The sequence below is a fragment of the Erpetoichthys calabaricus genome, chromosome 3 (genome assembly GCF_900747795.2).
Source record: "Erpetoichthys calabaricus chromosome 3, fErpCal1.3, whole genome shotgun sequence".
NCBI classification, from domain to species: domain Eukaryota; kingdom Metazoa; phylum Chordata; class Cladistia; order Polypteriformes; family Polypteridae; genus Erpetoichthys; species Erpetoichthys calabaricus.
The window spans coordinates 278,170,244-278,314,422 of NC_041396.2; the positions used below are offsets into that span (position 1 = coordinate 278,170,244).

Genomic DNA, 144,179 nt, shown 5'->3' on the forward strand with positions numbered 1-144,179 from the left:
GAGGGCTCCTCCTAGCGGCCTGGGGGTGGCGACCGGAGTCCGTAGCCGGTCGTCCATCACACTAGGCACTGCAAAAAGGTAGACAGATGATGGCTATAAAATTAGAGTAAGGAGCAGTCAAGGAAAAAAAACAGAGTTTTCACCATATGCATGGAAATTGAGGATGGTGAGTGCATTCTCTTAAGTTATTTAGACATTATGCTCTCCTATATCCTAAATCCTCAAGATGTATTGAAACGCTCACTATCTACTGCACTGGAAAGTCAGCATTCTCACTTTGAAAGTAAAATTTAAAAAGACTATCCACAACCCCAAAATTTGTCACATGCTGCAGGAATGTTCTTATCCTACTCCTTATTTAAAGGTTGACTTTCTGACATCAGTGTGACATATCTGCTGAGTGTTGGTATCTTATTGAACCTGAATGTATCACACTGCTTTGTACTTTACCCAGCCTTAAATAAATCTTTACTGCCTCTTTGGCTCTCACATACAGGGGCATTTGTGAGCATGGATGACTTCACATTACCAAAGAATGTATCCATTATGTCAACATTGACTATATGTACCAGATATGTGAAAAATAAATATAAACACCAAGAGAGGGTGTTTTTAAAAATACAGATGATAGCAACCTCGAAGATTCAAGAAAGCAAAACACAAACATAATCACTAGACAAAGCATTGATGAAAGAAATACCAAAATCCATATATCCATTTATTTATTATTGAACTCAATGAACTGTCAAATGTAATTCAGAATTGAGGGAGACAGAACCTAACTAGGCAGAACTAAGCACAATGCATGAACCAATCGAAAAGTTATTAAAAGAGAGACAAAGAACTGAAAATCATCAAAGAATAAGAAAGGGGGTCAATAGTCTTTTTAAATTCATCAGAAGATTGGCAGAGAGACTTCAAATGAATGCAAAAAAATTGCATTAGCTATACAACTAAAAGTGGTGGACACAGCCAGGAGGCCTGTTGGATTCAGCAGCTGGTCAGTGCGAGGTCATAGGCTCAAGTTCATGAGAAGTTCTGTTGAGTGTGACAGCAATCTCTTACTCTTTCTTTTGCTAGAATGATGCCTTATGTTCAGTATAACAAGATGAATGTTGTACAGGTTTTCTTGTTTACAAACTATATAATATTATTAAACTTATTTAATGAAATTCAAGATATTTTGGAAGCTGGCATTGGTCACAGGGAAATAACCAATCTTATGGAGATGCCAGACCATCACATGGCTCAGTCATTCATACATTTGCTGTCACACCCACACAAGACCAATTTAGACATCTCAGGTAAACTAACCCACATGTCTTTGAGAATGAGAGAAGAAAACCAGACAACACAAAGGAAGGATCATGTAGATAGAGTAAAAATGTGCAAACTCCACAAATACAAATTTAAATCAGGAGTAGTACAGAGAAGCTGTAATAAGATAAAAAAAAAAAAAAATTTATTCCTCAGAAGGGTCAAGCAGCAGTTAGCACTGCAGCCTAACAGCTCTGTGCACTTTGGGAAGTGTGTCTACTTTCACAGGGTCTGAAGGCGTTTTTCCCTTCTTTCTCCAGTTTTCCTTCCACATTTGTGTCCTGCAATGGACTAGCATCCCGTCTAAGCTTTATTCCTGATTTGTGTCAAATGGTGCTAAAGATAGGTCCTAGCCCTCCATAAACTCAAACTGGACATAGTAGGGGTGAAAAAGATTGAATAAATATGAGACCTGAAACACCTGCTATTCTGTCAGGGTTGTTTCCTACCTTGTCCTATGATGACAGTATAAGTCTGCTGCACCAGCAGCCCTGAACTGGATTACCCAGGTGTGACAGTTGATGCATGGAGTTTCAGTCTCATTATCATGTTTGCATAGTAAACAAACTTATGATACCACATGCTGCTAATGGTGTTATTAAAAAAAAGACTGATTGATACTGATGCAGTTGCTATAAAAAATATTTCTCACATTTGCACTTCCTCACATTCTATTGTGCTGGAACACAGCATTCTCATTTAATTTTACTATTTACCAAATTTAAAAAAGGCAAATAAGAAATTAAACTCTACAGATAAAGGGCTGATTCCATATTTGAAATTCATTTAATAGTCTCTTTTCTTACGACACACTCATTTTTGTTTAGAAACCACAAAAATTGTTGAACGGCACCCATTTGTGTGTAATGAAGGTGTATTTAACATGAGTTCAAGTTAGTTAGTCTTTCAATCTTTATTTAATATATATCATTCTTCTTGGACCATGCCACAACACTGCACATTAAAAAGATAAAAAAAATAATAAAGTTTACAAATTGAATTATCTCTAGGAAATCTTACAGTCAGTTATTACAGTCCATAATAAAACTTACCTCATTGTGCCCACAACAGTGCCCTGATAAGCTCAGCAGTAGTGGGTTCAAAAAAGGAAAAAAGTCATTGCAGGGCACCATTCAGTGAAAGTGTAGAAGAAATGTTCCCAATGCACACTTTTAAAATGGCACTTTACTGTTGTATGTGGTTCTTTGTAGAAAGGTTGCTTGACAAAGAACCAATTCTTTTCATATGAAATTTGTTATTTTGGCTTTGAAAATGTTCATAATTTGTGGACAAAACAGAAATCTTTAATGTTTAGAGGTATACAGGTCACGAAAAAATTAACTTAGTCTACATTATTATATGTAGCAAGAGTCCTTTAAAATAGGGAACCCATTAAGATTTCACAAATCAGTTATTATATATTCATGGCTATTTTTGGAATCTTTTATGGATCTCAATAAAAGGTTGAATAAAAGGCAGTGAAGAGAATAATAATATATTTACAAAGTGTTCTCTAATAACCAATTAGCATTTACTCATGACTAATTAAGGATGAGCTAAGGCAGTGCTTCCCAAACTCAGTCCTGGGGACCCACTTTGGCTGCAGGTTTTTGTTCCAACCAGCTCCTGTTTTTAATTTGACTCCTGGGCTAATTAAGTGAACTAAGTTATTTCCCAACTTCTGTGTTTTGGGAACAATATAGAAATTAGAAAACTAAGTTTGGTTATATATATTTGTACCAAGCAGTTATATGGAAATAATGTATTTTTTCTTTTTAACAATATTTTCATCTTGGTTTTCATTCTACTTTTCCACGTGTCCTAATTGTTTAATTAATCCATTATTTACTAATTAGTGGGTCTGACGCTAAAGTAGTTGCAGCCTTTCATGACTCAGTGTTGTTTGCCTAGGTGTCTGCTTTTCTCATTTTTAATTGTCATTAATAAGATATAATGAAGGGGGAAAACTACACAGAGAAATGGCAAAATCCAGGGGGAGTAAACGTTAATATTTAACATTATACATAGTTATTGTCTGTTTTTTTCACCTGTATTATTATCATTCTTTAATTTAATATTATTTATTGTATCAGTATGCTGCTGCTGAAGAATGTGAATTTCCCATCGGGATTAATAAAGTATCTATCTATCTGTCTATCTATCTATAATGAAATCAACAAAAGAGAGTTAAGCATTTAAATCTATAGCAAAAGCAGAAATATTTCTAAGTGTCTTATAAATGTAAAAATCATGCTGCTGTGCTTTTCTGAATGTGGAATAGGAGAAGAGAAAAAATACCAGCTAATTAAATGAGATCAGTGTTATCAGGTGTTGTAACTGATTATGAATCTGATTGCAACAAAAACCTGCAGCCACAGTGGGTCACCAGGTCTGAGTTTGGGAAGTACCGAGCTAAGGGAGTTTATCATTAACACACTGAAGGAATGGATGCTAAAATGGGGGGTTTGCAGTCATATGCAAATATTAAATTAAAAATCAGGGACAGATCCATGCATAGGTGGAAAAGGAATGTTGTGGCAGGACAATGGCTATGCCTAAGAAAGGAGCTTGGATCTGTTGGGACCATATAACTGCCAGTAAGATAACATGGGCAGAACTTTGGATGTCAAAACCAGCTAGACTAAAGTATCTTATCCAGTCCTTCCAAGCAAATCTAACCTGCACTGCTGATGTCTAGCAGATTCACTGGCATGTTCACTGTGCCTGGCAAGAGGTTCCTTGGAGCATATCTTGAGCTGCAGCCCGAAAGCATTGGGAGAGGGGAGGTATAGGTGGCACTATGACCACTATGTTCATAAATTTTATTTCTATTTATGTTTTATGTTAATTGTTTTGTTCTTCTTTTATTCTATAATTATAAAGCACTTTGGCCACAGCATTACTATGTTGTTTTAAATGTGCTATATAAATAAATTGACATTGACTATGACCACGTGCTGAAGGCAGTTGCTGACACAATCTGTACTGGAATTCAACATAGCAAACATCAGCTGCCAATAAAGCCTAACATTGGCTTTGTATCTTGCCTGAAGAAGGGGCCCGAGTTGCATCGAGGACTTGCATATTGTAATCTTTTTAGTTAGCCAATAAAAGGTGTAATTTTGTTTGACTTCTCACTAAATTCATAATGTCTAACACGGTACAACACCCTAGTAGTTGAGGCAGAAGAAAAATCACAGGTAGAGCTCAGGGCCTCAATTGGGCTTCTAACCTCAGTGTGTGACTGGCAACTGAAAAATGACCTAGGAAAACAGTTGATGTTGCGAGAATGACACTCCAGCCTTAATATCTGACTGTTCTAATAAAGTTATTACGATGGAGCTCATTGTTCCAAGGGAGGCCCAGATAGTGGAGGCCCATAAGAAGGCCAAATATCTTGAAGTATTAGAGGAATGTGGAAGGCCCATTGAGGTGGAGTGCAGGGACTTTGCTGGGCATTCTCTACATCACACACTCTGTGTATAGACTTCCAAAATTCAACACGTCTTTTTTTGAGGAATTCTCTGACTTAATGTCAATTTTAATTATGAACTATGACACACTCTTAATAGTCGGCGACTTTAATTTTCATATAGATAATCAGTGTGACCAAAAAGTAAAAGAATTTATGAACCTCCTGGACTCTTTTGATTTGAGACAGCTCGTTAATCAGCCTACGCATAAAGCAGGTCATACGTTAGACTTAGTGATTATTAAAGGACTAAAAGTTGATATAAAACAGGTCATTGATATTGGTCAATCAGACCATTTTCTTCTACTTTTTAATATAGAAATAATGATAGAAAACACTAATGAGAAGCATATTGTTAAACTGCAGCTTTAAAACTTACAAACATTCTAAGCAGTCAGTCCGTTTATAGTGCCAACTATAATAGCGAGAATAATGTAAATAGTAAGGTGGAAAGATTTAATACTAAGGTAAGAGCTGCTGTTGACATAGTTGCACCTGAAAAGACAGTTAAAAAATCTTCTAGCATTGTTATACCATGGAAGACCCAAAGAGTGTCTGATTTAAAGAGAGCATGCCGTAGAGCTGAGCGTAAATGGAGGAAGACTAAACTAACTATCCACTATGAAATATTAAAAGTTAAAATAACAGAATACAATAACACAGTCCGTCTTGAGAGGCACTGCTATTTCTCTAAGATTATAAATAACAATGCTAGTAATCCCAGAGTCTTATTCTCAACGATTGATCGTCTATTAAACCCAAGTAACTCAAAGGAATGCATCCTAAGTACTTCAAGTAAAACCTGTGAGGCTATCGCTGTATTTTTCAATCAAAAAATTAATGATATTCGAAATAACATAGTATATCTCCCCAACGCTAAGGATCCTCCTAAACCCCAGTATTCTGTTATAAACAAATTGAACTGTTTCACTAGGATAGATTTACCTGATTTACATAAAATAATTTCTCAAATGAAACCCTCCACCTGCGTCCTTGACCCAATACCAACAAATTTTTTCAAAGAAGTATCAGGCGTGCTAATTGATAATGTTCTTGACATAGTAAATTCGTCATTAGATACGGGGGTCTTCGAAGACTGTCTTAAGACTGCTGTAGTTAAATCCCTACTTAAGAAAAATAACCTCGACCCCTCTGCTCTTGAAAATTTTAGACCCATCTCTAACCTGCCTTTCTTAAGTAAAATTCTAGAGAAGGCAGTCATTATGCAGTTAAATGAGCACCTTAATAAACATGCTATTCTTGATAAATTTCAGTCAGGTTTTAGAACAAATCACAACACAGAAACTGCACTTGTTAAAGTAGTAAATGATTTGCGGGTAAATGCAGACAGAGGCCATTTATCTGTTCTCATCCTCTTAGATCTGAGTGCCGCATTTGACACCACTGATCATAATATTCTTAAGAATCGCCTTAGTCAATGGGTGGGCCTCTCTGGCAGTGTCTTAAATTGGTTTGAATCCTACCTGGCAGGGAGAAAATTCTTTGTTAGTTATGGTAATTACAACTCAAAGACACATGATATCCTATATGGTGTTCCACAAGGCTCTATCCTGGGTCCGCTGCTCTTCTCAATCTACATGCTTCCATTAGGTCAGATTATTTTAGGGCACAACGTGAGCTACCACAGCTATGCTGATGACACACAGCTGTATTTATCAATAGCGCCTGATGACCCCGAATCTCTTGATTCACTAACACAATGTCTGACTTGTATTTCAGAATGGATGAATAGTAACTTTCTCAAGTTAAATAAAGAGAAAACTGAAATCTTGGTAATTGGCAATAATGGATACAATGAGGCTATTAGAAATAAACTGGAAGCATTAGGATTAAAAGTCAAAACGGAGGTAAAAAAGCTTAGGGGTAACTGTTGACTGTAATCTAAATTTTAAATCGCATATTAATCAGATCACTAGGACAGCATTTTTTCACTTAAGAAACATAGCAAAAGTTAGACCTCTTATATCACTGAAAGATGCTGAGAAATTAGTTCATGCGTTTGTTTTCAGTCGACGAGATTACCGTAACGCACTCCTCTCAGGACTACCCAAAAAAGACATAAATCGTTTGCAACTAGTGCAGAATACAGCTGCTAGAATCCTTACCAGGAAAAGAAAATCTGAGCACATCTCTCCAGTTTTGATGTCACTACACTGGTTAACTGTGTCATTCAGGATTGACTTTAAAATTTTGCTTATGGTTTATAAAGCCTTAAATAATCTCGCCCCATCCTATATATCGGAATGTCTGTCGTCTTATATTCCAAATCGCAACCTCAGATCCTCAACTGAGTGTCTCCTTAGAATTCCAAGAGCAAAAACTTAAAAGAAGTGGTGAGGCGGCCTTCTGCTGTTATGCACCTAAAATCTGGAATAGCCTGCCAGTAGGAATTCGCCAGGCTAATACAGTGGAGGACTTCAAAAAACTGCTGGAAACACATTACTTTAACATGGCCTTCTCATAACTTCACTGTAATTTAATCCTGATACTCTGTATATCCAATTCATTATAATAACTATTCATGGTGGCTGTAAAATCTGTACTAACCCCTATTCTCTCTTCTGTTTCGTTTTCCGGTGTCCTTTTGGTGGTGGCGCTAAGTACCATGATGTTCCAAAAATGATGGATGGATTAAAAGCCAGAAGTCTGTATGACCATCAGCATCAAGTGACTCCGTGAGAACCCTAACTACAAAATGGACTATTTCATTTATGTTAGGTAGAATGCCCAGAGGGGACTGGGCGGTCTCGTGGCCTGGAACCCCTACAGATTTTATTTTTTTCTCCAGCTTTCTGGAGTTTTTTTTTGTTTTTTCTGTCCACCCTGGCCATCGGACCTTACTCCTTTTCTATGTTAACTAATGTTGCCTTATTTTAATTTCTTATTTTGGCTTTTATTTTTCTTTTCTTCATTATGTAAAGCACTTTGAGCTACTTTTTGTATGAAAATGTGCTATATAAATAAATGTTGTTGTTGTTGTTGTATGGTGCGACTCAAACCACCTACACCTGAACACCAGCAAAACCAAGGAGCTGGTGGTGGATTTTAGAAGACCCAGGCTCCTCCTGGACCCCGTGATCATCAGAGGTGACTGTGTGCAGAGGGTGCAGACCTATAAATACCTGGGAGTGCAGCTGGATGATAAATTGGACTGGACTGCCAATACTGATGCTCTGTGCAAGAGAGGAGAGAGCCGACTATACTTCCTTAAAAGTCTGGCGTCCTTCAACATCTGCAATAAGATGTTGCAGATGTTCTATCAGACGGTTGTGGCGAGTGCCCTCTTCTACGCAGCGGTGTGCTGGGGAGGCAGCATAAAGAAGAGAGACGCCTCACGCCTGGACAAACTGGTGAGGAAGGCAGGCTCTATTGTAGGAATGGAGCTGGACAGTTTGACATCTGTGGCAGAGCGACGGGCACTGAGCAGGCTCCTGTCAATCATGGAGAATCCACTGCATCCATTAAACAGTATCATCTCCAGACAGAGGAGCAGCTTCAGCGACAGACTGCTATCAATGTCCTGCCCCACTGACAGACTGAGGAGATCGTTCCTCCCCCACACTATGCGACACTTCAATTCCATCCAGGGGGGGTAAATGTTAACATTATACAAAGTTATTGTCTGTTTTACCTGCATTTTTTTATCACTCTTTAATTTAATATTGTTTCTTTATCAGAATGCTACTGCTGGAGTATGTAAATTTCCCCTTAGGATTAATAAAGTATCTGTCTATCTATCTGTCTTCTTGACATTAGATAATTACAGGAAAGAAGAGACACCAAAAACATCATGGAAGCTGCACACAAACTGTCAAGATGTTTGTGGATGAAGGGCTTATCACCCAGGTAAGGGTGTCTGATGATTTAAACACTCTTATGATCCTGGGTTCATCACTAATAATGTGTCCAAATAGCACCATCTCGTGTATTAAGAAACTAGTCATTACAGGCTGAAAATGCCATTAGAAACACTAGTAATGACATGGCTATACTTTTATATTAATAATATCTTTAAAAAAATTGTAGTACTAGGGTGTTGTACCGTGTTAGCCATTATGAATGTAGATAAAAGCCAAGCAAAATGACACATTTTATTGGCTAACTAAAAAGATTACAATATGCAAGCTTTCGTGGCAAATCAGGCTCCTTCTTCAGGCAAGATGTAATACAGAAACCGCAGTTCCCGGTGTTTATATACACACTCTAGGACAAGAAACAACATTGGTAAATCTTTAAATGAGAAATCTTAAATGTAAAAAATTAATAGATTCATTCAGGCTAGGGTTAAAAATTTTTAAAAATGTGTAAATGTCTATCAAAAAATGAAAATTTCTGGATGAGTCCAAACTTTTGACTTATAGCGTATATTCAATGCGTTGCGTGCGCAGAACTGGCGTCCGTTCTAGGAATGGTGCCTACCTTAACTTGTTTGTTACTCCGAATCCTTGTCAACCATTATGGAAAAGGCGGGTTCTGAAACTGGTTAGACGGTTAAACCTTTACTAGCAACCCAAACGTTCTCGAAAAGCGCTTTCTAACTTACAAAGTAACGAATAATGCGAAAACAAAAAGTTAAAGAAGGAGAAAGGAATGAATGAATGAGTGAGTCGAATAATTAAATCTCGGGCAGAAGCAATTAGGGAGGCGGCAGCCTGTTTAGCAGTCATTAACCGTGGACGGGTTCATTGGATCGGAAAGCAGGGGGAGAGCTTCAAGAGTTAAGCGTGTTGAAACCGGGGAAACGACTCCTGCCTCTTCCCCGCCTCCCCCCTCCCTGGGAAGAGTTAGAATTGGACGCGCGCAGCGGGCTGTCTGACTTTGCCCGAGACGCCGACGCTTGGCAGACAGTGCGCGCGGCGGTGCGGTGTGGCGAGTGGAAGCCGGTTGTGTGTTTGCGCGCGCGGAGGGAACGCGCGTAAACCGCTGCAACTCTTGAGCCTTCCCTGAGGGGTGGGGAGGTCGACAGGGGCTTTAAGGAGCATGGCATTGACGAGAGGGCTCACACGCTGACAGAACTCGGACTTCGGCAGGAAAGCTGCAGTTTCAGAAACAGAAAAGTCGATGGGGTTTAAAGTACGGCACACGTGTCTGCCACGAGCGACCCAGTAAACATTTAAAAGGCATTTTACTTCTTGTCCGGGACTGCCTGCCGGAGCATTTTTTTACCCTGTGCCCGTTTTTTTGGTTGTCTCCAGCAACCTTGCAGACCATGGAACAACAAGCCCCCGATCCGTTCTACGACGACGTGAGAAAATGTGGTTATTTGAGAAAACAGAAATCCATGCACAAGCGTTACTTCGTGCTCCGCGGGGCCTCGGACAGGGGGCCGGCCCGTCTTGAGTGCTACGAGAACGAGAAGAAATTCCGTGCCAAGGCCCCCGTCCCCAAGAAGGTGCTGAACCTGGAGACGTGCTTCAACATCAACAAACGGGCCGACGCCAAGAACAAGCACCTGATCGTGCTGTACACCCGTGAGGAGAGCTTCTCTATCGCGGCCGAGAGTGAAGCGGAGCAGCAGGGCTGGTACGAGGCCATGCTGCAGCTGCAGTGCCAGAGTGAGTGCGACCAGGAATCGCCCTGTGCTGTCTGCCCCGAGAGTGTGCATGTCCGTCTGTCTGTCCGTTCGTCTGTCTGGTATGCCCACCTATGCCACTGTTTAGATGAGTAGGCTAACTACACCTGTCCTGCACGTTAGGCATACCTTACTGGTTCCTGCCAAAAGGAAACGTGTGCAAGAGTCATACCTCCATGCATGCCCACTAATGCTATCTGAAATAGACCCTTTACATTTTTACACGGTTTTAACAGGGCATATTTCCACGGCACGGGTTGCAGCTGTGATGTCTGTCAAAGCTACGCTGCTAGCTTTTTAAGAGCATGCATACTCCGTTTATCATGGCTTGCAGGTATGACCTCCCTATATATTTTACGTATACATAGCAATGGGTTGTGTTTACTTCTAAGCAACGGTCTTGGCACAACAGTTTTTGTTTTGTTAATAAAGAATGTACATTGCCATTCCGTTATTTGGATTTATCAGTTTATCGAAGCGCATAGCTGCATTTTATTTTTACAAGTCAAACTAGCATTGCAGTGGACAAGTTTTAAATTACACTTAAGGTTGCGACATGCATTAAATATACCAAGGAGCTTTTTATATACTTGTGCAAGGAAAGCAGAGTAGTCCAAAGTCGACTTTGCAAGAAGCTGATGAATTATTTCTGTGCTACATTGAAGTGTATGTAATATGTACTCTTTTGTAAAAGTGTATTTGTGGTATATGAGAGAACAACTTCAGTGTAATAGCACTGGCTCAATGAGAGTCTGTCCTTTATTTCTGTATTCCTAGGTTTACCTGTGGGTCCTGAATTTCCACTAGCTTCCCAAAACTCTTCATGTTGGGATAATAAACTCTAAATTGTCCGTCTTTGAGGTGTACCATCTAGATTTGATTTCTGCCTTGCAAATAGTTCTCTGGTGATAGGATAATACTGTCTCTGCTTTTTATAATGAAAAAGTATCAAGGCAGCAGATGCCAAGATGCACACAGCCAGTAATATTGTATGGGTGATATTTATTGTGTTGTCCATTACTTTACCCAGTTCATTGTCACAGGGAAGCAGTCCCAATCTTACAAGTAATGGGTACAAAACTGGAAACAAACCTTTTTGTGTTCTAGGCAAAAGTACAATACCAATACAGTATTTTATATATCACCTTTTGCTTTATACAGTACCAAACATAGTATGCATGTAGGAGCTAAGAAAGTCTATACATTATCTAACTGGTTTATCCAGTTTGGTATTGCAGCAAGCTGTTAACTTTTCTGGCATATTGGTTATAACACGCATTCTTAGCCTGTTTAGGGTGACATTCAGATTAAATAGTAAAATTTAATTGTGACAAAGTGTTCCACGTATAAGCTTGGCATGAATACTGTGTTTTAAAAAATAATACTGCAACAGCTTACATAATGTGAGTTAATAAAGGACGCCAAGGCACACATTTAACAGTATGCCTTCTGGAAAGTGAAGTGCATGCAGTGTCCTTAAATAAGAACCTTTATAAAATAAAATGCTTAAAGTGAGGAGATATCTGTAGAGAACATGTAATACATTCAAACACCTTTTTGCTTAAAACTTCCAGTTTGTTTACCTGTAATAGTATGCAATAAATGAACTATAATTTTACATGGTTATAATAAAAGGTTAAGAGTAGTTTGAATTGCCAAGTTGTGTTACTGTGTTAGATGTCTGAACTTGAAGGAATGTCTACATTCATAGGAGTAATGGCAGCTAAATACATTGGTTGGAATGCTTTGAGTGAAACAATGTTGTGTAAACATGGTTGTGTGTGTGTGTGTGTGTGTGTGTGTGTGTGTATATGTGTATATAATATATATATATATATAATATATATATAATTATACCAGTGATTAGCACATTCTAGAAATGTGAATTTAGAAATCAAAACTGGTAAATAGTGTAATACTAAAAGTAATTCTCTGGTGTGTCCATTTAAATTGTTTTAATATACTTTACAAGTTGAGTCTGCACTTTTTAAATTGTTCAATATATGGGGTGAAATTTGGAGCACATGTATGCTGATGGTCCCTTCCACATTATATACAGCTGTGTTGATGCCATCTTTCATAGCTATGTTTGAGCTTTGTGATCTTCATGAAGAGACCTTAGCAGTCGTACTGTTGTTTGAATCAAAAATGACTACCTTCTTGTAGATTGTGCATTGTACTGATTTTTCTATTTAAGCTGATGAGTCAATGGAATGTGTTTTTAAATTGCAGATTGTTGCAGCTTTTTTTCCCACCCTCTGTGTTGTTTATGGTCATGAACAATTTGGTTTTGTCTTCAGTTTAGTTAAGGGTAATGTAACTTAAATTCTTTTTTGTGTGTTTATGCCTCTATTCTGTAAGGTTTGCTGTATGGTATTTAAACAAGGTTGTAAGGGTTGGAGGATTGCAAGTCTACATAATTTGCAGTACAGTTTATCTAGCTGTCAGCTTCAGTTGTTTTATATCTGTATCTTTATACCTACAGAAGTTTATAGAATAAACTATGGGTCTCGATTCACATGAACAGTCCTTTGGGTGTAGAGATGATTTTTCCTCCAGTATTGCTTGTCTGCCTTGTATCCTCATCTATTTTAAACTGATAGTTGTGTTTGATTCAATAACATTCCTTATCTGATTATTGAAGTTAGGCGTAGCCCATTTCTTCAGGAACCTCTTTCATCATCTTCCTAGAGAAAAGCCAAGCAAAATGACACCTTTTATTGGCTAAAAGGTTACAAGAGATTACAATATTCAAGCTTTCAAGGCAACTCAGGCCCCTTTTTCAGGCAATCAGAGCATGCTATCATTTCTCAAAATGTTATTCCCTGTTGTGCCACTTTTACTGAGTTGTTGCCATTGTCCCAAGTTAGTTCCCAACTTGAATATACACCAGCGAACTCTGCCTCTTCCAGAAGAACTTACTTGTTGTGTTTTTTACTCTAATTTTTCATTTTTTTTTTTCTTTTTGTTAGAAAGTCATGTAAATATTTGTGTCATTTAATTTAAAGTTTACAGCTTAGTAGTTTTTATCAGTTTTGCATGACAAATACTTTATGTAAGTGAATAGTTTTGCAGAGGGTCCTTTCTATGTTCTCCTTGGTTACAGCCATTTGGAGCAGTGCCTATTTCTTCAGAAACTTTAGTTTTGAGTTTTAAAGGTGTTATTTCTCTCTCCGTTCTTACTGTTTACAAAATCTTTTACCTAGATCTGTCTCTTTTATATAAGTGAACATTTATTGACATGTAAATGGTGACATCCAGCCTTCTCTCTCTGTGCACTCCTCAGGCTAAAGCATTGGTATTGGCAGGACAGTTGGTGCTTCTGTTGCCTATTTTAAAGCGCATAGATAGATGAAAGTAATAGGTGAGGGGTTCCAGCGGTGGAGATACTTTTTAACTTATTTGAATGAAATGAAAACTGGAATGAGCCAAAGATGGGCAATAGATTAAACACTTTCCATACTTTCACCTCACTATTAGTTAAGAGTTTTGAGGTGCTTGCAGTTCTTTATGCAACTTTGTATACTTGAGTCAATTACAGATTCTATCTATTGTTTAACAGTATTTTAAGAAAGCAGATGTCATTCTGCAGTTCAGTCTTGTGTGCTGGTTGAAAGTGAGATTATTCCCATATTTGCACATCATGCTTTGTCTTTATAGTTCTATTATGCAGATGCAATTTTAAATACAGTATTCTGTAATTTTACTAGATTATATGTATGTAAAGTATTTTGACAATGTGAGCCCACTATACAATTCACTTATGGTTTCTACTGTGTGTTAACACAAGCTATGCCTTTGCAGTTTGTTTCTCATACTCTGAGGGAGGCATATTGAATGTGCTTATACTACTTGTCATTTTTCTGCCTCTAACTTTTGATACTTGTTTGACAAAGGTTACCATTGGTGACCTCATGTTTGATTTAGGATAAGTCCCACTGACCTTTGTAAAATGATAAAATGCATTAGAATAGTCTCATCAGTTAGGTATTGTCTTATTTTTGCCTATGGTTTTACATATATGACTTTGTCAGCTGATCTGCCTGGGAAATAACTGGAAATTTCCACATGATTGCTTCACCTTCCACAGTTCTAGCTCAGAGAAAGTGTTTACTTCTCATTTTTACAGCTAAATCATCAAAGTTGAAATTATTCATCTTTAGTTCAGAAAGATTGGATGTAGAGTTACTGGTGTAATTTTTTTTTTTTTTTTTTTAAATGCTTGTTGCTTAACTGTATGAGCTGTTAGGACAGTGGGGTATAGCATTTTGTAATATCAGTTTGGACTGAATAGTCAGTGCTGCCAAATTGGGCCTTGTTTTGAACTGAGCAGTCATATAAATAAACCATTGAATTGCAAAAGTGGTAACATCAAATAAACAAACAAATCTTAACAAAACAACCGGTCAAATAAAGTTGAAGATTAAGGACATTGCACCCTCAAAAAATGTGTTCAGTAAGTATATACCTAAATTTATTTTCTCATGTCACATGATAAGCAGATATTCTGTGTGGTGGCGGTTGAACATAATAGAGATTGGACAATTGATTTGTTGGGAGCATTTTTTTTTTTTTTTTTATATGCAAGTATTAAGGAAATTTGTTTTGCTAAGGATGCATCGCTTCAGGTGATTAATAATTTTTACGAACTTTAATGAATATGTAATATAAATATGTCCTTAAGAGCATAAAAATATAATTTGCATAAATCATTAACAGCACATGCACTCTATATTGAGACGTTGCTACAAAAACACAAAGTGTGCATGTTTTGATTTTCAGCTGTTACTTGTCAATACCTGGAAAATAGTCATTTTAAGAGAATCGCGTCTCTTGCAGTCAATTCATTATAAGGTCACTCTTAAATGTGTTTACAGTGTGTGAGACAATCTCAGTGATGAGTGGCTAGTGAAGAGACATGATGTATGATATGGAGAAATGCTGATGTCAGTCTTCAAGTGAAAATTAGTTTTCTAAAATGCCCAACATAAGCATGGTGTATGTGTTTGAGTATAGAGTATATTTGTATTTATAGATAATTCTTAAACCGTGATTAACAATAAATAACTCAAAAGTAAATGAAGCACTGTGATAAAGCCACCATTTTTAATGTTATGTGGGTGTTCTGTAGCAGAATGCATGTATTATGTTTTAATTAAGCAAAAAGGATCTTTGCTTCACACCCTCATGCATGTATGTATTTTTTCATATTGTCAAGACTGCACTGAGTTTCCAACTTTTTAATTTTTTTTTTTTTGGTCAACTGCTGATGTGCTTTTAATTCAAACACCAATACTGTTGCATCTTCAGTTATACAGATGTAATTGAAGTAGCTTATTGCAGGTTTTGACCAACTTAGAAGCATATGATTATAGTCTCTCACCTAGTGCTGGGAGGTATACCGGTTCATACTGAAAACCATTTTTTATTTTTATGATATGGATTTTTCTTATACTGCAACACCAGTTTAAATAGCCTAAACAATGTTCGGAACATGGTGCAGCAGGACACTGTTTAAGGGAGGGACTTTTTCACTTGTACTCCGCTAAACACGCATGGAACGGAGTACATGCGTTAATGGAGGTATTGAGTGGTGAAAATGGACAGAACATTCCGAAACTGAAGCTGTAGCAGACGATAAAGTTGAACATGATGACATAGAAGAACTTTTGCCGAAAAAAAGAGCTGTGTTTGTTGTCTGGAGATACTTTTGGTGTTAAAAGGTTGGATGTGGACCAAACAACTATTTATTGATTGCAAATGCTGTTGAGCTAAAGTTGTTGCCATAGCCGCAAAATGCTTTGGACACAGGCTTCACACAGTCATAGGTATGTAATAGTTATTAAACTATTTTAAGTAACGGTAGTAAAAACATACCACAGTAATAAGAAATGTACAATGAATGTGTATATATTCAGTTTTCTCTTCTTTTATCAGTCAGTACAGGTAGTCCCCCTACCTACAATGGTTCAACTTAGAATTTTCGAAGTTACGATGTCGAAAGCGAGACAATTTATATAAAATTGTGTAAAAATATAAATTTCAAGTTCAAGTGAACGTTTCTGTGGGCTGAGCGATGCAGTACGATATGTTGCTTGCAACTCCCACGGTGTGGGATGCCTCATTCTAGCTAGCGATCAGTAGACATCAGTGATCTTGTTGTTCTAGCGCTTTTTGATATGCTTTTGCTAGAAGGAAAGTTAGCTTTGTTGATTTGACCTCGATCCCCTGCGCTTGCGTGAGTAGCGAAGAGCAAAAAGCTTCTAAAATGGCATGTGGAGAGATGCCAAAGTGAATGCTCAAAGCAAAATAATCCGTGGATGACTTTTTGCGTATTCTTGCTGAATCGGACTTCGATTTTGATGCAAGTGATCTGGAGATGGAGATAGAAAACGAAAGTGAGGTACCGGGATCAGCTGATCGGTTCCCAGCTGATCATGATGTTGAACACATTCCTGTAGCTGATGGTCATCCCAGGCGATTGTTGCCATGGGTGCGACACTTACGAATTATTATATTATTATTATTATTACGATGACATGAGATACAAACCATATTGCGTCTCACTGCAGTGGTCACCCCTGCGCACCTGTCTCACAAAGACGGCCAGTCCACCATGCATTCCTGCTGGCCTAGCTTGAAGCAAGGTCCATATTAATGCAATTTGCCTTATTGATGGTTCAGTTGGTAAAGATGTCATCACCAAGTTGCACTTGTTTTGTTTTTTTATTTAATTTTTATTTGGTGAATATTGTGTAATGTACCTGGGCTGGAAGTTGCACTGTATTAGTTTAAATATTATGCAGTTTAATGATGGTAAAGTTGTTTAAAAAGTCACTTTAATGTGTCAGTGGACAGAGATTAACATTAACAAAGTATAGTTGGTTTACAAAAAATATTTACTTTTTATTAATTTTCTAAGACCTATTCAGTGTAATACATCTTTTGACAAGCACCTCTGGATATTTTACTAAGTCTAAATGCCTCTTTGGATAGTTGAAAATATGTTGTCAAAATTTGTTCAATAAAATGGTTCTATATTTTGACTGCAACTGTCATGTAATGTGATTCTTTCTCATCATTAGTACCACCCCCCTTAAACTCTTTATGGCACCATGTAAACCTGTATTAATACTTGTGTGCATATTAAAATGTGTTTTGTACAATTCTCATGGCAATGGAATAGGTTATTCTTAGCCAGTCTGCTGCAGTAATTGCAGTGCAAAATGTGGTTAACATCCACTCATGCATGGGGAGAAAAAAATACTGTCAATACCGTGAAACCGGTATAACTTTGAAAAATACAGTGATATAGAATTTGTCATACCACCCAGCACTACTCTCACCTAATCATTGGCTATAAGTGGAGCTTTTGATTTTATTTACAATATTTTGGTTGGTTTAATTTTTAACCCTTTAAACTTCTTGCACTACTCTCCTGCATAACCAGATAAATGGAAGCCTTATGTCATATTAAACTATGTTTATAATTACACTATAGACCATGAGGGTTGTTTGGTTTTTATTAATAAAATTAATTTCTATGGGCTTATTGTTCAGTGACCATTTTTAACTAATAAAATATGTACAAAAATTTATCTACAATACATATGCCATTAATGGAAATAAAATGCTTTTCATAATTAAACTGTCATTGCTTAATTTTCCTGTAATGTACCTATCTGAAACAAGGCTTAACTAAAGTAGTTTTTACCATTTCCCAAAGATATTCTACGCTATCATTTATTTCCCAATTGTACACTGCTTAAATGTTAATATACATGCACTTTTTAGGTTTTAATCATTTAAATCATTAACTCCACTACATCCATCCATCCATTTTCCAACCCGCTGAATCCGAACACAGGGTCACGGGGGTCTGCTGGAGCCAATCCCAGCCAACACAGGGCACAAGGCAGGAACCAATCCTGGGCAGGGTGCCAACCCACCGCAGAACTCCACTACAGCTTTTTGCCATTAACATATGCATTTACAGTATCTATACAGGTGTAATTCTAAGATTGCCATTTTAATTGTATAATACTTCTTACCAAAACTTCTGCTGTATGACACACAGCAACAAGTAATAAACACAGTACAAATCTTTCCAAAAAAAAAACTTGTAAGCTGCATTTTAGACAGGTTTGCTGTCCAAACTAAAGTGGTGTCTAAGGAATTTGGGCCTTTTTGTTTTGTCCTTTAAGTTAAAACAAAGTACCTTTTCTTGCCGTTTTTGTCTGGATGCAGAGGAAGACTTCTCATGTGGTGTGTGTGTGTGGGTTTTTTTTTTTTCCTCCAATTTATTACTCCACTTTTTAACATAAAGGCTAATATTCCAATCACATCTAGCTCACTAATAGTTTCAACTCGCTGTTCTTTGTTTGCACTGCAGGAAGTTTTTATACAAGGGTGGGACACGCTGGGTCAAATACTGTAATACTTTGCGTAAAGGAACACTGCAACTGAATTACTGTAATGCTTATAAAAGCAGGGGCTGAACATATATTTTTTTTTTTTTTTGTGTGATCGGCCATATTACAAATCGCTAAGTGTGAGACTAGGTGAAAATTGGAAGATTTAGTTTGGCAGCAAGTTGATTTTGGAGTATGGGATTTTATTGTCTGGTACTATTTTCTTATCAATTTAATGAGCAGCATTTTACTTCAGCAGGTGTTCATTATCAACTTTTATAGAACATTTGCTCAAGGCTTTGCACATTTGTGACTGTAAGTCTGAGGACATTATGTGAAGAAACTCTTCCTCAAGAAAGTGAAGGGACATGTGAGGAAGTGCAAAATTAAGAACATAAACCTCAACAACCCCACAAGTTAAAACAAATGTGGTCCAATGACAGTGGCTATGGAGGAATAAAAACAAATGCAAAACTAAACATTATTGTTCCCCTTTTGGGCACTATGGGCTTTAATTTCTATTTCAAGGCATTATTTTTCTTTCAATATTAAGCTTCTTTAGATCCTAGTGCATAATAAGGATGATTGGCCATCCTTTTTTTTTTTTTTTTTTTTTTTTTTTTTTTTAAATTTCCCTGTATTTTGGTTCGTCACTTTGCTGTATGATTAACAAACTTGTCATTTTGTGATGTTTGTAAAATGTATTAAACATTTTGCTTACAAATATTTTATATTTGTATCCAAAGCAGTTGTCTTCCAAGACTATTAAATCAAATGTCAAAAAACCTTCAAGTAATTGATTTGCTATGTGCTGACTTTTCCTTTTTTTATATAAAGTTGCTGAGTTGCAGCTGTATATTTTGTGCTCTATTTTATTTACTCCCATTGATTTAATCTGACCTTTTGAACTAGATATTTTGTCATAGTCAGCAATGATTCTTGACACACAACATGGAATAAAGTACAACACATGGTAATTTTTTATAAAATACGTCATCCTTGCCAATATGCATGCTAATTCTCAAGCCTAACTTTTCTAGTCCTGAAGTCTTTTTATTTTATCAAATTGTCTTACCTGTGATGCACTTTCACAAAGTGCCTTAGAAAGCAAATTTGATTAAAATGCAATGGTGGACTAAAACTCATGAAATGAATTGAGTCTAGAATTGGTCTTTACAATCTCAAATTTCTTTTAAGCTTTTAGTGGATGATCGTGTTCAGAGTATGCTACAAATTGTATTAAAAAAAAAAAAAAAAAGTTCTTATTGAAAATTTGTGGTTCATTGTTTTCACATATACTGAGTGCATGGAAATGCTTACTTTGCCAATTGACATGTAACACCAAGACACACTTTGGTACCACAGTTACTGAGTATATCAACTCTGCATCAAAACTTCAGTCAGCTTTACCTGAAAAAGTCTTGGAGCACAGTTTATATCTGTATGTGCCAATAGGAGAAGCAAGCTTAATTCAGTTTGTACTACGGCTAAAAGGAAAAGAGCTGACAGGTAAAGCCAGGAATCAACATTACTTTTCTGTATAACAGCAACAAGGTCCTTTCTGTGAGTTTTAGTTTTCTGAATTCATGTAGTAATAAGAATTCTTTGCATTTATATAGCACTTTTCTCACTACTCAAAGCGCTCAGCAATTGCAGGTTAAGGCAGAACAGAGTCCCTTTTGGCATTTACAGGATTCGAACCGGCAACCTCCTGATAGCCAGTGCAGATCTCTAGCCTCAGAGCCGCCAACTCCGCCTGTGAATGTGAAACCTGAATCTACTGATTATGATCAGTTGCAAAATTTTCTGATGAATATACTTGGAACAATACATAAAGATAATTTTACAGAATAGTTTAACATGGCCGTAAGCCTATGTTTAAAAAGCAATGCTATTCTGGAATACAAAGAGAAAAAAACAAATTTGGAATTTTGACAGTTGGAAATGCCTAATCTTTTATGTGTTTATAATTTTGGCTTATTCTGTATGGCTTCTGTTCAAACCTGCTTAAAACTTTTTTTTTTTTTTCTCCCCTGTCCTATAAAAGCATTTTAAAAACAATTAACATGATTTGCTAAATAAACTATTTTATTATCTGTTGGTTTTATTTGCCAGCTCTGCTGTTATCAATTTATACTGGAATTTAATATGCATTTTGTACAGTATCCTGGTTTATAATTGTGTAGAATGTGCATTGACTTTTGTGCCATATTCTTCTGTCTTGAACTTGATTATAAGCTGATATCCAGCTCTCCACATGTATACAAGTGGAGGTGGTATATATTTATCTAATCATTTGGCAAGGCATTAGTTTGTTTTTCTCTTACCTGGTACAAGTTTAAAAATCAGATGTTCCTGAGCTCTAAGAGAGTTCATAATTGGACATTTTAACTTCGGTGTCCTCAAGCAGCTGGGTCATGAGCACAAGCAGCCAAACTGGTGTTTGCTGTCAGTTTTGCTTTCCAGCTGTTGCATTGCAATGTTGGCGGTCACAAGTCTGCAATTTCACTACACTTAATATTGAACTTGGCATGATAAGTCTCAGATTGAAAGTGTAATGTCTTTTAGAGTTCTTGCTTAAGCCTGTATATCTTTTAAAATTTATTAATATAGTAGTTGCTGCATGTTCAAATCTTAGTAGCTATTGAGCTGTTAGTGCATTCTTGTATCTGCCAACATAATTAACGCTCTGATAATCATGTTTTAACCCCAAAAGTATACTGAAATAGTTCTGCCAGTATAATTTTAGTGTTAGGTAGGATGCCTGACAATATAAGGTAATGATGCTGTGGCACCTCATCTTGCCGAGACATAGTATTATTCTTATTACAGAGCTCTGGTGGAAGACATTACCTCACTAAGAAAGTGTTGGCACTGACCCTATACCACAGTATTGAAGGATTTGAGAAACCAAAAACACAGAACCTACACTTCATTAATAACTGAATGTAGTCCTTTTGAAGACCAAGGTGCTGGTTATAATTTTGAGGAAAGTATGCATAGAAGATTTTGTTAGTGGAGTGATTTGTATGCTGGTTTGTTTTTATTTATTAACTGTACTAAGCAATCCTGTTCTCGGACCTCTATCAGGTGTTGTAGGTAGCAAACTTTAACTAGAAATTACATGGTGTCCAATTTGCAGTAAATAGCAAATACTCTAATAAAAATGTTAATATTCGCTGAGGATTTTTGTATTCATTTGGTGCTGCTTGAGCACTAAGCATTAAGCTTTAGAGCACTAAAATACTGCTGTGACTAGAAAGCATAAAGTTTTTAATAAGCCATCTCTAAACAGCCATGACAGACTTATTCTATTCATTTTTCTACCTCAGTTTGCATTAATATTTTTGGATTAAGTATTCATAAAAGAAAAATGTCAAAGTATGTACTTTTGAAATATGGTCATACATTTGTGTACAGTAAACATCTAAGTAAAGCTGCATTATTTGAAGCTTATTTCAGACTTAAAATCTAAATATCACTAGAAAGAAAAGTGGAAAATCAAACGGCTGGAATGTTTTCTTTCAGTTACTGAAATGTAATGTAAACTACATTTTAAAATGCGTTATTCTTACTTTTGCTAAACCAGTGAGGTTTCTCTAATAACAGTTTGGTCATTGAAAGAGTTGGGGTGTATCTTCTGTAATTAAATCCTTTGACTTCTTCAGTAAATTTATCTGGGGAAATTTGAAGATATCTATCTTATGACAACATTTTAGAGTGTCATTGGCCAGTTTGGTTTTAATTAGAAGGTAATGTAGAGATTGGGAATAATATGCTCAAACTTGATGTTCATGATTGTTGCCACAGTATTTGAAATTAAACAGAGCAACTTCTTACTAATTTACTAGCCTTTACTCTTGAGGAGGGCAACATCTTTTAATCTACAGCACTACTAAGTTGAAGAAAACGAGTTGTAGCCTGGAAATGTGGTGAAAGGTTAAACTATGAAAAATCATCAATTGGTAGCTGCTGTTCACTAGATAATAGTTCTGCTGCAGAAAACCGCAGCAGTGTGTGTGTGTGTGTTTTGGTATTTTTTGATGATTGAAGCAGTGATGTGCTGAAGATAGGTGGTTCTAGGATTTCCCCATTTCAATCTCCTAACCTTTATCAAAGACAGTTTAAGGCAAACTTTCTTATTGGCTCTTTCTGTTACATCTTGACTGGTTGTGTGTCCAATCCATTTCAAGCTGACAAAACACTTTTCTGAGACCTGGTTGATTTTAAGATTAAAATTGTCTAAGGTATTCCTCACCAGTGTTCTGTTCCAGGTTTTACTACCATATAGGAGAAGGCATGGACATTGAGGCCTTATACTGTATAGGTGAATTTTTAAAATTTGTACTGAGGTTTTGTTAGCATCCTAGAGGTACTTGCGCTTCCATAATGGCACCCAAATATGCTATATTTAAATTTTATTATTGGTTGTTAGGGGTAGAAATTGCCTAGGTGCTTGATTTGTTTCTGTAATTTTTTTTTTTTTTATTCAGTGACTGAAGTTAATTCTATCCCTGGGGACAAGAATCCTAAACTTTGATCAGTTAGAACTTGCAGACCACATTTGTGAATTCAATTAAATTATATTTGAAGCTCTATATTAGATTAAGTGTTTTTTTTTTTTTTGTTTTTTTTTTTGAGGTTAAACTGAAAATATATAGATACTATTTCATATTATGAGCATCATTCGAGCACTATTTAACATGTCTTTTTTGTGGCACTGCAGTTTGTCTTATGTCAATGTATGGTATTCATGTGTCTTTATTTGCATTGCTATAAAATATTAAAACACATGTAAGGACTTAAAACCAATAGAGTCAACAGAATTGACTTTTCAGCTTGTCCTTTGATATTGAACATCCTACCCAGTTTTGGCCTCGGAACATATCTAAATCTGATTATTTTTGTAACTGGTAATCATTCTATTTTGCCACACCAATTTGTCTGCAGTGATTGAACATATTCCTGCTGTCTTCATACATGTATTTTTGCAATCCATCTCTCAAGTTCAATAACAGCCCCAACTCAATTAAGGCATCTCCTTTTGTATCCTCCACGATGTCCCCAGTGTTCCTGATCCATGCAATAAATCCTTTTAAATGGGTTGGTGCCATTATTCGGTAAATGATTTCTAGGATACTCCAGCTGCAAGCACACCGTATATTCCACAACTTCAAATTTTGATCAGTCTGCCTACCAGTACAATATTTGATTCCCCATTCTTGTGTTTAATGTCCGTTCCAGTATTACCCCATATTTTATACACCCATGGTGGCATTTTGCCTGTTCGTCCACTAATCTGCAATGATTTGTTTTCATTTAGTATGTTTTGGCAGTTATACAGTACTTCTATAAGAGCAGTTTGGTGAATGTTTTTATAATACCCTCCATTTGAAATGTACATATAGTAGCGAGCACCGAGAGAGAAACTGCCCTCCTATGACGTTGCAGTTAATGTCACAGGAAACAACTCTAAAACACCCATGCCTTGGCTGTCAAATTTTCTTATGATCAATAACCCATTCTGTTCCACTCCATTGTGCTCTACACCTGGTGGTTTTGTAGTAGTCGGGTTGCCTGCTCTTCCTAGCTCTCTGTCTGGTCCAGCCCATTACTTTTCTCTTACTGCACTGCACTCTTTCAAGTCCACTTCTACAGCAACCTAAAGCGCTTATTACTGGCTAAAGAAGTCTCTTAATTCAAGCTTTTAGTGATGTGTGCTACTTCTGCTGCATCATTGATGGGTTTGTTGGCTGCGACTCTGGTTATAGGTCACAGGCTGAAATCTGGGACTCTGACATGAAACTCCAGCAATGCTGGATTTGAGTTTATTTTCACATAAATACATGTAGCAAAATAAAAAAAATCCATAATTGTTGCATGCAGTTCACACTATAAGTGAATTTAGCAGCAAATATTTTGCTGTATTTTTGGCGAAGTGCCCCTCCATCCAAAAACAAGGATTTTCAAATTTGCTTAAACAAATTCATGGCTGTAGCAGCCCTCATCTCAAGACAAGAAACCGCCCTAATCAGGGCAACAGTCCATTGCAGGGTTCGCACATGAACACGCTCTTGCACAGGATCAGTTTGGAGTAAGTAATCAAACAGGATAATTTGGGAAGAAAACCTGTATACATAAACACAGGAAACGCATGCACACTCCACACACAGTCGGCTACTGAGCATTGGATTCTACTCCAAGATGCTGGATCTGTGTGGAAATTTCAGGAACATCCATGGTTGAAGTGCATCTTGTTTATACTGGCACTTGCAGGTGCCATGTCTGTCAAATGTGGGAGATAAACCAAAGTAGCCTGAAAAAGGCCACAGAAAAAATGTATACACTCAACAGAGTGACTGGGTATAGAATTAAAACCTGAGGTACCACTAATAAGGATAGTTTGTTTTTTCCTACCTAAAACTTTTAATGGTGAGAATTAATTTTAGATGCCACTGTAGTAGTGCTGCGTAGTATGCTGGTACTGAAAAAGTACAGAAATATGCAATTTTTAAAATGGTACATTCCAAGTATTTCAATATTTTTCAGGAGTTTTTCAAAGGCTTTGTGTGCAGCTGTTTGTTCTTCCATTTTGATTTAAATTATTAGAGGGCGAGAGAGAATTAAGTTGCACTGCTCTTCTGGAATAAAGGGATGATTAAATTCAAGTATTGTCATGTCTTTATCATCAGGCCAACCAGGAGTTCGATCAGTCTTCCTGATTTCTCATAAAAGTGAAATACCTCTTCCTACTCCTTATTGTCAAGTCTCTTAACCCATTTCTTTCATTTGAATTCAGGCACCTGCCTCTGTTGTTGGCTGTTTTTTCCTATGCCCTTCAGACATGAATGAGTTGAAAGGTTAATGGGTCTCCTACCAAGGTAGCACCTGTACACTCCTTTGTTTTATAACTTTAAATATTGGAGGCCACCCTGGCACCCTTTACCCATGGTATCGGTCTGACATCTCAACATTTAATCATTTTTAATGAGTTGGGGACTGAATCGTCCCTCACTTGATCTGGTCCAGGCACTCTATACCTTGCATCTGTTTCCTGCTCTGTGCAGGTCACTCTGTCTTTCCCTCATCTGCTTAGTATTTTGGACTTCTTTTTTTCTACTGTTTCTGTTCTTCTTTTTAAATTCAGACCTCTATGTTAAGGTCGTTTTCTGTTTTAATATATTTTTGGAAATTGTCACATCATACCTAATCCTTTTTTTTTTTTTTTTTTTTTTTTTTTTTGTGTTAAGAAAAAAAATAGAGCCATGCTAGAATATTTTTTACCTTTTGTAAATTAAAATTAATATTGTTTTTCATTGACTGCATACCAGAAATTATTCAAGTCCAGTAATAGCTTATTTGAAAACAATATTTTGTTTTGGGCATTCTTTAGCATCTGCAGCATCAGATCTGTAGATAGATTTAATCCCCAAGGGGAAATTCACATACTCCCGCATCAGCATACTGATAAAAACAATATTAATTAAAGAGCAATAAAAACGCAGTGCAAGTTTTATATAAAAAAAAAAAAGGTATAATAGACAATAATCTTGTCTATTGTGTTAATGTTTAAAACCCCCCAACCCCCCCGGGTGGAATTGAGGACTCACATTGTGTGGGGGAGGAACGATCTCCTCGGTCTGTCAGTGGAGCAGGACAGTGACAGCAGTCTGTCGCTGAAGCTGCTCCTCTTTCTGGAGATACTGTTCAGTGGATGCTATGGATTCTCCATGATTGACAGGAGCCTGCTCAGCGCTCGTCGCTCTGCCACAAATGTCAAACTGTCCAGCTCCATGCCTACAATAGAGCTTGCCTTCCTCATCAGTTTGTCCAGGCGTGAGGCATCCCTCTTTATGTTGCCTCCCCAGCACACCGCGTAGAAGAGGGCACTTGCCACAACCGTCTGATAGAACATCTGCAGCATCTTATTGCAGATGTTGAAGGACGCCAGCCTTCTAAGGAAGTATAGTCGGGAATGTGACCTGTTTTTTTCCCAGAACTCCTGACTGTCTTTCTGTGTTTTTCCAAGAGGGTTTGAAAAGATAATCACAACCTTTTAATAATGGAAAGATCTCTAGGTATATAAAAAGTAACACTAATGTACCTTAAGCTGACTCTGTATTCTTTAGCCTACTTTGTGCAATTCTCCGTCTTTTTTGAAAAATTGCCTTGGTTACTAAAACTAGTTTGAAAAATCAGACATTGTGTGTTATGTTGTAATGTCCAAGTTGCATAGTGATTAGAGTGCTTATTAGTACTGCAGTCTGTGTTCATGAGATTGAGTCCTTTCCACTTACCATTACAAACAGGAAGCTTGTCCATGGTGACCATATTGTAGACAGTCTCTGTAATGCTTTCGGAGAGCTGCGGATCACAGCTTTACATTATAATCAAATTCCTATGCAAAGATTAATTGATTTTATTTTTTCTGATAGTTGATGTTTAACAATTGGCACAACACTGAGCACGGCATTCATTTTGTGAATTTTTTTTGATATTCTGCAGTTGTCTTATGGAATATTGTCTTTTTTCACTGAATTATGGCATTTTAGTATATTTTCATCTTATTACAACAATAGCATTTCTATAGAGGTCTACCCTCAAACCAAAAAGGTTAGTGCAGATTTTTGCAAAATTAACAATTATTACATTATCAGGTTTTCAGAGGTAATTTAACTGTATTGTATGGAGGATACTCAGGAGTCTGCAAAGCCTTTACATGTAGATATTAGTCACATTTCAGTATACAGTGATCCCTCGCTATATCGTGCTTCACCTTTTGCGGCTTCACTCCATCGCGGATTTTACATGTAAGCATATTTAAATATACAGTAATCCCTCCTCCATCGCGGGGGTTGCGTTCCAGAGCCACCCGCGAAATAAGAAAATCCGCGAAGTAGAAACCATATGTTTATATAGTTATTTTTATATTGTCATGCTTGGGTCACAGATTTGCACAGAAACACAGGAGGTTGTAGAGAGACAGGAACGTTATACAAACACTGCAAACAAACCTTTGTCTCTTTTTCAAAAGTTTAAACTGTGCACCATGACAAGACAGAGATGACAGTTCCGTCTCACAATTAAAAGAATGCAAACATATCTTCCTCTTCAAAGGAGTGCCTGTCAGGAGCACAGGCTGTCACAGAGAGAGAGAGAAGAGCAAACAAATCAATAGGGCTGCTTTTAAGTATGCGAAGCACCGCGGCACAAAGCTGTTGAAGGTGGCAGCTCACACCCCCCTCTGTCAGGAGCAGACAGAGAGAGAGAGACAGTTTGTTTTTCAGTCAAAAATCAATACGTGCCCTTCGAGCTTTTAAGTATGTGAAGCACTGTGCAGCATGTCGTTTCAGGAAGCAGCTGCACAAAAGATGGCAACGTGAAGATAATCTTTCAGCATTTTTAGACGAGCGTCCGTATCGTCTAGGTGTGCGAACAGCCCCCCTGCTCACACCCCCTACGTCAGGATCAGAGAAAGTCAGTGCAAGAGAGAGAGAGAAAAGTAAGCTGGGTAGCTTCTCAGCCATCTGCCAATAGCGTCCCTTGTATGAAATCAACTGGGGCAAACCAACTGAGGAAGCATGTACCAGAAATTAAAAGACCCATTGTCTGCAGAAACCCGCGAAGCAGCGAAAAATCCGCGATATATATTTAAATATGCTTACATATAAAATCCGCGATGGAGTGAAGCCGCGAAAGGCGAAGCGCGATATAGCGAGGGGATTACTGTATATCGCGGATTTTTTTGCTGGTTCGCGGATTTCTGCGGATAATGGGTCTTTTAATTTCTGGTACATGCTTCCTCAGTTGGTTTGCCAAGTTGATTTCATACAAGGGACGCTATTGGCAGATGGCCGAGAAGCTAGATTGCTTACTTTTCTCTCTCTCTTGCGCTGACTTTCTCTGATCCTGATGTATGGGGATTGAGCAGGGGGGCTGTTCGCACACCTAGACGATACGGACGCTCGTCTAAAAATGCTGAAAGATTATCTTCATGTTGCTATCTTTTGTGCAGCTGCTTCCTGAAACGACATGCTGCACGGTGCTTCGCTAGCTTAAAAGCTTGAAGGGCACGTATTGATTTTTGACTGAAAAACAAACTCTCTCTCTCTCTCCCCTGCTCCTGACGGAGGGGGTGTGAGCTGCCGCCTTCAACAGCTTTGTGCCGCGGTGCTTCGCATACTTAAAAGCCAAACAGCCCTATTGATTTGTTTGCTAGAGATTGTTTTCTCTATCTGTGACATTCTGTGCTCCTGACATGCACTCCTTTGAAGAGGAAGATATGTTTGCATTCTTTTAATTGTGAGACAGAACTGTCATCTCTGTCTTGTCATGGAGCACAGTTTAAACTTTTGAAAAAGAGACAAATGTTTGTTTGCAGTGTTTGAATAACGTTCCTGTCTCTCTACAACCTCCTGTGTTTCTGCGCAAATCTGTGACCCAAGCATGACAATATAAAAATAACCATATAAACATATGGTTTCTACTTCGCGGATTTTCTTATTTCGCGGGTGGCTCTGGAACGCAACCCCCGCGATGGAGGAGGGATTACTGTATACAGATGTGGACAAACTTGTTGGTACCCTTACAGCTCATTGAAAAAGTACTGTATACCTCCTAAAGTGATTATACATAGACAACTGTTTTTCATGTAACTACATACCTTTTGACTTGACATTGAGTAAAGCAAAGCAAGTGTGAAAAGAGAAAGTATTGCCTATTCTACAGATATAATACAATAGGCCTTACATACATTTTTACCCATAGAAAGCTGTTATACAAGCTGTACACTGACTACTTTACATTGTATCAAAGTGTCCTATATTCAGTGTTGTCCCATGAAAAGATATAATAAAATATTTACAAAAATGTGAGGGGTGTACTCACTTTTGTGAGATACTGTACATTGAAAAGCCACAATGCTTGGACAGATGTGGACTTGCCAAAAAACTCCAGTTTTGTTTCAATCAGCCTCCAGGTGAAATAAATTTATGCTTTGAAACATGGAAGCGGCTGGGTTATGTTTTGTGGCTGCTTTACTGCATGTGGAACAGAGTGCCTTGAATCTGTGCAGGGAAAAAATAATGTCAAGACCATTGAGACCTTCTAGAGTGAAATGTACTGCCTAGTGTCAAAGCTCTGTCTCAGTTGCAGGTTATGGACCCTCAAACAGAATAATGAGCCAAAACACATAGCTAAATGCACTCAAAAATGGCGAAGACAAAAATTAGACTAATGTGAAATGGCCTTACATTAGTTATGTTTTGAATTCTGTCAGACCTCTATGAAAAGAACTGAAACATGCATTCTGGATGAGGCCCCTATCAAACACGATATAGCTGGAGCAATTTGCTTGGAAGAGTGGGCCAAACAACCTGTGGACAGGTGCAGAAATCTCATTGAGAGTTCCAGGAATTACTTATTTGTAGTGATTGCCTCCAAAGGTTGTGCAATTAAATAGGTTAACAGTCCCATAATTTTTTTGTTCATGCCATTTTCATTGTATTATTTGAAGTATTCTGTTGACTCAACTTTAAAGCAAAGTATGATTTTTGTTAAATACAGAATAAACATCAATGAGTGGCAATTTACTTTTTTTCAGTTTTAAGTTTTTTCGGAGACTATCGTGGGTGGTTCGTGTTTTTTTTTTTTTTTTTTTTTTTTTTTAAGTGGAGCAGTACTAACAAATTTGTCCATGTAGACAAATAGTAGTTTGATTATATGCAATGTTTAATGCATTGGAAGTGAAAATACTCATAATGATAGAAGGGTGTCTGAGATTTAAAAGTAAAACTTATGGGGGGGAAAAAAAGATGTCACTATCAATAACCAGAGAAAGTAGAGGGGTGATTAAGAAGGGTATATATGTTCGCATACTTCAGTGGCATAATTCAAAGGAGATTATCCTTAAACGAAGAAGCATTATCTGTATTATTGTGTACAGTTTTTATCCCAATATTGTGAAAAAAATCTGACTGCATAAGAGGATCTAGGCAAGAGCTACTAGACGACTTATAGAAGTGTGAGTTGTGAATTTTGATAAAATTGAAGGAGTTCCTCTCCTGTTTATACAAATGCAAATTAAGAGGCGGTATGGTGATAGTGTGTAGGGTGGATATCAGCTGTTACTTTACTAAAAAAAGTCAAGCCCCAGATGGTCTAAGAATGGTTGGTAAATTCAAAGTTGAGTCTATAAAGCTCAGTAATCCCAAGAGTGCAACGATGGATGCGAAGTCAGTTTTGCAGTTTGATCTTGCCTGAAGAAGGGGCCCGAGTTGCCTCAAAAGCTTGCATATTGTAAGCTTTTTATTTTGCCAATAAAAGGTGTAATTTTGCTTGGCTTCTCACTCATTCATAATGGCTAACACAATACAACACCCTAGTACTTTATGCCGCGAACAAATGCTGTGAAATTTTAGTATTTTTGGTAGCTCTATGACCTAGTAGAATGAAAATGTACTAGTCCTGACAAAATCCATACTAGTCCTTCATGTAAAGCACAGACAATTATCCAGATAAAAAATTTGGTGTAGTGTGTTAAAAAAAAGAAAAGAAAAAAAAAAAAACTGTTTTTTTTTTTTTTTTTTTGGATTGACACAAACAGGCATGTCCATAAGAAGCAGTTTTTAATGTCTTTATTTTATTTTATTTTTTTTTTAAACTGGTTAAATTTTGATTAGTCAATATTCAATTTGGGTATCTTAATTCTATTTTTAGGGAGTCAGTATTTACATTGTAACTGTAATTCCATTTTGAGTTGTATAAACTGAAGGCTGTTTCCAGTTGACTTCTATAGAACTTTCAGTTGGAGATCTGTAATTAAGATTCTGAATTTTCAGGATTAGGTTTTACAGTTTTTCTTTTAAACATGTTTTGAATTGAAGGTACTCTGGTCTAAAAGTAATTGAAGGTATCTGTTCATTAATGAGATCTAACTTCATATAAGTCCTACTATCTTGTATAGTATAGCTGTAATTCATGTTTTGCCTAGTCAGAATTATGAGATGTAAATTATTATTTTAGATAAGAATCTGATTGACTGATCAAAGATGGGCCATAAATTTAGGCTTGTTATATGTATAGGCCTTGTATGCTGAATGGGAAGATAGAAACCTTTAAACTGAAAGCATCCACAGAACAATGGTTGACGTTGTTCAGTTTATGATGAAAAATATTAAGCGAGGAAAACTAATTTAAGCATTGCTCAGCTTTTGCTATACTACTGTTTACCTTCGGGGGGGGGGGAATAAACGGTTTACGAAGTCCTTTAAAATAAGAGAAAGATACAGTATGTTGTGCTAAATGGCCTGTTCTATTAAAAGGTATTATAGGGATGGGTTTTTTTAAAACCATGTACATCAGTTTCAGAGCTACCTCCACAGTACAAACAGCTGCATAGAGTAATGAATTGTAACTTATTCAAAATACCTTCAGTACTGACTAGGGTGGGATGTTTAAAACCTGAAATTGAAGTGAAAATTTTACACATGTATTTTCAATGTGCACATGTACTAGTAAGCTAATGCTTACTCATACCTCCAAAGAAATCACTTTAAAAACCAAAAAATGTTATACTTTATATTCTGTTAACATTAATTGTGAAATTCTAAGAAAACTGACAACCAGAATAAGAATAGCTTTAATATAGGCTAGTAGAAGGGTAATGCAGAAAAAATTTTAGAGGAAGCAATAGAAAAGAACTGTTTTAACTGTGGTTTTGTGTTGTGGACTATAACTAAATGACCCATGTTTGTCTCATTAACACTATTACTTAGTTAAAATGTGACATTCACTTTGCTAATTAGGGGAGATCAAAATCTCTGAATAGTAAGGAGCTATAGCAGTCTACCACCGTCTCATTTGGCTAGAAGATTTTCTTTTTTCCCCTAACTTGGTGTACATTTACCATTTTAACTGAGTTAATCATGGGTGACTTCTTGCCATTTATTATATCCTACCATTAAGAATATCTGAGAGTCTTGTCTGTTTGGAAAATTTATGAACATTTGTCAATGCAGGCATTTCATAATTTGTTATATTTAAGGAAGCATCTGTATTTTCATATTTTGGGTCATTCTCTGCACACTTTCAAAAATGAGGCCCCTTGATTGGAACACAACCTCGCACTTGGCACTATAACCTTGTTCATCAATGTTCTCTGGACTTCAAGCAATACAGTCTTGATCTTTGTTGTTACAGACCCTGTTTAATGCAGTTCCTTTTCTGTGTTGTGATGACTGTGAATGAAAATGGCAAATATCTATCACAAGTTCTCTTTTGAGTTTTAGACTGTATTTTCAAGCCATGTGAGAATAGTCATTTTGTTTTTAAGGGACAAATTTAATCCATATTACTAACCGAGAATGGTAAACCGGAAGGTATGGATGCAGGTACACAGCGATGGGACCAGGAGACATAGTGCGCAGGCGCCTACAGTGCGCGTCTCATAAACTGCAAGCGAAGTCTGATCCACCGCGAACGAAGGAGTCACGGCCCAAAAACGAAAGAGCTCAACTAATGTGAATAAGACATGAAGCAACAATGCGCCCATAGCTAACGACTAACGACACAGCCACACAAAAAAGAGGATTCTGCGCTGCACTCCAGAGTCAAACGGAAGAGGCTACGGAGGCCCCACAGGTCACACAAAGAGATTACGAAAGGCGCAGGGCGCCTACAACGCGCTTCTGAACTAAACGTGCCACACTACACAGCATGGTCCACGCGCTTCTAACACACCGCAAGCATAAACACGAGATAGTACAGAAACCCCACAGATCCGGACTCCACAAATATGTGAATCGCATTACAGCAATACAATATTAACAGTACAACCCCAGAAAAACACAGGCTCGACACCAGATGGGTAATAGGAATAAACGAACGCTCCGTATTAAACATACGGCATCCTCACACATCCAAATACACAGCGTATGTGAATCACAGTTACAGTGATGCATTACTAACAGTACAACGACAGAAACGCTCCGTATTAACAGTAAGTGCAAATATCCATATTACTAACGGTAAACAACGTATAACTAATGGAGACACAGTCCACGGCTCCAAAACAATACAGCTCGACTAACGGAGCTACCTGGATAAAATTCAATGAACGCAAGCGCCTACAACGCGCGTCTCAAATGCCGCAAGCAAAGCGGGCACGGCTCCAAAAAGAAAGAGCTCGACTGACGGAGATACAAAGAGAGTACAGAACCCTACACGTCCACACTACACAGCATAGTCAAACCCGACATAGTACGGAAGGTGCATGCGCCTACAACACGCTTCTAAAGCACCGCAAGCAATAACCCGAGATAGTACAGAAACCCCACAGATCCGGACTCCACAGTATATGTGAATCACTTTACAGTAATATAATACTATATGTACTCACGGAAAACACAAACACAAGAGGCTTCGGCGTCCCGCCCCACAGTCAAACCAGAGAAAGTACGGGAGTCCCCAAGCGTCCACAAAACACAGCAAAGTCACACCCGAGATTAGGGCGCATGTGCCCTCCGTACTATATACCGCAAGCGAAGGAGCCACGGCTCAGAAACGAAAGAGCTCAACTGACGTAAGTAAGTGATTTTAAGATTATAATAACTCCATACCAAGGAATACTCATTCAAGGACAACACGCCATCTTTACTACAAATGTTGTGTATAAAGATATCCTATGTACATCATCTACACCTTTACACTCCAATATATCTCCATACATAGATCTGCGCAAAACTCAAAGACATTCTATACTTGCATAACATAACACTTAACACTGCTATTCTCATTTACATATATTACATAGACCTACAGATATCGTGACAGTGGACATGATACATATGTAACAATTACCGAGACAGACAGTAATCTCTTTCAAATGTATTTCGGGTTACCCAAGACCAGGGGTTGGCGAGCAAAGCAAGCAGGGGGCGGAGCCACCTAGTACCATATGTTGCACTACAGTGTTTATCTTCAGGAGGAATATTGTTGCATATTGCATTTAAAAAACTGTTACACTCTGACTTGCTACGGACTATGTATTGTGCTATATTAAGGCAGTTAAAAAGTAGGAGTTGAGGAGACAATGTGGCAGGTTGGCATCTGATTGTATCACTTGTGCAGATTGTGTGTAATCCTGGGTAATTGTGTAGTTTCCTAGAGTATTAGGTACAGTCTAGAATTATTTTAATATGTGTCCAGTAACAGACTGAGGAAAACCTGCAGTAGTTCTTGGCTTTTAGTTGAATAATGTAAATTTAATATCCTTCTTCTCTCACACAGTTTTTTAACGTTCTTACTAATTTAAGATTAAGGGCTGCTTAAAGTCTTGACATTACATGGGTTTTGTTTGCATCCATGTTGTCATAGAACTGCATTCCAGATATCCTCCCATAATAGTTAATGAAATTAATGGAGATGATCAAAATTTGTGTGAAGTATATTTAATATATAGCTGTGTGAAGAATGCATATCAAGTCACTTTACAAAGCCCACAATAATATAATACTAGATACAGTGCCCTCCATAATATTTGAGACACATTTTTCTTTGATTTACCTGCTTACAAAGTACAAATCAAACAATTCACACATGATTAAAGTGTACACTGCAGATTGTAGAAGTATTTGCATACACTTTAATCTCACCGTACAGAAATTACAACACTTTTTATACATGGTCTATTTCAGGGCACCATAATATTTGGGACAATCGGAGTCACAGGTGTTTGTGATTCCTCAGGTGTGTTTCATTGCTTCATTAATGCAGGCAAAAGATACCTAGGCTTGCTTTTACCCTTTGGAGTCTATAGTTGCCATTACTCAACTTGAGGATAAGAAATTTCACAATAATGGTCAAAGAAGCCATTATGAGGCTGAGGATTAGAGAGACAGGATTACCTGAATCAACTGTCTGGAATATAATTAAGAAAAAAGAACGCACTACTGAGCTCAGTAATCGCCAAGGGACTAGTAGACCAAGGAAGACCACTTGATAACAAGAGTTCTTACCATGATAAAGAAAAAGCCCCAAATGCCTGTCCGACAGATCAGAAACAGTATTCAAACCAATAGTTAGCTGCAAAAAACGGGATTGGCAGATTACAGCTTGCAAAAAAAGTACTTAAGAGTCTGCAGAATTATGAAAATTGGTCTTGTGGACAGAAGAGACAAAGCTGAGCCTGTATCAGAGTGATGGCAAGAGCAAAGCATAGCACTTCATCTGTTAAACATGGTGGTGGGACTTTTGTGGCTTGAGTATGTATGGTTGCCACAGGTACTGGCACACTTCTCTTCAATGATGATGTAACTGCTGATGGCAGCTGCACAGTAAATTCAGAGGTGTACAGAAACCTCTTATCTGCTCACGTTCTAGTAGATGCCTCCAAACTCATTGGATGGCACTTCACCCAACAGCAATGTAATGGTTCCAGACATACTGCTAAGGTAAAACCGATAAATCAATGTTAAATATGGAAAATTCTTGAATGGCCAAGTGAGCAAGCCTTTGGTATTTGGAAGAGAAAACTTAAGGGGTCAAGTCCCCCCTCACCACCATAAAAACAACTAGGACCAGAAGATGGCTTCAGTAGTGGCTTGTCAGAGCATAACCAGAGAAGTTGCTCAGCACCTAGTGATGTCTATAAATCAAAGACTTCAAGCAGTCCATGCATACAAGAGAAATACAATAAAGTTCTAAATATGACCGCTTTAATATACCTACCATTGCTATGTCCCAAACGTTATTGTGCCTTAATATGAGGGAGTCATGTAGAAAAAATGTAATTTTTACACGGGTTGACTGAAATGTATGCAAATACCCTTACATGAAAGTCTGCAGTGTGCGCTTTAAACATGGGTGAAATGTTTGATTTGTAATTTTAAACTGTGGAGCAGAGGGTTAAATCAAGAAAAAAATTCTTTTATGCCCTTCATAATGCTTGGTACATACAGTATGTTCCAAATAGTTGATGACAAATGATCCTGGTTTCACAGGCTATCCAGATTTCATAGTAGGCAAATGTAAATGTCCTCAAAATGTACTCTTTTCTTAGTAGTAATGGTTTTTGAGTAATTTCATGCTTATTGCATTTACTAATTTCCATAGTAGTAGTATTTTTGCTGTATTTTTGGAAAATAAATTAGATTAATATACCAATATCAATGAAGCTCTGACATGATCAACATTTTTGATGGAAATTTGTAGGTTTGCCCTCCTTTAACCGCCACCTTATCGTGGTGGAGGGGTTTGCGTGTCCCAATGATCCTAGAGCTCTGTTGTCCAGGGCTTTATGCCCTGGTAGGGCCACCCAAGGCAAACTGGTCCTAGGTGAGGGATGAGATAAAGAGCGGTTAAACAAACCTTCTATGATGAATGAAAACTTTGGAATGCGTTTTCCCTTGCCCGGACACGGGTCACCGGGGCCCCCCTCTGGAGCCAGGCCTGGAGGTGGGGCTTGATGGCGAGTGCCTGGTGGCCGGGCCTGCACCCATGGGGCTTGGCCGGGCACAGCCCGAAGAGGCAACATGGGTTCCCCTTCCCACAGGCTCACCACCTATGGGAGGGGCCAAGGTGGTCAGGTGCAGTGTGAGTTGGGTGGTGGCCGAAGGCGGGGGACCTTGGCGGTCCGATCCTCGGCTACAGAAGCTGCCTCTTGGGACGTGGAATGTCGCCTCTCTGAAGGGGAAGGAGCTGAGCTAGTGCGCGAGGTCGAGAGATTCCGACTAGATATAGTCGGACTCATCTCGACACACAGTTTGGACTCTGGAACCAATCTCCTTGAGAGGGGCTGGACTCTCTACCACTCTGGAGTTGCCCCCGGCGAGAGGCTCCGAGCGGGTGTGGATATACTTATTGCCCCCTGACTTGGAGCCTGTTCATTGGGGTTTACCCCGGTGGACGAGAGGGTAGCCTCCCTCCGCCTTCGGGTGGGGGGACGTGTCCTAACTGTTTGTGCGTATGCACCGAACAGCAGTTTGGAATACCCACCCTTTTTGGAGTCCCTGGAGAGGGTGCTAGAGGGCATACCTTCTGGGGACTCCCTCGTTCTGCTGGGAGTCTTCAATGCTCACGTGGGCAATGACAGTGAGACCTGGAAGGGCGTGATTGGGAGGAATGGCCCCCTTCGTCTGAACCCGAGCTGTGTTTCGTTATTGGACTTCTGTGCTCGTCACGGATTGTCCATAATGAACACCATGTTCAAACATAGGGGTGTTCATATGTCTCTTGGCACCAGGACACCCTAGGCCTCTGTTCGATGATCGACTTTGTGGTCATGTCGTCGGACTTGCGGCCACATGTCTTGAGTTCGAATGGGCCATGTTCCATGCCTCTATTGTTGAGGCGGCTGACCAGAGCTGTGGCCGTAAGGTGGGTCGGTGCCTGTCGTGGCGGCAATCCCCGAACCCCGTTGGTGGACACTGGTGGTGAGGGATGCCGTCAAGATTGATGGAGTCCTACAGGACCCTTTTGTCCTGTGGGGACTCTGGAGGCAGCTGATAGGTACCGGCAGGCCAAGCGGAATGCGCTTTGGTGGTTGCTGAGGCAAAAACTCGGGCGTGGGAGGAGTTTGGGGAGGCCATGGAGAACGACTTTCGGACGGCTTCGAGGAGATTCTGGTCCACCATCCAGCGTCTCAAGAGAGGGAAGCAGTGCAGTGTCCACACTGTATATGGTGGGGATGGTGCGCTGCTGACCTCGACTTGGGACATTGTGGGTTGGTGGGGGGAGTACTTCGAAGACCTCTCAATCCCACTAACATGCCTTCCAATGAGGAAGCAGAGCCTGGGGACTCTGAGGTGGGCTCCCCCATCTCTGGGACTGAGGTCACCAAGGTGGTCAAAAAAACTCCTTGGTGGCAGGGCCCCGGGGGTGGATGAGATACGCCCGTAGTTCCTCAAGGCTCTGGATGTTGTAGGGCTGTCTTGGTTGACGCGTTTCTGCACCATTGTATGGACATCAGGGACAGTGCCTCTGGATTGGCAGACTGGGGTAGTGATCCCTCTCTTTTTAAGAAAGGGGATCGGAGGGTGTGTTCCAACTACAGAGGGATCACACTCCTCAGCCTCCCTGGAAAAGTCTATTCAGGGGTCCTGGAGAGGCCTCGGATTCAGGAGGAACAGTGTGGTTTTCATCCTACAATTGTCCGTGACTGAAAACTGGAGGACCGCTGTCGCGCCTCCACCTCCCAGAGCGAGGGACGGGGCTGGACAGCGCTTGGGTGCGGAGGGCGGAACAGGGGGAGAGGGGAAGGACGCCCATTCCGCCCCCTCCGTCCCGGCCCCCCCGCCATTCATTGTTCTTTGCGGTTCTGGCTGCTTTTCTATATATAATCCACCAAGTCACCCGACCTATGGTAGTAGCGAGGGGAGGTGTGTACAGAGGGCAGGGATGTAATCAGTGCGAGCATATGACCCACACTTACTGGGAATTCCTTGTTTTGTGGGGAACAATTGCAAGCCTCGGTCCCCATCACGAATGGGGTTCAACGGCTTACCCACGCCTGTCAGCGCCGGGTAGACACACGTTGATCCATTCAGTGTAGCGTGTGTGCAGTACCGGACATCCAAGGGCATCACAGACCTGTTAATGCTCAATCTCACGTGACTGAAAGCCACTTGTCCCTCTAAGAAGTTGGACGCTGACCGCTCGGGGGTCGCGTAACTATTTAGCAGTAGGGAGTCTCATTCGTTTTTTGGAATTAACCAGACATATCACTCCACCAACTAAGAACGGCCATGCACCACCACCCACAGAATCGAGAAAGAGCTATCAATCTGTCAATCCTCTCTGTGTCTGGGCCGGGTGAGGTTTCCCGTGTTGAGTCAAATTAAGCAAAATTTGTGTGTGGTGAGTTGTTGCGTCCGGGCACATGAGCAGGCACTGTGAATGCCTTGAGAGCGTGGGTGGACGTGTGCCGGGGATTGAGTATCTATATATCTTCTTAGATATAGAAAGCGACTGAGGTGGTGTTTGGTGAATTGTTGCAGTTTGTGAGTTAGCAGTTGTGATGGTTTAACACTCCAATACATTGCGGTGAACGCTGGTAACAGGCGGGCGGGCTCGTTCTCGTCCCATGCTCTTAGAGTTGGTGGGCGTGTCTCTGTGAGTTGTCGTCGTATCCTATGGTGTTAGAGTTGGTGGGCGGGGCTTTGCGAGTTGACGGACATGGCTATTTCTTGTGTATCCCATGGTTGTCTTCTGGCAGTGTGAATGCCTAGAGAGACAGGGTGGCGGTGTTTGGTGAGTTGTTGCAGTTTGTGAGTTAAAAGCTGCAATGGTTTTACACTCCAGTACATTCCGGTGAATGCATTGCGGTGAATGCTGGTAAGTCAGGCAGGCGGGTGGGCGTGCAGGCATTCTCGTCTCATTAGAGTTGGTGGGCGGGTCTCTGGGAGTTGGCGGGCGTGGCTATGCCGTGCGTATCCCATGGATGTCTTGCTTGTTCTGTCGGCTTAGTGAATTATATATATAGATGTGTGATTGTTGGTGGTTTTTTTTTTTTCATTGTAGTTAACATTTTGTGTGATGTATATGTGCAGTCAGGCCAATACGGCTTTCTCCACACAGCAGTTGCCTTAAAATTATAACCATCTGGGTTGTGTTAGCAAGCGAGAAAAACATTTCCGACTTACTGCAGAGCTCTCTGCATGGGAAGACAACAGAGGTTTGTATTTATTCTGCCTAATGAAAAAAAGGTCCTTTTAAAGACATTCTCAAAGCAAAATACATTGCCAGCCTCTTGTCTCCTTGTTCTTGTGCACTGTCACATATGCTTTTCCACAACTTACTCTTCTTATAGTAGTTTTTATACTTTCAAAACAAAAAGATTTTCTCTACCACTGATGGAAGCCTAATCCCACAGAATGATCTTTAATTTTTTTTCTGTGTTCTGTGATGTGCAGTTTTTTCTGGTCTGCCTACGTTTGTTTGGGGGTCTAGGACAGCTCTTATTTTAAAACAACTTAGGAAATGTGAAGGTAAAGTATATTTCATTGAGAGTGTTGGTATATTAACTGACTTTTATCCAGGCTCACACAGTGGGTTGATGATGGGGATTGAGTCGGTAGACCAGTAATATACATCAGGTTAGCTTGTTTAGGAGTAGAGGAGTTTAAGATCTTGCAAATGCAAGTCACAACTGATGGATTATGTCCCAGCTATATTTTTATATTATGTTTTAGTCTCTTAAGTCTTAACTATTCTGACCCGCTGTGAAATTGATTAGTTTTATTTGTTCATAACTCAGTTGGACCATTTAGGATCAGATATGATTTTGCTAGTACTGATTAGTGAAATATAATAGACCTGTTGAATTTCTTGGTTCATAACTCTTGTTTAGCAAGACAAAGATACTCTTTTTTTAAATTAAGCATCTAGATAAAATGTCACACTATTACTCTATCGGCTACAAAATTTAACAGTGGTATCAAGAATTATTTGTATGCTCAAGAATGCGTACAGGTTAAGGAATTGCAACATTAGGAATAATATTTTGAACAAATTTAAATAAATATGCAAATTATAATTAAACACACAATGGGATGTGACCATATATAATAAAGTGGATTATTAAATGTTTTTGTTTTATATATGTAATCATTTATTCATTTTTATTTTGGTGACCTTGCGTGTTAACATGAAATAAGCATCAAAATGAACTGTCATTTTCACCAATCATAGTTGATGGGCTCTAGTGAGTACTGTTTTGTGATTGGTGAATCATCAGTAGAATGCATATTAGTCTTTGGCTAGCAAGTACTACATTTATAGGCAGACATTTCATATGCAGATTTCAGACAGGATGCATACAGGCAAAACGTAACAGGATGTACTTGGCTTGCCTTGGAAGTCCTGTGGCATGTGCAAAGTTGTGACACTGTGCGTCTCCTCTAAAGCTTTAATTTCATGCATTTTTCATTTTTTGTGTTGTGCCACTACACTACACACTGATAAAATTTTTAAAATTTATCATTCTTCTTTTCCCATTGACCTAAAATGTGTGCAGCTTTGGGCAGCTTTTTATAATTAAACTCTTACTTTGGGGGAGAAAAAAAAAAAAAAGACATGAGCCAACCAACAACTGTCCATTACTCTGGAAATAAATTAACAGCTTTAAAAGTAACAACCATTTTGTTTAATATGACTGCTATTTGCATTTTGTCTGTGAAATTTGTTAAATCTGAACTTTTAAATGGGTAGGTTTTAAGTTAATAAATGAAGCTGACCTATTGGTGGTTTCTGGAAGTTCAGGAGTGTATTAACAAAATTTTCTGACAAATTAAAATCATCCTTTTAAGAAAAATTAGAAATCAACTAAATTTTATGCTAGAATATGACTTCATGAGGGTGGCCTGAGGGCCCAACATCCTCTTCTGGGCCCTGTGCTCACTGCTGGGCACCGTGGAGCTCTATTGGCATTTGCCATAGAATACCAGAATTGGCAGGTCCACCACTGGCGCCCTGTGCTTTTCACAGATGAGAACAGGTTCACCCTGAGCACATGTGACAGACGTAAAATGGTATGGGGAAGCCATGGAGAACATTATGCTGCCTATAGAATTGTTCAGCATGACTGGTTTGGTGGTGGGTCAGTGATGGTCTGGGGAGGCATATCCATGGAGGGATGCACAGACCTTAATAGGCTAGACAACGTCACCTTGACTGCCATTAGGTATTGTGATGAAATCTTTGGACCCATTGTCACCCACTATGCTGGTGCAGTGGGTCCTGGGTTCCTCCTGGTGCACAACCATGCCCGGCCTCATGTGGCGAGAGTATGCAGGCAGTTCCTGGAAGATGAAGGGATTGATACCATTGACTGGGCCCCACACTCACCTGACCTAAATCCCCCCACCCAAACCCCCAAAGGACACCATTTGTGGGGTCCATACAAACTACTGAGTACAATTTTGACTTGCTGCAATGAAAATTCCACAAAATGCACTAGCCTGCCGCATCATCTTTTCGCTTTTCTGGGTGTCTTTGAATTCAACCCGCTGTAGGTTGATAATTTTCATTTCCATCAAATGATGTGGCAACCTTTCATTCCTAACACATTACCCAGTCCTTATCAGTATAGATATCCATGATTTTGTTTTTCCATTGGAGATCAAAGTGTTGATTTAATTTTTTGAGCAGTTATATATAATAAATATGCTTCACTTTAGAATGCAGTTTCATGTGGAATACTAATGCATACCATGATTGTGAAGAAATAACTTCAACTTGAAAAATGCTGGAATTGTTCTTATAACTTTGCTTTGTATAAATGTATACCTTTTAGATAGAATGGTACCCTGCATGGTGCTGGTTACGACTTCTGTTCTGTTTCTTCTTGGGTAGGCTCTAGATCTCTTTCTTATTTAAGATCTGTTTCATTGTGTCAATGAAGAAGTAAAAATGACATGTTCAGAACTTGGTTTAAGAGATGCCCTTTTTTCTTTAATAGCAGGCAAATGAAGCTGAAGTTGGAGGAAAATTAGGTTGTGTTACACAAATAAGTGCAATTTCGGGTCAAGTCCTAAATTGGAAAAGGTTTCACTTTGCACTTTTACTGAACGTTTTTACCACATTTGCAAAGATTTTTTTTAGTAGTATATATTCCGTCTCATTGTTCTTATTGTTCGTAACACTAGTCCCTATATGGCTACTTTGTGCCTTTCACATACAGTTGAGTATTGCGCAACCTTTTTTTTTTTTTTTTTTTTTTTTTTTTTTTTTTTAAAGTACTGTATTTAGTTGCAATATAGTGTATTACGATTACATTTCCTCCTTTTGATCAACTTTTTTTTTTTTTTTTTTTAATATCTGGTAAACGAACAGTGCCTCTTAGCCACACCCCAGTCAAGCAATTTTATACCTGCTCTTTCGTTGCGTTTTTCATGACTTGTGGGAATTTGGCATGCTGACATTTCTTGTTGATCTGATTAGTTTTCTTTTTTGTGTTCCTCTAATATGATGAATTTCATCTGTTCATCTCTGTGTATGAAATATAATAACTATCAACAAAAGTCTTGTGCTAGTATGAATAATTTGCATGGTAGATGCTTGGCTTTTAAAAGCAAAATATTTCCATAGTGGTGGATTTCTGATGATTGTACAATTTTTAGTTATTTTGATAACCCACATTTTTAAAAAATATCTTTGCCTAATCATGGTTTAAAATCAGACTTTTCTACATTGCAAAGAAGCAACTATTATAAAGTATCTGCAGTAATTCTTGTTTGAAGTAAATATAGGATGTTTTGTTTAGATTGTTTCTCTTCAAATTTACTGCTTCAATATAGTGTGATAAATTACATGTCGATTCTTTTTTCTTTTTTTTAGGTAAAATCCATGGGGAGAATGTTGAATATGGGGTAGCTGCTCCTGGGCCTGCCTTCAAAGAGGTATGGCAAGTTAAAGTCTGGCCAAAGGGACTTGGCCAAGCAAAAAATCTGGTGGGCATTTACCGGCTCTGCCTCACAGACAAGACTGTGAACTTTGTCAAAATCAATTCAGATGCAGCTGCTGTTGTTCTCCAGCTAATGAATGTTCGGCGTTGTGGACACTCTGAGAACTTTTTCTTTGTTGAAGTTGGTCGCTCTGCAGTTACAGGACCTGGTGAGTTTTGGATGCAGGTTGAGGATTCTGTTGTTGCACAAAACATGCATGAGACACTTTTGGAAGCTATGAAAGCCCTAAATGAAGAATTTCGGCAACGAAGCAAAAGTCAGTCCTCTTCTACATCGTCCAACCCTATCACTGTTCCCTCAAGAAGGTACCACCCTAATCCCCCACCAAGCCAAGTTGGGTTCTCGCGCAAATCCAGAAGTGAAACTCCAAACCCAGCTAGCAATGTTTCACCAACACAAGTCTCAAAAATTAGCTTTCCTAGGGGACGCACATCTAGTGATGGGAGTCGGTCTAATCATGAAGAAGGAAGCTGTGGAAGTCCAATCAATTCGTGTTCCACTACCCCCACTTTAAGGCCAAAATCTTCACGGGCCAAATCATCCTCCAAAACTGTGCCAAACCATGTCAAATCAACTCCAGTGTGTACAGCTCCCTCACCAGCCCCTAGTCCTGCAAGTCTTTCCTCAAGCAGTGGCCATGGCTCTGAATGTGGAGCATATGCTAGAGGAGTCAGTGTTAGTGAAGCCTCAGTTTCTGGATCCCTAAGTGATTATGGGTCATCAGATGAAAGTGCTTGTAGCCCTGGTGATGCTCCACTTTTGCATGGTCATTTAGCTTCTGATCTTTTGAATACATGCCCTTTAACTGGGGATAAGATGGCCGACTATATCACCATGGGTAGAAGGGGTGGACACAGTCTAATGCAGCATCCACCTCCTCCCAGAAGAATCCTGCGACGTTCTTCAAGCAGAGATGGTGAGGCTGAACGTAGGTTGTTGAGTAAACGGGCATCTCTTCCTCCAATGTCTCTTGAAAAGGTAACTCCAGGACTGTCTCGTCGGCATGTTAATGTTGCATCAGCTGCTGAAGAGGAGGTGATAGAGGATGACTATGCAGTTATGTCTCGTAGTACAAGTCGGGAATCCTTCACACGAGTTGCTTTGGGAGGAAGTTATTTAGATATTCCTGGTAATGATTCCCAAGAAGCTAACCGAACGGTTAGCCATGTTGAGCAGACTGTTGATAATGGGTACATGTCAATGCTCCCTGGTGTAGTTATCCCAGTCTCTGGCCAAGGTACTGCAGTTGATACTAACTCTAAACCAGACGATTACATGTCAATGACTCCTAACAGCACTGTTTCACCACCACAACAGATTAATCCACGTGTGTCCGATGGATACATGATGATGTCCCCTAACAGCAGTTGTTCACCAGACCAGCGTGGAAGCACATGGGGAGGACACCACCTACCAGGAGGTGGGGGTAGTAGTGTGGACAGTAAAACTGGAAGTGACTACATGAATATGTCTCCAGTCAGCAGTCGCTCTGCCTGCAGCACACCACCTGAAGGATTACCACTTCTCCCAGAGGTGCCTAAAATGGTTTATTCTTATTATTCTCTACCAAGGTCTTACAAACACAGTTCTGCCAATTTTGATAATGATACTGGTAAAGAGGTCCAGGTTGAGAATAGTAAGATTAACAATGGCTACCTTAGTAGACCAAGACTGCTAAACCGAGATATACAGAGCTCACATCCAGCTACCAGGTTGCTATCTTCATCCTCCTTCTCATCTGGCTCAGCCAGTAGTGAGAGTCTTGGTGAAGTAGAAGAACATACAACCAGAGGAAGGTTTTTTCCTGGCTCAGTTTCTGGTACTGATAATGTTCTGAAAGAGGACTACAAAGGAGTAGCTGGTCATAGTCAAGTTGGCAAGGGCAGCCACCGCTTTCGGCCAGTCAGCCTGTTTGTGGATGTTGCCAAAGCAAACACTTTGCCCAGAGTCAAGGTAACTCCTTTGCTTCCTGAGCCAAAAAGTCCTGGTGAGTATGTGAGCATAGAATTTAGAGATGATGTTGGAGTGCCTGCCAGGGTGCTGAAGAGGCCAACTTCATGCATAAGTGGCCTTCATTCTAGCCCAATTCAGCCCGACCACCTTGGGTCAGAGTATGTAAACATGGAATTGGGCCCTCCTCTGACTTTTGATGGTTACCAAGCACCACTGTCTGGCTTGGTTTATGAGGAGAGGAATTTGGTGTGTGACTCAAGACCCAAAATTGACGAAGACCCTAATCCTAAATTCAGCACAATTAAAACATGTGGTACTGCTTCACCCTTGGATTCTCCTTCCTTTGGAGACTACACAGAGATGGCCTACAGCCCTGGGCCAAAGTTGCCAATAGAAGCACCGGCATCCCAGTATGCTGAGGAGGACCACTCTGCCATCGTACAGCCACCATTGCCTCTTTTGAGCCATGTTGCTTGTGAATTTCCCCTCCAAAAAATAAACCCTAATCCAGATCAGGGAGCTAAAGTGATCAGGGCAGATCCTCAGGGACGTAGGAGGCACTGTTCAGAAACCTTTTTAGCTCCCATGGTTCAACAGCCTCTGTTAACTCATTTGACTCAGTCTGCTGCATCTCCGTTTACAGATCAGTCCTCTAAATGTCCTGATGTGGAGGCGTATGGCATAAATGCAAGTTTTGACATTACACATGAGCTTGCTGCTACCCCTCAATCTTACATCCCTTCAACTGCTTCAGTTCCAGCTTCTGCCTCTCCTCCACCCTCTACTTCTCCTTCAGGGGAGCAAGGACTCAATTACATAGACTTGGACTTGGCCAACAAAGATATCATTCATACTGCTTTAGAAGGTACAGCAACCACACAACCACCTGTTCGCATGTTTACTTCTCTACTCAGCAATGGAAGCAGTACTGCCTCCACTTTGAACACTTATGCCAGCATTGATTTTCATAAGTCGGAGGAGTTGCGATCCTTCAAGAGCAATGGAAGAGACGGCACAGGTAAGCAGAAAAATGTTCTGTATAATGTTTTCTAATGTATAGTGGAAGGGGGAGAAACAATGAAAAATGTGATCAATTTTGAAAGTAAATATTGTGGTTCATTTTGATGAAAAAGGAACATTTAGGTTGTATCACTTTTCCATGTTTTTCGCACATTTTATCTGTTTGATAATTGATTACTCGATTTCAGGAGTTGATTTTAGTAAATTTGAAATGTATGCATGCTTTAACATTCAGGTGCATTTGGAGACTTGGGTTGAGAATTTTAATTTTTTATATACTTGTAAAAGAGCTATCGCAAACATTTTTGTAAGATTAAGTTGTTTTCTGAAATGTCTGTGATAAGACTGTAATGTATGCATTCAACCATGATGAATACCAGGTGATAATGGCATGTTGCCGTTAATTTATGGTGTCAGAAAAATAATGCATATTTACAGTCTGCAGATAATAAAGTCATAAGGCTGTTTTTAGTGTCCTATAAATGCTGAACATGTTTATTTCATGTAAAGTACACTTAAAATGCTCCTTTCCTCTTCCAGTCTAAATAAGTGACGTTTTGCTTTCATTGCTTGTACAGTATATTTTACTTTTATGGTCATGAAGATAATTTAACTTGCTTGATATGCCCAACTAGGAGGAGAGGTATGTTAGACCTTGTCCACATGAAAGGTGAAAATGTAAACGTGTGTTTTTAATTGAAAGTGCATTCATCCACACTACTGTTGTTTTCAACCCCTGAAAACAAAGACTTTTAAAAGTATCCAGAGCAGGATACTTCTGCAAACATAGCATCAGTGTTTCATTGTGAATGAGCATAGACTTAGTTTTCTGAAAGTGATACTCTAATACTACGCTGATTAGTTTGTTCTTATTTTGTGACCCTTCCCTGATTGCATCCTGTTAATTACAATGGCTCATTCCCTGACTTGTTGCCCTTCGTGGACGAAAAACATTTTACAACATAGCAGGCATTAAATACAGTAGTTGCTTTCCATGGAGATTGTTGTTCTGTTTAGCTGTATATGTTTCAGTTGTGTTTTTCTTAAGTATGAATGCTGCATATATGCATAAAAAAAACAAATGATTTACCAGATGATACAGTTTTGCGATAAATCTCATGCCGATTTGTTGTGAAAAATTCAGAGCCATATGAAAATCGGACTGTAAAAAGCTCAGTTGACAGCCTGTAATTAACATTTATTACTTAAATGTAATCTGTTGTAGCTGTTAGTCGAACATGTGGAACATATTTGAAAAATTTGACTATATGATTGCATATTTACAATTTTGTTGGCTGTAGACCTATTCATTCCGATTTGTAGTATATGTCACTGAACGAATAATGTGCTGTTTTACACAATAAATATTAAGTCTTCAATGAGTGAGAGAAAACCATAGATTTTCATATGACAACAGGGACGTTTCAAGCGCCTATACTGTGGTACAAGTTGATAGCAAAATTCATAAAATGTTAAAGAACTATTTGTTTTCTTTTAACATTCTTAGTGCTACTGAGTGAAAGTCAGACCTCACTTATGTCTTACTGCAAGCAGAGAAATTGCTAATGGATGCCCAATAAACATGCAGGCAAAAAGTGAGGAAAAACTGCATGAAAATTGTATCCCAGTAGTGTTGCTACAGCACCCTTAACACTTGGAGAACAAAAAAGAAAAGTGCAGTAAAAGCATGGAACATACTGTATCTGCAGCAGGGTGAGGTGGATACACAAAGATTGTTGAAAATAGCACCAGTAATGGTATTTGGTAATGTTATAAAGATTTAAATCAACTTTGAAACAGTAAAAGGTACTACAGTAATTATTTCTCATTCAAACCCTCTTCTTTAGCTGTTTGGCACTTTCAAAAATCAAGGGCTTTGCTGTGATAAAAATATAATGTGATCTAATAAGTTCTATTTTGACTTATTGACACATGTACAGAGTACAATGAAATTATTGTCAGCACATTTGACCACTCTGTACTATGCTGCCAACCTCTGACAGCAAAAATTTCACTGCATAGGTTATGTAAGATATAACAGTACAGAATATAACAGGTGTGTAGTACCCTGGGTTTTTATGGGCCTTCCAGTTCCTACACCTCGTGAACAGAAGGCTTGTTTTAAAATGCTTTACCTTCAAGGCAGATTTTCAAGGTAACATTGCAGATTATGAAAAACTGATCTGCAAACAATGGCCCTAACTAATACAAACCAAAGGAGAAAACAAGTCAAACCTGGCTAAGCACCTGAAAGACTAACCCCACTGATTTGATATAAAGAATGAATTTTAATGTATACCAATATTATACAAATAATTAGTATTATATCAGTGTTCTCATCCAGACCTACACATATTGTATTTACTTTTGCTTAAAATTACTACTATATTTTTTCTTTATGGCAACTATATATGACGGCAATGACCCTATAAAAACACGCTTTATATGTTTGATATGGCTAAGTGCTAAATTACCTTACAGGTTTAGGTAGCTGGTTGAAGCACCCTTATAATTTAGTTGTTTCATCAAAATTTAATCATCTTTGCACTCAGTGAGGTTTTTTATAGGTATAATGAAAGCCTAAACATAATGAAAATTTGCTCGCTCTGCTTGCAAACCGCCCCTCCCTGTGCTACACGCGAGCAACTTTGCATTTCTGCCGCTTCTGTATATGGATTTCACTTTCATCAAACAACAAATCTTTTAATTCTCGCGGATAGGCCTCTTCATTGTGAAGAAAAACTACTTTTCCCTGATGGCAACATGAGTTAGACAATTTACAAGCCTCCGACTTAGTTTAAATCCAAACAATATCTATATACTTTTGTCATATCACCTATGTCCATATATTTGATCTTTCTCTTTTACCTTTTCTTTACTATCGCATTTAATTTTGATTCCATTTTTGGAATTGCATCATGACAACGCAACGTATAACTGCGCGTGAGTGAATATTATTTCTTTCTCTCTACTGTCTGCCAATAGCATTCACACAAATGAGAAATGATTGAACTGTGTGCGTGGTTGTAAATGTTTTAGATGTGGACCGGACTTTTCCAAATGTCTTTGCATAAAGTCTTTTCTCGCGGGGATTGAAATTTTCTCTTGCGGGATTTTCACTTTCACCAAAGAAATCTTAATTCTCGTGAATACGCCTCTTTATTGGGAAGAAACACTTTTTTCCCCTGATGGCAACACAAATTAGACGATGTACAAGTCTCCGACGTAAAGTTTAAATCCAAACAGTATATTCAATCTTTTCGCTGTTCCGTTATTTCACAGTCATAATTTCCGTTTGCGCTAATGCGATCTTTACTATCATTTTTTTGAAACTTTCGAATTTTCATACTTCCATTATCTCTAACCTGCTCTACATGTGTATCACGCCAACGTTTTTGAATTCTTTGCAATGTTCTACTTTGTCATCTACTCTTTTTGTCTTTTATTTCCGGCCCTGGGCATGTTTAAACCTCTTGGCACAGTATCATCTGGCGGGATGTGAAGTGTCCCTCTGAGAAAGTCATGTCTCGTCTCTCTTCCCAAGATTTTATTATAATAGACAGATGTAGCTACTGGTCAAAGGTTTTGAGCACCCTTTATTTTTCAAGGTTTTATTGAAATCCAAGCAGTTCATCGAATGAACTGACCTGGTACAAATGTAAGTAGTAAATTGCCAGTGGTTTAAAAAGATGCTTAAGTTACCAAAGACTGAAAAATTATGCTGTTTTTAGTGTTATACTAAAAGGTCCTTTTCAGTGAACAAGTAATGGGTTAACAAGTTAGATTTTTTGCAGCAATGGAAATTAAGCGCAGAAAATTGATGCAAATATTTCCCACAGTTTTTCCAAGTTTTGTTGATTTACTTACAAAATCCACTGTATAAAAGCTGTGTTAGAACAAACCATTTTGCTATACCTTCTGAAGCATTATTTAGGCATTACTGCACTGTATATTGCTATCCGAATGGCTTGAAAAATGCAGTGAATACAGTTTTCGTACACCATCAAAAGGAGATTGGAAACTGACCGGAACAGCTGGTCTGACAGTCCTAAAATTACAACAGAATCGGAAGACAAGATTCTGTGTATGTTCTTCAGCTTGTGTCATAGGTGCCTTACAAGACATTGGTCAGAGTAAGAAAGTGTTACTTTCAACTGTGAAGAGAAGACTTTGAGCTGCAGGTTTGACAGGTCGAATGGCAATAAGAATGCCATTGTTAAAGTATAGAACAAATGAACAATATGAGATGGATACTACACAGCTGATAAGTTGTGCTTGAAGCTGTTAACCTGTGAGGCCCCGATCATGCAAGCTGTTGAATCATGTACAAGATACTAATCTGTTCACATTATTGAACAAACATTGAGTGCACAACATGATTATGGTGGTTATTGTCACAGTTTATAATTTAGTTGATGGACTATATCCATTTATTTATGGCACTTGTAGAGTTTTGCATTCAATGCTGGGATAGAAAATGTTTTGTTAATGCATCACAGTACTAGCTTACTTTAGTGCTACAACCTTCAAACATTTATTGATTTATATTTTTAAATCTACTTTTAGTTCAGTATGTAAAAGTTTAATATTGTGTTACAGAATAAACACATTATGGCTCACTTGAATAATGGAGGTACTGAACTTTTTATTAAAAAGCATCTGTTGGGTACTTGAAGGTTGCATGCCGTTGTTTGAATTTTTGTCATATAGTTTATGTGTAATGTATGGTTTTTATATAATATAATATATATATATATATATATATATATATATATATATATACACAAAAACACATACTGTACATAAAGTCCAGTCCCACCCTCCAGAAATGACCATCTATCTGCTGCAGCCAGATGTTACCTGGGCATCACCTTGGCCTGGTCTAGCTGCTCAGGGCCTCAACAATGAGGATCCTGCGAGCCATATCACCCTTGGGGGAATTGTGCCACATGGCTGTAGTGCCGTAACTGACATTCCCTCACAATGCAGGTAATGTGCCTCATTTCAAGACTCTGTGATCGACACAAAGTCAAACCAGTGGTACACAAGGATACTCCGAAGAGAGACAGCACTGACTTGTAACCACACCTCCCAACGTCATGAACCCCCTCCGAGTCCCTCCACTGACTTCATTGGAAGAGTCACCAGAAACATGAATGCCGCTGCTGAGTTAAGTAAACCTCTTGATGCAATTGACATTTTTTACACAGACACACACACTGCTGATGGCTTTGAGGTTATTAAAGAGGTTATTAAAGGCCTGGATCTTGGCTTTTATCCAGGACACTCACAAGTCCAGACACTCCAAACTCCTCAAACAGTCACTGTAGAGCCTGATCAGAGCCTCCATTGATCCAGTGAAGATCACAGCATTGTCGGCAAAGTCAACATCAGTGAAACATTCTTCACCAACTGATATCCCACAGCCGCTTGACCCCAAGACCCTCCCAGCACCCAGTCCATGCAAGCATCGAACAGGGTAGGAATAAGAACACACCCCTGACAATACCCCAGAATCAACTGGTAAAAAACGCAGATGTTCTGCCTCCACTCTGCCCAGCGCACACAGTACCAGTGTACAGGCTGGCCATGACATCCAGCAACTTTGATATCGTAGGATGTCCCACAGGGCAACTCGATCAACTGAGATGAAATGAAAATTGAGCAAGTGATCATGGATATAGATGACAATGTCCATAACTAGGACCTTGTCTAGCACCTAGAGCAGTTTTATCCCCCTGTTGTTGCCGCAGTCTAATCTATTACCATTCTGTTTCCAGATAGGGACGACAAATACTGTTTTCCAGTGGGTTGGGATATCCAGGGTTCCGCGTGAGATGAAATACCGATTTCTGTGAACACTGACAACATCAACACAATCCTCCGTCACCTTCAAGGTCTTGTCACAAGATCTCCCACATCACATTAGGATTGGTAGTCGCACCCAAGTCTACAAGTACCTCATGTAAACTGCTTGCAGACTCATTAGGAACTGTCTGATCTAGGAGCCTGACCAAGTCCAGTCTCCTAGTAGGAGGTAGACTACTGGACTTTCAGAGTAGCAGCAAGTATTAGCTGGATCTTCAGAGAAGAAAAAAGAAATCTGTGGTCAGAAGTCACAAACTGGGTACTTCTATGGACCCTGTAGTTCTGTAGGAGCCTCCAGCATCCACCAACAAAGATGTGATCAATCTCCTTCACCGCTCCAGCCGTATTGGAATACCAAGTCCAACGATGAGGTTCAGGCCGCTGGAACCAGGATCCAGCAGTCCACAGCCCCTGATCTTTTGCAAAGTCAAGGAACTTGGAGCCACTTTCACCATGGCTGCCAGAGCCATGGAGACTGACACAATTGAAGCAACAGACAAGGCAACCAGAGTGCCTTAACCTTAGTCTTCTAATAGTCATTGAAAAGAGTGACATCAGACACCAATAGAAGTAGCCAATCTACCACAGCAACAGTTACTCCCCGAGTGTGACAGCCATCAGAGCGACCAGACCAATAAAAGATGCATCTGCCTACAGAGATTGGACTAGGGACTGGCCAGTGTACTTCAGTGAATGCAGCCACTGAAATGCAGAGTTTATGAAGCTACTCTGACAGCAAAGGAAATGTCGTCATGCTAGGGGGGCGAGAAGCTTCACACACCTACCCTGATGGGACACCTCCATTTAGGACCAAAGTGCTGCCATGCAGTGGACAGCACTTCAGCAACACACCAGTTCTGATGCCCAGCAGGTCTGACCCCATTGGCTTTCTGACTATTCTGACTACTGAAATATTTCTCACCACAATACTTACTAAGAATTGCACTAAAAGTCGGACTAGGATAAGAATTTGTCCAACCTCAGAGTAGGATGTGAGAATTATTTAGAAGCTTCCTACTGCTACTTCTAGCTCGGAGTACACATTTGCATTTGAGAATGAATAATGCCTTGATTTTACAGCCCTGGCCACAAAGTACCTTTTGAAATCATCATGATGCTTTGTAGTTTTTCTGTTGCTAAAGCTACGGCTTCACTACAAAAATGAGGATTATAATTAAGAAAACTTATTAAGGTATTACACAAAAGTGCACATAATTGTTGCCATGTAGCAAAAACATCAAGAATAATACTATAACGAGCACCAAGATGAAAAGACTGAGACACACATTGTGAATGAGAATAAAGTCGGATAATGGATGTTTATTTAACAATGAGTTTTCCACAGCCGTACTTTCAGAAAAATTAACTTCCCACTGTTCTAGCCACAGAAAATGCCTGGCTAAGTAGCAATTATATTGATACTATTCATGGTTATAAGTGGTTATAATTTGCTCTTCCAGTGTTGCCACAGTGGAAAACGTTTAGGTATGTCATGTCTGTCTTCATGATCCCCCTTATCTTATGCAATCCTCTAATAATTCAATGCTCTGGGAGTCTCCGCCTTCTTTCTTGACCTTTCCTGGTCTCGTAAACTATAACGTGAATGTTACAGGGGTTCCAGAAATTCGGAGCTCAATGTACCTGTGTCAATCCCGGTTCCTGCTTTGCTTATTTTCAGGGTAATATGATGGCTATGATGGCTTTACTACAGTATAGTTTGCATAAATGACCTCATGTTTGATACTTTGGCAATGCTTGTGATTCTTGTATGTGTGATCATCTACACTTGGAGCAAAGACTTTTGTTCCAATTGGTGTGAGTGCAGCTTGCTTTAACATTACTTCAAGTGGAATGATGGATCAATGAATTAATCTACATATCACCTCACACATTGTAAGGTTGTTCAATGTTTGGTACAGAATTGAAGAAATAGTTGGTTGTGACATACCCAAATCATTGCTATTGCAAAGCTGCATTTTACATGTAACATTATCAGCACAGTCTTTTTAGTAAACCGTTCATGGCTTCTCCAAGTAGGTGGAGCAATGACGTAATATGCAAGATTTACGAGTATTATTCCTTCTCTGTCAAGTACTTTATTTATTTATTTTTTTTTTTGTTACGAGTTAATTGTTGTGCAACGCTTCCAAAAATTAGGTACTTGCTATCTTTTCCCACAAAATAATAATCCCACTGTCAGACTGGCCCATGCATAGTCTTTTTCTGGGGGGGAAAAGAGAAAACTAATAATCAGTTTAGCAGTTTTCTGCATTTTGATAGTGGTTTTTGTCTTAAAACTATTGTTGGCCTCTTACCTATAGCTTGTATGTTCTAATGGGCTTGTCATGAGACCATTTGCACATCTTCCCTGGGGAAGAGCATTTGCAGTATAGAGTTCAGTGCGAATATTACTTTTGAATAATTTTGAAAAATCAGATGCTAAGTATACTTTTTAAATCTTTTGCAATGTGTCCATTAAACCATTAATGTTGGGCATGGGGCAAACTGGTTGCAACATTCTACAGCTTTGCTAAGAATTAGGCATGGTATAAATAAGTTTTCCCAATATTTTTCACCTACTTGTTTATCTGTAGTGTCTTCAGTCATAAAATATGTTTCCAATTATATTTTCTCTAGTTTTCTATATATTCCTCAAAGGTTTAATTTTGTACATAATCAGTTGGTAATGTGGTTTTGGCTAATAGTTTATAACTATAAAGAAAAATTAAGTGCGGTTAAGTTTAGAAAAACTTTTTTTTTTTGTTTTTCAGGCTCCCTAGGAGTCCACAGTAGCAATAACTATTAAAGCATGTGTGTCTGTGATAAGGAGTTTTTCTAACACCAACTGCCTATTAGATAGAGTTAAGGGCTTAGCACATTCAGTTTCTTGGTATACAAGGGTGGCTCCCTCTAATTGGAATCAAGGCAAGGTCATCCTGGAATCTACTCAGTTTGTATCTGCATTTCTAGGAATGTTTACACACTGTTTCTGTCTCTCTGAAAGTTTATCAAGATGTTTGTTGTTAACTTAAACACTTAAAAGGTGTGTAATTAAATTCACCACTACATTCAAAAATTTTCTTGCATATAGAAACTTACCATTTATGCCCTATTGATGAATCTGTAACTTCCATTTGATTTCACTATAATATACTTAGCCATACATACCTGCCAGCATTTTCATGTTCGATTGAGATTAAATATTTAAAACCAATTTTAAGTGTTTCAGAGTAATAGGGTTTTTTAATCATTAGTGGTACAAGACTCCTAACCAGATTTAGTACTATATTTCCAGACTTTGGGAGGTTCTGTCCGTGTGGTAGACACTAATTTAATCTAACATCCCAAAATGTACAGTTATGCTGGTTTAAGTGTCACCTGTATCTGTGTATAGTATGGATGCGTGTGAGTACACAGACTGACTTGTTTCTGCAGGGTTATTCCTGACTTGCATGCTGCTGCTGGGATGGACTCATAAACCTGCATGGCTCTCTAATGGACAATATCTAAAGCAGAAGATTCTTGCAAACATTCTCAACAATACAGTTGGTGTAGTTTTTTTCCTACATGGCAACATTGCTGAAACCTTATTCAGATTTTCAAAAGTTGTTTATCCAGAATTTGAAAAATGTTAAAATCACTCCAAATATGACATTTAACTGTCTATTATTTGTACTATCTTAGAAGCAAAAATTGTTTATAGATCAATAGTACACAGAACTTACTATATATTGCTTTTCAACTGTTTAAATGTTATTATTGTACATTCAGTTAAATAAATGAGTATATATATAATATACAGTCATATGAAAAAGTTCGGGAGCCCCTCTTAATTCTTTGACAGCTCAGCCAGTGATCAACAAAAATCCAAAGTAGCAACTTACTTTTAATATGACATGCCTTATGGAAACAGTAGTATTTCAGCAGTGACATTGAGTTTATGGACAGCCTGCTTCAAATTGTCCCATAGATTTTTTGATGATATTCAAGTCAGGGGACTAGGACTACCATTCCAGAACATTGTAATTCTCCCTCTGCATGAATGCCTTTGTAGATTTCGAAACTGCATTTTGGGTCATTGTCTTGTTGGAATTTCCAACCCCTGCGTATCTTCAACTTTGTGACTGATGTTTGAACATTATCCTGAAGAATTTGTTGATATTGGGTTGAATTCATCCGACCCTCGACTTTAACAAGGGCCCCAGTCCCTGAATTAGCCATCACAGCCCCATAGCATGATGAAACCTCCACCAAATTTGACAGTAGGTAGCAGGTGTTTTTCTTGGAATGCGGTGTTCATCATCCGTCATGCAAAGCGCTTTTTGTTATGACCAAATAACTCCATTTTTGTCTCATCAGTCCAAAGCACTTTGTTCCAAAATGAATCTGGCTCGTCTAAATGAGCATTTGCATACAACAAGCGACTCTTTTTGTGGTGTGAGTGCAGAAAGGGCTTCTTTCTCATCACCCTGCCATACAGATGTTCTTTGTGCAAATTGCGCTGAATTGTAGAATGATGTACAGTTACACCATCTGCAGCAAGATGTTCTTGTAGGTCTTTGGAGGTGAACATACCACTGTTACCTTTTTTTTTTTGTTGTAAGTAAATTTATTATGCTGGCTGAGAAGGGTTCCCAAACTTTTTCATATGACTGTATTTAAAAAATATTTACACCATATCCCCTATTAACCTGCATGCATGATATGATTACGAGTGCTTTGTTTGTTCTGCAAAAAACAAAAGTTCAGATCTATCACGTGTAATGCATAGAATAATGAAATTATTTCTTGCCTTCTAAAGAAGACAGTTATACAATACCAACAACATATGACTCACATAGTGTACAAAAAAAACCAAAGCTGTTATCTGTATGAGTGTCGGCCGAGTATGACCTTTGGATAGAAACTGTATATTTATGACCTTTGGATAGAAACTGTACTTGGGTTTAGTGGTGAGAGTGCTGGTGGCTTTTTACCATTTGCCAGAATGGAGGGGGTGTTAAATAACTGTGTGGAATGGAAGAGGTCATTGGTAGATATTGTTTGTCTTTCTGAGGCAGAATGTGTTACATACGTGTGGAACAAAAGGGAACAGTTTACGAATAATATTTGTCCTTTCCACCACCTATTGTATTGCATTTCATGGTCTTGAGATAAGCAGGTATGCTTGAATGATGTGCTGCTAAGCGAGTATACAATAAGCTTTTTACAGGTGCAAGGTGAAGCCAGTCAACAGAAAGGGAGACATCTGGGTGGTCCAAGTGTCTTAAGGAAGTAAAGGCATTGGTGTGCCACTTTGATAGCTAATATTTAGTTTGTCCACTTTAGGTTATTATGTATGGAGGCTCCATGTAATTGACTTTCTGCAGCATCCCCTTGAATTTTGATGGAACTGTGGTCTGCCCCTAAATTCTACGACCCGGTCCTTAGTTTTGGTGATATGAAGATGGGCTTGTTTTTCCAGCCAGTTCCCCCATACATAATCAAGCTTTGTATTAGTTTGCCTCAATAAATTGCATTCTTAAGCAGTTTTAGCAGTCCAAACATGAAAGTAAAAGCTTTTAAAATCAAGGCAAAGGTTTTGATTTCTGAAAACATGCCTTCCATTTTTCTGAGATATGTTTAGGACAACAAAACGATATATTGGAGGTAATTTTATCATAGATTCTTGGCAGTCCCGATCCGAGGTGATCCATTCTTGTTCACTTCTCTGTTCATTGCAACTATCGTGGGTGGAGTTCATGTGAGTAAACGAGTAAAATAACATGAAACCACAACAGTATTTCAAGCTCTTTTGCAAAGTATTCTGTTTATATTAAAATAAACTAGACTTTGTAAACACTTGAGTTTCTGTTGACTCCTTTATTGTAATTGTGATACCTCCTAGACTACCTCACCATTTGCCCAGAGCCAGTACTCAAAGTCAAAGAGACTGATGGATTCTTATACCGGAACACGTAAGAACACAAGCTAACCTCATCTTTTAATACTTCTTGACCAGGGCCAGTAAGCACATACTGGGGTCTACCAGTTTGGCCTTCCTAGGTCTAGTTGTAGTGAGTGACACTAACTTCCAAGTCTAGAAGCTTCATGATCAGTTTTGATGGGATTATATGGACTATAAACAGTGCTGTTTCAAAAGAAACTGCTAAGTCAAAATAAAACTTGTATGTTTATGAAGTGTCAAGGGAGAGTAAATACCTTGTAGAAGGCAAATGCAGTTTATACTTGTAATTGAATAGTAATTCTAATTATTAAACTGTGTTTGCTCAACTCAGCTGTCCTACAGTGTTGCATACTGTACATGATGTGCAGATTCTGCTAAAAGAGTTGACTGTCTTTTCTAATGTTCCATCTTGCTCTTGAGGTTTCTCAAATGTTATGAAGTTTTAAAAAAATATAGTGGTCTGTATAATTTAGGGAAGTCTTAAAAAAAAAAAAAAAATACAGTATTGTAAATTGGATTGCTGGTTCAGATCAGTAGTCCTGGAGTGTGGAAGGAGATAGATCATTGGACCTTGCTTTTTTTATTGCATACTTGTACCAGTAAATCCAGCTTGAGTGTTTGATTTGCTTGGAAAACCTGTAGTAAAACAAATGTGGAGATTAAAAGAACCCAGCCGCCAGGTGATGTCTACTCCTACTCTCTCTTCCGTTTCCTTTTCCGGTGTCCTTGTGGTGGTGGCGCCACCACCATCTACTCAAAGTACCATGATGTTCCAACAGTGATGGATGGATTAAAAACCAGAAGTCTGTATGACCATCAGCATCAAGTGATTCCGTGAGAACCCTAACTACAAAGAGGACTATTTCATTTATGTTAGGTAGAATGCCCAGAGGGGACTGGGCGGTCTCGTGGCCTGGAACCCCTACAGATTTTATTTTTTTCTCCAGCCTTCTGGAGTTTTTTTTTTTGTTTTGTTTTTTTTTTTTTTTTTTTTTTTTTGTTTTTTCTGTCCACCCTGGCCATCGGACCTTACTCCTTTTCTACGTTAACTAATGTTGTCTTATTTTAATTTCTTATTTTGTCTGTTATTTTTCTTCATTATGTAAAGCACTTTGAGCTACTTTTTGTATGAAAATGTGCTATATAAATAAATGTTGTTGTTGTTGCTGCTGCATGGCACTATGCCATCATGTCTCTTGGAAAAATAAAAATTATTCCATAAATGCCTTTATTCTATTTTTACAGAATATAGTTTAAAATAAGAACTACCATTATACATCCAAGAGGACATAATGCATGTGCTTTGTGATTATTTTCATGATTGACACCATTTTAGCTATTAATTTTCCTACTTGTTTATAAACGAAACAATTTTAGCCATTCAGGGTTTGTAGATATGGAAGCAAAAATGGTTGTCATAGCAAGAATTAGATAAGTTTTATATGGACTGTAATATATAAAGTTGAATGTTATTTAGTAGTAGTTATGTACACTGGCCAGGAGAATTGTATTTTTTTTTTCTTTAACTCGATTAGAAGCTTTTTTTGCAATTAATTCAACATAACATTTTGAGTAATTTGCTTGTTTCTGGAGGACCTTTTGCAATTTGTTGTTTCCCTGTTGCTAAAAAATAGATCTGGACACCAGTGATTCCTTAGGTAGCTTCTTCATTGCTAGTTTCTGTTTTACACTTTAGCATAAATTGTCTGAGTAAGTGAAAATTAGACAAATACACTAAAATATTGCAAAACAAATGCTGAAGAGGCTTCTGTACACTATATTTGAGACCAATAGACATCTGTTGGATTGTGATTACCAGCATTGATAGGTTGTATATACTTGTCTGATATTGAAGATAGGTGTTTTGTTTGTCTTCTAATTAGACTTGCAGGTTCAATTGTAGGCATGAAATAGCTTCTAAATAACACATTGTTTTGAATGGAAAAAATAGCAATCATAGTGAATAGCCATTAAATCCTGCCATAAAGTATAAAAAGGTAACTGATAGACTTGGTTGACTATAGAATTCTAAAACTGGATCATATTGATACAAACAGAACCAGGGTTTGATTGGCTGTTAAGTAGTGTTAGCCCTTATTTATCTGTGCAGGGATTTATTTGTAGTTTCAAAGCATTCAGGTCACTGTGAGCAAAATCCTTTTCTTAGCTCAGCAAGCACTGTCTGGAGGTTTTTCTATATGTAACTTTGAGTAGCATGTACTGTCCTGCAAAGACATAAATAGGTTAATAATGAATTGAAATTGAATGAAGTTGTTTGCTGTGTCGTTTTCCTTACATTAAAGTTTGACTTCACAATACGTTACCCATATTAGACTTGTGTTTTTACTTCTTAACTTGCATGACAAATGAAATTAGACTGTGGCAGACAGGTTCTTCCTCTGTATACATTGAAATTCAAGCACTTAGTTTGAAACTTCCATTCCATTGCTTTCTAACTTTCAATATGTTTTGCATTTCAACATTGATGGATTTATATGATTTTTGTAAAAACTCTGATGCCTCTTTTCCCTCGGTTCCCTAAAAATGTGCTTATTTTGCTTAATGGTTAATCCAGGGTTAACTTATTATCTAGGTTAGCAGAGCAACGGGCACTCAGCAGGCTCCTATCAATTATGGAGAATCCATTACATCCATTAAACAGTGTCATCTCCAGACAGAGGAGCAGTTTCAGCGACAGACTGCTGTCACTGTCCTGCTCCACTGACAGACTGAGAAGATCATTCCTCCCCCAAACTATGCGACTCTTCAATTCTACCAGAGGGGGTAAACGTTGAACATTATTCAAGTTATTGTCTGTTTTTTACCTGCATTTTTTATTACTCTTTAATTTAATATTTTTTGCTGCTGGGAGTATGTGAATTTCCCCCTGGGATTAATAAAATATCGATCTGATCTGATCTGATCTGAATGCATACATTAAATCACATCACTAACATTTTCTGTTGGCCGCACAGAATAATTGTCATTGCTTTGTAGCACTTTTATTTTCCTAATTTGTCATCTCTGCGTTATTTTTAGTTTAACATTTGTAAGATGAATGCGTGCATATATCTTACATATTTGAGCATTATGCATAAAGCATGTTAATTAATAGTATGATAACCACACATGACTTTGAACTGACCCCTTCAATAATCAATAGTTAAGTTTTGACAAGAAAAATTTTTTATATTTTTGTCATCTCATCGTCCGCATACAAATGATAACGTAACAAGCCATGTTATGGCAAAGGAAGGACTGACACAGAGATGCTTGTGCCTTGAAAGGACTAGTTTGTTGTTCCTTTAAGAGAGTCCCTGATCAGTCCCGTTGTTAGTCTCAGGAGATGGCACTTTTTCTCCAAGTGGGTTCACTGCCCTCACAAACCTTCAGGCCTCACTGTCCATCTTCTTTTCTTGTCCAGGTCTGACCTGCAGTGCTGTTCATTACACCTAATTTTAAGCTTTTTCAGAACACACAGCATGCTTTTTTGTTCACGCATTTTATATACATTGAATCACTGGAAAAAGACGCTATCAGTGTTTGGACTTGTAGACTATACGCTGCTTAATTGCATGTGAACATTCAAATTTAGCTACAGCATCTTTTTTCCCAAAATACTCTGTTTTGTTTGTTGTGTAGATATGAAGGCAATTCTGCCTGCTGTTTCTTTGTCTTCTTTTTCCATTTACAGTTACAATTTCTACCATTGTACTACGCACCCCAATACTGCACCAAACCTTGCCATAGAGGTTGCTGTAAATGTGATGGGGCTTTCTACCAGAGTCTGACAAGGATATGTCTGCTGTGTTCATGAAGTGTTCAAGTGGCTTTCCAGTTACTGCAATGTTAAATGGGACAGCTTTTAAGAAATGTATGTTTTGTATTCCTTATTTTGAGAAGTCGTCTCCTACAAAGATGAAGATAAAATTAGTCAGTTATAGCCACAGAATGTGTAACCGATTTCAGCCACCAGCATCAAGACACTTTAGTTACTAATCAGTTAAGCAGTGCCAGTTTTTAATTGTGCCAAAGTCCCTGTGGAAAACACATTAACTTTGAAATAACATGCAGTCACACCACAAGGTTTAATGAAACAAGAGGCACCAAAACTGGAATTGCTTTCTGTTCTGCCCCAAAACAATCATCCTTGGCTAATCAAAATGTATAGCATTTTCAATTTCCCTTCTTTCCTTTTGAAGTGCCATGTAAAATCCCTTATAACTAAGTGACAGCTTAAGAAATATTAAAGGAGTAAATAAGTAAAAACTGCTATAGTTACTCCGCAAGGAATATTTCAGGCAGAAAATGAGACAAATTGCTGTTGATTTCTAAAAACGGTTTCTTCTGGGAACTAATTTTATTTTATTCAGTGTTAATAAACCAATTTCATAATGGTGCATTTTTTTCTCGGGGGGGGGGGGGGGGTAACTATAAATACTGATATGTTGAAATGAAAAATGAATGCAATTACTACAGGAGTAATTAAGATACTAGTCCTGGAAGTTACAAAGGTCCCCAAGTTAATAGCCAATGATCCTCCTTGCCTCATGTCTGTGTCCCTCATTTCTGTTAAAGGAAAACCCAAAACTAGAAGCAAAACGTTAGTGTTTTATCAGATCCTCTTTTGTCATTATGCTTTGGTAGGTCTGATTACATTTGTTTGGAAATTATGGAATGTATAAGATTGAGTTGGTTTGCAAGGAATGTAAATCTGACTTATTTTCTATCCATTTTCTTGGTGAAAATCATGGTGGTGACTTGCTAAGCAAGGTAGACCACCCATCCCCCTGTAAGAGCCAATAGCCCTAAAGATATGCAGAGTGTGGTGGAGCAGGTGCTGGTACTCGGATACAAAAGCTTGTATTTATACAAAAGCCAAAAAATGTAGTATCAATCCAACATCAGTTCTGTATCCTGTATAAGTGGGTCAAGAGTAGTATATACAATGAATAATATACATTGCCCTCCATGATGTTTGGGACAAAGGGACGTTTTACCTTGATTTACCATTCACCTCCACAGTTCACAATTTCAAATCAAACTATTCATATGTGATTAAAGTGCATGGTGCAGGCATTAAATTAAGGGTATTTGCATACATTTGGTCACAAAATGTAGATATTACAACACTTTTTCAACATGGTCCCCATCCCAAACCTCCATTTCAGGGCACAATAATGTTTGGAACAATTGGCATTATTGGTGTTTGTGATTATTCAGGTATGCTTCATTAGTGTAGGCATAAGGTACCTAGGCTTGCTTCTACCTGCAGACTACCTTTGGAGTCTGCAGTTGCCATTGTTCAACATGAAAGTCAAAGAAGCCATTATGAGGCTGAAAAACAAGAATAGAAACTGAGATGTCAGTGAAAACCTTAGAATTACCTTAATCAACTGTCTGGAATATCCTTAAAAAAGAGAGAACACACTGGAGAGCTCAGTACAGTGATCCCTCGCTATATCACGCTTCGCCTTTCGCGTCTTCACTCCATCGCGGATTTTATATGTAAGCATATTTAAATATATATCGCAGATTTTTTGCTGGTTCGCGGATTTCTGCGGACAATGGGTCTTTTAATTTCTGGTACATGCTTCCTCAGTTGGTTTGCCCAGTTGATTTCATACAAGGGACGCTATTGGCAGATGGCTGAGAAGCTAGATTGCTTACTTTTCTCTCTCTCTCTTGCGCTGAGTATCTGTGATCCTGACGTATGGGGATTGAGCAGGGGGGCTGTTCGCACACCTAGATGATACGGACACTCGTCTAAAAATGCTGAAAGATTATCTTCACGTTGCTATCTTTTGTGCAGCTGCTTCCTGAAACGACATGCTGCACGATGCTTCGCATACTTAAAAGCTCGAAGGGCACGTATTGATTTTTGACTGAAAAACAAACTCTGTCTGTCTCTCTCTCTCTCTCTCTCTCTCTCTCTCTGCTCCTGACGGAGGGGGTGTGAGCTGCCGCCTTCAACAGCTTTGTGCCGCGGTGCTTCGCATACTTAAAAGCCAAACATCCATCCATCCATCCATCCATTTTCCAACCCGCTGAATCCGATCACAGGGTCACGGGGGTCTGCTGGAGCCAATCCCAGCCAACACAGGGCACAAGGCAGGAACCAATCAGCCCTATTGATTTGTTTGCTAGAAATTGTTTTCTCTATCTATGTGACATTCTGTGCTCCTGACACGCACTCCTTTGAAGAGGAAGATATGTTTGCATTCTTTTAATTGTGAGACAGAACTGTCGTCTCTGTCTTGTCATGGAGCACAGTTTAAACTTTTGAAAAAGAGACAAATGTTTGTTTGCAGTGTTTGAATAACGTTCCTGTCTCTCTACAACCTCCTGTGTTTCTGTGCAAATCTGTGACCCAAGCATGACAATATAAAAATAACCATATAAACATATGGTTTCTACTTCGCGGATTTTCTTATTTCGCGGGTGGCTCTGGAACGCAACCCCCGCGATGGAGGAGGGATTACTGTAATCGTAAATGGACTGGTAGCCGAAGAAAGATGTCTACTGCTGATGACTGAAGAATCCTCACTATGGTAAAGAAAAAGCCCCAAATGCCTGTCTGATATATCAGAAACTGTCTTGAAGAGGACATATGTATGTGTTAGATTATCTGCAGCAGACTTTATGAGCAGAAATGCAGGGAAGACACTGCATGATGCAAACCACTAGTTAGCTACAAAAACAGGATGGCCGGATTATAGTTTGTGAAAAGTGCTTGAGAATCTGCAGAGGTCTGGGAAAATGTTTTGTGGACAGATGAGTCAAAGATGAACATGCATCAGAGTGATGGCAAAAGTAAAGTGTGGAGGTAAAAAGGAACTGCCCAAGATCTAAACTGTAGCACCTCATCTGTTAAACATGGTGGTGGGATTGTTGTGGTTTGGATGTATATTGGCTGCCACAGGTACTGACACACTTCTCAGCATACTGCTAAGGAAGCACAGGCATTTTTTCAAAGCTAAAAAATCGAAAACTCTTGAATGGTGCACGCCAGTCACTTGATTGAAATGAACTGAGCATGCTTTCTATATGCTGAAGAGAAAACTTAGGGAGACAAGCCCCTGAAACAAACAGGATCTGAAGATGGCTACATTAGAGGCTTGGCAGAACATCCCCAGGGGCCTCATGTATAAGCACAAAAATGTTGCATACGACCATTTCCACACTAACATCGTGATGTATAAAAAGTAAACTTGGCATAAAGCCAACACAGCCTCACGGCAGCCTTAAACCTTGTGAATGTAAGTTTCTGCTCTGTTTTGCAAACTAGTGGCACCCAGCATCAAAGCAGTGCTACGGTTTCTGTATGGTCTCCCTTTCTTTTTTATATTCATATACTAGGACACCAGTTCCATTAAATACACCAAAGTTAACTGCATATCATTTCTAAATTTAAGGCACCTGATTGATTGCAATCTGTAACAATATAGTGGTGCACCGAATAGCCAAACTATTCCAACTACCGTGGCTACTTTAACATTGTTAGAGGACATTGCAAATGGACGAGTTAGAAGACAACAGTATTTAGAGATCATACTGATTTCTTGGCACATGATGATGACTGACCTCTAAGTCGGTTTAGATTTCCAAGCGCTATCCTCTTGGAGTTGTGTGCTGAATGAAGGCCAGCTTTATAAAATCAGACTGTGAGGAATTATGGTTTTAAGCTACAGGAGCTTTTCATCGTGAACTGGCTTGATCGAAGTATTTCTCACTTATCACTGAGTCACGTCATGCCAGCTGTATGGGGGATGGTATTATCCACTTGTCAAGCAGTCAAGATTTCTGTACACTGTGGTTGAACAGGCAAACATCAAAGCACAATTTGCATCAATGTACGATTTTTCCCCAATATAATCTGAACAGTCAACTGCACACACAGTGCTATAAAGGCACCTTCACATAATGAATTTGTTTATGTAAATAGAAAGCATTTTCGCTATATTAATGTGCAAATCATCTGTGATGCAAAAATGCATCTCACTAAAGATGTAGCTAGATGGCCTGGCTCAACTCCTGATTCATTCATCCTGAGAAATAGTAGTGTTGGGGAAAAACTTGAAAATGTTGATGTGCGTGATGGCTGGCTTTCCTCGGTAAGAGAAGACATTTAATATTACCCCTTTTGCACGTTATCTGTATGATGTAACTATGACACAATTACTTGGGTGACAGTGGTTACCCACTGAAGGTGTGGCTTCTCTTGGTTCGCCAACCCACTGACTGAACAAGAGCGAAGTTATAATGACCCCCCACTCTCGGGCTTGGGCGAAAGTAGACCGTACTATAGGGCAGATTAAGGGCTGTTGGTGCAACCTATATAAGACTGATGGAGTGCTGCTCTATAGTCCACAGAAAGTGTGTTGCATTGTGCAAGCATGTAGCATGCTGCATAATGTGGCACACACAATTGGGGCTTGCCCGTACCTGAAGAGATGCAGTATGATGAACCTGACACTGAATCTCCAAGTGATCAGTCACATTGGACAGCATTAGAACTTAGATTGAATGTAATTAACACACTATAAAAACAGGTAAGCAGATGCATCATTTATTTTTTTTAAGCAGTTCATTTAATTTGTGGTCAATATCATAGAGTACTACCCTTATATTCCATAGTTCATTGGCTACATCTCTTACTGCATCCACTACTACCCATCGGTTTCCAAGGCAAGGGTTTGTGAGCAGCTAGCACCTGAAGATTTGGTCGGCACAGCAGCAGAACCATCATCGCCTGGAGCCACGTCTTTGGCATGTGGGACAGCTTTTGTAATATTGTCTGAAGTGTAAAAAAAAAAAATGTCAATACTGCATCTGCTGCCTGCTTGTTTGTTTTATTACACATGCAAATTATTTACATGAGTATAGATAATGGTAAGCAAAAAAGAAATTACAACTTACCGTCACACGCAGTGATGTCAGAATATCCCTCCCCCATTGGTAAAATTGCAGTAACAAATGTGTTGCCAATAATTGCAGAACCTTGCTGCACAAACGGCATGAGCCCCAGGAGTTCGCTACCTCCTCCTTTGGTGTTGACATTTTGATGGTGGGCTGCGACTCTCATTTTCACGGTAACTTTGATGTGTGACCACCCTGAACTTTTGAGTGCATCTGCCACCCTATGCCACTCCATGAATTTCATTTTATTACTTATTCCAATGCTTAAGCCTCCAAATAGTACATTTTTCCTTGCCTCTGCTTCACTTAGCAGGACCTCAATTTCGCATTCCCTGAAGTGTTTTCTTCCCCCATGCGCTTTTGCCATTTTCTTTTCACAAAATGCTGAACGTAACCGGCAATTTATATTGATTTGCATATTGAAAGTGGTGTTATTCTGGGTGGGGTGGCAGTGGTGTGCACGTGTGATACATTTACTGCTGCCTGGGATTTATGGAGTGGAAGTGTGTGAAAGCTGACTTACACAGTTTTCGAAACCAACACTGAATTCAGTCCAGACTTGAACTACTATTTGGGGGGAAAAAAAAATCACAAATCAAAGAGAAAAGGTGCACAATTGGTGCCTTTTTCAAAAAACAGCTCTGGTTTTGTGAGTACAACGACTGAATAGTATATAGCAGGGGTTCTCAAAATTCGTCTTGGGTGCCCACTATGGCTTCAGGTTTTTGCTTCAACCAGATTGATAATCAGTGACAATAACTGGTAACACTGATCTCAATTAATTAGCTGGTATTTTTCTCTTTTGTTATACACTAAGAAATCACAGAGGCATGATTTTTACATTTAAAAACATTTACAAATACTTCCATTTTTGCTATAGATTTAAATGCTTAACTTATTTTTATTGCTTTCATTATATTTTACCCTTTCTCTCTGCAGTTTGCTCTCTTCATTGTATCTTAATAATAATAATTAAAAATGAGTAGAGCAGACACACAGGCAAACACTGACTTGTTAAAGGCTACAACTACTTTAGTGTTAGACCCATTTTATTAGGAAATAGTGCATTAAACAATTTGAACACCTGGAAAAATGAAATGAAAATCAAGATGAAAATATTGTTAAAAAGAAAGAAAATACATTATTACCATATAACTGCTTAGTACATTTATATATTATAATTTTTTTTTAACCAAATTTATTTGTCTAATTTCTATATTGCTCCCAAAACACAGAAGTTGGGAAATAGCAGTTCACTTAATTAGCCCAGGAGTCCTATTAAAACCTAAGCTGGTTGGAACAAAAACCTGCAGCCACAGAGGGTCCCCAGGACAGACTTTGAGAACCCCTGGTATATACTGTAGCATTGGCCCTCTAGCACCTTCAATACCAGATTACATAAGGAACACAAGGTTCCTAGGAACTGAGCAATCAACTTGGAGGTATTAAAAAATGTATGCTGATGGAGTGATTTCTTTGATTTGTAGTCTTAGTTTGCTGAAATTCCATATTTAAGCCTTACAATTCTTCCTCTTTCAGCTGCTACCGTTAGGGGTTGCCACAGTGAATCATCTTGTTCCACATCTTCCTGTCCTCAACATCTTGCTCTGTCACACCCATCACCGGCATGTCCTCTCTCAGCACATCAATAAACCTTTTCTTAGGCCTTCCTCTTTTCCTCTTGCCTGGCAGCTCTATCTTTAACATCCTTTTCCCAATATACCCAGCATCTCTCCTCTGCACATGTCCAAACCAATGCAATCTTGCCTTTCTGATTTTGTCTCCCAACCATCCAACTTGAGCTGACCCTCTAATGTACTCATTTCTAATCCTGTCCATCCTCATCACATCCAATGCAAATCTTATCTGTAACTCTGCCACCTCCAGCTCTGTCTCCTGCTTTCTGGTCAGTGCCATCGTCTCCAACCCATATAACAAAGCTGGTCTCACTACCGTCCTGTAGATATTCCCTTTCTCTCTTGCTGATATCCATCTGTCACAAATTACTCCTGACACTGTTCTCCACCCATTTCTCCCTGCCTGCACTCTTTTTTTCACCTCTCTTCCGCTGTACTATTGATCCCAAGTATTTCAACTCCTCCACCTTGGCGAACTCTACTTCCTGCATCCTCACCATTCCACTGACCTCCCTCTATTTTATACACATATATTCTGTCTTGTTCGTACAGACCTTCATTAATCTCCTCTCTAGAGCATATCTCCACTTCTCCATGGTGTCCTCAACCAGCTCCCTACTCTCGCTACAGATCACAATGTCATCAGCAAACATCATAGTCCAAAGGGACTCCTGTCTAATCTCATCTTTCAACCTGTCCATCACCATTGCAAATAAGAGAGGGCTTGGAGCCGATCCCTGATGTAATCCCACCTCCACATTGAAGGTGGGCACTCTGTCATATATTTTCTCCAGGTCCACAAAGATGCAATGCAACTCCTTCTGGTCTTCTCTTTACTTCTCCATCAATACCCTCAGAGCAAACATTGCATCTGTTGTGCTCTTTCTTGGCATGAAACCATGCTGCTGCTAACTAATCATCACCTACCTTCCTTAACCTAGCTTCCACTACTCTTTCCCATAACTTCATGCTGTGGCTCATCAATTTTATCCCCCTGTATCCCCCTACAGCTCTGCACATCCCCCTTATTCTTAAAAATCGGTACCAGTATACTACTTCTCTACTCCTCGGGCATTCTCTCACTTTCCAAGATTACATTAAATGATCTGGTTAAAAACTCCACTGCCATGTCACCTAATCACCTTCATGTTTTCACAGGTATGTCATCTGGACAAACTGCCTTTCCATTCTTCATCCTTTTCATAGCTGTCCTTCCTCCTTGCTAATCCATTGCACTTCCTGATTCACTATCTCCACATCATCTAACCTTCTCTATCTTTCTCATTCTCTTCGTTCATCAGCCTCTAGTAGTACTCTTTCCAACTTCTCAATACACCCTCCTCGCTTGTGAGTATGTTTCCATCTTTATCCTTTATGACCCTAACCTGCTGCACATCTTTCTCACCTCGGTCCCTCTGTCTAACCAATCGGTACAGGTCCTTTTTTCCCTCCTTTAGTGTCCAACCTCCCATACAGCTCATCATACACTTTTTCTTTAGCCTTTGCCACTTCTCTCTTCGCCTTGCACCTTATCTCCTTGTACTCTTGTCTACTTTCTGCATCTCTCTGACTATCCCACTTCTTCTTAGCCATCCTCTTCCTCTGTATACTGTCATGTACTTCCCCATTCCACCACAAGGTTTCCTTTTCCTCCTTCCTCTGTCCAGATATCGTACCAAGCACCCTTCTTTTTGTCACCCTTACTACTTCTGCTGTAGTTAATCAGCTGTCCGGTAACTCTTCATTGCCACCTGGTGCATATCTTCCCTTGTCCCTAAACTCAACCTTGCAGTCTTCCTTTTTTAACTTCCACCATTTGATCCTTGGCTCTGCCCTCACTCTCCTCCTCTTCTTGATCTCCAACGTCCTCCTACAGACCACCACCCTATGCTGTCTAACTACACTTTCCCCTGCCATCACTTTGCAATTTTTAATCTCCTTCAGATTGACTCTTCTGCATATTATATAATCTACCTGTGTGCATATTTAAGCCTTGTTGTAAAATGATATCAGTATTGGTAGGCAATAGATAGTGCATTAGAAAGTCGTGTATTCAGTTTCCTCTCCCGGTCATTGGCTGGCCTAATGGAGAATTAGGCAAAAGGTTAAATGTTGTCATTTCTACTAGTTTTGTTTTTGTGCAGGATGTTACTTACAGTGTATGTTGCTTTGTATGACCTAATTGTGTTCATAGTGGGGGTGGGTCTTGCAGCTGTTCCCATCATTTCAGCAGAGAATACAGTAATGGGGTTGGCTTGCTAAGATTATAAGCATGTGATCATTTATTAACATACATTAACTTCAGCTATATGCTGATAGGTCTAATAAGTACATTTTTCAGCAATGTATATTTCTGCATCTTTGTTTTTTTTTCCTTCCTCCTATCCAGCCATTTCTTGCAGGAGTGTGTTAAATATTGCCACTTATATATGAATTTATTTGCTAACGTCTAATAGCACCCATATAATAAGTTATTGAAAATTGTATGTGACCATACTTCTTCTAAAATTTTAATCTGCAATCCTAATTTTGATTCATAACTGGTGACTGGTTTAGTACTTGATAAAACACATATCCATATATGTAATTCTTCTCATGTAATTGAGTTGCATTATCTGCTTGTACGATGTATGTTTGATGCTTGATAAGAAATTATATTGTCAGAATATTACATTTTATTCGTACCACTTACTGAATGTTTTTTTTTTAATCACTGTTGTCTTTATTTGTTACTTTTGTTAGTTTATTTGATTTAAAAAAATTAAAAATAGTAAAGTTTAAAAATCAAACTTTTATTAAAAACAGGTACCAAGACCTGTAAAATTCATAAGGGTAAAGGTAAGTTGGTGTTAGGTTGTTCTTGGCTTCTGTCCTATGCCAAAGGGACAACCTCTGAATAAGCTGAATAGAAAGCAGTCAGATGGGTAGTCTTGGGCTAGTTGCAGGATACAAAGTGTAGCAATTGCGGCAGAATTCTGTTTTATAAGAGCGGAGAACATAACATAGGAAGATTGAATGTACTATTATTAGAAGGTGGTTGTTTCCAAAGGTGGTATTTGTCATTACTAGTTTATAGGCTATCTATGTATACTAACATCTGTGAAATATTTTATTAAAGTAATTTATTCTACCCATTTGAATGCAAAGTGAAACAACATTTTTATTGTCATGGCTGTTTGTGGCTGAATGTTTACGATATGACACATAAGCACTTTGTAGGCTGACTGTTGTTTAGGATTTGCATAAGTGAATGGGAAAGCTGTGGTTGACCTTTATATATTTGGAGAGAGGACAAGCAGTGGCCCTATAATTACTCTGTCTGCACAAACATTTTGCGATGTCCAGACATTTCTCCAGCACTTGCTGCTGCCCATTCATAACTAGTGTATGTGCATGTGCCACCCATTCATAACTATTGCACATTATGTGCATTTGCAAGCAGATGCAGTAGTTTTGAAATTCTTTACTTGTTTTGATCGTGCAATTGCTTTACAAAATGTTTTGCAGTGTAGTTAATATAAAGCGGTAGTCATACTGATAGTGTGTTGTCGAAGAATGGTTTCAGTTGTAGATTTTGTATGAGTGCATTTCGTATATAAAATTTTCAAAACTTTTGATCCACTGCTGACTGACCAAAGGCTAAGAAATGTTAGTTGGCCCTGTCTGAGATACAGATAAGCATGTTATCAAAGCATATACTTAGTCTGATTCCAACACTTACGTAGAAGGCTGATTCATGTGTTTTCATCTTTTGTTTTATTTCTGCTTTGAAGCATCAACAGTCCTGTTTTATAGTGTGCAGAGTACTGTTAATGCTTCATTAAAGTCCCCAATCCCCCAGTCTCCTTGATTTGACATTTTAGACATTATCAATTTTAACACAGAGAAACCAGTTAAACTACTATTTGAAATATAGTGAATACTGTCAACATTTCACCACCTTGTTGTTACATATTAATAAGTGCTGTGAAAAATTTAACAAGTGATTCAGTATCAATAGTCAGTTATTAACCAGTTGAAGGAAATCCTGAAATTGTTTGTTAATGATAGTTCCCAAAATATGCATATCTGGAACTGATGCATGCTCGTCTTTTAGTAGGCACATCCTTCAAGTTTACTCAGGAATGTTGGATGGCTACAGGTAGGCCAAGGTTGTTATAAACACCTACTCCATTTAAATATGGATCATGTCAAGTAGATTGTTTTCAGGTACTGCCACAGGGAATAGCTCTGCTAACTAGGAGACTTTATGCATCCAAACCTTTCCTTACAATTAACTTTGGAGGTAGCTTGGTAAAGAGTATCTATTAAGGATTAAAGGGCTGCTCCATGCTAGAGCACAGTTAGCCAGGGTTAACATTTTCCATTATGTATGGGTGAGGTGTTTAAGGTTTAGACAGTTATTTCATGTGTGGTGTGTGTATTTTTTTTTTTTTTTTTAATATATTAAACTTGATAGGCATTTTATTAGATATCACTGCTTATTAATTTAAATAGCCTGCTCCTATAAACCACCAGTCATGTAGCTGCTCCTCAGTGAGTCTGTAGCTTGTAGATATGCTGAATTGGTTAATTTTGTTGTTTGATCAGACATTAGAATGAACAAGACACGTGACCAATGCAACTTTTGACTTTGGTATAATTTTTAGTGCCAGACTTACTGATCCTGTTTTCTCGGAAACGGCTACCCTCCTGGCATTTTGTTGGACTATAGTCTGTGGTTGAAATGCACCACAAGCTACAGTGGACAAGTGATCATCATAATTTAAAGAGTAATCACTGGGAAAATGTTGCCTGCAATGATGCATCTTGATGTCCATCCTTTGATCTCTGTTTACTTATGTCAACAGTACAGGCTAGTGATGGTAGCAGTGTAACGGGTGAGAAATTTTTTGTTGTACATATTCGGCTTCTCAGTACCAATGGAGTATTTTAATTCTACACTGTACCTAATATTTGTTTGCTCGCCATGTGTGATCCTTTATGCTCACAGTCCCAACTTTTTCATATGCATAATGCATCTTGTCTCAAATCATGGGTCATATCAATGTGGTATCACAAACATGACATTGACATTGGTTTACTCCATTATAACACCTTTTGGTCTGGTGGAAAGGGAGATGCAGCCCCTTGAATTCTGTAGTGCAGGGGTTCGTAACTTTTTAAACTGAGGACCCAAAGAAGATCAATACCTTATTGAGACTTAAAGGAGAATTATAATAATGACCGTGGAGTCATACAGGGACAAATAGCATTGGCCATATTGCAAAATAAGGTTTTTGTTTCCTTTCGAGGGTATTTTCCCATGAACACTACTAAAAGAGAAAAGTGGCAAACAAGCATATTGTTAAAACAATACTCCATCCAACCAAACCTAATTATGAGCAAGGCTGCAGGGCTGCTAATGTCAATCCCAGCAAATACAGGGCGCAAGACAGAAACAACTCCTGAACAGGGCACCAGTCTATTACTGGGTGAACACACAAAGATGCACACAGACACACACTAGGTCTAGTTTAGCAATGCCACTCCAACTAACCTGCATGTCTTTGAACTGTGAGAGGGTAGTGGAGCACCTGGAGTAAACACTTGTACAGGGACAACATACACACTCCACACAGGGAACACTTGGGGCCTGAACTTAAAACAATTATTAAAAACAGAGTTGATTCCTGAGATATATTACTGCTACTGTAAATGCTTATTGTAAGAAAAAAGTTATTGCTGTGCAGTGTAAGGAATTGAGTATTTTTGAAAGACAATGTGAAAGATCAGTTATATATTTTGTACATTTCAGTCTAGTGCCACATCATGTCACTTCACAAGCTCATCTGTCAGTTTTTGCACTCTCTCTTTCTTATATGCATGTTTGCTGTCAGTTACCTCAGACTTGACTGTTCAGTAGATTGTGAGGTTGGAGTTGAGGAAAACATGTTTTTGTGCAACAAAAACTAAAGCTTTCTGTAATGCTTCAATGGCATTGTTTTACATACTGCCACGGTAAAAAGTACAATAAATAGTAGCAGGCATATCACTTGGCATAGAATTCACACTTGGAGGAACTTGTGTAATTTTACTACACAGTCATGTGTCGACCATCACAAATATGTCTGGGATCCCATAGTTTAAGAAACATTGCCCTACTGCATCAAAAGGGACAGGGGAGGGTTTTTACCTTTTGAGTCTACGGCATGTTGGATAGTGGAAGAACGAAGATCTGAGCATAAGGTCCTTCAAAACCACTGTTTTACTGCTGGTACCATACAGCTTAAAAATTTTTTTTTAAACTTTTTCAGTACCAGTGTACCACATAACCCTAATCTGTAAAAAGCATGTAGTATACACTTTATTAAAAATAATAACACGTTTGAAAGATTTTTTTGAAATTTCAAAATATAAAAGAGGCACTGTAGCATTTCTCCTTATAGACCTGTCATCAAGTGATAAATGATTTTCTTGCCAGTTCTGGCTATACCTGCCTTTTGCAATTGCCATAAGTCTTCAGATGTGGCAGATTAAATCCTGCAGTATTGGACGTTGTCATATCATAAAAATCATTGGAAACTGCAGGTCTACATTACATTTCTTAGGCAAAATGTTTAAATTTAATAAAGCTTATCTGGATGTACAGTAAGTTGGTAAATAGTGGAATGAATTTTACACAATGTTACATGAATTTTTTTTTTTCTCTTACCCTCAGTTTGATCAGTAGACCATAAACATGTCACTGTATATATTCAGATTATACTTTAAAACCGTTTGCCATCTCTCCTCCAAGTGTTTTTTCTATAAAAAAATAAAATAGGCATTCAGATATTTATTCCCCCATTCATGCAACAAAAGCTTTACTGTCCCAGAAGTAATTTCTTTCTGTTCCCAGCATAACCAAGTTGTTATCCTACTACCTCCCACAAACTGCATCTTTAGGCTGTTGCAGATTTGCTTTGGCAACGATCTTGAGCCAAGAATGGCAGTTTTGGAATACCCTTCAAAGAAAAACTACATGTTCCCCTAAATAATGACTGGCTTTCACGTGGCATCTAATTAAAGTGTTCCAAACGTTCGCTCCTTTACGATCAAGTCCTGGTAATTACAGGGCAGGACTGTTTTAGAATTCCCTTGATGCTGGTGTTTTTTTTTTTTTTTTTTTTTCTTTAATAAAAAATCTGTAGCCTAATATCACATGTGCTTTGTTTTGATAGGAAGCACTTGATTATCTGATCCAGTATATAGTAGAAAATGTTTAAGAAAACCCATAAAGGCATTCTTACATCTCCTAATTTTAACTAATTTAAAGTAATAAAAACAGTAGAAGAATTCTTAATTGACACGTTTTTGAGCTTCTGGCCCAATTTACTTTCTTGTTTATTATTCTGAAAAGGCTAAGAGTTAAGAGAAGGACTTGAGGATTTGTGTTCTGTACAAATTTTATGCTGCTTTGTTTTTCTACTCTGCTTTAAGTCTGTGTCATTTCTTGATCTGTTTCCAAGTATCCACCACCCCCACTCCCCCTTTTACTTTGCATTTAGAAAGTTGTAGTGGAAACAACCTGGTTGTCATATTCCAAACTTTTGCTTCATTCAGCAGCAGATTCTAATTTTCCTTTCACAGCCGGAGCTGAAATGTCTTCAACTTCAGTCATCTTGAATCAGTCCAGATGCGTTTTACTGTGCCTGCTTCGAATTGCTTAGCTTGTCACCTTGTAACAAAAATACACCTTTGAGCCCTCTGTTGAAACCAAATTTTTATCGCTTTCTCCCTATAGTCTTGTCAATAATTTCAGACATTGCCTAAAACATTCAAACTTGTTCAAGCAAGAGAGCAATTTAGTTCTTTGTTTAACATCGAAGCTAATTTGATCCAGTATGTGTCTAGTAACTTTTTGAAAGCAATTACGTAATTACATCAAATACATACTTCTTATCCCTCCCCCTACCCCCCCAAACCTTACCTTGCTTCTTTTTCTAAAAAGGGCTCTCCAGCTTCTGTGTTGAGTTCGAGTCCTCTTTTCCCTAATGTTTTTCTACTTTTTCAATTATGTGTTTTTTTCCCTCTTTTAGCTGGAATATACGAGGGCAATCCCAAAAGTAAGGTCTCCAAAGCGGTGGGGACGTAGAGAAACTGTTCGTACAGCAGTTGGACACACTGTTGTGATTGGTGCTTCCTCCACACCCAAACAAGCATGCGCGGCTTCGCTGGGATACTCAATCTTGGCTTGGCAGCCCTTGAAAATGGAGCTCCCGTTGAATGCTACCGCCAAGTGCAAAGTTTGCGCAGTTATTCGATTTTTGAACGCAAAAGGCATTAAACCGTTTGAAATTCATCGCCAATTGACGGAAGTGTATGGACAGTCGTGCATGGATGTCAAAAATGTTTGCAAGTGGTGTAGAGTTTACAGCCGGTCATACTGAAATTCACGACGAACAAAGGAGCAGGAGACCGTCAATTTCTGACGAGACAGTCGCGAAGGTTGAGGAAAACATGCGTAAAGATCGGCGGATCACTCTGGATGCTCTCTACATTTTGGTTCCTGAGGTTTCCCGAAGCACCATCCACAAGATTTTAATGGAAAACTTGCAATATCGGAAGGTGTGCACAAGATGAGTACCACGTATGCTGACAGAAGACCCACCCACCCTATATTCCGGACTTGGCACCCAGTGACTACCACCTGTTCCCTAAGTTGAAAGAACATTTGTGCGGAAGGCGATTCTGCTCCGAAGAGGTGAAAGATGAGGTTCAACGCTTCCTGAAGGACATGGCGGCGAGCTGGTATGACATGGGCATTCTAAAACTACCACAGCGTCTACAAAAATGCATCGACCGAAATGGCAATTATGTAGAAAAATAAATAATTCTTTAACCTTTAAAATGATGTAAATATTATAGAAAATAAACGGTTGTTTGTATTTCTAAAAAAATAGGAGACCTTACTTTTGGGATTGCCCTCGTACTTCAGATGAAAAGATCTCCCTTCAGAGATGCATGTGGTACTTTGGCAATAAATGATGATCAAAAAGGGGTTGAGGTTTATTGGGAACATTAAGGGGAGGGGCTGATATATGCAAGAAAAGAAAATGGGACATGTTCTCCAGTCACCATTATTCTAGATTTTTGGCCTGTAATATGTTCGGCTTCCAAGTAGAGATCATCTACTAAAGGTAGTCAGTAATAAAATAAAAAACAGAAGTGTTATGATGGCCAGTTTAGAATTTTGCTATACTCTGTACTAGTCATACTTTATATTGGTACCTTTTTTATTAAATTTTGAAAAACGTTTTTATTAGATTCCCTTCTACTGTCTGTGCTTAAAATTAAAAGTATTTGGCAGTGGACACGCAGCGAAACAGAGTTCATTGATGTGCGATAAGCTACTTCACAAACTAGCAGCAAGATAACCTGCTAGCTAAATGGAATTTTCTATTTTATGTATTCTCAATGTCCTGATTTTGATTTTTCCTGCCAATAACTTTTTGAGGGGGCTGGTATGGTTCTGGCTGGTTTGGAGGACATGTAACAGCTAAGAGGGCAGGACCTCAATAACTGACAAAATGGTTTCCATTCCTTAGCTACCTGGAAAAGTATGTTCTGCTTGGTCTTGGTTTAGTATTAGTTAAAATCACACAAATTACCTCTACTCTTGCTGCATTACAAAGTTCTGTCATGCTCTCAATTGATTAAAATTCAGTATTTTTTTCCAATTTCTAGCAGCTTGCATTTTTTTAAAATTTTTTTATAGTAATTTTCCTGCATCATCATCTGTTTTTAGCCTGTAAACTGTTTGTTTCCTTGTAACATATTAGTTCTTATACCATTATATATCATTGCATAGATCATGGTTCTTATATCACCACATACCACCACATATCATTGATCAACCAATATAAAGCTTGTATCATACATCCACCTGAATTCCTGAACTGAGAACATCCTTTTCTTACGTTGCCTGAAGGGAACAATTCACTTTTCATTTGTAGAGAATCTTGAAATCAGTTTGAAAGTGCTAACAACATCTTTATACAAAGTCAAAAATCATTACAATCTGCATTTGACAAAGCAGCTTCCATTAGTGTATCAGGTTTTGCAGCTTATTAACCTTGACAATTTTCTGTTGCTTCTAATTTCCATAGAAGTGGCACAAACACATCTTTAATTCAAACATCCATCTTGGGAGCATTTAACATTATAGTAAGTATTTAAAAACATTATTATACACTTATGTACCATATATCAAATATCATGCAGTACAGATGCTCTGATCAAACGGCAGCCATTTGAAATTGGCTGATTTTAACTTAAAAAAAAAAAAAAAAAGAAAAAAAAAAAGATGATTAGTGATCGATAAAAAGGCTGATCACAATAACCTATATATTCAGCCCCTGGTTTCCTAAGCTTTATGGTAAGTTAGTTTTAGTGCTCCTCTAAGCAACATGAGTTGTTTTTTGCAGCAAACTTCCTGTAGTGTAAACAAAGAGCAGCGAGAAGGTTATTTTAATAGGCGAAAGAGAGGAGATTGGCATAGTAGCCTTTTATTTTAAAGAAAGTAGAGTAATAAACTGGGAAAAAAAGTAATCTGAGAAATTCTTTGCAACTAGACAAATGGCAAGAAAAGCTTCTTTAAGGAATTCAGACCTTTAGTTTATACTTAAAATTAAAACGGGTACCTCTTGAGTTTGGACAGCAAGCTTGTTTAAAATGCAGCTGCTTATACTTTCAACTGGAAAAAAGCAAAGATAAAGAAAATTTGAAATTGCTATTTAGTAAACAATATGCTTTTTAAAAAAATTGTACTGTTTGTTGCAGTATCAAATACAGTATAAATTTTGGTAAGAAACAAGTACTAGACCGGAGGGTGTGTTCCAACTACAGAGGGATCACACTCCTCAGCCTCCCTGGAAAAGTCTATTCGGGGGTTCTGGAGAGGAGGGTCCGTCGGATAGTCGAACCTCGGATTCAGGAGGAACAGTGTGGTTTTCGTCCTGGTCGCGGAACAGTGGACCAGCTCTACACCCTTAGCAAGGTCCTGGAGGGTGCATGGGAGTTCGCCCAACCAGTCTACATGTGTTTTGTGGACTTGGAAAAGGCGTTCGACCGTGTCCCTCAGGGAATCCTGTGGGGGGTGCTCCGGGAGTATGGAGTACCGGACCCCCTGATAAGGGCGGTTCGGTCCCTGTACAACCGGTGTCAGAGCTTGGTCCGCATTACCGGCAGTAAGTCGAACCCGTTTCCAGTGAGAGTTGGACTCCGCCAGGGCTGCCCATTGTCACCAATTCTGTTCATAACTTTTATGGACAGAATTTCTAGGCGCAGCCAGGGTGTTGAGGGGGTCCGGTTTGGTGGACTCAGGATTGGGTCACTGCTTTTTGCAGATGATGTTGTCCTGTTTGCTTCATCAGGCCGTGATCTTCAGCTGTCTCTGGATCGGTTCGCAGCTGAGTGTGAAGTGGCTGGGATGGGAATCAGCACCTCCAAATCCGAGACCATGGTCCTCAGCCGGAAAAGGGTGGAGTGCCCTCTCAGGGTTGGGAGCGAGATCCTGCCTCAAGTGGAGGAGTTCAAGTATCTTGGGGTCTTGTTCACGAGTGAGGGAAGAATGGAGCGTGAGATCGACAGGCGGATCGGTGCGGCGTCCGCAGTGATGCGGGCTCTCCATCGGTCTGTCGTGGTGAAAAAGGAGCTGAGCCGTAAGGCAAAGCTCTCAATTTACCAGTCGATCTATGTTCCTACCCTCACCTATGGTCATGAGCTATGGGTAGTGACCGAAAGAACGAGATCGCGAATACAAGCGGCTGAAATGAGTTTCCTCCGCAGGGTGTCTGGGCTCTCCCTTAAAGATAGGGTGAGAAGCTCAGTCATCCAGGAGGGGCTCAGAGTAGAGCCGCTGCTCCTCCGCATCGAGAGGAGTCAGATGAGGTGGCTCGGGCATCTGATCAGGATGCCTCCTGGACGCCTCCCTGGTGAGGTGTTCCGGGCACGTCCAACCGGGAGGAGGCCCCGGGCAAGACCCAGGACACTCTGGAGGGACTATGTCTCCTGGCTGGCATGGGAACGCCTCAGGATTCTCCCGGAAGAGCTAGAAGAAGTGGCCGGGGTGAGGGAAGTCTGGGCATCTCTGCTCAAGCTGCTGCCCCCGCGACCCGACTTCGGATAAGCGGAAGAAAATGGATGGATGGATGGAAACAAGTACTACATAATTAAAATGGTTATTTATAATTACACCTCAAGAATTGTGAATGTCTAGTTGATACATTGAAGAAAAAATACCTCTATAAATTACAGTAAATTATATTGCAATTGTTTTAAAATTATTAAAATGTATTAGTGCATGTATATTTACATTTAAGGAATGTGTAAATTGCCAATATCAATTGATTGTGTGAGAATATATATTGTTACAGAAATGGTGAAAACTACTTGGTGTCAGCCTTAAAAAGCCTCCTTGAAGCATCCTTATCATGCAGCGATAGAATGTTGCTTAGCAAGATCCTAATTTTCCTTCCAAGACGCTGAACAGGTTGATGGCCTTAGTTTTTTTTTTTTTTTTTTCCCTCCAAAGTAATTCCAACTCAGTGCTGAAATTAAAAATTAGCAACAGTTTTCACTTAAATCGTACGGTCCTAACTTCAGATATCCTGCAGGTTTGTTCTTTTAATTTAACAAATTTTATCACCATTCATATCCTTCAAGTCCTAACAATAACAGATGCAACGTCTTGCCATATCTTGTAGTTGCCTTCAGCAATTTAAATTTTCATCTTGGCCTACTTGTAGTATACTTAATCCTATTTTGGATGAAAGACTGTTAAGAAATTAATTTCAACTAGTCGACGCCCGCCGTAGCATACGGCGGTGTACGAATAGGAATGGAAAACGGTGAGAAAGGAATTCAGAAATCAAGAAGAAATAAATACTTCTTGAAAGATGCAGTTGTGCATAGGTGTTTTGGTGGAGAAGACAGATAATGAGTCGAAAGATCTAACCCAAGAAAAAGCCACGTACAACTGACCGTGGCTGAAGACTGGTATCAGTTCTGTGCTCTGGTCTTTGGGTATCAGACAGTGCATGTAGAATTTCCGGTCAATAAGGATTACATGTGAAAGTGATAAATAAATCAGGCTTTCCGAATTTACGTACTATGGCCATGGCATCTTGATAGTTTTGTTACATGTATCTTGGACTTCCTGGAAATGTGGACGGTAATATGATCATTTTGCCTACATACATACGTTGTTATTTTTAGCGTTTGCTTGCAGAGCGTCTCATAGTCCTTTGTATTGTTTCACGTGCAGATCTTGTTGATGTAATCTGAAATAATTGAGACTCGCGCCCCCTGTTTTAACATACGCATCTATGACGTACTGCTGGAATAGTTCGCCGCTGGAGTGCAAAATACTAAATGTATTCCTCATTGCTAATCTGTACACGTAAAATTGGCATTGAGTAAGCTTTATTCACTTGGCGGTTCTTTTATCGGGAAAATGTTGTAAATCTTTGTGCCAGCCAATGTCTTCATAAGGGAATAAAAGTGGGTAAACCATAGGATTGCAATTCATATTGAACATGGAAATCTGTTTACAGGAGTTGCCTATGAGATAGATGCAAATGTCCCTTTCGGCAGGTGGTTCGCCATCTTCTCCGACGAAAATCACTGCAACATCGGTGTGACATGTCGGGGCATTGTATCGTCGTAAATCCTGCCTAGGGTTTTCCTTCAAAACCATTCGTACAGATGCTGTTGGATTGGACTGAGTGATTTCATGCATGTGTTTGTATGATTTAGCGAAGAGGTTGATGGTTCTGAGTATGAAATCTAGCTGGAGAAGTATATTTTCACTGCATGCAGAGTTTGCTTTATTTTGTAAGCGTACTTCAGTAGCTTGCGCTGTGTCAAAAACATACAACTGTCCATATCCTGGAGAGGTAGAAGTGGAGCCACAGGCAGAGTGGGGAAGGGTTTGGAAGGGGACAAATAGGAATCGAGAAATGCCGTGTCGGCTGCGTGTGGGCGGGACCGGTTTTGAAGTGGAAGCAGGACGGACCAGAAGAGAAATAAATATGAGATGTTTGCTATCTCCTAACTGCTTTTTTTTTGTTTTTTTAAGGATTCCCTAACTGAAATTTGTCTTGTCTTGCTGGTCAGTGCCCATTATCTAAATTTAATTTGCTTTCATTTGGTACATCTGCTTCTCTCTTAATTCCAATGTCCACGATTTTTAGCATCTTGTAAAATCGGTTATCTTGGTTCTTAAGGTCCTTTGGTACAAGGTACACTCGTGATACTCCTTATTTTCATACCTGGTGTGCTATATACACATTATAAAACATGTCTAAACTTAACTCTGTTCAAAACTTGCAGTTCTCAGAATGTAATGTTTTTCTTGACCACGTTGAGGACTGATATTTCTAGGAACGTTTTTGTTGTGTGTGTGGGATGTTTTTTTTTTTTTAAGGATTAACTACAGTTTTCTTGAAAGAATGTACAGTGTATGTATTTTTGTTCCACTCTTCAATCCTCTCCTGTGGTAGGAAGCCGGTTCTTTTACAGATGTTGTCTGCTAAATGTATCTAGTTTTTCTTTTTCTGTTTAGTTGAAAGAAATCTACCATATCCACTTTTTGCCTTCATAGAAGAAGATTTAAATAGTGTAAAAGCTCTCTATATCTGACATATTAAAGTTACAGCACCATAACATTTTACAGGTATAGTTCATAACAATAAAAAGATAATGTGGGTAGGCCCTGAATTTAACTATATGGAGACTTGGGGTAATCCGAGATCCAAGGGCTGACTTTTTTTTTGTTTGTTTTTACAGGTAAGTGAATTGTTAAAATACAAGTTAAACCTGGGAAACTGTTGTTGATCTTGTTCAAAATGCTCCATGTTCTTTGTACTTTTTCATGTGGAATGTCTTAAGTAAATTTGGTGGCATTGTTTTGTATAATGTTGACAGTATACGGAGAGTCATACTTGCAGGCTAAATGGCTTTCATTCAGACCTGTTAATGCCCACAGGCTGCTCCCTTTTTTTATATACCCGTCTTCAGCCTGTGGTGTATTTACAGGTTTTAAGTCCAGATTTTTTCGGTTATTTGTATAAATGAGAGAGATTAGTTAAACTTACTGGTATTTCGTTTTCCTTCTCTCCAATTTTGAAACCTCAAACTTGGAACTTATAGATATTTCTGAATTTGAAATTGTAAAGCATCTGCCTGGAATAATGATGTGAATTGATTGGAACTATAGGGTGGTGCAGGAACTTAAAGAGCAGAGTAAGAAAAAGTCATCTTTATTTATATGATTTCTTAATTTTCCAGTAAACATGCAGCTGCCAAGAAAAAATCACATTTATACTGCATGAGGGAATTATCCAGACTGGGAGCTACACTGTTTTCAGTGTGTTTTCTTACTATTTCCCATCATCATGCTATTACATAGAGTGGTAACATACAAACAGAGTGTAGTATATGCAGTTAATTCTAGAGCTGATATCAGAGCTACTGAAATTCTAAGAGTTCAGAACTATAGAATATAAACCTTATGGGCAATTTGTTGCATCCTGCAGTGTTTGGTGGCTGCAGCTGTTAATTATGACTGTGGTAAAGGCTCACAGCTAGCGGTACTATGGGTTGAAAAAGCCATCAGTGTTGAACAGTGTTTTCAAATTTTATATTTGTGGAATGCTTCAGAATAATCAATGTCCATCCAAAAAAAAAAACAGATGTTAAAACCAAATTTAGAGGATCGGTTGGTATCTGAAAACAACTATAAGGAAGCATCCCTGTCATTACCCTTGCATGATGATGTATGACAAATTTCCAATTTACGTGTGCTTTCAGCACGGCTGGAAAGAGGTATGTTGCAGTGCCTGTCCCCTACCCCCAAGAAGACCATAGAAAAATGGGAAGCTGGCACCACTGATTGTATGCCAGAGCTTTTCTTTGACTAAAATTATAATAAATATTTGACTTGCACGCTTTTTCATAAGAGAGTAGCCTGACTTAAAGCACTAAGACAGACAATGACCATGTCATTGTATACGATGTAATAAATATGACACAAATGTCTAAGAAAGTATTTATGTTCTGGTTTGAAAGGAACCTTTTTAATTCAGTGTTTTTGTTCAGATTAAGTTTTCCAATTTTTTCTGGAAATTGATTTACTTATTGTGATTGTTAACTAGGCCTTAAAAACATATACTGTACACACATGCACACACAAAACATTCTTACTTTCTCTTGCACCCTCTCTGTCAGCTGTCCACCCAGAAGTGTTCTCTGCTAACAAGTCATTCTGCATGCTAAGTTCATTAACACTAGAATTACCAGAGCCTACGAAAAAACTCGTAGATCCGGTCCACCTTAAATTGCTTCTTAAAACCATTCTCGCCTCTCCGCCAACGAACTTTTTCCAGCTCATGTCTTGATTGATTATCTGGGAGTGACGTGGAGTTTTAGAGTGGAAATAATAAATCGTTATTTGGAACACACGCATTTCATGTGTGTTGCGTTTCTGCAGTAATCTGTGTAAACACATTGTTAAAACAGAAACTTTTTTTATATTCTAGTAACAAAATGTAGGCATAAACTATATAATGTATGAAGCCTGAAGTCCAAATATCAAAGAAACACTTTCACAAAAGGTACAAAAAAAAAAAAAGCCGCTGCCAATAAAAGCCGCCTTAGTGTGCGACATTGACACTCATTTACTATAACTGCCGCCGTGGCGCAACAGTATCAGTTGCTGACTGGCAATCTGAAGGTCACGAGTTTGATCCTGCATGACTCCCCTTTGTGAAGTGTCCTTATTTTTACTGTTTTAGAATAAAAAGATACATTTGATTTCAGTCTGTAACAGCCGGTGTAATTTATGATATTTGTAAAGGTTAGCTTTATTTATTTATTTTTTTAAATTCACTTTTCATTCTCTGTCGCGTTCAGGATCCTTCCCTAGCCCATCTGACACTGCTGTTATCACATAAAGACGCGCTATAGCTCAGCAGTTTATCACGATACATACGACCACGTGTTTTTTTCCCACAATCTTGCCAGTCTCCACATGTTGCTGTATGCTGTTTCTTTTGTACTCCAGGACATGCAGAGGAAAGCATAGTAAAGAGCAGTCACTTCAGCGCTATATGCAATCATCAGACACTCCCCATCTGACACTGCTGTTTTCACATAAAGACGCTCTAAAGCTCTGCAGTGTACTTGTGACTGCATTGTCATACCAATGCTTGCGAACTGAAGTGTCTGCATGCACTTTTCGTGGCATTACACGCATATTTTTTGAGCATGCGCATGTAGCTCAAACACAGGAACATATGTTGATGTAAAAGTATATAACAAAACAAGTGCACTTTTATTTATTCATGCTTTTTTACTTAGAGTCAGAACAGGAGCTTGTTCAGCTTATTCAGCTTCTGATCTGACTCAAACAGCGCCAGTATAACTTCACACCCAACCTGACACTGTTCGTTTTCAAATAATATTGCATTACTTCGACGATGTTTTCTGATTGGTACTATTCGCGTCATAAAATGATTTCTTCAAAACGTCACATATATTTGTCTCTTTCTTTTTTTAAAATGTGCGTTGTAGCACTCAGCAACTGGCCACCTGCATGTTCTTGCGCACACTAAATCAGACAGCGCTATATGCAATCATCAGATTCAAATGTTAACAGTTATATAGCACAGAATGGAAATCAGCAGTTCTTAGCATTCCACCTACTGTAACTTGCTTTCTTTTTTCTTCGGTTATAGTCTTGAATAAAAGTGCACTTGTTTTGTTATACTTTTACATCACCATATGTTCCTGTGTTTGAGCTACATGGGCATGCTCAAAAAATACACGTATAATGCCACGAAAAGTGCATGCAGACACTTCAGTTCACCAGCATTGGTACGACAATGCAGTCACAAGTACACTGCAGGGCTTTAGCGCGTCTTTATGTGAAAACAGTAGTATCAGATGGGGAGTGTCTGATGATTGCATATAGCGCTGAAGTTACTGCTCTTTACTATGCTTTCCTCTGCATGTCCTGGAGTACAAAAGAAGCAGCATACGGCAACACGTGGGGACTGGCAATACTGGGGGAAAAAAACACGCGGTCGTATGTATCGTGATACACTGCAGAACTATAGCGCGTCTTTATGTAAAAACAGCAGTGTCAGGTGGGGGGCGGTAGGGATGGATCCTGAACGCGACTGAGACAATGAAAAGTGAATTTTAAAAAAATAAAGCTAACCTTTACAAATATCATAAATTATACCGGCTGTTACAGACTGAAATCAAATGTATCATTTTATTCTAAAATAGTGAAAATAAGAACACTTCTCAAATGGGAGTTGTGCAGGATCGAACTCATGACCTTCTGATTCCCAGTCAGCGACTGATACTGTTACGCCACGGAAGCAGTGATAGTTAAGTCATGTCAATGTCTCACACTAAGACGGGTTTATTTGGCGGTGGCTTTTTTTTGTACCTTTTGTGAAAGTGTTTCTTTGATATTTGGACTTCAGGCTTCATACATTATATAGTTTATGCCTACATTTTGTCAATTGCTACTAGAATATATAACACGTTTCTGTTTTAACAATGTGTTTACACAGATTACTGTAGAAATGCAACACATATGAAATGCGTGTGTTTCAAATAACAATCTTATTATTTCTACTCTAAAACTCCACTTCACTCCCAGGTAATCAATCAAGGCAAGAGCTGGGAAAAGCCTGTTTACGTTCTAAGTCGTTGGGGGGATGGAATAGCCGGCTGCTGGCAGCTTGTCTTTATCAGTACATTTAGATGACAAAAGACGCTGGCGGAGAGGTGAGAAAGGTTTTAAGAAGCGATTTAAGGTGGGCCGGATATACGAGTTTTTTGTAGGCTCTGGTAATTCTAGTGTTAAAACACACGTTTTACCCGTGCTGGATCTCACCTTATACTTCGGCGGCTGCAACTGGGGGGGAAAAAAGGGAAAATATTGAATTTAGTAAGGAAATTACGTGTAAAATGGGCTTAAAAATAGTACCTAAACACAGACTATGTTTTAGCTGGAAGACATTTGCAATATTCTTTGCTGCAGGGCATGTTTTAGTACATTTAATGTCATCAGGTATGTCTACTTAGTAGCATGTTGCTCCATTATTTTCACTCCGAGCAGAATTTAAGATCAACATGATGTTGAAATGAATGCACAGGGGTTCTAACTTATTTTAATTCGTAATTTTTGCAAATTTATTCATGGTTAACTTCTGCTTCAAATACCTTGCTGTAACCCATCTTGTAAATTGATTAAGTTTTGATGATTAGACAAGCTACTGCCTTACACTGAGTTGACTATCATGCCCCTTGAAACAAATCCATGGATCTCCTCGTGTCCTTGCGTAGACTATTATACGTTAACATTGAAAAGCTATTCATAAATGAATTAACTGCTACCATGGAATCACACAACTGATTGGCAATAATGTTTAAATGTTGATGCTCAAAGTTAGAAATTTAAATTTTGCTTTCAGTATGTGGAGTATCCATTATGCTCTTTAAACAGCATTACATATTCAATCACAAAACTCACGCTAGGTGAATATTTTTGGCTACTGGCACATTGACATATGTCTGGTTCTAATCTTACTTTCAAAGACACTCTCAGTAAACCTTTTGTCATTTTTCAGTATATTTCATGTACTGTATAACTCCAAAAGTATTGTTTCAGTTAGTAAAGTTTCACTAACATAGTAAATACAGATATGTAACACTGAAAATTACCCATATTTTATATTCACAAATAGTAGCTCAGTACATGTTTAATTTCCCACTTTTACTCACTGTAGTGCTGTAGATATTATTCACAGAAGCACGTGTGCCTCTGCATCTTTTCATAAGGTTCTGTCAATGCTGTTAAAGTCTCTCTCTCTCATATATATCAATGTTCCATGTTTGAAAAGTTTAAATTTATGCATATAGATGCTTAAATGGATACGTTTTAAAATATGAAAAATTGGCAACTTCACCATTACCATCAGAAATTAGTTTAGACTAACCAGTGTACACCACCAGACTGGCACTGCTGCTTTAACCCGATACAAACAAGCATGGGACACAAGTTCAAGGCACACAGATTTTTAATTTTCTTTTCAACTTTGTGGGAAACGCCTTCCCCTGTTTCCCACAAGTACAATGCAGTCCCAGCACAAGCGCAGCACAATACTCTTCCTTCTCTCTCTCCTTTCTTTCTCCTCCACTCCTCTGGTCAAGCTTAGTCTTCCTCCTCCCGACTCTGGCTCCTTTTATACTGCACCCGGAAGTGCTTGAGGTGCGAAAGGACTGCCCAAAAGGGTTCAGCAGATCCTGCTGCATTACCCCCTGGCGGCACCTGAGGATCCCAACAGGGCTGCACCAAACTCCAACTGTCATGAAGCCCTGTGGGTGTCTGAGGCACTGCTGCAACCCAGGGAGGCTGCCATGTAGTGTCCCGGGAGAAGTAACACTCTGGCCACGCTTGCTCCTCAGGTCCTTCCAGATTGCTACACCAGTTATTTGTCTTTGTTATGTCTAAAGGATTCAAAGTGAACTAACAAAAGGTAAGGTCTTACACTTGATTCACATGTTCACTCCAAATGATGTTTTCCAGATCTCAAACATTTGTCATTTCTACTTTATCTGTATTATTTGTTTGACTGACTATATAACACATCAAAAGAAGGTTGGACAGCCTAAATATTATCTATGTGATGTGAATACAGTTTCAATACAACAACAATGTACTAGTACAGGGGTAGGCAATGTCGGTCCTGGTGAGCCGCAGTGGCTACAGGTTTTCATTCCAACCCAATTGCTTAATTAGAAACCAATCATTACCAATCTCAGACCTTATTTAATTTTATGGCTTGTTAGTCTGTGCAATGTAAGGCTCTTATATTGTAGATTTTTTTCCTTTCCAAGGATATCATCCAAATAATTTGAAGCCTAAAACAGATCATTTTCAGTCTGTCACATTTTTCTATTAAGTGTTTTATTAAGTCAAACAGTGCATGATGAACACACACAGATGTAATTGGAAAAAAGCTAGCTGGAGAACTGCTGGATGCTTTTTCTTTTACATCTTATTGCTAATAAGGAGCAATTAAAATACTGAATTCAGCAGTTTAAAATTGAAATAAGCAATTAAGGTTGGAGAACCTTAACAAGCAAGACCACTAAAATGAAGCATCAAAATGTCACTTAAGCAATATCTGCTTCATCAGCAATAATTGAGTTCTCGTTAAGAAACTGGGTTGGAACAAAAACCTGCACATACTGTTGCTCTCCAGGACCGACATTGCCCACCTCTGCTCTAAGACAAATTATAGTCATGTGTCAACTGATCTCTACCATGCTCCAGAATTAAGTGTTTTGGGTCTTGGTGTCTGTTTGGGCTCTAACCTGTAATTGTATTGGAAAGGGTAGGAACAAGTGAAAAGACTAGAGCAGGGGTGGGCAATGTTCCTTAACGAGAACTCAATTATTGCTGATGAAGCACATATTGCTTCAGTGACATTTTGATGCTTCATTTTAGTGGTCTCGCTTGTTAAGGTTCTCCAACCTTAATTGCTTATTTCAATCTTAAACTGCAGAATTCAGTGTTTTAATTGCTCCTTATTAGCAATAAGATGTAAAAGACAAAGCAGCCAGCAGTTCTCCAGCTAGCTTTTTTCCAATTACATCTGTGTGTGTTCATCATGCACTGTTTGATTTAATAAAACACTTAATAGAAAAATGGGACAGACTGAAAATGATCTGTTTTAGGCTTCAAATCATTTGGATGATATCCTTGGAAAGGAAAAAAATCTACGATATAAGAGCCTTGCATTGCACAGACTAGCAAGCCATAAAATTAAATAAGGTCTGAGATTGGCAATGATTGGTTTCTAATTAAGCAATTGGGTTGGAATGAAAACCTGTAGCCACTGCGGCTCACCAGGACCGACAATGCCTACCCCTGTACTAGTAGAAAAATATCTTAAAAGAAAGACAACAGTGACTGTCAAAAACTTCATAAATGACCAAAACATTTGAATAATACAGACCAAAGTTCTCAATTCAAGTATTTTCTGATGTAGACATATACATTAAATTATTTGGTAAAGGTTGTGAAAAACGTTGCATCACTAGGATTCATCTGTAAACAGTGCATCCATTCGTTTTGCTATTACCACATCATCAAACATGTCTAATATGTCAATCCTGTTTCTCATAGTTGAAATGCATATAAAACTGCAGTATAAAAAAAGATTGAATTAAAAATCTCTCATAATACCATGCATTTTGTGTTCTTTACATTGGTTTGCTAAAGTGCTTTTTCTTTTAGACATAAAAGCGCAGAAGGAAAGATTTAAGTGTAAAGTCTTAACAAGGAAAACGCAATAGAGCCTCCCCTTTCACTTTTTATAAGTGAATTCCTGAAGTCTCAGGCTTGGCAAACCTCCAGTGTAGGACTGAATGAGCCTGTGTGTGTCTGTCGTCTCAGAAGCTAAACTACATCCCACTAATTATGGTGTCTGGCGAAACAAGCTTTGCTTATCACCAAGTAAAGGAATACGCAAAGCCACCATAGAAGCTGTAAAACATTGTAATATGGAGCCCTAAATAGATCTGCAAATAATCTGCAACTTTGTAAGCATAACCTAAACACTGTTTCTAAAAGGAACAAAGAAAAAAGTGCATTTTTTTCTGTTATTTTTGTTTTTATATTCTTTTTATATTGTTAATGTGAAATACTTAACTGTCATGGATATTTTTTCTATCCAGTGTGCTATAACAATTTTGCATGAACTGTGTAGTGATGGCGATCTGAAAAAAATATGAACGTTCTTGATAATGCAACAGTGTGAATGAAAACATGGTTTAATTACTCAGATTCTTTATTGTTACTTGATCTCTTTAATTCAGAATAAAAATATTTGGCTATGTCATTCTATCCTCATTCTGACCTCAGTCCTAGAATAATAGTGCAGTTTATTTTATTTTATAAAGCTGATAATTTTAAGATGCAGAAACACTTAAGTACTTTAATGTTAAGATTCATACCTGCTGGAACTATTTTTCTATTATGCAGAATGATTTGGATAAATATTTTTCAAAATCATATCAAAGAGGATGAAGTTGTGACTATCATGAAAAAGCAAAAATTTTAATAAAAGCTTAAGAGCATTTGATCAAATATGTAATTTGTATATCCATTGTAAAAGATTGCTGGAGCAGAAGAAAAACAAGGTGGTAATCAACAGAATCCTCTCAGAGAGGAACATTTTTGCAGCCAATAACACCCTCAAACCATGCTTTTCCTCTTACTTCACATATACAGAGGAATATAGTAGCCCATTTTTCAGACAATTTAATAAAGAAAAAAGTTTTTTAATAATGGTACAATGGTTAATACAGGTTGACTTAGATCTGAAGGACTTGATTACATTTCTGTCTAAGTCACTGTGTTTGAAATTTGTATCATCTAAATATGTTCACCATTGTCTCCATGTTCCCTAGCTATATTCCTTATGCAGAATAAGTGTATGTTAGAGTTATTTACAGCTTTTTATTTGCCTGGTTTAAGTCAGTGTGCACTTCAAAGTACTGACCTGTCCAAAAGCTGGCCATTGGCTTGCGTCCAGTGTTATCATCTTCCTGTCACCCTATAAATAAGAAATCATGTATCAGAAAAAGTACTTGATCATTTAATAATCACAGTATTTCAGTGGTTTCTAAGTCTGTTTTACGATAAGAAAATCACTGACAGTGTAGTGCATAGGTAATGTCCAAAATAAGGACTTCCTGAGTTTACTTCTAAATTAGTGCCGTGCAATTGTTTACATTAGTGTGTTCTGTGGTGGATTGGTGTCCTAGCTAGTGTGTTGGTCTTTGAACCCAGTGTAGACTACAGTTCTGTACAATCATGAACTGGCAGCAACTACCTCACAAAAAGGTTGAATGAATTGATATTTTAGCTACCCATAACAGAAAGCTTTGGTTAAGGAGCATCTTTCAGTTGGTATTAATACTTTATTATACATATAGACAGGGAACTTTAAGTCATGGCTGCAAAGCAGAGAAGAGAAAACTGATTTGGAGTCTATTGACTTTGTGGTCTGATTTTGCTCACCACCATGTCTAATAAGGCCATGGGCCATTAACATACGGGTACTTGACAATTTTTTACTAAAAGACTGGCTTATACTTTTCTGCTAACATTAAGCAGTGAAATTCTCTATATTGCAGTGAGTCTTCCTAGGCTGTAGTTTTAGAACAATATTTACTGTGAGCTTGTGGGAAATAAGCCAATAAAGCGAAACAAAATGGAGAAATAGCCTCCAAATTTTAGTGTAGCATGATGTTCTATCAGAAGACGTGGGTACCATTTTGTGATATGAAAGGACCTTTTGCATTTACATCCTTGTTCTATTCTGCATCACTTGGACAGAATGGGTCTCTTATTCTGTAAGTGTTTCAGCCATGGGGAGGGAAGAGATCCTGTGCATATTTGCTGATTATTAGGTTTAATTTAAAGTAAAATGGGAGCATTCTAAACATAGAAGTTGGCTAATGATTACTCTTTGTAGAAATAAAAATTTAAAAGGGATACAAGATTTGCATATACAGACATGCAATATTGACTAGCATTCCAGCTATAAATTTCAAAGCCACAATTTTGTGAAATTAATGTATGATGTGCCAGAAGAGAACTCAGTCTCCCTAAAAGCCCAACTCCTAGCTAGAACTTTCTGCAGTATCTTTCTTTGTTTTTTTTTTTTATTTTCTAATATACTGTATCTGACTGAAATAATCAAAATTATTAATGTGCTAAATGATAAAGCCCCCAGTTGAATGAAGTTATGTAAACTTGTAGGTATACATTTTTACTTGGGACAGTGGAAAATTTAAGAGCAATGATTGGCAATCATATTGTCTGGTTGTAGTGGTAGTGATATATAATTAATTGTGTGTATTTCTCGACATATGGCATGTTAATCATCCTCAAATGGTACAGTCAACAGAAGCTATTGTTGCACTCTTTGTACTGCATACTATATATCCCTGTCTCTCACTGGCAATTATGAATGTAAACCCATTTATACAAGGCTTTGCCCTTTAGTAGTGAGTTTCAGATCAGAATAGGATACTTACTGTGGCAGTGTGTAATACCAGAAAAGTTGCAGACTAGGAGCTGTGCTGGAATAACTATATAATGTGAAAAGAGCACATGGAGTGTGCTAAATACCAGAAACTCATTCATAACTAACATGAATTTGGAGCAGTATAAACAATATATATTAAATAGCTAACAAGTGTACTTACTAATTAGGAGAACACACAGAAAAGTAATATATTTTCTCTTAAATTATTACTGAATACAATGGTTCTTCTCTTTGGTATACCTAACCACATATCTGAGTGACTTAAATGCATTGTGCAGCTAGCCAGGTCATTACTAATAAACTGAGTTGCTGACCAGGTTGGCCTCTGTAATTTCGGCCTGCTTCCAATGCAATGTTGCTTTGCAGCACATATCTGGGCAGTGCTGTGTGCAACTTTCTCCAAACCAGTCCCCCACCCCCTCCACAGTTCCCTCCCTGTTTCCAGGCAGAGTGTACTGTTGAACAGGAGGCGGGGACTGATGTGAGGAGGGTCAGCTGAGGATAAGAGAAGCCTGCCAGGCCTCTGCAGACACAGAGCATAATGTTCAAGGTGACTTTTTTTTTTTTTTTTTTGCATAGTATGTTTTAGGGCATTCCATGGGTTGTCAGCAGTGTTAATTTAATTCTTAACATCCAAGGACCGGCTTGAAAAATCACCCTCTCCTCTGTTCAGATTTAAAATCTTATTGAGTTATTATTTAAGACTTCTTCTTCTTTCGGCAGCTCCTATTAGGGGTTGCCACAGCAGATCATCTTCTTCCATATCTTTCTGTCCTCTGCATCTTGCTCTGTTACACCCATCACCGGCATGTCCTCTCTCACCACATCCATAAACCTTCTCTTACACCTTCCTCTTTTTCTCTTGCCTGGCAGCTCTATCCTTAGCATCCTTCTCCCAACATACCCAGCATCTCTCCTCTGCACATGTCCAAACCAACGCAATCTCACCTCTCTGACTTTGTCTCCTAACCGTCCCACTTGAGCTGACACGGTAATGTCCTCATTTCTAATCCTGTTCATCCTCGTCACACCCAATGCATATCTTAGCATCTTTAACTCTGCTACCTCCAGCTCTGTCTCCTGCTTTCTGGTCAGTGCCGCCGTTTCCAACACATATAACATAGCTGGTCTCTCTACCGTCCTGTAGACCTTCCCTTTCACTCTTGCTGATACCAGTCTGTCACAAATCACTCCTAACACTCTTCTCCACCCATTCCACCCTGCCTGCACTCTCTTTTTCACCTCTCTTCCACAATTCCCATTAGGTGCACCCGTGAACTATGATGTTTGCTGATGACATTGTGATCTGTAGCGATAGTAGGGAGCAGGTTGAGGAGACCCTGGTGAGGTGGAGATATGCTCTGGAGAGATGGAGATATGCTCTAGGGAGGAGAGGAATGAAGGTTAGTAGGAACAAGATAGAATACATGTGTGTAAATGAGAGGGAGGTCAGTGGAATGGTGAGTATGCAGGGAGTATAGTTTGTGAAGGTGGATGAGTTTAAATACTTGGGATCAACAGTATTGAGTCATTATTTAAGACTAGGGTGTCAAAGAAAATGTAATAATTAAAAGGCAGTCCTCCTTGTTAAATTCAAGAAATTTATACCCTTTAAAGGGTGCTACATAGCGGAAATCATCATGCTTATCAAAGGTAGGAATGTATATTATTAAATTAAGTCTATAAGATAGGTACAGATTGCCTGTCAGGATTATTAGAAATCTGTTAATTGTTTGGCAACCCAGATATTAAATCTGATCTGCCCAACTTAATACTTTTTTCCTGTACTTTATTCTTTGAACTGAAATGAAGCATATTTGTTATATTATTTCCTTTATTTAAACTCTTAACACTCTTTCAGGAAACCTCTGAATTACTTTTTTTAAATAGTATACTCACTGAGAGCAATTCCAAAGTTGGCAGTATTTTAGTTTTAGTTAACTGAACGTTTTCTGGTGTGTTCTCCTACTGTGATTAGGGAGTTAGCCACTTTTTATTAATTTTATAACAGAACACTAAGATGTAGGTTTGCACATGTGCACTAATTAGTGTGATTAAGACAGCCATCCATCCATCCATCCATCTTCTTAACCCATTTTTCCTGAGCTGGGTCATGGGGCAGCTGGGGGCTATCCCAGGAATGATCAGGCGCAAGGCGCGAACACCACCTGTGTAGAGTGCCAGTCCATCACAGGGTGAAGAGACTATGTTAGGAAACCCACGCAGACATTGGAATATCATGTAAAGTCCACAAACAGAGCACCAGGTACGCTAACTCTAGTCTTTTGGAGGCAGCAGTGCTACCTCTTCTAAAAATACGCTGCATCTAAAATTTATCCTTCCACTTTTTCTGCTATCTTGCCTTTCCCTTCTGAGACTTTAGACTTTTTTGGAAAGAAATTCAGTAGCCAGACCTCTAACTCTGTAGCTTTATTGGTTTTTAGTTTATCCGTAGGTTCAAGAGAAATGGTGTTGCATGTTGTATATTAATAAGATCCGCTTTTTTTTATTTATTTATATATATATATATATATATATATATATATATATATATATATATATATATATAACTTTGACAGTATTGTGAGGACTAATAATACAAAGCACAGCCACTTTTATCCTACTCAAACCTTGCCTGTTCTTCTAACTCTATTACTTTCTCACCGGCTCACCCTGTTTGTCTTTTTTTTCATTCATTCATTCATTCATTCATTCATTCATTCATTCATTCATTCATTCATGTGTGTGCATTTCTGTGTACAATGTATATGAATCATTCGTAGGTGGGTGGTTGTGTGTGTAGATACATTTTTTGCTTGTATAGTTATAAAATAACAAGGGCAACAATACTGACAAAATTGAACTGCTGCTAAAAATCCTAAAAAAAAAAATAAAATAGCTTAACCACGATTAGGTTTATCTGTGTATTTAAAGTTAATTCAAATGCTCTGAAGATTTCCTGAGTTTTGGTTCAACATTGCATACAAGTTCCTGAGTTGCCATTAAAATAATAACCTTTCTTAGATCTCTTGAAATTGCATTGGCAAAGCATTGGAATTTTGAAGTGGTATACATTTTGTTAGGTTACAGAGTAGTTAGGAAAGAGCTGGTTTAAAATCACCCCGACAGTGATACAGAGTGGCCTCAGTACTTTTCCTTGTAGGGATTATGATTTGGCGCCAATAGTTGAGGTAGGTCACGTTACACTTTGCCCTCTTGTAACCTAACTCTGGATGCCTAGGCTTGCTTTAAATACTAATAATAATAAGGAAATCTGCATAGAAATTTCCTAGCATATGATATGTCAGTTTGGGGGGGAAAAAAGTAATAAATCTGCCTTAGTTCATGCAACAAGCAGTTTTAGAAAGTTTAAAACTTCAGATATAAATAGTATTAACACTAATTGCTCTTTCATGCTTGATAAGGAATAAATGTTTTATGTTTTTATGTTCTGAAGGTTTAGTAGGATGGGAACTTGATCAGTATCCTCAGAGGGTCACGGCTGTGTCTACTTCTGTTTCTGTTCAATTCAAAGGTGTTTTATCTGCCTGCTATGCACAGTTTTGGCAAACAAAATAAAGCATTTTCAATAAATGAATATATGGGATCGAAAATATATGGTAATGGATAAACAATTATACAACCACTCATGGCATTGTCAGGCTTAGGACTGGGACAGACCTTGGATGGAACATTCTTTATCACTGAAATACATTCATCTTTATACCCATGTTACTCTACATGACTAATTCAGATTTGTGAAATAATCTGACATGCATGTCTTTGGATTGTGTCAGGGAAAACTGAGTACTTGGAGAGAAACCCTGGAGAGAAACAGACAGTGTGGAAATTCTGCACATTCAGTGTTTCAGCCAGGATTTGGACCCACAACTCTGAGGCACAACTACTGTACATTACTAAGCAAAATTTAAAAATTTGATACAAATGAAACAATACAAATGGAAGTTACCGGAGACATTTTCGCTTTCAAAAAAAGCATATTGCAAGAAACCTCTGATACACTATTAAAAAGTTCCTCTTAATAATTTATCTACTGTAGAGCAGAAGAATGTGTTTATAAAATCTGAGAGAAGTTATGGCATGAGCAGTTCAGCCTATCAATAACTTGTAAGCTGAAATAAAGTACATTGCTAGGAGTATGGGCCATCCAATGAAAATGAGGCTCAAAAACTATTTCAGATTACATTTGTGTTTGCAGTTTATAAATGTAAATCAAAAGCACTGTTTCTATAGTATCTGAACCAAATAAAGTCACATTTGAGGAGCCAAGTCTATTCTGATCACTCTCTTTAATGTAAGGTTCCCCCTTTACTATACAGTATTAAATGGGGCAAAATATTTTGCAACACAGTATAGCAAATAGACAAATAGAGCCTTTTGGCTATGTGAGTCTAACAAACTCAAAGCTCAGTCATAAATGCTTATATTTTTAATACATTCCTTGCAGAAAGATGTTGCAATCTTTGTGCTTAGGCTTGAGACAACCTTGTTGTGCAGTAATGGCTTTACCAGCTGTTGAGCAAGCAGTCTCCTCAGAAACACAAAGGTATTGCCTTACAAGATAGGATAAAAGGAAATATTTTTCCCTTTTTTTCTACCACTGGTTTCACCTCGTTGTACTCTGCAACATCTGGTGCAAGTGTTGCTTGCCCCAAATGTACATTTACGTAATAGGCAAGTGTACAAGAGTTCCTTGATCTCTTTGGAGCAGGAACATCACCCACTTTTTCAGAACCCACGGGGAGTTTTATTTTTCTTGTTCTGGTATAACGTTGTTGGTAAAACCAGATACTTGTTACAGGGGAAAAAAATGTCAGATTTAAAGAAAAAAAGTAAATCACAAATCACTACTCTGCAGTACATTCAGTATTTTTCTGAATGACTCCTATAAAAGATAATGTAGTGGTTTTGCTGAAATGTACTAAACACTTTTAGTCCTAATTTCACTTGTGCAGTTTACATTAGACAGCTTCACTTACTCGATCGTGGACACTTAAGGAGGCAGTATGGAGAATTTGACTTACAGTTTGCATCAAGCAGTAAATGTAGTGTTATAAAGAAGTAATCCACTGCTTTTGCTGTAAAGAACTTGACATTCAGGTCTTCGTACCATAAAAATCAGTGATTAACATTTAAATATTAGAATCAGAATTTAAATATTAGAATAAAGCATTAGAATTATATATAGAACTTTTATACAGGTAACTCAGAATGCAAAATATTGCTTTTTTCTTTGTAATATTAGCAGTGTTTAGTAAACATATCACCTATAGGTTACTATGCATGGCAGCATTGAATTTCTCCCAGATAGCATCACTGGTGTTACTTGTGAAAGGCTGTATCGCATAGTTTAATGTTGTGTTACAACTGTAGATTTACTTTGCCACCCATTTTAAAATTCACATACCCTGGACTAGGGATACTCTGATCAGGTTTTTTTTAAGGCCAATGCTAATCATCGATTTCATGTTACTTGAACTGCTGATTCTGGTACAGATTGTTTGTTTTTTTTTCCTTTATCCCTTTAAAAATGTTTTACACTAATCTCCTGCATAACTAGACAAGTAGAAACCTTATGGTCCTATATTAAAGTGTATTTTTATGATTAAACTCTAGACCACAGGTAACTGTTCATTTCTTAACAAAATGAAATTCTGTAGGCTCATCGTTCAGTGACCGTAACATATTAAAATAAATACATTTCCTTAAATAGATAACTAATCAAATGTATACACAAATATTTATCCATAATAGATATGGCATAAAAGAAAAGAAAATTATTTGCATTACAAGCTGTCATATTGTTTAGTTTTTTCTGTAATGTACCTATCTGAAATGAGGCTTAATTAAAAAAAGTGGTTTTCACCATTTCTCTAACAACAAAAAAAAATGTATTCTCATAATCGATATTGGCAGTTACACTCCTTAAATGTAAATTTTAATCATTTTAAATGATTAATTGCACTACAGCTTTTTGCTATTAAAATATACATTTACTATATCTATTCAGGAGTTTTTTTTCCTTCAGTATCAGCTAGGCATTTGTAATTCTTGACATGTAATTCTAAGATATGAATTGCCATTTTAATTATGTAGTACTTGCTTCTTACCAAAACAAATACTGTACAAATCTTTAAAATAAAAGCCTATTGTTTACTAAGCAGCAATTTCAAATTTGTCTGTCTTTTCATTTTCCAATTAAAAGTGTAAGATGCTGCATTTTAAACAAGCTGTCCGAACTCAAGCAGTGTACGTTTTTAATTTAAAAGACAAAATAAAAATCTAAATCCCTTAAAATAGCTTTTCTTGCCATTTGTCTAGTTGCACAGGGTGACTTCTTCTTTTAATTTTTTTTTCAGTTTATTCATCCTCTTTAACGTAAAGGCTAATATACCCATTGCCTCTTGTTCACTGATAAAAGAAAATTCCACTTGCTGCTCAGTTTACACTGTAGAAAGGTTGCTGCAAATGCTGGCTCCTCTATTGTAATACCTTGCATAAAGGAGCACTGTAACTAAATTACCATAAAGCTTAGAAAGGCAGGGACTGAAAATATTGGTTTATATGACTAGGCTTTTCACCGATCAGTTTTTAGGTGGAAATCTGCCCATTTTGATTGGTGGCTGATCGATCTGAGCATCCCTACCTTGGACATGTAATGAAAAGGCACAGGGAAGAAACAGCTGGTCAGCAATACAAAGTTGTGCTTCAGATTGAAGTATGGTCAGCCAGTCATGCTAATATGAGCAGGCCTTCTGAAACTACATGCACCCATGGATGCCAAAATGCTGATATCATGGCATTACTCCATTGGCTGCCAAGGGAAGGTTGTTCGTTTACTCTGCATGAGTTGCATGAGGAAAGCCTGTATGTCGGTAGTTGAAAAAGTTCTAAGAGAGCTAAAGTCCCTGGGGAAAAAAGTTCAGGGAGGTTAATTTAAAGTTGGAGATGCATGCAAATATATATCCATGTGTGGTAGAGAAGGTATAAAGTTATAGGGGGCATCCACCTGCAGGAAAGGAGGCGGTAAGTGAATGTCTGAGAATGGTTGTGTTAGGCAGACATGAGAGGAGGTTGGCCATTTAGTCTACATCCAGCATATAAAGCCAATGTAAGACCAGCAAGGATTGTCTTATGACCAGCGGGTGTTTATGAGGAAAGGTCCTGTAGAGAGATTTATGTTACAGAAACATTATCGTAGCAGTCTTGTAAATATAATCACTGCCCCCCCCCCACCCCATGCTTTTGTGCTTAATTTTCACACTTTTTGATTTTTTTAATTACTTTTTTCTTTTTTCTACAGCATGTACTGTACAGCATCATCTGTAGTCATTTTTGTTTCTTGTATAAATTCAGTGTCATTGCAAAAGAACTGCTTTTATTTGAGTACATAACACTAGAATAATATTCTGGCACTTAATAAAGAAAAACTACTGTTTGTATAAAAACATTTGGTTTGAGTTTACATTTCCTCCATGAATTATATGCTTGAGTATGATTTCAGATGCATGGTTTTTAAGAGTGTGTAACAGTGCCAGTATACAGAGAATAACAGTCCTCTGCATCTTTTGTCAGAGCTGTGCCTGGAAAGATGGAATGACAGACATGATTGAACAGCTGATATAGGCTTTAGTGCCTATATTACAACATCCTCATCAGCAGCTATGTTGACCTGTGTGAAAGTATGCAAATCCTCCTCATTCTTCATGCATTTCAGGTGCCACAATTGCGGCCAAGATGGTAGCCTGTGCAAGAAATCGTTCTGCAACTCCAATGCTGTGTTCCATCTGGTGATGACATCAGATAGAACTACATCCATCAATAAGCCTTCACCGTTATAGTATGACTCTGATACTGTAGTGAAAGAAAATTGCAATGCTTCTTTCTCAGCCAAGCAATTATCCGAAGATGTTGGTCTTTGGTGCAGTCTGTGAAACTATTTTGAGTTTTGTACCAGAAAACTAGCATAAAAGCTCCAAGAACTCACTGAACAGACCTTAATTTGCTGGATTATCTCTAATGATTGCAGTGTTTTTTTCCTTTAACTGCTATTTGTGTAGAATTTGGCTTAAAGTGTGACTAATGGCTCACCCTTTGGACCAAGGTATTCATCTAAAATGTAGTGCAAGGTAATTGTTACATCTGAGTCTCTCCCTCTGGCAGCACATATACATGTTATGTATCATAGTGTATGCTGATTTGATTACTTGACTTGGATTGGTGTCAACTAGAGATTCAATCACTCCAGTATAGTTCTTGGGCTTTAATCTGATTCAACTTAAAAATGTCTTTATGAGGACAGACATTTAATAAAATGTATTTTTATTCAGTTTAATTACATTCTGAATTTGTTGTGCATTTGAATATGAAGAAAGAGGCATGTCATAGGAAAATATTGAATCTACTACCAAAGTTGACATAATTGAAATTTTTAGAGATATTAATAATGAAGTTAGGTTTTTAGATATTGTTAACTTTGTGTTACAATAAAATGTGCTACAGTGCTAAAGTCTGAACTATTTGTGCAAGTGTTACTGGGAAAAAATCCTTCACCCAGTCCACAGTTTGTTTGTTTTTAAGTATGGGAATAGTACCCATAAATTATTCCAGAACCCATTTAGCACATTTACCAGACCGTTTGGTCTGATAAAATAGATATTGTTCTTTTTGGCCTAAAATTCAAATTGTTACATTTGGTAAAGGCCTAGTATAGTTCATTACTCGATCAAAACAAAAGTTTTATTGGGGAATGCTTCTCAAAGGTGTTTTTCTGAAAAAAACCCCTATTACCTGCTATGAGAAAAATGAAACCTGGACCTAACCATCTTTTACTGGAATGTATCTCAAAACACATTGTGGCACTTAAATAATAATCTCATTGCTGTCCTTTTTAATATTGCACAATTTTTTAAATTTTTTTTATAAACAGAGGTGGTATAATTTTTTCAGATCACTATTGCCCAGTGCTTGTGGGCTTTTTACAACAGATGTTTATCTGCAATTGTGGCCAGGTATAAACTGTGTTTAGTGGGGTGATGTTTAAGCCAACTGTAATATTTTGGTGTTAAATTTCAGAAGTACAATTTATGAAATCTGATGAAAATAGGCAAGTGAATAAAAATGCTTAAGTGCATGAAAGTCTCTGAAGAGGTAATACAATAAAATATTAGTTGAAATGTGCTGTAAACTTTCTATAGGTACTGTGGTTCAAATACATACCAGAGTATGACTAAGGTTGCTTAGGGCGGAGTGGTGGCCCTGAGGCTAGGGATCTGCACTGGCAATCGGAAGGTTGCCGGTTTGAATCCAGTAAGATGCCAAAAGGGACTCTGCTCTGTTGGGCCCTTGAGCAAGGCCCTTAACCTGCAATTGCTAAGCGCTTTGGGTAGTGAGAAAAGCGCTATATAAATGCAAAAAAAAAAAAAAAACAAAATTATTAGATATTCACTTTTTCTTCCATGCAGCTATCATGAACATATTTTAACAAATTTTAGCATGCTTAATAAGAATATAAAGTTTTATGTTTTTTTGTTTAAGAAAGATGTGCAACACTAATTTATAGATTAGGTAGAGAAAAACTGCAGAAATTTCGAATGGTTTTTAGTCTGTGGCTTTACTTTTGTACTGCTGAAATATTGACCTCAGAACAGTCTTGATGTGTACAATATTTTGAGCATGTAGAATGCTTAGGGAAAGAAAAAGACAGTTTGTTGCTTTTTCACAGTTCAATGGGCAGTGCCCAGTAGTGCTGGGTGGTGGAGGCATTATTTGTTGGTTCTACAAAGGCAGCTTTGTGATCCTTACAGTACCATTGGTCTTGTAAATAGAAGTTACGATTATGTGGATTTGGCTGTACATTTAATTTATTATAGCTGGACAGAAAGGTTATTTCAGTTAATTTTTATTTTATATTTGTATATTTACTTGTCATTTTAATTTTGTCTTTTCAGTTTAGTGTTATGAACTTTTGAGTATTTCTATTTTAGCTTTTATTTTTTTACATTTTATAATTAAACTCTTTAGGTACATAGAATTTATTCATTTATCAAGCTGAGTAGATACAGTGCCCTTCATAATATTTGGGACAAAGACACATTTTTCCTTGATTTACCCCTCTGCTCCACAGTTTAAAATTACAAATCAAACAGTTCAGATATGATGTAAAGAGCACACTGCAGACGTTAAGGGTGCTTGCATACATTTTGGTCACACAATGCAGAAATCACAAACCTTTTTCTACATGGTCCACCCCCATTGCAGGCTACCATAATATTTGGTATATGGCAGGTATATGAAAGCAGTCAAATTTAGTACATTGTTGCCTATTCCTTTCATGCAAAGACTGCTTGAAGTCTGCAATTCTTGGATATCACCAGGTCATGTTCTGCCAAGCCTCTGATGCAGCCATCTTCAGATCCTGTTTGTTTCAGTGGCTTATTCCCTTTCTCTTCAGCATATGGATATGCTCAATTTAATTACATTTAAATCGGTGGACTGGCTTGGCCATTCAAGAATTTTCCATTTTTTAGTTTTAAAAAACTCCTGTGTTGTCGTAGCAGTATATTAGAGATCCTTACCTTGTTGTAGGATGAAGCACCGTCCAGTGAGTTTGGAGACATTTGCTGGACCTTAAGAAGTGTGCTAGTACCTGTGGAAAGCCATACATGCCCAAGCTACAGCTGCCCCGCCACCATGTTTAACAGATGAGGTGGTCTGATTTAGATCTTGGGCAGTTCCTTTTCTTCACCACGTTTTGCTGTTGTCAGCACTTTGATTTAATCTGGTTAATCTATGTCTAGGCTGTCTACAGGACCACTTTTCCAGAATTCTGTAGTCTATTTAAGTACAATTTCACAAACTGTGATACTGGCCTCAGTATTTCTAATCATGAAGTCTTCTCTGGGTAGCAGTCTCTTGTCTGCCTCCTGACAACTGTTTTTGAAATGTCAGACAGACATTTGCTTCTTTTTCTTTATCATAGTGAGGATTATTGTTTCTTCAGCAATGGAGGTCTTCCTTGGCCTATCACTCTCTTGGTAATTGCTGAGCAAAGAAGTGCGTTCTTTCTTCTAAATGACATTCCAGTCAGTTGATTTAGGAAATCCCTAAGGTTTTACCAACATCTCTAATTGTTTTATTAGGGCACTGTATACTGAATATACTGTAGCTCACTCGTGGGCATTAGACCAAACACTTGGCACTATACCTATAGCTGGCATGCCATTACCTGTAACACACTTGAAACAATGACTTGCAGTCACAGCAGTGTCACAGTGCTTATTTGACTGAGCACATACTTCATTATACTTCACAGCCAGGTGTTTTTAGCTGGTGGCAAAACAAGTTAACAGCAGAAACCCATGCGAATAAGATTGCAAATTCATGCAGAAAGCTGTCTAGCCACAATAACAAGTTCAAAAACTGTGTTGCAGCAACACTAGTAGTTGCATCAGTGTCACCCTTGCTCCTCAAAATAATTGCAGAACAGTAAGTAGTATGTTCTTGAACATAAGTGTCAGTTTGTTTAGCTGTGGTAAACAGCTTGCTGATATATTTCTCATTCATTTTAAGCAGTATTACACCCTGAGGTAAGATGGACCTACTTTAACAATTGTTTACTATGTTCTGTTAACATTTATTTCTTCTTTCTTTCCAAAATATGTATATAGCCCCCAAGGTAGGTTTCAAGTTTTTTTTTTTTTAGCAAGGGAAAAAAAAATCATGAAGTCATTATTAATTTTTCTGAGTGAGAGAAACCTTGTATAAAAATCAAGACCTGGAGGGCTCAACATTACTACCAATAGATGCACTCTGTGTTGAAACTTCTTTTTAATATCTAAATCATATGACCAGTGTTGATAATTGTGTAATATCTGTGCTATTTTTGCACACATCTGAAACATAAACTGCATAACTTGTCTTTGATTTTTAAGGATCACATTGTGTTTTTGTTTTTTTTTTCATTTCAGACTGCTGAAACCCTTCAACATTCACTTACCGGATTCTGGGACACAGCTGGATTTAATTGTTGTTCCTGATCTACCACTGTGGCAGTGAGTGGAGCAGTTAGACTCCAGAAGCTATGGGTCACCACTCATTAATTTCAAATACCCTTCTCTTTATTGCTTCATAAAAATTGCTAAAATTATGGGGAAAAAAAAGTACTGAATATGGCCATTTCATATGGGAAACTAAATAAATGAACTTTCATCTATAGCGAGAGACATTGCCTGAATTCATCTTTATTTAAAATTTTCTTTTTTTTATGGAAACAAAATCCTGTTTTTTTTTTTTTTTTTTTTTTTTTTAAACATAAGTGCCTCTTATTTTGGTGACTATGGACATATTTCAGAAAAAGTCATCACTTTTCAATGTAGATTACAAAGTCCATCCATTTATGCGAAAAGGGGGGAAAAAAAGCTAAAAATAAGTTAAAGCCTTATTTCCATATTTTATAAAGGAGAAAAGCCTTTTTTTCCAAATCATTCAGTGCCTGGATGCTCATAATTTCTTGAAGATATGGATTCATTTTGATTGAAAATGCCCTATCCATAAACACTTTTTGATTAATTATCTCTTTAAAAACTATACAAATAAAAGGCACTGGAAATAAGCAGCTACCTGTGGCTTATTCCACATTTTACAAAGGGAACTTAACAATATTAAAGGAGATGTGTGATATTTCATTTTTTGACATCAAAAATTACATTGTAAAATTCCTTTAACTCATTAACGCACAAGTAATATCTTGAAGTGTTAGACTTGTGTCATTTTGTTAGAACTTTTCCAACTAATGTAAGATATTGGCTGCTAATCTTGGTAACCCTTTTTGGAAATGGATACAAAGTAGCACTTCAGAGAAGGGTGTCACTTGGAAGCAGTTTCCACTGTGGCATCTGGACAGCAGTCCAGATAAACCCAAAAATAAAATATTACAACACCACGCAAGGGATATACATTTGTAGAAAAAAAAGGAACTTGCTTACGTTTTAAGCAGTTGCTTGAGGTCATAATCCTGGTCAGTGAGATCTTTAATGCCTGCTTGTTTTCATCCTGCTCAGCTGTCGATTATCATCTACCAGTCTTGATTAAAGTAATCATTTCCTCAATTTTTTTTTTCCTTTTAAGTTCTGTCTGAAGCAGCAGCTTTTAAACCCTGATCTTTATGTGTGATATAGTTTAAGGTGGCATTGCAGTCTGCACTGAGTGACAGCAGGTCACATAAATCATTGGAAATTAGTGCAAGGAGTCTGCAGTTGATAAAGTACAAAACTCTGTTAACAACGCATTCTTAAATAGATTAAGTCAGTACTACAGTTTCTGTGGCTTGTGTCTTCTTCCCTGCAGGCTACCATATTACTTCTTTTCTGTGTCATCATGCTGATATTTTAATAATAAGCACATGGTGACATTTCTTGAACTTCTGTTTGGTGGAGTGTGAATTAAACACTTTATTAATCAAAAAAAAAAAAAAAAGTCAGGAAATATTGCCACTCTCCAAAGCCTGATTGTAAAGGATGAAACATTTCTTTTGAGAAGAAACTCTCTCTCTCTCTCTCTCTCTCTCTCTCTGTTTCTCTCTCTCTCCTCCCCCCCCCCCCCTTCAAATTTTGTCATTTTTACTATTCTGTTTAGGCATACACCCTTCTTTACCCCCTAAACTCTAATCCAAAACATATACATAGTAGTGAATAATTTTGCCTCACCTTTTGAGGGCAAAAAAATTAACTCTCCAGAGAGCAAAATATATTAAACACTACATAGTCCTTGTGTTGTGGTGGGGGTTTTGGCCTCGGTGTACTGGTAAACTGCAAATTTCAGTGCTCTTTATTGAAATTTCATTCCTTATTTGTTAAAGTTGCCTTTATTGAAGATAAACAAACAAGAAAATAGTTTAAGATCCGTTTAGCGAACGTTTTTCTGAAATGGGTCAGATGCTGTCACTTGTAATTTAACTTTCAACTCTAATGGAAGTTCTTCTCTTGCACTGTGTCGTAAACAGAATAATACCTTACAGGGGTCTGTAATACATATAGCCATCACAACCACTTGTGCTGTTATTAGTGTTACAACTTTTTTTTGTCCCAAACCATGTTTTACTCATTTTATCAGGAGTAATTGTTTTTATCCAGTAGTGCCTGTTTTTTCATTAACTTATTGCTGCTTTACTAGTTTTTGGATTTCCCAACATAGTCAACAATAGTGAAATCAACAGGTATCTTTGCTCTGGTTTGGCTGTTAATATATCATACTCTTGTCATTTAGCCTGCTGTTAATATGTTAAGTTTTCTGTTTGCCAAATTGTCTTGCTTAATGCAAGTCAGCAAATATACTCAAGCAGTTTTTTGGTGTATTGTTTGTCATGTTTTTCCACCGTAGAGATTAGTGTTCTCTGAAAAATGGAAATGGGAGCAAGCTGAAGCTCATGTGGCTTTAATTTGTGTATCCACTGGCATTTTGGTCACAGGCCAGTTTGGAATGACGGCTGCTGAATTTCAGTCGAAATGGGGACATATTCTTGACACACATGGTGCACTGGCAAGTGTGGCTTTCTACCCTACAATTAGGATAGGGAAACATTTCAGAAATGGTTTTGAGTTTCTCAAAGTGGAACTATTACACACATGTGCCTTAATATATCTATTTTTAATTTCTATTTATTAAGAAAGTAAATTAATAATGTATTATCAAAATTAGATTTTTCCTAAATAATATTAATGATGCTAGAGTCTTTAAAGGTTGGGATAGATGGTCTAAAATTTAGACTCTCGTTTCAGCAGAAGTCTCCACTGTGTATTTTTAATAGAATAAAGTTAAAGAGCAAGACAGTTGGCTTAATTCAAAGTTGGCATGCACACTATTTTGTATGCTTTGTCGTGTTTACATTTTTAAAATTTTAGTCAGAACATTATAGTTTTAAATCAGACGTTTTCTAATGAGCAGGAAACATCTTGTATGCAAATGAGAAGTTGAGTATGTTGTGTCCTTAAACCGCACTCGGCTGACTTGATGTGTGTAATTAATTGCTACAGAAAAGATGCTGTTTAAAAAAAAAACAAAAAAAAAAAAACAAACAAACAATAGATTGAGAGATGAAGATGATTGATGTTTAGCAGCCATCCAATTCACTCATTCAAGCACCTCCTGGAGTGCTGTGATACCCTACAGTAGTAGTAGTAGCCATTTTAGTCCAGCTAGTCATACCAAATGGTGAATGCATTTGGCAGCTAGTAATGTGCAATTTTATTTTGTAAAGTTAATCTGCATTATAGTGTAATGTGATCTGTCTGGGTATATTGAATCTTTTTGGATATTATTCATCTATTGATGTTTTGCAAACTTGTGTTTTTTTTTTTTTTGTCTGTGAATTCATGTTTGAGGTCCTCAGGGACTTGACTAATAATGTGAAGGAAAGTATGATTTTTTTTTTAAATTTTATTTTATTAAATGTCCATATTCACCAAGTTGGTATTACTTACAACAACTTTAAAAACACTATCATTCTTTTTTGTTTGTTTTTGTCCCTTATGTTTACTAAAAGAACACCTATATAATTTTGCTTTCATTGAGCGGATGGAGTATGCCTAGTATTAAGTGAATTACAGAATAAGTAAGCACTTAACTTGGCTGGTAATATACGTTCCATTCCACCTTTGAGGTGGTACCAGATATTCAATTTTTAAAAAGTCACTGATTTTAAGCTTTATATTAGATTTTTTTTCCCAAACACAAGCATAGTTTGAATTTTCCATATAAAAGGGTTGTTGTACTTCCAAAAAGTGAGATGTGCAAGAGGATAAAAATAATCCTTCCTCTCATGTTTACTTATTAACAAAGCTAAATAAAGCCCGTAGACTTGACCACTTTGGTAGACAACAAGCAGATGTGTGGTCTTTTTAACACATTAACTTGTATACTTTTCAGTGCCAAACCCCCATTTATTAGTAGTAAAAATCACAGTATTGTCAGTGACAATGGGCCAAACTGCCTTGTAGTTTCATTCATTGGCTTTTTGTACCTCTTATTGATGTAAGCAGAATATCAGTTATATGAAAGGCTGTTAGCTTTCTTCTCTGTACTAATTACTAGCAAAGGTAAAGAACAATAGCTAAAAGTGTTCTTTTTCCATTTTCTGGTTAATATGCCATTTCCTAATGTCATTTTGTATGTCCACTTGCAGTTGCTTGTTAGTGATACTGATGTAGAGTTTGGACTATATATAATGTTAAAACACCTATTGTAAATGGCTTTATCATAAAGAAATAAAGTAGATAAAGCAAATGGGAATGCAAATAATATTCTGTCAATATTTGCAGAAACATGAAAGGTTTTCACATCCTTGATTATTTATTTCTCACTCCCTTCTCTCTGACTTGCTGGTTTAAACATCTCCAGTGTCTCTTGCTTCTTTTGCTTCTTGACCACCCTCATAAAGGAAAGTCACTGCTGTTCAAAAGCGTGATCCCCTTGCTGCTCACTGAATGTGCCATTTTGTTTTGGCTGTTTTTGATGTAAATATTAGTATATGAGAACAACTGTGTGTTTTGTCAATACTTCAAAATATGTACTGTCTGGGAAGTTGAAACAAAGAATCACATGTTTGCCTTTTGCCCTCTGTACCCCTCTGGGTGGGTGGAGGGATTCTAAATTTATTTGCCATCTTTTTCTTTTTTTCCCAGCTTCTTCTTTTAGCAGTTTCGTTTTCCATGAATTCTAGATTTCTTCTCACACTTAGGGGGAAAAAAACGTACGTTAGAGCATTGCTGCATCCACATGTGGGCTGTTCAGATCAAACTACTGACAAGTACAGAGAATCCATGTAATAGCCTAGTGCTGATACTTAAAGCGAATAAGCTCTAAAATAAATAGAACTAAAAATAGCAACGCTTCACTACCATTCTGGTATGAATGAGTTCAACAGTAAGTAGCAATTCAGAATTAAGAAGAAGCAAACTTTCACTTATTGGAAGCATGTGGAGGTTTCTCTTTGGTGAATCTTTTATAAGCTTGTTTAAATAATTAAAAAAAAGAAAGTATTGGTCCAGTCATTTTATTATATATATATATATATATATATATATATATATATATATATATATATATATATATATATATATATATATATATATATATATATATATATATATATATATAAATAAATATATATATATATGTATATATATATTTTATATATATATATATATATATATATATATTATATATAAAAAAAAATGTTTTTTTTTTTTTTGAAAATGCTCCTTAAATATTTTTTTTTTTTCAGATGCTGAAGTCTTAAAAGGAAAATGACCTTCAGTCCCAAGTTTTTGTTGGTTAATATTACAAAAAACACAGTTGTGAATAAGGCCTTGCAATATGGATTATACTCCTAAATCAAACTGTGTGTAATATGTGTTTTGAGTTTTATAAAAGTGACATGTTCATTCAATTATTCTAGGAGAATAAACCTTGGAAAATGATGCTTTTTTATTGGTTAATTGTTAGTACATTTGTCAAAATACTGTAACAAAGGGATACGAAGAGGATTTTTTTTATTTGAGTAATTCAATGAACAATGTTTCCCTATTTTATGGGAAGGATATTATGAGTTTGAGTTTTTTTTTGTCTTTATCATCTGTGCCTGATGGTGCATAAAGCTTTAGATCATCACAAATTTCTCACATATTCAAATGTATTCTTCAGTTAATAATAAAGTTCCCTATTTACAAACAAGTGTTTTCCCCAAAGAATGAAACCAGGAAAGTGTTTGTGTTTAAATGCTCTGTGCGCACTGTTCCAGTATGTCTTTACTGGCTGATTTGATTAATTGTATGCAATGGAAGGTTGTCAGTTTCTCCTTCATGAAGATTGTGGTTGGTTTATTTTAATGTACTATACTAAAATAAATAACCAATAAGAAACTTGTATTGATCATGATGATCACATGTACAGCACATCTTATTTTGATAATCCTCTTTGGACGAGAAATATTGTATGAACTTAAAAGTCCTTTCTTTAAAATATTTCTGAAATCGCTATTTTAAGGCATTTCCAAATTAACTAAGAATGATTGTACTCTGTGAGACTTGTGTGTTTTATTATGAAAAATAAGTTTTGGAAAAACAAAACCTACTCAAAACACTTATTTTGTTTTTTTTTTGTTTTTTTTTGATGGTGTAGGATTATTTCAAAAAGTAAACTAGGAAGCATAAATGAAATTAAGTGGATTTTGGTTGTCCACATAGAGCTTTTAGATGAAATTCCAATTTGGATTCTCTCACCACACAGCCAGACTGGCTTTCCTATGGTACTTTCTCCTTTTTTAAATTCAACCAATCTTGCAGTCCAGCTACTCTGACTGTGGGGAGACTGCTGTGAGGAGGAAAGAGGTTCTGTTTTCTATGGTCTTGAATGCACTTACGCACTTGTTACGGTACAATAATTCACAACCACACAAGAAGTGACAAATATGATGACCTTATTTCATGTTGGTGCTGTTTCTTATGGTTTAATTTTCTTCTCTGATTTAAAAATATATAAAATGTAAGTACAGTATGTCTAAATATAGCTAATATGTGATGTTTAATAATAATGCTGTAAATTGCAAAGGACTGCTTGCTGGGAACATTTTTGTTCAACATTAAAAACGCTTGACAAAACAGTATTTTGTTTCCATTATTTATAGTGCTCACCACTGAAGGTTTAACATTTGGAACTGAAGTTAGAAAAACAATAGGATACGTGGAGAATTACTTACATCATACTGTTCTGTACAACCTATCCAGTATCGGTGGGCCCAAAATCTATCCCATTAACAATAATCCCCTTAGCAAATGCCAGTCCTGCATGAGCTACATTTTTTCACAGGGTCGATGCACACAATCGGCAATATTAAAAGGAGAGCTGACAATTAACCTGTTAGAATTTCAGAATGAATACGTAAATATAGAAAGATGTTCACGATACATAAACCACTAGTCCAGGAATTGAGTCATTGTGAAGCAACAGTGCCATCTTATATGCTAACACGCCACTCTTTATCATTTTCAAACAGAATCCATAAAAGTCATGAATGTAACTTTTCCCATATCAACATTAATATCCCGTCATTCCAAAATGTGACAGCTGGAACACTTTACAAAAAGTAGTTTGTACCACTGTGTTGCATCACCATTTCTTTTCGTAACAATTTTTGGGGAACTGAAGACACCAATTTTTCTAATTATGGAAGTTGCCTTATTTGATCACAATATACTTTATCTAAGTGTACGACAGGATAAATAATCATCACCTGTGTGGGACATTAGAAACATTGTTGACTGCTTACAAAATCAGTTATTGTCTCTGTCCCAAATGTTTTGTACCAATACGACAAAACCAACTTACTGGACTCCTGGACTATTTACTGCATGCATTTGACTTTTTCTGTAAGGGAAACGGCAGAAAGACCAGCCATCTGTTGTGCTGTGAACAAGAATAAAGAAAATAAACAAAACTCCTTGAGCCACTAAGTCTGTCTGAAGGTAATGACACTTGAAAAGAAAACCAGTGCTGAAGTGAAACCCAAAAGATCTTCATGCTGTGGACTCCAGCAAGTGAAACTCGCAGGTGCTTACTCGGCTAAAGGCGCTGCACAGGCAGTTGCTGCTTTTATTTCACGCCGTCACGCTTTCTGCTCCTTTTAGGGCCAAGCAAGCGCCTGAAGTAGACTTTGATTTTTTTGATTTCCTCATGCATTGGTCAGTCTGTCCAAAATCTGTAGGGGTTACTTGGCAAAAGACTGGCCTGTCTGTACTGAACGTTTTTTTTCTACAGCAGATCTCTTGTCCCATCTGGCCAAAGTACAAATGCGGTCCTTGTCTAGTGTCCCAAAGTGTTATTTTTGACATGCAGTCTGCAGTGCCTTTAGGGCATTTCCAGATGTGAACAAGTTGTCCAGTGTGACTGGAATTAATTATAGTGCCTATAAAAAGTATTTATCCTTCTTGGAAGTTTTCACATTTTATTGTTGTTACAACATTGAATCACAGTGGGTTTATTTTTGGCTTTTTCTTTTTTTGATCAACCGTAAAAGAGTCTTTACTGTCAAGGTGCAAAAGAATCTAAATTAACTACAAATCTAAAACACAACATTACTGAGATCATTAAGTATTCACTGCCATTACTAGGAGTGGTGCCGCCAGTCGGATTTTGGAAGTCACCTGTCTGGGGTTTCAGTTGCTTGTAGTATAAAGGCCCCTGAATGTGGTGGGTGAGGTCAGCGTGTGAGGAGTCAGTATGGTGGACTAACCTACACGATGAAGACAAAAGAACACTCCAAGTAACTTCATGAAAAGAGCAAATACAGGATGGAGAAAAAAATTTGATTAAATCAGCCATTAAAGAATTGAAAGTATGACACAGCTGTAAATCTGCAAGAGGAGGCCAGCCACACAAACTTGAGTGATGATGCAAGTAGACGAGTAAAAGAGAACTCTGATGGAGTTACAAGCTGCAGTGGCTGAGATTGGATAGACTCTGCAGACAACAATTGTGCTCGGGGGCTTCAGCAGTCCCATCATTATGGGAGAGTGGCAAAGAGAACAACACGCAGCATATCTCAACCAGGTCTGTAGTCGGCAGGCAGAGGTTTCTGTGGCCTTTATCAGAACAAAGTTAGGACTTGATGCCATGTTTGAACACGACCCTTTATTCTAAATACACTAATCCCAGTGGCTGTGGCAGCATTAAAATATGAGGATGCTTCTCAGCAGCAGGACCTGGGAGCCTTGTGAGGATAAAATGAATGCTGGAGGAAGACCTGATGAAGTCTGCATAAAGCCCAAGCTACACAGGAATGGCTGAAAAACAGCAATGTGAATGGCCGAGTCGGAGTCCAACTGAGAATTTGTGACTGGTCTGGCAAAGGCCCTTCACTCCCGATCACCGTGACACCTGACGGACCTGGAGCAGTTTGGCAAGGAAGAATGGGCCAAAATGTGCAACGCTGATAAGAGACTTGAGCACAGAGACTGAAGGCTGTCCCGGCTGCCAAAGGTGCATCTACTGACTTGAAGGAGGGGAATACTTACAAGGTCAGTCATTCTGTGTTTTATATTTGGACCACTGCAGGGATCTGTCCTCACTTTGACGTTAAAGTCTTTTTCTATTGATCAGTGGCAAAAAACAAAAGCCGAATGAAATCCACTTGGATTCAGTGTTGCGTTGAGCTGAATACGTTACGTTATAGTCACTGGACATTTCACGTTCGCCAGAATGCTGTGCCATTGGATTTCCAAGTGCGGTCGAGCTGAGGAGCATCAGAAAGGCACTTTCCAGGTGGCCAAGCTGGCTACCATTGCACTGGATTGTTTGGAGCTCTTTTGACATTAATGTACCTAAAGGCCTGGGCTGGCGTTCACGATTAGCGTATATAGCGCCTTGTACGGGGTATGTGGCATTTTACAAACTGTGCTAGAATGCTTATGATTGGCAAGCGGGTGGGAATACTTACAAAATGTTTCACTCTAGAATGTTACATTGTTTTAAATAAGAAAAAACATTCCATGTAACAGGAACGTGTAAATAGTAAAGCATCAACGTAAGTGCAGTAGAGGTGGTCTGTCTAGTGTCCACTTAGTGGAAGTCCTTCGTGTGACAGTCACCAACCCACGGCCCAATCTTGCAGTTGTGACAGTAGAGCATTTCTTTGTGCAGTTTTCTTGTGCGTTTGTCTTGCTGGCATATGAGATGGTTGAATGTCGGTGCCCGATCTGCACAATCAGTGCTCCCCTTGTGTTTTGTAGGCTGCCACGTTTCTCCTGACACGAACATTGACCATTGCTTTATAGTAATCGGTGCTTGGGAGGCTAACGTCTTTCGTGTCCTCCTGCTGTCATTTTAGCACGTAGCTCCTTGTAACCACTGGAGCTTCACAAGCCCGAATTCTCTAAGGCGTATCGCAGCGGTTCGGTCGTAGAGTGCATCGGCTTCACGGTCCGAGTGAATGTCTGAAGACAAATTCACATTGCCATCACTATCGCTTCACTCAACTCATAGTTCAGTTCAGTTTGTTCTAAAACTGCCTCTGTGGCTTTTCGTTTGTGCGCCATTGTGCTTTTTGTTTGACGGTTCCACCTGACTCATGAATATTAATGAGTTACCATAGAGTGGCAAATCACGTAATTCAGGATTTGTTTGAGCATTCGGTTACTTTATCCACTCGACGGCAGCAGGATAGTGTCGTGCTGGATCCGTCTTCTGTGTGGAGGGCCATCAGACTGCCGTATGAATGAATGGGTCACCTGCTTAGAAAAGTCAAACACCTGCCATTAAACGCACGCGTCCTGTTTGTCCACAGGCTCCTGAGCCACTGGTGAATACGCACAAGGTGACAGAACTGAAAAGCCACGGAGGGCGAGGGATCCAACTTCACATCCCACCTTGTGGGGAACAGCTGCACGTGCGCTCCCTTAAGGAGCAACCCCTGGTTAGTTGTGCATGGTGGGCAGAACTGGTAAGGCAGCCAAGATGACGGAGGAGCAGGCTGGGTGTCAGGCGTCCAGGCCCCTTATATCTCACCAGCAGCTGGAGAGGACGCTGAGCGCCATGTTAAACGAGCACGTCTGACTAAGGGGTCAGATTGAGGAGAAAAAGAGAGCAAAAGGCACAGACAGAAGAAGAAGAAAAGGATCTGTGTATCTGAATCAGGGGGACGGCCATTGACAGGCACGGAGAACTCCTCACAATGCTGGCAGCCACCACACACATCTTAGATGACACAGAGAGAGAGAGAGATGTGAAAGGCGCTATATAATAAATAAAATTATTATAGATAAATGGATGTGAAAGGCACTATATAATAGATAGAGATAACATTATTATTATAGATAAATAGATGTGAAAGGCACTATATATCTATAATAATAATAATTTTATCTCTATTATATAGTGCCTTTCAACTCCATTTATCTATAATAATAATTTTATCTCTATTATATAGTGCCTTTCACATCCATTTATCTATAATAATAATAATAATTATCTCTATTATGTAGTGCCTGTCACATCCATTTAATAGATATAGAATTATTATTATTATAGATAGATATGAAAGGCACTATATAATAGATAGATGGACAGAAGTGATGGACAGTATATAATAGATATATAGATTGATTGATTGTGCGTAATGGCACTCAGTTTTGTCTCCTAAGTGAGGCTGCCCTTTTGATGAGCCTGTTGATTCGGTGGTCCTCTTTTGAAGAGATGTTGCCAGCCCAGCCCAGACTGGCGTCGCAGAGCCACAGATCACGTGACGGATGGCACTGTCACGGCTCCTCAGCTCTTCCGCAGCTCGTCTGTGTTCTGTGACAGGCCCGGCCTGCTGCCATTGCTGTTAACTTGCGCAGTACCTGTCTGTCCTCGAGTGCTCGTGAGGAGCAGCAGCAGCAGACTCGGAGTTTCCAGGCCACTGCCTTCAGCTGATGCTCATTTCTACGGTCTGTTTAGTGTAAGCTGCGTAATGATGGCAAAAACTCTTAAGAAGTTGTGTTATGGAAGGTCCAGTATTTGATCTTTAGCTTCCATGGAGAGACCCAAAGAGTTCTGAGGTTGGAAATGTTAAGTGCAGTCTCTCCTCTCCACACGTACTCAGTGTAGCTGTGAAGTTTCCCGGAGTATTCCGGTGTTCTCCACCCGCTCCACACTCATTTATTCCAGGTGTTTGTTACTAGCAGCTTGCGTCCTCCATCCTAGTTCCCTTTTGGATCACGTCACCTCTTAATGAGCTGTGAAGGCTCAACTCCTTCAGTCTCGACTCTGAGCTCCCACCTTTCAGCCCGGAGGTCCACCCCTAGTCCTCCCAGCTGGACCTTTTCTCACTCGTTTTGTCTTTTTTTGTCATTTTTGAACACAGCACTCCACGTGGGTTTTACAGCACAAGGCCACCATTGCTTGTGTTACTTCACAGATCTGTGAATTTGTAATTTGTGCTCCTCAATCTGCACTCAATGACCCAGAATGACAAAGTGAAAATGTTTTTTCAGAAAGGTTCCTAAATTCATTAAAATTCAAAACTGGAATCTCTCACTCATAGAAGTATTCAGACCCTTAACTCATTGCTTTGTCGAAGCCCCTTGGGAAGCAATTCCAGCTTTGAGGCTTCTTGGTGAGTCTCTACAAGCTTTGCCCACCTGGATTTTGCCAGTGTAGCTCATTCTTGCTGGCAGATCCTCTCAGACTCCATTAGACTGGATAGGAAGCCTCTGTAAACGGCCATCTTCAGGTCTCACCACAGATGTCTGATGGGGTTTAAGTCTGGGCTTTGGCTGGACCACTCAAAGGCAGTAAGAGACTCGTCCTGAAGCCACCCCGGCGGTGTCTTGGCTGTACACTTCAGGCCATTGTCATGCTGAAAGGTGAGCCAGCCCCCCAGTCTGAGGTCCCATGCACTCTAAAGCAGGTTTCCTTCAAGGACCCCTTTATGTATTTGGCTGCATTCTGACCAGTCTCCCTGTCCCTGCTGCTGAGGAGGACCCCCATAGCATGATGCTCTCTCCAGTGATAGTATTGGTGGGCAGTGCCCGGTCTTCTCCAGACAGAGAGCTCAGAGTTCTGCCCCAAGAGTTCAATTTGTGTCTCATCAGACCTGAGGACCCTTTAAATACCGCCATCCCCCCCCTTTCAGTCCAGAGTGGGTTTCATCTTGTCACTCCACCACAAACACCTGACTGATGGTGTGCACCTGAGGTGGTCATTCTTCTGGCAGCCTCTCAGCAGAGGACTTCTGTTAGAGTGACCACTGGGGGTCTTTGTCACTTCCCTCCTTCTTACTCAGTCTGGCCAAATGGCCCACTATTGGAAGAGTCCCGGTGGTCCCAATCTTTTCCCATTTCACAGTTATGGAGGCCACTGTGCTCCTGGGAACACTCGGCGCTTTCCAAACGGTTTGATTCCCTCGCCCTGATCAGTGCTTCACCACAGTTTCACCACGGAGGTTTACAGAGAGATGCTCTCTGAGTGGACCCCATATAACACGGGTGGGTGTCTTTCTAATCGATGACCAATCAGTTCAGTTGGCCACAGATGGACTCCAGTCGAGTTCTCGGCCCATCTCAAGGGGTTTTAAAGACCTGAGCACAAGCTGGAGTGTCATTACAAACTTCCATGAATGTGGACTTTTAATAAATCTTTTTGAAAGCGCATTTCCACTTTGTCACCGTGGGGTCACTTGAGTGTGGACTGATGGGCACAAATGGCTTAATGATTAAGGTTCTGCACTTCAAACTCTGAGGCTGTGGGTTCAAATCCCATCACTGTGGGACCCTGAACAAGTCACATGACCTGTCTGTGCTCCAATTGGACAAACAAAAGAAACGGAGCCAATAGGATCACAGACGGTGTAAGTCGCCTTGGAGATAAAAGTGTCCGCCCAATAAGTGAACGTGTTAAACGTACAACACAGTGAAGTGTGCCAATAGTGAGGGGGGTCCGAGTCCACTGTATGAGGCGAACGTTCAAGATAAAGCTTCAGGACCCTCATGATTTCTCTAACTCAATCAGACCTTCAGTGGCAGAAGGGGGTCTTGCTTTACTAAACGTTACAAAATCGTCAGTTTCTGCATGGAGAACGTTCAGAAGCTTTTCAGAATTTGACACAAATTGAACAATGCTTAGCCCCATTTAACCTTTTTTGAAGGCTCGGTATTTTTGATGGACCACCTCATATTGGACTGTCTGAATCTGAGGGTGCCGAGGCTGACATCAGTGTGCATCTGCAAAGCGGAAACGCACTGAAAATGAAAGAAAGTTAAAGACGCGGCCCTTGGGGGTCTCAGCCGTCATCAAGCTGAACTTCAGGCGCTACACACTCTGCACCACCAGGATGGCATTGTCATCAGATCTAAAGACAACTGGGGGGGTGGTTTGGCAGAAGGACCTCTATATTGCAAAAGCCACCAAACAAACAATAATAATAATAATTCATTACATTTATATAGCGCTTTTCTCAGTACCCAAAGTGCTATCCACATAGGGAGGAACCGGGAAGTGAACCCACAATCTTCTACAGTCTCCTTATTGCAAAGCAGCAGCACTACCACTGCGCCACTAATACAGTCGCCTATCTTCAAAGTTCTGCCATGTCTCTTGTCATCCACAGAAAGGAATTGCCCCCCCATTGCTAAGCACCTCAGGTATTTCAGTTTTACCTTCTCCTCCACCATCCACACAATCCTGGACGCCCAGTTGTTTCTGTGTGCAGCTGTCCCACTCGTCATGATTTCAGCTTTCCTCAACAGTCTTACGAGACCCCCCCGTTGAAGGTCTTACCAAGCTCTCAAGTCATGTTTCAGGGTCGTGGTTGCCTTTATCTTTCCCATGGACGGCACCTCCCTCCACACAGCCATTCCTCACATGAAGGTCTCATTGTCCTCAGACAGACCTCCAGGGTCCTCCGCACCAATCCTACAACCCTCCCACCCCCATACCCCCCCCCGCCCCCCCCACCTGCTCAGTGCCCTTGTCAGACCCTTAATGCCTTTCTCTTTTGATTTCAACTCTTCACACCAGGTCAGTGGAGTAGCAGTGTGTCCTTGAGTGGGACATCTTCCTCATATGGGGAGAAGAGCATTTCTTTTCTTCCCACCTAGACTTTAAAATGGACAACAGATATACTGGTGATTGTGTTGGTGCTGCCATCCATCCCTCCACCCATCCAACAATCCATCCATCCCTCCACCCATCCATCCATGAACTTCCATGGTTTGAAGTTCAAACCCAAGACTTTGCTTCCATCACTGCTTTCCACCTGACCTTCCTTGTCTTTTGCCAGGTTAAAAGATTCTGCCCGATGTCACAGCTGCCTGTCGTTTCTCAGATGTCATCCATCCTCCACATTCTTCTTCTCCCTTTCTTTATCCCTTCCTTTATCTCACTCTCTTCCAAAAATCCTCCATGTAACTCCTCACGGGCCGAGTTTCTTGCAGCGTGGACAGAGATGTGGACCTTTGTCTTCAATGTTCCTTCCCTCAAAATGAGGTTTTCCCTCACTACCTCTTTACAGCACTTGAGACCACCATGTCTGTCAAACCTCTGAAGTTCATTATTAATGTTCGCCATTTCCATGCGTCTCTCAGGTTCATGGATGACGTTTCCATCCCAACTCTACCATGCTTGGGTGTCGCTCTTTCTATCCACTTTCCAGGCCTTCAAACCTCCGCCTATTGCAAGCCAAATGACTCCCACCCGCAGTTACCTTCCCTAGAGGTCCTTCTATCCCTGGTATTACTATTATGGAATTTACCGGATTGATCCATGATGGATCTCCATCTCATTGATTGGAATGTCAGTCAGTCATTTTCTAACCTGCTTAGTCCTGAACAGGGTCACAAGGGTCTGTTGGAGCCATTGCAGCTAGCATAAGGGTACAAGGCAGGAACAGACCCTGGACCGGGTGCCAGGCCATCGCAGGGCAAACACACCCTCCCAAGGACACACACACGGGCCAACTTAAGATCAACAATTCAACTAAGTGGCACACAGACACAAACTGTGGTCTCCTCACTGTGAGGCAGCAGCGCTACCACTGTGCCTCCCTGATTGTAATGGGATTAATAAAAAGTAAGAACATACATAACACATCATTTAAATTCCATTTAATCCAATTTGGGGTTGGAGATAAAACTGGCAGCAATGGGCACCAACCCCTCGCCTGGTCCGTGGTGCCAGTCTATTGAACTCTAGGGCTGTGGGGCATGCATCTACATTCAAGTGGAACCCAACTGCAGGTCGTAACTGTTTGGGGACGTGTGAGGAAAACCCCAAACAGATACCAGGAGACCCCGCAAACTCCATGTGGACATTGACTGAGTCATGAGGGCGCACCACCCTGCCATTGCACCATTCAAATCAGAAGGGAAAATAAGGTGGGTAGAGCTGTTTGGACATTGGGTCAAACTGGAAGGAACAGAGGAAGAGTGCGAGACTTCCACAAGGGGGCGCCTGTAAGCTCAGTGCCACTGGCAGGCCTGGGTGACACTTTAAGAAAACCAAAGAAGCAGCGGAGGGCGCGTAAGACCAAGTGGCGTTTAATCAGGCCTGGCATGTACACTCGTGATCACAAACACCAGCCACATGCACCCTGAAGTCGGCCGTGTTTAAAAGACGTGTGCTAAAGACGAGGACTCGGCTTCCACCTAGACAGGCCAACACGCATGCATCGGCTCGTATGCTATGATGGCCTTCGGGACGTTTTCTCATTCCCCCTTTTGTTCCAATATAAAAATAGAAATGTACGATGAGCTCCGTCACCACTAATCGCATCTTCCCTTTGCTCTTTTTGGTGTAACTCGACCTCAGCTGAATGATGGAAACACAACATGGGACCGTGTATTACTTTGGCCCAACCAAGAAAGTTTCATCTGGATAGCGGTGGATAGAAAATCAAATCAAACGCAATGTCGGCTGAAGAATGGAAGGTCACGGGAAACATCGACGTGTTGGTCTGGCGCATCCTCTGGACAGGCGCCACATCCTCCCCGGTGGCTAAAGGAAGGGGTTGGTCGAGATGCCACTGGTCTGCACCATCGCTCCCTGTAGACAGGAAAGGAGAAATAATCTGTCAGAATAGCAGGGGGGGTCAAGTGGTGTAGGAGGTGACTGCCGATGTTCTCGACCCCCTGGGAGCTGCTACAACAAAATACCTTGACCTGGCGGGCTCAAGTGGTCATTTCACTTTGACCAAGTGACCACTTTTCTTGGTGAGCAACTCCATGAACGTTGGGGGACACAAATTTATGACATAATCTTAATTTTCTCAAGCACACTGAACCAAACTGAGCAAGCCGGGGGCCAACAGCACGTGGCACCCTCATGCACATGGAAGTGAAAAACATCTTTGGGATGTGAGAGGAAAACCCACACAAACATGAGAAGAACAACTTGCCGTCTCCACACGGGCAGCAACCTGTCATGGAATTCAAACCCAGAACACATGGGGCACCAGCGCCAGCCACTGTGCCATGGCACTCCCCTTATATTTACTATTCTTAATCAATGCATCTTTCCATGGAAGTCATGGGTAATATTACAAAAAAGTGGGAAAGCAGCACCCTTTGGACATTATGGAAGGAGTAAGAAGAGGCGGACATGCAGCTGAAAGGGTACAATTACAAGTGACGGTGGATCTGAAGATGGAAGGACCCGGCTAGTGGGGCAGTGACCCTGCACCTTGCAAACGTTGAAGACTTTTTCAGAAGCTACAGAGTGATGGAGGCCACAGACAAGAGGTGGCTGTCTGTCCATTCTTATTGAATCTGCTCAGTCAGGTTCTGGCCCAGTGTCCCTGAACTGATCATGACGTCATCAGGTGCCAACCTAGGATGGGCTGCTTGCCCTGAGAAGGTACAATGACTTCCATTGAGCCAGTCTAGAGTCACCAAACACACACATCTTAGTGATTTTGGAAGAAAACTCACTCTGATGCAGGGTTTGATGTGCAAAGTCCACTCACATAGTAACTGAGCTTACAGCTCAGTGCTGACCACTATGGCGCCTTTCCACTTGGCCAACTAAAATTTGAGATAAACTGTTTACTTGATGAACCCCCCCACCCCCCCTTTAAAGATAGGGTTCTCCAAGCCCCACATTTAAGTGGTGGGTCACACTGCTGGAGAACCTGGGGTCTCTACTGTCAATGCTGTCAAGTTTGGGATCCCCTCTCAGCCTGCATCATAATTGACTCTCCTTTCAACAAAAAATATAACAGTGGTATGTGTTTAATTTCCTAGGAACATCTGAGTACTGGGGTGTTTTCCAAACAAAGATTGTTAGTGAAGCAGTATTTAGTTGTATGAAATTAAATCAAATGTGAAAAACTTGGCTGTGCAAAAATGTGGGTCCTCTTGTAATTTTGCTGATTTGAATGCATGTAACTGCTCAATACTGATTACTTGCAACACCAAATTGGTTGGATTAGATCATGAAGCCTTGAACTTCATAGACAGGTGTGTCCAATCATGAGATATAAAGGTATTTAAGGTGGTCAATTGCAAGTTGTGCTTCCCTTTGACTCTCCTCTGAAGAGTGACAGCATGAGATCCTCAAAGCAACTTCAAAAGATCTGAAAAGAAAGATTGTTCAGTATCATGGTTTAGGGGAAGGCTACAAAAAGCTATCTCAGAGGTTTAAACTGTCAGTTTCAACTGTAAGGAATGGAATCAGGAAATGGAAGGCCACAGGCACAGTTACTGTTAAACCAGCAGGACTGGCAGGCCAAGAAAAATACAGGAGCGGCATATGTGCAGGATTGTGAGAATGGTTACAGACAACCCACAGATCACCTCCAAAGTCCTGCAAGAACATCTTGCTGCAGATGGTGTATCTGAACATCGTTCTACAATTCAGCTCAATTTGCACAAAGAACATCTGTATGGCAGGGTGATGAGAAAGAAGCCCTTTCTGCACTCACGCCACAAACAGAGTCGTTTGTTGTATACAAATGCTCATTTAGACGAGCCAGATTCATTTTGGAACAAAGTGCTTTGGACTGATGAGACAAAAATGGAGTTATTTGGTCATAACAAAAAGCGCTTTGCATGACGGATGATGAACACCGCATTCCAAGAAAAACACCTGCTACCTACTGTCAAATTTGGTGGAGGCTCCATCATGCTGTGGGGCTGTGTGGCTAGTTCAGGGACTGGGGCCCTTGTTAAAGTCGAGGGTCAGATGAATTCAACCCAATATCAACAAATTCTTCAAGATAATGTTCAAGCATCAGTCACAAAGTTGAAGTTACGCAGGGGTTGGATATTCCAACAAGACAATGACACAAAACACAATTTGAAATCTACAAAGGCATTCATGCAGAGGGAGAAGTACAATGTTCTGGAATGGCTGTCACAGTCCCCAGACTTGAATATCATCGAAAATCTATGGGATGATTTGAAGCAGGCTGTCCATGCTCAGCAGCCATCAAATTAAACTGAACTGGAAAGATTTTGTATGGAAGAATGGTCAAAAATACCTCCATCCAGAATGCAGACACTCATCAAAGGCTATAGGAGGCATCTAGAGGCTGTTAGATTTGCAAAAGGAGGCTCAACTAAGTATTGATGTAATATCTCTGTTGGGGTGCCCAAATTTATGCACCTGTCTAATTTTGTTATGATGCATATTGCATCTATCTATCTATCTATCTATCTATCTATCTATCTATCTATCTATCTATCTATCTATCTATCTATCTATCTATTTTCTGTTAATCCAATAAACGTAATGTCACTGCTGTAATACTACTGTTTCCATAAGGCATGTCATATATTAAAAGGAAGTTGCTACTTTGAAAGCTCAGCCAATGATAAACAAAAATCCAAAGAATTAAGAGGGGTTCCCAAATTTTTTCATATGACTGTATACTGGAAAGAAAGCATCAGAGTGACCAGTAGCGCCCTTCAGGAGTGGTGGTGCTATCAAATGGAAGACGTTGAACTTTCTTTGGCACCATCATGTTTAGGCAACCAAATGAATGGCAGCCTACAGGGAGAAGGAGACCAAGTCAGCCTGAGAGCAGTGAAGTGACACGACTACCAAGGACCTGGGGGCACAGAAGGTCACGTGCCAAGATCGCTTGTGGCTGAAAGCTTAGGTTGGACATGAGGTGTGTGGTGAACCCAAATTCAGATTTTACAGAATCTGAACAGGACAGGGGAAGTTTGAACACCAGCTGGTGCCGAGAGGATTACAAGACTGGACAAGCGAGCGGTGGAGCAGCTCACACTTTGACCGCTTTATTACAAGACAGAGACTCAATAAAATGACCAAAATAGCACATGGTCAGTGAAGGAGAAAGACGACCATTTAGTGTCAAAAGTGTGCATGTGAGCCCATAGTGACTCCAAAGCGTCCCATGATTCCTGCAAATTATTATCATGATGTGCTTGGCTGGTGGTTCACAGTAGGGCAGTGGTTAGCAGTGCTGCCTCTTGAATCCAGTATCCCAGGTTCAAGTGCTGCACTTACGTGTTCTCGCTGTGTCTGTGTGGGCTTTTCTACAAGCTCTCCAGTTTTTATCCCACCCTCATCAGGTGAGCCGAAGACACTAAACTGACGCTGTGGGAGTGTGAATGGGCCGTGAGATGGACTGGCAGCCCTCCGGGATTGGTTCCCACCTGACACCCAAAGCTGCCAACGCTGGCTTCAGCTCACTGTGACTTTGAACTGGATAAAGGTGGCCTGAGAAAGCAGATATGCAGATTGACTCTTTACAAGATCAAGATCACTCCTGGATACCTTCACAGGCAGGTCATCTGCTATGGGCTTCCCACGTTTAGGTGCAATATTTATTTTTATACACAATACATTTATTGCTGCTGCCAAGGCAGTTGGACTGGCATCCCAAATGGGACAAAACCGAGAGGCAATAATGGAAGGACAGCATGGAAGGAGCTGTAACTCAGCTGGGATGGTTGGCAATCCTTATCCAAGTCAGGGTAAAAAGATAATGAATGAACTGGTCAAATATGGAAGCAGTTCATTCTTCTATAAGGTAGGTAGCAGTGCCCATCCAGGCTGCTCCCAGTGAGGACTCCTGCAGGGTTGCATGGGAGTTGGAGTGTAAGACGAGCAGCCCTGTTGGGGTCTTTGGATACCACAAGAGGGCGCTGCCAGTGGAAGACTACCCTGGATTCTGTATGACTGCTGCAATGACGGAAGCATTCCTGGGTCTTGTTTAAAAGAAGCCCACCACATCTCCTCGAGGTGTCAGTGTTGGGAGGCTGTGAGCAAACCTCACTTGGAGGATGGAAGGAGAGAAGAACTTGTTAACTGTGAACATTCTTGTGTTGATCTGGCAGATGCTCCATTGGAAAGGTGCCTGATGTCAAATAAAGACATTCATCTGAGATCATAGGTGTGCTGGGTGCTATTGTGTCTGTGGTCTGGGGCACCCTCTTGTGGTTTATATATGTAAGCATATATTACATATAAGGGTGGCGCAGTGGTAGCGCTGCTGCCTCGCAGTAAGGAGACCTGGGTTCGCTTCCCGGGTCCTCCCTGCATGGAGTTTGCATGTATCTGAGTGGGTTTCCTCCCACAGTCCAAAGACATGCAGGTTAGGTGCATTGGCGATCCTAAATTGTCCCTAGTGTGTGCCCTGTGTTGGGCTGTCTTGTACCTGTCTTGTGCCCTGTGGCTCCAGCAGACCCCCATGACCCTGTGTTAGGATATAGCGGGTTGGAGAATGACTGACTATACATATATATAGGGCAGGGGGAGGCAGTGTGTGGAGGGCATTGTCTCTCCCAGAACAGTGCATGGCAGACCACCCAGGTCTGTGGTTCACAGATTCCCACAGAGTATTATTGGGATTTGGAGTTCCTCCACCCAGCTTCAGGACACGAGAAGTGCTTACATAAAAGCCCCACTTCGATCGAGAAGCCAAAGTCGGGAGGAGGAGGAGGAGGACAAAGCTGGTGATAGCAGCGGAGGAGCGTGCTGTGGTTGTGGTGGTTTGGCTACAATTCCTTGAATGAGTTTCGCACCAAAATAAAACCTTTTGTAAACAGCAAACTTGTGTCTAAGTCTGTGTGTTGGGAGATTGGGGAGCTGCAGGACCCCCGGGGGACCTCACTATATATGGGAAGTGCTGAAAAAGTCCTTGGCCTTCAGTTCTTAGTGGCACATCGAATGGAGATCGAGTTTATCCTTTCCTGAGTTTCTAAAATAAAAAGGAAGTCATGGCGGGTGGTACGAGAGGGAAGCAGCAGTGAAGTAGGAGGTCACCGGCGCATCACTACAAAGCTGACCACTGAAACTTTACTTTGCTTGAACCCTCTCTATATTCCCCTTTTTTAGCACCATTCTGATTTCTCGTTGCTACCAAAAATGAAAGAAACTTTGTGTGGAGACGCACAACTGAATTGATTGATGTGGGGAATGTGCATCAAGACTGAGGGCGACGATGCGGAAAAAGCTTGAATGCTGTGCTGACGTCACCAGTAAATGAGTTTGCACTGGGGAGGAAGGGTTCTCCTTCATTGGTATTTCTTTAATGAAAGGAGTTTTGCAATGCATGAAAAGTACCCCAGACAGTTCATGAGGTGTAAAGAGGAACAAGTGAGATGGAGAACTGCTGGCTCCTTTGTCATTTACATCTTATTGTTAATAAGGCACACTTAAAAACAGTGAGTGCAGCTGTTTAAGACTGAAATAAACAAGTAAAGGTGGGGAACCTTAACAGGCGAGACCACTAAAATGAAGAATCGAAAGGTCACTTCATCAGCAATAATTGACTTCTCATTAAGAAACTGGGTAGGAACAAAAACCTGCAGCCACTGCGGCCCTCCAGGATCAATGCTGCCCACCCCTGGGGTACGACATCAAGGACAGTGCTGTAATAAACAGCGAGGCACACACCGAATGAGTCGAGGCCGATATCAGCTGTGCTTGGGCTTGACAAAGGTTGCTCACTCACGAGCCACGTGTGGCCTGACAGTTGAACGAAGACGAAAGGGCGGCGTCCAGATGTGCACGGCTGACAGAGCGACACAACTCAAGGCTGTCCAGACTCTTTGACCATCTTGAAGTCTTTTTGTGTCACAAATGCCAAATGAAATCCACTGTGATTCAATGTTGTGTAACAATAAAATGTGAGAACTTCCAAGGGGGCCCAAGACGTTTGATAGGCCCTGCATTTTCAGTCGTATTGTTAGAGTCTCTATGCAGAGTAATTTATTTGTGACATGAACATCAAATTCTTGGAAATCACATATTACAAGAAAAGGTCACCTGGTTAGGGAGTTTTATTCTTGGCGATTTTCTTTTTTCTTTTCTCCCCCAAAGCGCCAACAGTGGATTAAAGAATGGATGCCATTCAGATCAGAGACACAGAACAGCGTCTCCTCTGCTTAAGCTGGCGTCGGCCTCTGTGTCTTCTCTTCCCTGCTGGGCGCACAGTGTTGTGGGAAAAATAAATTCTTTATATTCTTCATCTATGCCAAACACCAGTTTCTGATCACTGTAGAGAAGTGTTTATAAATTTCAGACCAAATTCATCTCTTTCTAAATGTTAAAATCTATGAACATCTAAATTCTTTAGTAATGGTGCAGGAGAGAGATTGGTGATGAATTTCACTGTAACACTCCAACTGCTACTACTTTATTTAAAGTTTTAACAAGGATTTGTATTCTGTTTCCCACTGACGGTAATTCTGTTTTCACCTGATGTCACATTACGCGACTTTTAGTCGCAGAGTGTGCTGCTGACTGCAGTTGCTGATCTCGTCGCCGGACCTCATCATTTTACACAATGAATAATCGCTGGGCCTGTCAAATTCACTACCAGCATGTGACCTTCCAGCACAGTTGTGCACGCCCCTTTTTGTATTAGCCAATGATGTGCTGCCTGACAGTGCCGGTGCTGTACGAAGGGTTAATATGGTGAGGCCTCATCTGGAGTCCTGTGTGATGTTTTGGTCTCCAGGCTACAAAAAGGACATAGCAGCACTAGAAAAGGTCCAGAGAAGAGCAACTCGGCTGATTCCAGGGCTACAGGGGATGAATTATGAGGAAAAATTAAAAGAGCTGAGCCTTTACAGTTTAAGCAAAAGAAGATTAAGAGGTGACATGACTGAAGTGTTTCAAATTATGAAGGGAATTAGTCCAGTGGATCGAGACTGGGACTTTAAAATGAGCATCAAGAACACGGGGACACAGTTGGAAACTTGTTAAGGGTAAATTTCGCACAAACATTAGAAAGTTTTTCTTTACACAAAGAACGATAGACACTTGGAATAAGCTACCAAGTAGTGTGGTAGACAGTAAGACGTTGGGGACTTTCAAAACTCGACTTGATGTTAATTTGGAAGAAATAAGAGGATAGGACTGGTGAGCTCGGTTGGGCTGAATGGCCTGTTCTCGTCTAGAGTGTTCTAATGTTCTAAAAATGTTAAGTTTGAACACAGAATGGGGGGTCAGAAAATCAAAAGTACACTTTATGAGAAGGATTTAGGAGTCATAGTGGACTCAACACTATCAATTGCCCGACAGTGTTCAGAAGCCATTAAGAAGGCTAACAGAATGTCAGGTTATATAGCGCCCTGATGTTTAGGGTACTCATTTGGAGTCCTGTGTGCAGTTTTGGTCTACAGGCCACTAAAAGGACATAGCAGCGCTAGAAAAGGTCCAGAGAAGAGCAACTAGGCTGATTCCAGGGCTACAGGGGATGAGTTACTGTATGAGGAAAGATTAAAAGAGCTGAGCCTTTACAGTTAAAGCAAAAGAAGATTAAGAGGAGACCTGACTGAAGTGTTTAAAATTATGAAGGGAATTAAATTGTCCAGCGGATCGAGACTATTATTTTAAAATGAGTTCATCAAGAACACGGGGACACAGTTGGAAACTTTGTAAGGGTAAATTTCACACAAACATTAGGAAGTTTTTTTTTCTTCAGACATGCAGAAATAGCTACAAAGTAGTGTGGTGGACAGTAAGACTTTAGCGATTTTTAAAAATTCAATTAAGTGGATAGGACTGGCGAGCTTTGTTGGGCTGAATGGCCTGTTCTCGTCTAGCTTGTTCTAATGAACAACGAGTTCAGCTACAATCTTTGGTCTTTTTTTCCATCTTTCCATTCTGTTGTGCAATGTAAAACATGAGACATCAGACAGACGAGCTTCTCTTCCTTTTGTGGGGTCCAAAACACCCACCATCTTTCCTCCCCATCGCTGCATTATGTGATCTGTACTTCTGGATGAGCAATCATTGGTTGTCAGCTCGCACACAGCCCACCCCTGTGACTAAACACAAAACCAAACCTGCTTGATCTGGTCGGGGCGAGTCGTGAACTAGTTGGACTGAGACACACGAGATGTCAAACTGACTGCCTCTGACTCGCTAAGATGAAGGCCATGACTGAAAATGCTGGAAACGTTGCGTAATGTGACGAGGCCCTTAACACAAGTGATTTACAGCCCATTCCAAATCCACCTATCATTAGGGGCTCTTCCACCATGGGAACCTTTTTCAGGAACGTTTGCTTGTGGTGTTTATTGATTTGGAGAGAGCTTGTGATAGAAGACCACCAAAGGAGTATGTAAGGACTGTCCTGGATATATACGAGGGAGTGAGGACCCCAGTTAGAGGTTGTGTCTCATCACAGAGCTGCAAAACGTGGGCTCGACTTATTTGTGTAGGAGAAGGCACAAACGGAGGTTAAAAGTGTATGCACTATCCTTAGTGCGGTGGTCTGTCGCTCAGGTAGCGGCAGTTGGAGTGTCTGAGAGCTTGGGATGTGCATGGGATTTGGAGACGCCGGTGCCTCCACAGATGTAGAAGGGAGGGCTGTCAGTTTAGCACTCATAGGCTGCATGGTGGGAGAGACTGCTGGCAGATGGAGGTGTTAAGTGAGCACACAGGAGATAATGGGTAGCAGTAGGAGTGTGTGGATGAGAGTCACACGCAGGGTAATTAGTCTGATCAGCTAATTATGGGGTGGCTGCATGCGAATTGAGATGCCTCGGGGAAATGTATTTAAGGCCCGCATTTTACAAGCAAGAGAGAAAGAGAAGAATTAAGGCAGAGCAAGGAGATCAGTAGCGGACCCTCTGAGCTGATCCAGGGGGAGCAGGGAATTTAGGGGAGGCAATCCAATCCCTGTGGTGCTGCACAGGTAGGAAGGATGGATGGCAGAGCATCTGTGTGTCACATCGATAGCAGACCTGCTGAAAAGATCCAGGGGGAGCAGGGGAGCTTAGGACAGCCATCAGATTCTGGTAGAGCTGCACAGAGGGAACTGGAACTGGGAGAACTGGGTAAAAGTTTCGGAAGAGGAGACCACAGTGAGAAGTGCTCTTGGTCAGGCCTCTTAGAGTAGAATGGGAGTGGAGGTGGGCAGTGGGTCAGGGGAATATGCCGACAAGGATTTCCACCGTTGGGTCAAAGTTGAAGATTTGGATGTGGGATTGTTGTTATGTATTTTAAGGTTTTATTTGCTCTTTATTTAATTAAAGGGTGTGAGCCTACATAACTCATGATAACTCAAGACCCCAGTTAGAGGAGGTCTGACCAGGGATCTTCTTGAAATCCGTACCTCTTTGATCTGGTTATGGATGTGTTGAGTCATGGAATAATAGACCTGTGACACACATGCGCTTGGGAGGCAGGCTAAGGGCTTAACTGAGGGCGGCAAACAAGAGCGGGTTTTTCTGAAGTGCATTAACCTTTCCTCTCCTTCTCCTACAGATCCCCCCTGAAGGGAAACCAATGTAGAGTACTTCCTGCTTCCCTTGCATAATCTCACCTCCTACCGAGGTCACTTCAATTAATGGACCCCACCTCTTCCTCCCTGGCTATTATAAAAGCCCAACTCCTTTTGTGTTTAGTTGTCCCCGTTTTGGACACAGAACCAGATGTTGCTCTGGAGCCATTTACAGTATTGAAAGTTTGACGTATTTTGCTTTGTACATTGTACATTATAGGGGGCGGTTCCTCAAATCTTCTTCTGTCTTCTTTGTGTATTCTTACAGACCAATCATCCATTTTACTGATGACACTGTGCTGTGTAGCATCAGAAAGGAGAAAGTGGAGAGGAAGTTGGAAGAATGGAGAAGGCTTTGGAAAACAGAAGACTGAAGATAAATGGGAAGAAGACAGAATATCGGAGGTTTAATGAAGATCAGGAGTCAGAAGTCAGCCTGCAGGGAGAAGCTACTGAAAAGAGTGGATACATTTAAAATATCTAGAAGCAGTGGAAGCCCGAGATGGAGAATTAGATGCAGAGATAACCCACAGAGTACAGTGGAGATGGAACAATTGGATGAAGGTATCAGGAGTGTTGTGTGTCTGAAGAATTAACTCTTTCAGGGCTGATGTCGACTTGTCAAAATTAAGGGGTAGAGGACGGTAATCAGCTGTAAACTGCAACAAAACTTGCCGTCACATTTTAGTTTGACTCTCTTTGCTTGAAGGAAAGTTACGTAGCTTTGTTGATTTAACCTCAATTCCCTGCGTGTGCATGAATAGTGAAGAGCAAACCACCTCTAAAATGGCACCGACATCTGACGAGAAACCAAAGCAAATGTGCAAAGCAAAATACTCCATGGACATTTTACGTAATTTCACCGAACATGCGCCAAACATGCGCCAACAGCAGCCACGGCACATAGCAACAGATGTTTTATGTTGACTTATGTGTGAAACCATTGCTTTGTGTGCTCTTCAGAAAACTGAGATTTTTTTGAAAAAATATTAGCCCTCAAAGAGTTAATAAGGTGAAGGTTAAAGGCGACAGTGGTCAGACCAGCAATGATGTATGGAGCTGAGGCATGGAGAGTAAAGGGAGCGCAGGAGAAGAAATCAAATATGGCAGAACTGAGAATGCTGAGATGGAAGGACAGAATAAGAAATGAGACAATCAGAGGTACAACAAAAGTGGGCAAGATATCTAAGAAAGTACAGAAAAGTAGGATGAGGTGGTATGGACATGTGATGAGGAGACACAATGAATGGGAATGGAAGTGCAGGGAAAGAGAAACAGCGATGAAGGCCAACGCAGAGGTGGTTGGATAAAGTAAAAGAAGACATACGTAGAAGTGGGAAAAGATGAAGAGGAAGGAAGAAGTTTCCAACTGGCTACATCTCAATGATGCCACCAGTGGTTGTGTATTTTTATGATCCATTTATGGTCATCAATCTGAAGTTGCCTTAATTTGTAGTTTTATGGGCGTACTCTTTTGTTAGCTGATATTTCATTCATTTTTTTTTCTGAGCGTAGTACATTTTGCTTTGCTAATTTTTGTTGTGTTTGTTTTACATGGAGGATTCACTTTTATTCTTCCACCTACAATAAGTTTTAAGAATTTTTTATTTTGTTGTAATATTTGCAAAGTCCCAAGGCACCTCTTTTGTTGTCTAATGGGCGCCGGCGTTTTGTGGCTCTTGGCTAGATGCAGTGGGCAGTTTTTAGGGAGGTGTCCCAGAAGTCACTGCGTGGCACTTGTCAACTAAGCCTGTGGGTAAAGTGCAAGCTCAGCGTGTTCTCTTTTGTTTTGATCTTCAATAATCAATTATTGTTGGTTTTCATTTACAGTAATCAGGTTCTACTTTGTTATCTGTGTGTTTTGAGAAATCTCTATCTTTATGTATACTAATTCTGTATTTAGTAATTAATTGAATTTATAGTTGCATTTTACCTAAGAACATGTTTGCAGCACAATGTGCCGCCACTCAGCGACGTTGTATCGTATCTCGTAGTTTCAAACACTGAAGCATCGGCCATGTCCTTTGACATTGGTGTTTTTTAGTGGGTACCTAATTCTTTATTTTCCCAGTTTTTATTCTTTGTCTATTATTCCAGTGCGGCTCATCTCCTGGTCATTACATATTTTATAAAACATGTACCAGTAAATGTCACAGCACTCTGAGCCTACAGTTAGTGAGGATCCATCCATTTTCTAATGTTTATCTCATCTTGGTCACGGGGGCAGCAGTCTAAGCAAAGATGCCCAGACATCTCTTTTCCCACCACCACCAACTCCTCCAGGGGGATACTTAGGTGTTCACAGGCCAGCTGAGAGATTTAATCTCTCCAACATGTCCTGGGTCTTCCCTGAGGTCTCTTCCCGGTTGGACATGTCTTAAAGACCCCCACAGGGCCTGAACCATCTCAACTGGCTCCTTTCGATGTGGAGGAGCAGCGGCTCTGCTTCAAGCCCCTCCTGAATGTTTGTGCTCCTCATCCTCTTTCTCTCAGGCTGAGTCCAAACACCCTGAGAAGGAAGAGCATATCCACCACTAATGTCCATGATCGAGTTCTTTCCGTCATTGCCCAAAGCTTTTGGCCATACGTGAGGGCAGGAACGTACAGTACATTGACCGGTAAATCGAGTGCTTTGTCTTTCGGCTCACCGTGACTAAATGGTACAACATCTGCACATGAGATGGCTAACCATGAATTTTACGAACCAAACAAAGTGGACAATCAGTGCATAGGTGTCCATGTACTGGACACGGACATGTGTGTGCAATACAAGGACTTGGAATACAGTGAGGTGGTCATGACATTTGAACCAACCACCTAAAATATTTTCATATTAGCCATGATGGACCCTCATACATTCCAGTGAGTGGTGGACAGTACTGAGGATCTCATCAAAGGGTGCATGCCTGGGACAATGAGTACCAAAGCATTGTCTCGTTAACTGCCTTATACATCTTTTGTGTTTAATTTTAGAACTGGCAGTAAAGCTTGGCCAGTCCTGTGAACAAATAAACACAGAAATCTGAAAGGAGGGCAGTCAGTGCTCAGAAATGACCAGAACAGAAGACAAGGCCTTCATTCATCCATTCATTGTGAAATCCTGCTTTTTGTTCGGCCAAACCCTGTCCTAGCAACACTGGCCACAAGGCAGGAAGGAATGCTAGACGGTCTGTCACAAGACACACTCGGTCACACCTGCTCAGTTCCAGGTACTCAGTGATCCTAAGCATACCTTTGGACTCAGGGAGGAACTGCACATGAATATAAAGGGAATGTGCAGACTTCTCACACACAAGATGTCTTGGCCATGAAATGAATTTTCTGTGAGGTGACAAGGTTGCTCACTGTGCCACCGAGCCTTCTAGGAGACACAGCATAGCATAACACAACACATTCTCCAGTTCAGGGTCACCCTGGCAAGACTGGGGCAGGGTAAGAACCAACACTGGATAGGGCGCACGTCAATTACAGGGCTCACACACACACACACACACACACACACACACACACACTGACAAGGTGCTTTATATGTTAGCCTGGCCGGCTGTCAGATTCTGCTAACAAAAAACAAAGACCTGTGCCTGGGATATGCTGCCATCTAGTGGTAATAACACACATCACACTCATGCTCAATACACTTTGTGTTCTTGCAGATTTCCTTTCATAATAAGAAAATCCTACCAGTTCAATAGAGGTTACAGCTTTGAATCATACTGAAGCGGGCACCAGAGTGAAGGGTATCAGACCAAGCTGAAACTCCACTGGCACTCACCTCAGAAAGGCTCGGCTCCCCATACTTACTGTGAAGGGGTTGCTAGATACTGGCGGCCCCTGCCTCTGCATCGTGTTTGCTAGGTGGATGGTGGAATCTATATGAGAGACAAAAACATGTTATTTTTATTTTTAGCAGCGCTTCACAACAGGAGTTCTAAGTCATCCATTCATTCTCTGTACCCTCATCAGGGATGTAGGAGGACACAACCTGTCACAACAGCACTGGGCACAAGCCAGGAACCAATCCTGATTGGGAATGCCACCCCAGCTGTGGGCACACTTATGCCTGCTCTCTCTCATACCTACTAACTTAAGAGTCACAACTCTTATAGGAAACAAAGCATACAAACACAGGGAGAACATGCCAACATCACATGGATTTGAATGCCATCTCCTGTAGCTGTCAAGCTGCAGCTCTAACTGAGGGTCTCACAGCCCCTGTTTTCTCCTTGTGTCTGAATAATGTGGATTCAGGAAGTATTCAGACACTTTATTGTGTGGTAGATTTCATTTTAAATTAATAAAGTTTCATTTTTAACCATCAATCTACAGGCAATAATCCATAACGATGAAGTGAAAACATGCTTTCAGGATGGTCTCCAAACTGATTACAATTCAAAAACTTAAATCTCTCACTCATGTAAGTATTCACTCTTAATTCAGTGCTTTGCTGAAGCTCTCTTGGTAGCAATATCAGATTTGAGTCTTGTTGAGTCTCTACAAGCTTTGCACACTTAAATTTGGGCAGTTTATCTTATTCTTCCTGGCAGAGCCTCTCAGGCTCCATTAGATTGGATGAGAAGTGTCTGTAAAGTGCCATCTTCAGGTCTCTCCACAGATGTTCTATTGGGTTTATAAGCCTGGGCCTTGGCTGAGTCATTCATGGACACTCACAGATTTGTTGTGAAGCCACTCTAGTGTTGTCTTGGCTGTACTCTTAAGGTCACTGCCATGCTAAAAGGTGCCAGTTGTGCCAGTCTGAGGTTGCCTGCATTCTGTAGCAGGTTTTCTTTAAGGACCCTTCTCAGTATTTGGTTGCATTCATCCCTAATCAATTCTGACCAGTCTTCCCGTCCCTGCCACTGAGAAGCACCCCCATGGCATGATGCTGTTACCCCATTTCATCATTAGGATGGTGTTAGGCAGATGATGAGCACTGCATGGTCTTCACCAGACAAAGTGCTTGGAGTTCCACACAAAGAGCTCAGTTTTTGTCTCATCAGACTAGACAATCTTAATCCATGTGCTCTCCCGAGTCCTTTAAATTCCATTTAGCAAACTCCCAGCAGGGGTTAACCAAACTGCCACAAACATCTGACTAATGGTGTGCAGCTGAGATGGTCGTCCTTCCATCAGGTTCTGCCATCTCAGCAGAGGACTTCTGAAGATCTGTTAGGATGACCATTGGGCTTGTGATCACTACCTTGACTAAGGCCCTTCCTGCCTGGCCAACTCTTAGAAGAGCCCTGGTGGTGCCAGTCTTTTTCACAGTTATTGAGGTCACTAGGCTCCTGGGATCACTCAAAGCTTTACAAATTGTTTTAATCCCTTACCCTGATCGCTGCCGCTCCAGAACGTGATTGATCCTTGGACTCCATGGCTTGGTTTTTGTCCTGACATGCAGTATGAATTGTGAGGCCCTACATATACAATGATGACCAATCCGTTCAGTTTGTGGACTCCAATGAAGCTGTGCAAACATCTCAGACGGGATGCACAATTTGGAGTGCCACCGCAAACAGTCTGAATACTTACTGTATATACAGTAAATGGCAGACGTATCTATTTAAAATGAAATCTAAAACACAAGAAAGTGTGCAGAAAGTGAAGGGGTCCAAACACTTTCTGAATCCCGGCACTATAAAGTTCAAACAATGAACATCACACTAGTTTGTGAATGCCTGCCGATATCCAATAGCTCAACTGCCAGTTGGTCTCACTGGGGCACTCTGGAGCAGGGTGCTGCCAGAAGGGGAGCAGACTATCAGACGTCCCGTCCAGCCGCAGGCTCATTTGATAGTTCAAAGACGCGGCTTACATGTTATACCTGTAAATGTCTTTTTTTATTTCTTTTAAACCTCTCAGTCGGTCCCCTCGGTGCTCCCTCTAAAGCCACCCCAGTGGCTACTTCATGTACTCACCTGTGCTGGTGCTGTTATTGAGGAAAGGATTGGTAGGTGACAGCGGGGGCTGGCTGACGGCCATCACTCCGAAAGGATTGGAAAAAACTGAAGAAAAAAAACATAAAAACATTTTATGGCACATCAGTCCGAAGTGCAATCTGGGTTCTGAACCAAAGAGTCCGAAGTGTTGTTGTTGCCTTCTTCAGAGTAAGGAGTGTTGATAGCCTGACCTCTGATGGCACACACCTAGGTTGATGTTCAGGCCCACACCTCATTTTACATCCATTGTTGGGTGCAGTACACCCTTTCTGGCCAGGGAGTCTGGCACAGGGCCAGCTCTAGAGGCGACGCTTCTCAGCACTAACATTTCCTCACTGAAGGGTTAATACAAATTAAGGGAAGTTTAGGACTGAAGTCAGGAAGCACTTTGTTACTCAAAGAGTTGTGGGAATCTGAACAAACCACCAAGCTCTGGAGGTGAAGCAGAAAGCCCTGACTACCTTTAAGAAGAGATTTTGAGACTGCTTAGCTATTCACTAAACCAATGAGCATGATGGACTGAAGGGTCTCCGCTTGTTTGTCAGATTTCTTATGGCTCCTGCAGAGACTTCTGGGAAATGTGCCATTCATCACAGTTACTAGAAAATGAAGGACACCTGGAAGGGCACACCAGAGAGCTCAAGTTGGATTAGAAGAAATAACCTGACAAGGGTCTCCAAATCAAGAAAGAAGAGGGGGGGCAGTATTTGTAGGAAGAAGTTACGCATTGGAGCAGGCAGGAAGGACAGCGTTCAGGCCCAGACGGACACCGTTTTAGTTTTTGAGATTTTGTTTCTTGTATTTGTTTTTCTCCTTGTTTTTTCATGGTTTATTGTTAAAAACCCTAACCCTAACTTTGAACTGGCCTGCACTAGGAACCTTTCAGGGTACAGGGTGGCTCAATAGCACCCCACTTTGTCACACCATTGCAGTGCCACCTTTCCAGTTCAAGGTCAACTTTGGGGATCAGGGCAGCAATCACATCAACCGGAGCCTCACTCTGCACCACACTCATTTAAGACTAGAGAAGAGGCCTGCTTCATCATCCTGGCATATCAGTGGAAATCCTGGGATGGGCCACAGGTGGGCGCTATTGAACTTATCATTAGCTGCTTTAAGACAACTTATGGCACCTGTGCTTGACTGGCATTCGCATTACAGGAAATGGGACCACTGGTATAATCATGGCTTTTCTTACACAGATAGGTTACAGCCCCCCATGACCTTTAATTAGATTAAGCAGAATTAATTTCTAAGTTGACATTTTTGAGTCCCACATGAAAGCATTCTGAATCCAATGTTTGAGACCATCGAATGTGAATAGGTGTGGGGGCTCAAAGCACTGAATTTTAATCTTTTGTTACATGTCACACACATCACTTTTTAGTTTAGCACCCCTAAAGGATCCTGGCCCACCCTACTTCTTACCTGGAAAGGCCGATGGGGTGGAGACAGACTGGGTGACTCCGGGGGAGCTGAAACATAAAGAAGAGTCAAAGTGAATATTCATAATGACAGTGACTGAAAGAAAGAAAGAAAGAAAGAAAGAAAGAAAGAAAGAAAGAGAGAAAGAAAGAAAGAAAGAAAGAAGGAACTGACACCTTAAATTATGTGAAAAGGAGAGAAGCTCAGAGAATCTGCATTTGTGTTAGGTGGGCTATGTGGTGTTAAGTTTCGAGTAATGCCAGGTGTAGGGTGTTGTTATCGGAGGACGACTGGGGGGCGCTAGCTTCCCTTTTTTCTTTTTTTAAAGGGATTCTCCATCCAAGAATATTTTTTTTAATGTTGCTTACCTCATGTAGTTTGTAGTGGAGGCAGAGAAAAAATTTTAATCACATATTTCATATTTTTGTGGACAGATTAAAAATTGGAGATTCAACGTAGACAATAGGTGGCCAACGCTAAACACTGCAAAACAATGTGAAAAATTCCATGGAAAAAAGAAAAAAAAAATCTCACTTAATTGTGTCGCATAGTCCATGTCTGATATCAATAGGTATGGTCATAATATGCAAAATGTGAGCAGTTTTTGCTAAAATATCATTAACAATTACTTCCTGAGAGCTACAGATTAAATGTCAGCAAGGAAGTTGTTATTCTCACAATGCTGTGCGTTTGAATGACAGATTTCTTAATGAATGAACGAGAGGGAGAGGCGAATCTTCAATTCAAACACACCGCATTAATAATATTTCACCCCAAAAATGCACACATTTTGCACAATGTGATCATACTAATGGATATTGGACATGTGGATTATGCGACACAAGTTATACCACAGTTTCTTTTCTTTTTTCTCTCTGCATTTGGTACTGTCCACTGTTGATTCCTCCATCGATGTATTTGACTTTGGATATTCAATACTTATTTACTCCAAGAAAACATGACATTAAAAACTTTTCTCATCCTCATCTACAAAAACATGGTGTAACAAGTAAATAAATAAATAAATAAATATATATAACTGCTGAAAAAAATTAAAGGAACACTTTGAAAACACATCAGATCTCAATGAGAAAAAATCCTGCTGAAACGTAGTCATGTGATTATTGTTGCTACGTCTGATTGGTGAAACAGTCATGCAGTAGATCCACTGGCAACTTCTCTTTGGCAAAAATATAGTGTATATAATGGAAAAAAAGTAACGATTCGAGTGTTGCCCAATGTAGTGGAGTAAGAGTAGCGTTTCTTCTTCACAAATGTACTCAAGTAAAAGTAAAAAGTATGGTGCAGTAAAACGACTCTTAGAAGTACAATTTTTTTTTTAAAAGTTACTCAAGTAAATGTAACGGAGTAAATGTAACTCGTTACTAGCCACCACTGTGTATATATATATATATATATATATATATGTCACACACGCGTCTTTAGGAGACAACTAAAGGGCTTGAGTACATGTGATTCCATGCCGGACCAGGGAGTGGCGAAGTGCACTAATTCTCCCTCTCGATCTTTTGCAGATCATTCTAGGGAAATCCCGCCCGTCTCTGGGGCAGCCAATGACATCACTTCCGGTTCCAGTCCTGAAGACATCACTTCCTCTACTGGCCTTTAAAGCTGCCATCTTGTGTATACTGAGTTAGTTCTGTTTTGGACTCTGTTGTGTGAACATGTCTGTTCTTTGGAATCAATTTTGCAGCCGGGAAAAATTATATGGGTGGCTGCCCCAAACCTTCTCAACATCTTATGGTCGTATTTGTGACAATATATTGTCACACACAAGCGCATAGGGAGTGGCTTAAAGACCTGACAGGCACCACGGAATCTCATGTCAGAGACAACGGCAGGGTACTAACCTTTCTCTCTTTGTTCCCTCAGGAAAAACGAAGCAACACCGCTGTGAGTTCACCCGGATTCGATAAAACTCAAGCTACTTCCGGGTTCCTTCCTTCCCTCTGGTCCCGACCTGATGACGTCATTACCACCCATCTACCACCATGGCTCTTTCCCAGCATTCTGTCTGTCCACATCTGTTCCCACCCCATAAATTGTCTGCTTGTCATTATACCAGTTGTCTTTGTTCTATGTGTGAACTGACTCGATTGAAAAAAACCTTTACAGTATACAGGGACGGATACCCCAAATCTTTATGATCTCTCTGTCTTTTGATTTCAATATTTATACATACATATATATATATATATATATATATATATATATATATATATATATATATATATATATATATATATATATATATATATACATATACAGTATATATATGGCCGGAGTGCTTTTTTAAAGGTAGGTCCTAGTCTGTGTGAGTAAAGTGGGCTTGTCAATCAATCAATCTTTTATTTATAAAGCATATTTAACAGTAGAATTACCAGAGCCTACGAAAAAACTCGTAGATCCATCCCACCTTAAATTGCTTCTTAAATCCGTTCGCACCTCTACGCCAGCGTCTTTTGTCCTCTAAATGTGCCGATAAAGACAAGCTGCAAGTAGCCGGCTATTCCATTCCCCCACTGATTTAGAACGTGCACAAACTTCTCCCAGCTCATGCCTTGATTGATTATCTGGGAGTGAAGTGGAGTTTTAGAGTGGAAATAATAGATCGTTATTTAGAACACACACATTTCATGTGTGTTCCAATTCTACAGTAATCTGTGTAAACACATTTTTAAAACAGAAACGTTTTTCATATTGTAGTAGTAAATGACAAAATGTAGGCATAAACTATATAATGTACAAAGCCTGAAGTCCAAATATCAAAGGAACACTTTCACAAAAGTACAAATATAACAGAACAAGTGCGCTTTTATTCAAAAATATAACTGCAGAAAAAAAAGCCGCGTTAGCATGCGACATTGACACCTATTTACTACAACTGCCTCCGCGGCGCAACAGTATCAACTCCTGACTGGTAATCAAAAGGTCACGAGTTCGATCCCACACAACTCTGTTTTGAGAAGTGAACTGCTCTCATTCTTACTATTTTAGAATAAAAACATACATTTGATTTCAGTCTGTAACAGCCGGTGTAATTTATGATATTTGTAAAGGTTAGCTTTGTTGTTTTTTATTATTCAGTTTTATTATCTCAGCCGCTTTCACGAGCCCAAACACCCTCCCGCATCTGACACTGCTGTTTTCACATAGATGCGCTATAACAGAGGTAAACTCAGATCATGACGACCCTTCTACATCGGAGCAAGAATGCACATCGCACTTTTTCCATCGCTGTACTTTGTATATGTATATGGGAAGCTCTGCACTTTACTTGTGACTTTAGGCTGCAGGAAGTAAGTAAATAAATAAAGGTAAACAGGTAAATAATATTTGAAAGCAATGTTATTTACCTATTTACCTTTATTTATTTACTTACTTCCTGCAGCCTAAAGTCACAAGTAGTGTGCAGAGGGCATGCTCAAAAAATATGTGTAATGCCACGAGAAGTGCCTGCTGACACTCTAGTATGCAAGCAATGGTACGAGAATGCAGTTAGAATATTTTCTGGGGCACATACACCGTCCAGATCTAAACACTAGCGTTTAGAGTCACTTGCGTTCTACATCGGAGCATTGCTTTCGAATTGTAACACATACAAATGTTAAATTATGAGACCTTCAGTACAGTGTACTGGGAATATCTGGGGATCAGTGGTGGAATGTCCTTAGTGGTCCTCCTCCAACACTGCCTGCTGGTGACCTCTGTGGTTCCTGTGCAACTGGCCCATGGCTTTTGAGAGTAAACACAACAGAGGACTTTAGAGGACTCTGAGAA

General features: G+C 39.3%; 2 protein-coding genes across 3 annotated transcripts in view; one reads left to right on the forward strand and one right to left on the reverse strand.

The window, feature by feature from the left end:
- Positions 1 to 9,563: 9,563 nt before the first annotated feature.
- Positions 9,564 to 110,110, forward strand: si:ch73-335l21.1 (insulin receptor substrate 1-B). The gene is made up of 3 exons (XM_028798401.2): positions 9,564 to 10,365; positions 44,126 to 47,224; positions 106,754 to 110,110. The coding sequence occupies exons 1-3, from the start codon at positions 10,020 to 10,022 to the stop codon at positions 106,759 to 106,761; spliced, it is 3,453 nt and encodes a 1,150-aa protein (XP_028654234.2). The 5' UTR covers positions 9,564 to 10,019; the 3' UTR covers positions 106,762 to 110,110.
- A 12,290-nt stretch (positions 110,111 to 122,400) lies between these two features.
- agfg2 (ArfGAP with FG repeats 2) overlaps positions 122,401 to 144,179 on the reverse strand; it is an 83,140-nt gene continuing 61,361 nt past the window's right edge. For both annotated transcript variants that reach the window (XM_051924878.1, XM_028798402.2), the window contains exons 10-13: positions 140,382 to 140,428; positions 138,933 to 139,019; positions 136,819 to 136,886; positions 122,401 to 123,353 (exon numbers count right to left, since the gene is read on the reverse strand). In XM_051924878.1, coding sequence (XP_051780838.1) covers positions 123,306 to 123,353; positions 136,819 to 136,886; positions 138,933 to 139,019; positions 140,382 to 140,428 — 250 coding nt within the window. In that variant the 3' untranslated portion in view covers positions 122,401 to 123,305. The remainder of the gene's footprint in view (positions 123,354 to 136,818; positions 136,887 to 138,932; positions 139,020 to 140,381; positions 140,429 to 144,179) is intronic.

Coding starts and splice junctions, on each gene's coding strand:
- si:ch73-335l21.1 (XM_028798401.2), top strand. CDS start 10,020: ATGGAACAACAAGCCCCCGATCCGTTCTACGACGACGTGAGAAAATGT. Junction 10,366..44,125: donor GCTGCAGCTGCAGTGCCAGA/GTGAGTGCGACC, acceptor TCTTTTTTTTAG/GTAAAATCCATGGGGAGAAT.